The sequence below is a fragment of the Musa acuminata genome, chromosome BXJ3-11 (assembly GCF_036884655.1).
Source record: "Musa acuminata AAA Group cultivar baxijiao chromosome BXJ3-11, Cavendish_Baxijiao_AAA, whole genome shotgun sequence".
Classification (NCBI taxonomy): domain Eukaryota; kingdom Viridiplantae; phylum Streptophyta; class Magnoliopsida; order Zingiberales; family Musaceae; genus Musa; species Musa acuminata.
This window is the reverse complement of record NC_088359.1, coordinates 31,401,188-31,531,874: the sequence shown is the minus strand read 5'-3', so window position 1 is coordinate 31,531,874 and position 130,687 is coordinate 31,401,188. Positions and strand designations below refer to the sequence as shown.

General features: G+C 40.9%; 21 protein-coding genes, 1 long non-coding RNA gene and 1 pseudogene across 50 annotated transcripts; 9 read left to right on the top strand and 14 right to left on the bottom strand.

The window, feature by feature from the left end:
• Window positions 1-3,680: 3,680 nt before the first annotated feature.
• LOC135653080 (pathogenesis-related genes transcriptional activator PTI6-like) lies at window positions 3,681-4,859 on the top strand. The gene has a single exon (XM_065174552.1). It carries the CDS (start codon window positions 3,888-3,890, stop codon window positions 4,761-4,763), a length of 876 nt encoding a protein of 291 aa, XP_065030624.1. The 5' UTR covers window positions 3,681-3,887; the 3' UTR covers window positions 4,764-4,859.
• A 2,219-nt stretch (window positions 4,860-7,078) lies between these two features.
• On the bottom strand, window positions 7,079-8,970 carry LOC103972358 (uncharacterized). Its single transcript, XR_010502301.1, has 3 exons — window positions 8,803-8,970; window positions 8,190-8,282; window positions 7,079-7,254 (listed from the first exon to the last, which is right to left on the bottom strand). It is a non-coding gene; the product is annotated as an uncharacterized LOC103972358 (long non-coding RNA).
• An 832-nt stretch (window positions 8,971-9,802) lies between these two features.
• LOC135585249 (probable potassium transporter 9) lies at window positions 9,803-17,081 on the top strand. Of its 4 annotated transcripts, none has more exons than XM_065174546.1 (10): window positions 9,803-10,413; window positions 11,232-11,334; window positions 11,515-11,749; window positions 11,830-12,075; window positions 12,159-12,212; window positions 13,199-13,459; window positions 13,763-13,815; window positions 13,907-14,030; window positions 15,500-15,754; window positions 15,866-17,081. In XM_065174546.1, exons 2-10 carry the CDS (start codon window positions 11,296-11,298, stop codon window positions 16,906-16,908), a joined length of 2,310 nt encoding a protein of 769 aa, XP_065030618.1. In that variant the 5' UTR covers window positions 9,803-10,413; window positions 11,232-11,295; the 3' UTR covers window positions 16,909-17,081. The 4 variants fall into 4 exon arrangements, with proteins under 4 accessions (XP_065030618.1, XP_065030622.1, XP_065030619.1 ...); XM_065174550.1 differs by lacking the exon at window positions 9,803-10,413 and adding an exon at window positions 10,427-10,526; XM_065174547.1 differs by lacking the exon at window positions 9,803-10,413 and adding an exon at window positions 10,586-10,744.
• Window positions 17,082-17,190: 109 nt separating this feature from the next.
• LOC135653081 (protein LURP-one-related 15-like) lies at window positions 17,191-19,280 on the bottom strand. The gene is made up of 3 exons (XM_065174553.1): window positions 18,800-19,280; window positions 18,494-18,721; window positions 17,191-17,527 (listed from the first exon to the last, which is right to left on the bottom strand). Exons 1-3 carry the CDS (start codon window positions 19,040-19,042, stop codon window positions 17,309-17,311), a joined length of 690 nt encoding a protein of 229 aa, XP_065030625.1. The 5' UTR covers window positions 19,043-19,280; the 3' UTR covers window positions 17,191-17,308.
• A 150-nt stretch (window positions 19,281-19,430) lies between these two features.
• LOC135653079 (protein LURP-one-related 15-like) lies at window positions 19,431-21,017 on the bottom strand. Its single transcript, XM_065174551.1, has 3 exons — window positions 20,600-21,017; window positions 20,294-20,521; window positions 19,431-20,167 (listed from the first exon to the last, which is right to left on the bottom strand). Exons 1-3 carry the CDS (start codon window positions 20,909-20,911, stop codon window positions 19,763-19,765), a joined length of 945 nt encoding a protein of 314 aa, XP_065030623.1. The 5' UTR covers window positions 20,912-21,017; the 3' UTR covers window positions 19,431-19,762.
• A 3,964-nt stretch (window positions 21,018-24,981) lies between these two features.
• LOC135653077 (protein LURP-one-related 15-like) lies at window positions 24,982-26,214 on the bottom strand. The gene is made up of 3 exons (XM_065174544.1): window positions 25,938-26,214; window positions 25,632-25,859; window positions 24,982-25,503 (listed from the first exon to the last, which is right to left on the bottom strand). Exons 1-3 carry the CDS (start codon window positions 26,193-26,195, stop codon window positions 25,255-25,257), a joined length of 735 nt encoding a protein of 244 aa, XP_065030616.1. The 5' UTR covers window positions 26,196-26,214; the 3' UTR covers window positions 24,982-25,254.
• A 390-nt stretch (window positions 26,215-26,604) lies between these two features.
• LOC135653078 (protein transport protein Sec61 subunit beta-like) lies at window positions 26,605-29,193 on the bottom strand. The gene is made up of 2 exons (XM_065174545.1): window positions 29,072-29,193; window positions 26,605-26,989 (listed from the first exon to the last, which is right to left on the bottom strand). The coding sequence occupies exon 2, from the start codon at window positions 26,982-26,984 to the stop codon at window positions 26,736-26,738; it is 249 nt and encodes an 82-aa protein (XP_065030617.1). The 5' UTR covers window positions 26,985-26,989; window positions 29,072-29,193; the 3' UTR covers window positions 26,605-26,735.
• Window positions 29,194-30,766: 1,573 nt separating this feature from the next.
• Window positions 30,767-35,511, top strand: LOC135585243 (uncharacterized). 3 transcript variants are annotated; one of them, XM_065173897.1, is made up of 7 exons: window positions 30,767-30,938; window positions 32,016-32,152; window positions 33,083-33,143; window positions 33,278-33,440; window positions 33,845-33,933; window positions 34,544-34,687; window positions 35,149-35,511. In XM_065173897.1, the coding sequence occupies exons 1-6, from the start codon at window positions 30,887-30,889 to the stop codon at window positions 34,660-34,662; spliced, it is 621 nt and encodes a 206-aa protein (XP_065029969.1). In that variant the 5' UTR covers window positions 30,767-30,886; the 3' UTR covers window positions 34,663-34,687; window positions 35,149-35,511. The 3 variants fall into 3 exon arrangements, with proteins under 3 accessions (XP_065029969.1, XP_065029966.1, XP_065029967.1); XM_065173894.1 differs by having other exon boundaries at window positions 33,275-33,440; XM_065173895.1 differs by having other exon boundaries at window positions 33,275-33,440; window positions 34,544-34,697; window positions 35,149-35,391.
• A 2,669-nt stretch (window positions 35,512-38,180) lies between these two features.
• LOC135652211 (uncharacterized) lies at window positions 38,181-40,954 on the top strand. Its single transcript, XM_065173009.1, has 2 exons — window positions 38,181-38,493; window positions 39,056-40,954. Exon 2 carries the CDS (start codon window positions 39,073-39,075, stop codon window positions 40,702-40,704), a length of 1,632 nt encoding a protein of 543 aa, XP_065029081.1. The 5' UTR covers window positions 38,181-38,493; window positions 39,056-39,072; the 3' UTR covers window positions 40,705-40,954.
• A 1,777-nt stretch (window positions 40,955-42,731) lies between these two features.
• On the top strand, window positions 42,732-43,502 carry LOC103972661 (senescence associated gene 20-like; the record flags this gene model as incomplete). Its single annotated transcript, XM_018820439.2, has 1 exon — window positions 42,732-43,502. A coding segment is annotated over one exon (606 nt), but the record flags the coding sequence as incomplete, so codon positions are not given.
• Window positions 43,503-45,642: 2,140 nt separating this feature from the next.
• On the bottom strand, window positions 45,643-46,074 carry LOC135653027 (uncharacterized). Its single transcript, XM_065174436.1, has one exon. The coding sequence runs from the start codon at window positions 46,072-46,074 to the stop codon at window positions 45,643-45,645; it is 432 nt and encodes a 143-aa protein (XP_065030508.1).
• A 1,072-nt stretch (window positions 46,075-47,146) lies between these two features.
• LOC103972349 (dehydration-responsive element-binding protein 2A) lies at window positions 47,147-51,122 on the bottom strand. 3 transcript variants are annotated; one of them, XM_009386653.3, is made up of 3 exons: window positions 50,982-51,122; window positions 48,796-48,845; window positions 47,147-48,298 (listed from the first exon to the last, which is right to left on the bottom strand). In XM_009386653.3, exon 3 carries the CDS (start codon window positions 48,202-48,204, stop codon window positions 47,365-47,367), a length of 840 nt encoding a protein of 279 aa, XP_009384928.2. In that variant the 5' UTR covers window positions 48,205-48,298; window positions 48,796-48,845; window positions 50,982-51,122; the 3' UTR covers window positions 47,147-47,364. The 3 variants fall into 3 exon arrangements, with proteins under 3 accessions (XP_009384928.2, XP_009384929.2, XP_009384927.2); XM_009386654.3 differs by having other exon boundaries at window positions 48,796-48,848; window positions 50,982-51,078; XM_009386652.3 differs by lacking the exon at window positions 48,796-48,845 and having other exon boundaries at window positions 50,982-51,116.
• A 4,203-nt stretch (window positions 51,123-55,325) lies between these two features.
• LOC135652391 (small ribosomal subunit protein eS7-like) lies at window positions 55,326-58,401 on the bottom strand. Its single transcript, XM_065173270.1, has 6 exons — window positions 58,289-58,401; window positions 57,334-57,417; window positions 57,181-57,254; window positions 56,973-57,096; window positions 56,131-56,313; window positions 55,326-55,690 (listed from the first exon to the last, which is right to left on the bottom strand). Exons 2-6 carry the CDS (start codon window positions 57,406-57,408, stop codon window positions 55,568-55,570), a joined length of 579 nt encoding a protein of 192 aa, XP_065029342.1. The 5' UTR covers window positions 57,409-57,417; window positions 58,289-58,401; the 3' UTR covers window positions 55,326-55,567.
• A 579-nt stretch (window positions 58,402-58,980) lies between these two features.
• Window positions 58,981-74,864, bottom strand: LOC103972346 (6-phosphofructo-2-kinase/fructose-2,6-bisphosphatase). Of its 15 annotated transcripts, none has more exons than XM_065173843.1 (27): window positions 74,607-74,864; window positions 74,466-74,529; window positions 74,052-74,356; window positions 72,530-72,745; window positions 71,928-72,137; window positions 70,969-71,064; window positions 70,498-70,596; window positions 70,350-70,379; window positions 67,600-67,653; window positions 67,272-67,325; window positions 67,119-67,196; window positions 66,708-66,799; window positions 66,567-66,624; window positions 66,389-66,463; window positions 65,217-65,264; window positions 65,065-65,136; window positions 64,741-64,838; window positions 64,171-64,246; window positions 63,569-63,631; window positions 63,377-63,468; window positions 61,536-61,604; window positions 61,348-61,411; window positions 61,198-61,263; window positions 60,671-61,082; window positions 60,370-60,552; window positions 59,357-60,239; window positions 58,981-59,282 (listed from the first exon to the last, which is right to left on the bottom strand). In XM_065173843.1, the coding sequence occupies exons 1-24, from the start codon at window positions 74,766-74,768 to the stop codon at window positions 61,005-61,007; spliced, it is 2,319 nt and encodes a 772-aa protein (XP_065029915.1). In that variant the 5' UTR covers window positions 74,769-74,864; the 3' UTR covers window positions 58,981-59,282; window positions 59,357-60,239; window positions 60,370-60,552; window positions 60,671-61,004. The 15 variants fall into 15 exon arrangements, with proteins under 15 accessions (XP_065029915.1, XP_065029919.1, XP_065029918.1 ...); XM_065173847.1 differs by having other exon boundaries at window positions 60,370-60,496; XM_065173846.1 differs by having other exon boundaries at window positions 60,370-60,491.
• Window positions 74,865-80,085: 5,221 nt separating this feature from the next.
• Window positions 80,086-82,576, top strand: LOC103972345 (pyruvate decarboxylase 1-like). The gene is made up of 6 exons (XM_009386648.3): window positions 80,086-80,702; window positions 80,804-80,967; window positions 81,060-81,710; window positions 81,783-81,903; window positions 81,987-82,175; window positions 82,260-82,576. Exons 1-6 carry the CDS (start codon window positions 80,181-80,183, stop codon window positions 82,428-82,430), a joined length of 1,818 nt encoding a protein of 605 aa, XP_009384923.2. The 5' UTR covers window positions 80,086-80,180; the 3' UTR covers window positions 82,431-82,576.
• Window positions 82,577-83,878: 1,302 nt separating this feature from the next.
• LOC135653215 (AMP deaminase-like) lies at window positions 83,879-94,652 on the top strand. 3 transcript variants are annotated; one of them, XM_065174941.1, is made up of 20 exons: window positions 83,881-84,525; window positions 85,427-85,608; window positions 87,234-87,441; window positions 88,728-88,906; window positions 88,984-89,035; window positions 89,126-89,253; window positions 89,404-89,583; window positions 89,716-89,783; window positions 89,869-90,011; window positions 90,215-90,276; window positions 90,719-90,832; window positions 91,956-92,096; window positions 92,584-92,736; window positions 92,921-92,974; window positions 93,052-93,162; window positions 93,320-93,493; window positions 93,570-93,650; window positions 93,772-93,870; window positions 93,974-94,071; window positions 94,302-94,652. In XM_065174941.1, the coding sequence occupies exons 1-19, from the start codon at window positions 84,123-84,125 to the stop codon at window positions 94,040-94,042; spliced, it is 2,601 nt and encodes an 866-aa protein (XP_065031013.1). In that variant the 5' UTR covers window positions 83,881-84,122; the 3' UTR covers window positions 94,043-94,071; window positions 94,302-94,652. The 3 variants fall into 3 exon arrangements, 2 of the variants coding, with proteins under 2 accessions (XP_065031013.1, XP_065031014.1); XM_065174942.1 differs by having other exon boundaries at window positions 94,285-94,652; XR_010502365.1 differs by lacking the exons at window positions 93,772-93,870; window positions 93,974-94,071; window positions 94,302-94,652 and having other exon boundaries at window positions 83,879-84,525; window positions 93,403-93,493.
• Window positions 94,653-96,094: 1,442 nt separating this feature from the next.
• On the bottom strand, window positions 96,095-97,905 carry LOC103972342 (protein trichome birefringence-like 28). The gene is made up of 5 exons (XM_009386645.3): window positions 97,340-97,905; window positions 97,096-97,267; window positions 96,817-97,013; window positions 96,596-96,736; window positions 96,095-96,533 (listed from the first exon to the last, which is right to left on the bottom strand). The coding sequence occupies exons 1-5, from the start codon at window positions 97,903-97,905 to the stop codon at window positions 96,176-96,178; spliced, it is 1,434 nt and encodes a 477-aa protein (XP_009384920.2). The 3' UTR covers window positions 96,095-96,175.
• A 2,532-nt stretch (window positions 97,906-100,437) lies between these two features.
• Window positions 100,438-103,434, bottom strand: LOC103972341 (acetylornithine aminotransferase, mitochondrial). Its single transcript, XM_009386644.3, has 3 exons — window positions 102,610-103,434; window positions 101,640-102,074; window positions 100,438-101,164 (listed from the first exon to the last, which is right to left on the bottom strand). Exons 1-3 carry the CDS (start codon window positions 103,033-103,035, stop codon window positions 100,622-100,624), a joined length of 1,404 nt encoding a protein of 467 aa, XP_009384919.2. The 5' UTR covers window positions 103,036-103,434; the 3' UTR covers window positions 100,438-100,621.
• A 308-nt stretch (window positions 103,435-103,742) lies between these two features.
• Window positions 103,743-109,743, top strand: LOC135585225 (omega-3 fatty acid desaturase, chloroplastic-like). Of its 2 annotated transcripts, XR_010502397.1 has the most exons (9): window positions 103,743-104,491; window positions 104,600-104,689; window positions 104,787-104,853; window positions 104,946-105,038; window positions 105,127-105,312; window positions 105,396-105,476; window positions 105,862-105,999; window positions 106,100-106,543; window positions 106,885-109,743. XR_010502397.1 is itself a non-coding variant. In XM_065175251.1 (8 exons), exons 1-8 carry the CDS (start codon window positions 104,001-104,003, stop codon window positions 106,295-106,297), a joined length of 1,344 nt encoding a protein of 447 aa, XP_065031323.1. In that variant the 5' UTR covers window positions 103,743-104,000; the 3' UTR covers window positions 106,298-106,790. The 2 variants fall into 2 exon arrangements, 1 of the variants encoding a protein (XP_065031323.1); XM_065175251.1 differs by lacking the exon at window positions 106,885-109,743 and having other exon boundaries at window positions 106,100-106,790.
• LOC135653356 (zinc finger CCCH domain-containing protein 33-like) lies at window positions 107,393-109,479 on the bottom strand. The gene has a single exon (XM_065175250.1). The coding sequence runs from the start codon at window positions 109,477-109,479 to the stop codon at window positions 107,557-107,559; it is 1,923 nt and encodes a 640-aa protein (XP_065031322.1). The 3' UTR covers window positions 107,393-107,556.
• A 2,131-nt stretch (window positions 109,744-111,874) lies between the features above and the next one.
• Window positions 111,875-115,673, bottom strand: LOC135652158 (probable glutathione S-transferase DHAR1, cytosolic; annotated as a pseudogene).
• Window positions 115,674-115,786: 113 nt separating this feature from the next.
• On the bottom strand, window positions 115,787-125,833 carry LOC135652157 (phragmoplastin interacting protein 1-like). Of its 2 annotated transcripts, XR_010502078.1 has the most exons (5): window positions 125,264-125,833; window positions 124,980-125,142; window positions 116,849-116,895; window positions 116,056-116,769; window positions 115,787-115,961 (listed from the first exon to the last, which is right to left on the bottom strand). XR_010502078.1 is itself a non-coding variant. In XM_065172907.1 (4 exons), exons 1-4 carry the CDS (start codon window positions 125,728-125,730, stop codon window positions 116,280-116,282), a joined length of 1,167 nt encoding a protein of 388 aa, XP_065028979.1. In that variant the 5' UTR covers window positions 125,731-125,833; the 3' UTR covers window positions 115,973-116,279. The 2 variants fall into 2 exon arrangements, 1 of the variants encoding a protein (XP_065028979.1); XM_065172907.1 differs by lacking the exon at window positions 115,787-115,961 and having other exon boundaries at window positions 115,973-116,769.
• A 1,720-nt stretch (window positions 125,834-127,553) lies between these two features.
• On the top strand, window positions 127,554-129,236 carry LOC135585220 (transcription factor MYB59-like). 4 transcript variants are annotated; one of them, XM_065174272.1, is made up of 4 exons: window positions 127,727-127,992; window positions 128,169-128,373; window positions 128,514-128,643; window positions 128,707-129,236. In XM_065174272.1, the coding sequence occupies exons 1-4, from the start codon at window positions 127,927-127,929 to the stop codon at window positions 129,134-129,136; spliced, it is 831 nt and encodes a 276-aa protein (XP_065030344.1). In that variant the 5' UTR covers window positions 127,727-127,926; the 3' UTR covers window positions 129,137-129,236. The 4 variants fall into 4 exon arrangements, with proteins under 4 accessions (XP_065030343.1, XP_065030346.1, XP_065030345.1 ...); XM_065174271.1 differs by having other exon boundaries at window positions 127,554-127,992; window positions 128,514-129,236; XM_065174274.1 differs by having other exon boundaries at window positions 127,561-127,992; window positions 128,276-128,431; window positions 128,514-129,236.
• The last annotated feature ends 1,451 nt before the right edge of the window (window positions 129,237-130,687 follow it).

The following is a 130,687-nucleotide window of genomic DNA, read 5'->3' as shown; positions in this document are numbered from 1 at the left end:
CGGTGCACCTGCACATCATATAAAATATTTCTGAATGATATCTAAATTTACGCACCATATATTTAGATCTACAGTTATTTGATTTCAAATATTAGTATCAAAAAAATTATATAATAGTAGCATAATGATGATTTTTTTATAATTATAATTAGTATCAAAGCTATGCTTAAAATTAAATACTTTACATATATTTATTAGTACATTTCACTCAAAAAAGGTGTTATTCGACTTTCATTTATGATGCATGGAAGATTTGTCTATTTTTTTTATTTGTTTTTCTATCTAGTCTATCTTATCATCTACTTATGTATGATGTAAGGTTTCTCGAGTTTGATCAACAAATTACCATCGACAGCTTACTATCGATGATAGTATTATTGAGGGCAACGACCTCTAGTGGTCGCTAACCTAGTCGCAAGCAGCAACTGACATTAATAAGAGATTATAAATCTTCTCTCATTTTCTCTTAGTCATATAAACTGATTAATGAGAGAGTATATATCTATTCTCATCTCCCATTTGTTCATGATCTACCTCTCATAACGGTCCTATGAAGGATAAAAAGAAACGAGAAGGCTAGTCTACTTCTTCTTGTATATCTGCATCGCTATAGTCATTGGATTCGACAATAGTGCACTCTCATTAATCGGATAAAACCTTTTTGAATGACATCAAAAGGCACACATCATAAATTTAGATATATTATTATTTGATTTTTCATATAATAATAGAATAATGATGATTTTTATGCTTACAAACATATCATCCTAGCTTTCATAATATTAATACATTTTTCTGCAGTTTATAAGCTTGATTGGAGTTTGATCATTTGCCATTTAGAGTGCATCTACATAGATTTCATATAGTTAATGTGAAAAATAATATTTATTTTCCTAGTGGATTAGTCTTTGGGCCTAAAGTAATGTCGGGCATTAGTTGGATATCATGTCATGCTTTACCTACCCTAATAAATGATGTTTCATTTTACTGGGTAAAGATGTATAATAAATCATAATTATACATACATGGGAATATCCATCAACTTAAATTATGATAGTTAGAGAGTTGTAATAGTATTAGTATAAACAACTTTAAGCCGTTGCCTCAGGGCCGACGCGACTTGATTCGGGTCTGAATGATGGGGGATCTTCTTGGGACGACCCTTGAGACTGCAGGAGATTGACTGCGATGGTCCGATCGCGAAGGAGTCATCGTTTCCTCCAAGATGGGGCTCCTCGCTTGGGCGTTTAGTGGGAGACCTCCATCTTCGCACCTGCACACAGGTCGGGTCGGGAGAGCTCGGCTCGACCCCTCCGACGATCAAGTTAGTGAATAGTCACATGGGGTTTTCTATCTGTTGTCTCCCTGGCCTTTCCGTTTAGAACACGAGGGTATTTATATAGAAGCTTATTGTTTCCTGATGTGCCCGCTTGTAGGGAGTAGGATCGTACTCCTGGTAACGTCTGACAGCGGTGTTGACATAGCGTGAAGGATCGAGCCTAAGCAGGATGTTAATGTGCCTCGGCCGGCGTTCCGGTCCGTATTGACTAGGTGCTGCGAGACGTCATCTGGGACAACTGACGTCAACCCGAGTCTTATCGCTATTATTACCCTTATCAAATAGTAGGATGAATTGGAGGGAAAGAAGAATGACTCTCTTCGGTGTAACTTCAAATTGAACAGGTTGAAAATATATGTGAATATATATGTATATATATACTTTAATTTTATAATATCTGAATATATGAATATATATATGTATATGTATATATACAAACCAGTCAGATAAATAATTTTAATATCTCATATTTGTATTTATACAAGTATTTTAATTTATAATAAATTTTTTTATTCAACACGAAAGAATCTTACTATTTATTTATGGGAAGATAGATTTGGACTAATTCAACCACGTTTTTAAGATTGTAATATCTGTGTACTTATGTCAGACAAAAAAAAGTTTCAGATAAGGTATGACATTGATTCCAGATTGACTCTTTTATCTTACCCTGCCATGAAAAGGACAACCACAAGATCAAGCAAATGCTTTCCCCACTTAGATTCGCTTCTCAATTTGGCACACCCCTCCAATGAATCTGAACCAGCCGTGACCCCATTAAGACGATGCAGTGATCTCTCTCTCTCTCTCTCTGCGCTTTCTTCAACCTCTTGGTCATCTGCTTGATCTTTTAAAATTATTGTAACATCTTGATTAGTCCGACATCGAAAGTGGATAAGATTAAGATTAATCTATAAGAGTCTGATGAATATATTATTATCAATTTCAGTTGAAGTATTTTGGTCAGTAATTTAGATCAAATAAAGTTGATAGATCAATTAGCACATCAGACTCGGATCATGACAAAATATGCTATATGTTGATGATCATTTCTGCGGGCCAAACCCAATCACCAAAAGCCTTCAACATCAGCTTGATCTTCTAATGCGATCTCTGCGCCGACAACACTGATTTTTTTTTGACATCGATAGCAGTCTGCCTGCCATTACTGTATGACTACTGTACGTCTAATTTTTTCCGAATAAGATGACAGTATCTTTTAGATTTCTTCCTTTTTCTAGCAAAAACTACACATACCATGGATTTCTACGATTCAGCTTCATCAGATTAATGAGTCATTAGAACGAATATAGACACTATCAATCTTTTTATTAAGAAGAATTTTAACATATTTTTCTTTGTGAAAAATAGGAGCAAATTAATCATGAACGAGGCTTGTCACATCCGTCATGTATCACAAGAAGAGATAAATCTAGACATACAGTGGCCTACCACTGTCTTAATTAGTGGAAGGCTCATAATTAGTAGGCCGTCATTTTGATCACCCTTCATCAATCATGAATAACTTATTTGTACTTTCCATGCGAGAGAAACTTTGAAGAAAGAAATCTTTGTGCAGGTCACTTCCACCTCACACTGCTGACCTGAAAAGATTCCTTGGTTGTGGACTGACATCAATGTAAAATCTCTCAACCAGCAGACGAAGAATCCATCGGATGTTACTTCATCGATGCACAGGACAGGATACTTTTAATTAATTATACTTTATTTAAATAACATTTTTTAATGTTAGTAAGCTAACATGGCACCTTCTAGAATATTCTGATTTTATTTTTTAGATTAATTATAAAAAAAATATCCAAAGAAAGAAAAGAAAAAAATATATATCATATGATTGAATCCGCCAACTATTTAGCCTGGAACATCGTGAGTCATAGGTTGGCGAATCTGACATTATGACGCGCCGGATCTGCTAAAGCGTTCCTTCTCTGTCGGATCCGGAAAGTTGGAGGCAGTCGCGGAACTTTCCATTAGTTTTTTAAGGGTCATTTCCTGCTCTCTCGTGGCTTGTATCGCGACACAAAGCTGGTGCTGTGAACGTCACCTCACGTGCGCGGACAAATCCCAAGCCCTGCAGCCGATGCCTTTTCCGTCCGCTCTTCCATTCCTTTTCTTATATTTAGTATTTTATATGCTTGGTTGCCATTCGGGTGCACTTCGAGATTCGTGCTGCAGCGCGTAGTCATCGGTGGCGCAGTTTTGGCCATATGGAGACAGATTAGGGGTAGTTTGGGTATTTCATAATTATGAGCCCCTGGAGGGTTCGACCGTCGTTAAATGCCCCCCTCGTCTCCCGTTGCTTCGCTCGGGCTTCGCCTTCTCTCTCCTCCTTCCTTATCCTTGCTTGGTCTCCGGAATAAACCCTCGTTAAAACCCTGGCTCGATCTTTCCTCCCTTCTTTACGTAGAAGATTTTGTCGGTCTGTGATCCGGAAAGAGGATGAACTCGCTTCTGGTTACTTCGATCGGGAGTCGTTGAAGTGAGAGGGGGGGGGGGGGGGGGTCTCTTTTTGGCTTTGACGTGGTTGATGATACTGCGAGTTTGCCGCCGGCCGTCTGATCCGTGGCTTCGTGCTATGAATCCGACGGTCCTCGGCGCCGCGGTGAAGTTCTCCGAGAAAGTCACCACCACCAGAAAGACGGTACCGGCGGCGACGAGTGGTCGCCGGGAGAGGCTCGTGCTCATCCACTGCACCGACGCCGACGCTACTGATTCCTCTTCCAGCGATGACGAGGGGCCTTCCGGGACCGCATGTCGCCGCGTGAAGAGGCATGTCCTGAAGATCGGGATCGCGGCCGACCCCTGCCGCGCGCCGCTCAAACGGCGGCCGCCCACGAGGGCGGTGGACCCCAGCTGCCGGAAGCGGTTCCGAGGCGTACGGCAGAGGCCCTGGGGCAGGTGGGCGGCGGAGATCCGCGACCCGACGCGGCGGAAGCGGGTGTGGCTCGGTACCTTCAACACCGCGGAGGAGGCGGCCGCCGTGTACGACGACGCGGCCGTCAGGCTGAAGGGCGCCAAGGCCGTGACCAACTTCCCCGTCGTGAAGGACACGTCGGCTGGCGTCGACGGCAACGAATCCACCTCCTCCGCCAGGGACGACGCCTCGGACAACCCGTTCCCCTCCCCGACCTCCGTCCTCCGCAACGGCGCCGACCAGACGCCGTTCGACTTCCTCGGCTACGGCGACGTCGACGCCTTCGGGTTCAGCATCGACCCGCCGCAGTACACAGGCGAGTTCTACCTGCCGAGACGGCCGTGCGGCGAGGCGGCCGGGGACGAGTTCGCCGAGTTCGACGCGGACTTCTTCCTGTTCGAGGCTGCAGCTTCCAATGTCTTAAATGACAATACTACCCTTCAACAGGGGTCTTTTCCATTTCTTATCCAGTTAAAACCGGAGTATTAGTGTGTTATACCGAGCGAGTACCGTAAGCGGCGGAAATGTTACCATTGCACTGTATGTCTGTTGTGAAGAGATATTGTCGTTGAAAGTCGTACTGCACGATGATGATCTCAGTCGGTGACATATATTAATAATCTGTCGGGCGTGACTCTTGTGGTCCGGCAAGGGTTGCGGCAGACGTGGCGCCATCCCGTCCGTTGTTTTGCGGCGGCTGGCACGAGTGGGGCCCGGAGAAGCAAAACCCACCCGCCTAAAACGACGGGAATGGGCCCCCAGCGTGGATTGTTTTATCCTCCTCCTCTTCGGCTTCGTCAACGTGGTCAACGTGTGGTCGGGAGGGTTGTCGTTCCATGATCCTCGCGGAGCCGTCCGATCGTTAGACTGGTATGCGGAGCGCCATCTGTCAGCCACGTGGAAAGGTCCCTCCGCAATTGATCGCGTGCCTGGAATTTGCTTTGGTTGATCTCACGTCCCTGGAGAGCAAACCAGTGGAATCAAGCGTGTGATGTCAGACGTGACCGAAGCATTCTCCAACTAAAGGATAAAAAAAAAAGGACATTTTAAAAAATTCCTTCTTTATCCTTTGCAAAAAAAAAACATATATTTTGTATGATAAGAATAAATTTAAACCAAATATTGATTATATATTATTACTAAAAACGAAAGAAGTCAGGTGACATACCATTACTTCGGATTCAAGGGCTTTTCAACTATCAATGAGATGTTTCAGTGGCCAAAAAACAAAAAAAAAAATCCATCACCGTCACACTGTGGCCCGCACGCAGCAGCCGCCTCGCCATGTGGTCCGACCCACATTATCCTCTTCCTCCGTCAGCCCTTCGCCTGTGCACATAAAAAAGAGAGGAGGAAATGACACATGGTCGAAGCAGTCCGCCTGGCAAACACGTGCGAGCTGTTGCACAGAAGATCTCAGTGAACAGGACGAAGAGCCAACCCATTCACCTTGGCGGGGTGACAGAGACGGGGATGACCTTCTGATGCCGACGTCGATGAAGTAGAACGGCCTGGCTTGGACACCTCCACGGTAGTCTCTTTCTCGGGTGGGATGGCCTGAGAAGCCTCTTCACTGCCGCTAGCTGGTGGCCTAGCTTGGACCCCGGCACGGCGAAATTATTGCTGTGTTTTATTTCCTCGGCCTAGTAGGACTGATTTGACAAGCTAGTCCAGATTCAGTGTTCTTTCTTCACCTGCGTGGAGAACGGGTTAAGAGAGCAAGAGCCCATTGACGAGGAGTCAATCTCATGGAAAGAGTCGCTGTCAGTGTGGCTTACATCCTTACATTTGCTCCTTTTATTCTGTCTTACCACTTTCTCAATTTCATAAGCAGTAATCTTTGGTGCTGCAACAAGACAGAAGCGCATCATTCATCCACCGTTGTCCTACAAAACGAATACAGTGAGCACTTGGAATTTCTTGTGATAGTACTAGGCTTCTGAAGAAAAGGAGCGGACCTCACATACGTCGTTTTCTCCAGCAATTGGGCCGGAAATCGGTGAGTCCAACACCAGCATGGTCGTCCATCGCTCGTCAAAGTTGGAAATGCAACCGTGTCCAGAAACACTAGGCCGGATCTCCCGATGCATCAGTTTTTTTCCAAGTAATAGATTTGAACCACTTATGGTTCTCTATCTCATTGCCGCCGCTGCCAGGGCCACTGCGACTTCCAAGGCGCTTGTTTGCTTCTCTCTGCAGCAATTGAGACCAAGGAAAAATAATAGCCTAAGAACTTTCCACTTGAACGCAAGCATAACCATCATCAAAACTATGTAGAGATCCATTTTCTTCTAGTAGTTTCAAGACGCAAGCCCACATCTCCAGATTAAGCATCATAAAAGTTAATGTACGTGCTCCGTAGAAAGATTGTTTGCATATCAACCAAAACATTAAACATGCATAAAATGCTAATGCGATGAGCGGTGAGGAAAAACCAACCTTCCCTGTCAGCATCTCAAACAGAAGAATTCCAATACTCCACTAATCAGCAGCTTTATCATGGCCCTTTTCGGGGAACGATTTCAGGTGCCATATACCAGTGTTCCGCAGAGGGAGTTTGATCTAGTGTTTTCATCAAACTTCTTTGCCAGACCAAAGTCAGTTGGCATGGCCTAAAAAGAACATGACAAACTTGAGAAAGATGAAGATTGGAAGTTTGATCTAGTGAAACCCATTCTTGGGAAAATTGAGAAAGATGCAGATTGGAAGAAAAGCAGAACAAGAGAAAGAAGGTCTCACATGATCATCTGCATCCAGGAGAACATTCTCAGGCTAGAGGTCCCAGTGCATTATACCATCTGCATGAAGGTGGGCAACAACAGATGTTAATTCAGCTACATATATGCGAGCAAGATCCTCTCTGATAATGTCTAATTTCTACCAAGTCGCACTTCCAAGTATTGCTCACAAGCAATTACTTCAGAAAAGATTATCACTTGAACAAGCCATGATCCGAAAACACAGATGTCCACCTCTTTGTCTACACAGCAGGAAAAGATACATGATGAATTCAACAGGCCATGATAGCAAAACTATCATTTGGTAAGTTACAGCTTTGCTAGAAAGCATTTCTAATCTTTGGGTCTACGAGTGGCCAAATTTGAAGGGTCAAAATAACAGTGCTAGTTTACTTGTGCCAGATTGTATTGAATATGAAAAGTAAACTAATTTCTAATAAACACCAACTGTGATGCATAGCCTAGAAAAGAAACCAAATGCGCGCTCAAGATAAAGATCCTATTAAGGTAGATTATAGAGAAGAGTCAAATTTCAACAAAATTTCAACAAAATTTCCATCATTCGCATTATAGGCTATTTCGGATGTTTTTACAATCCTATATTGAGTTGTATTAATATTTATAAAACTGAAGGTGTCACATAGTTTAGTTGGTAAAGACATTAATAGTATATCGCAACGCCTTGAGCTTGAATCTTGCCTTCATCACTTATCCTTGCAGCAACAAAAAAAAAAAAAAAATCTATAAAACACAATGTGGATATAATTTGATTTAGAAAGTTTATCAAGCCAATTAGAATTGTAGTATGGAAGGTATAAAAGGTCGTTAAAATGAAATTTTATGAGATCATGATTCACTTCGAAAGGTGCTGTCCGACATAGTTTTATTTTGTAGGTCCTGAATGAAAACTGGAAGTGTTCTCTATTCTGTTGAAGGCAACGGAGCATCAATTCTAATTAAAAGAAATACTTGCAGAATTATCAGAAACAACCACAATGGCATGCATAGGAGGATAAGATCGAAAGAAGCCATAACTGAGATATCTTGATGAGAAGTCAAGGCAAAGTTGACACATTCTTTTTCAGGAACTTTTACGTTGGTAAACTCTATTGCTTAAATGCCCCTTCGTGCTGAGGATGAAAAAGAGGATAAAACCCAAGTTTATTACGTTACTGACCTGGTGGCTTGTCACAAGCGAAGGTCTCAATTGGTTCTATGCTGGCCACCAGAATCTCAATTGTGAGGCATCAGGAAAACTCCATCTTTAGAACTGCACCAAAAAATTAACTCGATCAGAGTACAAATAATTTCATTGAATGGTCATAGGTCAGGTAATGTGAAGAAAAAAAAGCTAGAACCCTAGAATTTGTCTTCGAGGATTAAATCGAGTTGTGGTAATTCGAGAAAAGGGCCAACCGTATGGTTGTCCTTCTTCCACCTACAACTCTTTCGAGCTATTTGGACCCCCAGTTTCACAAGCTAATCATACATTCCTCGGAAAAGGCAGACCCCAAGAACATACGGGATATACTTGAGAGATCCCCGACTAACCCACGCCTCCCCCACCTTCAACACAAAGATCCAAGTACATAATCACACAATCCCCTGTTTTCTTTCTCCAAAAACCGTTCCCAACCAAAGATCTAAGAACAGATCAAATCGCATAAAACTGTAACATCAGAGTACACATCAAATCCGCAACAGGCCCCAAAAGAAAAGAAAGAGACGAGGCTTTTCATCCAATCCTCAGCAGAACAGAAGATGAAAGCAAGCAAATCGGATCAGTTTACCAATCTGACAGGAATGCCAAGAAAAGGGACAAATCTCAAGCAATCTGACCGATCCGAAGCGCGTTTTGAGAGCGAAAGATCACGATCCGGAACCGAAATTGGTACCCTTAGCGCATCGAGAAGCAAGAAACATGCAGCGATTGGAGGAGGGGCGGGAAGAGGGAATTCTCAAACCTTGGCGATCAATTAGCGATCTACTACGGACTCCTTTGTTGCTCCCTCGGTAAAAAAGAGAATTGGGTATACATATACATATGTATATATACATTTCGTGCTTGGTATCGAAAAGAGTACTATCGATAGTTGATTGGCATGTACAACTGACTGATAAAGATGATTTTACGTTATTAATATACGATAAGGGATCATTTGATGAATCGATCGATAGTACTCGCAAGGAATCATCCGTTTTGAACCATGGGACGTCTTTTTCGAAGCTCGTAAACTCTAAAAAGGTAATATAAGATAAGAAAGATTCGACGAAGTTTGAATCCTAATTTTCATACTTGATCAATGTGAGACTAAATGATCTTATCAGCATAGGAATCAATTCCGATCGTAAAATAACAATTTCATATTAGGAGCACAACATAACACCAAAAAATCAAACCACAAATTATTTTTTTTATTGGGAATAAGATATTTCTTGTTCATGTATATAATGATACAAACATTAAATTTGGTCCAATTACAGACCGCTAAAAGATACGCATACGACAAGATTTGAGTTAATTAAAGCGTGATCCCAATCACCAGACATTTATTCCGACATTTCGGATTTTGCGGTGCCGACATAACGTAGCGATATATTAGAATACGAGCACACTTTTCCAACCCGCCGATTTTCTACCCACCAGACACCCGACCCGCATCGTGCACAAGGCAGCGACGACTTTTCCAATGATAAGAAGGGTATTTGGAGGGGTACGTGTAAATGAGTACCAACAATTGTCGTTAAACAATTGTTTCGTGCCGGCTTCTCCCCGGCCTGTTCGCAGATCTCACTCTCGGTAAACCGATCGGAGAAGCGGCAATAATGGCGAGGGAATGGATCGCTGAATCTCCTAAAGCATTGCTTGGATGATTGTCTTGAGCTGAAATCCTTGCAATGGGGTTTAGATTTCGCCGAGCTTTCTTCGTAAAGATGGGATTTTGGAAGGCGATTCGAGGGCCATGTGGGTGGGCGGCTATTTAATGGCTCCAGTTGGTGGCAGGTCTCGCATTAATTCGAGGAGATAGGAAGATATCGAAGGCGAGTAGAGGGGAATGAGGAAGGACCGCCGAGGCGTTTGATCGGGGACTTGTCAGTTGTTCCATTAAAGAGTAGTATAGTGCTAGAAGATGGTCAAGTCTCGATCTTTTAGGTTCTGCGTTGGTGTTGCTGTCGTGTGAGGGGAAGGAAGGCAGCGATAAGGACAAAGAAAGTAGCAACGGGCGAGAGGAGGAGAGGCGACGGCGAGGATTTGGAAGGTTAGGGTTTGGTCGGTCCTGGTGCGTTAGGCGCGAGTGGTAACGATCGCTGTCGGCTGTGTCGCGTCGCAATGCAGCAGCGGTGCTCGACCGGTCTGGCCCACCCCAGTGCTCTCCAATCCGCTCTTCTCCATCCACATGGTGTGTGTGCTTCCCTTCTCGGCGTTCTCGCTTTCATTGCTTCGTTCTTGAGTGAAAACTCGTCGTAAAAATCGCATTTTTATGATTCTTTGAACTACCTTTTCGAAGGGCCAGTGAGTTCGAATAATCTGATATCCATTGTGTTGAAATTGCTAAATAAGTGGATTTTATGACTAGCTTTTGGTTGAAAAAACATATTGAATTTAGATTTTTTCTGGTTGCAAAGTCTCACCACATTAATGCTATCAGTACCCTTTGTGGTTGGATATGACGAGTGTGCCTGTGAAGCTCATGTGGATTTGCTCCCCTAGCTTTCTTCCTCCAACTTCTGGTATTTTCATTGCCCCGCCATCTTTTTCCTTGCTTTTGACATTTTGGCTATCCTTTCTCCCTTCTTTTACCTTGAAATCCACTACCTATTTGATGCCAAGTCTGTGGAGCTGATAAAAATTTAGTTGGCCATGTGGGAGTAGCAACATTTGAACTTTGTGTGTTGGTAGATTATGCTGCACATGGCTTCCTTCATTTCTATCAATGTTAAACTTTCTTCTCCTTAGTTTCTGATCAGCATGAAATGATAAGGTAACCCACTTTTTATTGTTTTGTTTAACAATAGAGGAATTGTGTTGAAAGCCGATGTTCAAGGGACTATTCTGTGGGAGATTGATTGTGTTAGGGTTAAGTTTGGGATTGGGCAGAGCATTATGTGTGTGGGAGGTTATCTTTGCTTGCTGAGCTTTGAAATAAATTGTCTGAAATCTTCTTTTTGTGGTTTGCTTCTATTACAATTCTCGGAGATTTATGCTGTCATAATGCAGATCTTCCGGTGAAAGTAGCTCTGAGATAGCGATTGTACCTGAAGAATAAAGTTCCAGTTGAACAATGGATCCCGAGATTGGGAGCATCCCGATATTTCAGAAGGTCTAGCCTTTTGCTTTATTAGTCTCTGTTGTTACTTTCTTCTTGCAGATTTCTTGAGACAGTGATAGTGATTGCGACTTACAAGTGGATGTGACAAACTTTGGTGATGAAGACATTGGTGTTTTGCTCTTCTTCTTTGAAATTTAGATTATTTGCTGAAAGACTTTAGTTGATTTTCAGAAAGATTCTTGGAAGACCATGCTGTTTCTGGCATATCAGAGCTTGGGTGTGGTTTATGGAGACTTGAGTATATCTCCTCTATATGTCTTCAAGAGTACATTTGCGGAAGATATCACACATTCAGAAACAAATGAAGAGATCTTTGGTGCACTGTCATTTGTATTCTGGACTCTTACACTGGTTCCTCTCTTCAAATATGTCTTTATAGTTCTAAGGGCTGATGACAATGGCGAGGGTAAGTCTGTAGCCATTGAGATATCTTTTCTGCAGCAATGAGATTGACCTGTTTTCACTGTCTAATTGATTATTTTGCAGGAGGTACTTTCGCATTGTACTCTTTGATATGTCGACATGCAAACGTAAGCCTTCTGCCAAACAGACAGGTTGCAGATGAAGATCTCTCTACTTACAAATATGAGCACCCTCCGGAAACAACAAACAGGTCAAGGATCAAAATTTGGCTTGAGAAGCACAAGAGCCTGCATGTTGCTCTGTTGATTGTAGTTATGCTTGGTACCTGTATGGTAATTGGTGATGGAGTTCTCACTCCAGCCATATCAGGTACGTGCGATCATCATTTTGCTTTCCTATACTTTTGTAAAGATACCCTTATGATTTTACTAACCTTCTCCTTTTGTCTCCAGTTTTTTCTGCAGTTTCAGGGCTTGAGCTGTCCATGTCCAAGCATCACCATGAATGTAAAATTAGCTAATTCATGAATGCTTCTTTTTTTTTTTTTGATGCTTTTTTTTTATTTTGGGGGGGTGTGTAACAGGGACTGTTTCACTAACGTTACGATGAATGAGAAAGTTGCAAACTCCCTTGTTAATACTTTCACCTTTTTCATGGTGTGACACAGTATGTTGAAACAATCACTAGATTGTTATATGCAGGAAAATCCTTATTAGCTTGATAACTCCATATATCGTGTCATTTATCTAATGTTCCTTTTTGGTGTAGAGCTTCTGCTCAAATCTAAGCTGCATAAATCTTCACAAACTCAAGGATGTAATTATCCTTGTGTAAGAGCCATTTTCCTTCTTTCTGAGCCTTTTGTTCCTCTTAGTTCCTTTCTTCAGGGTTGCCTTATGGTGTCTATATTCTCCTTCATCCTTAATTCTGTTCAGGTTTTACATACGGAGTGTGGACCATGGCCATCTAACTGTAATTCTCTGATAACTACTGTTATTTGAATGCAACTTTCTGATATATTTGATCATTTGGTTGTAGCAAAATGCCAATTAAATCATCAATGACCTCATTATTTGAATATTATCTTTGCAAACCTACAACTTGTTCTAGTTATATTATTCTGCATGAAACAGCCAATAGAGCACAAACTAAAACAGCCACAACCTTGAATATAGTAAATATGTATACTTCTGTTTGAAGTAACTAACTTGATCTGAGAATGTTATTTTAAGATTGTTAGTCAATTAATGAATTATGCTTCTAAAATTGTCCTCTCGAGCAACATGAATGATGGCAGTGCTTAGCTGTAAACTTAATGTTGGTTGATATCTAAAGGAGTCCAAGGAAAGTTAGAACACAGACTGATAAGCCCATGAAATTGAATTGCGCTAAGATAAAATCATCTTGTAATTGTGTCTGATGCAAATTAGTTATGAGCAACCATATAAATCATAGACCAATATCTTGTCTGATGAAACATCCATGTATGCAGATGCGGTGGTACCAATAACATGCTTCATTTTAGTATGTTTGTTTGCACTTCAACACTATGGTACACATCGGGTTGGAATTCTGTTTGCACCAGTTGTTCTGACTTGGCTATTGTGCATCAGCGGCCTTGGCATATACAATATCATCCGCTGGAACCAACATGTCTATCAAGCACTTTCTCCATATTATATGTTTAAGTTCTTGAAAAAGACAAAAAAGGGTGGCTGGATGTCATTGGGTGGGATATTACTGTGCATAACAGGTAAATTCAAAATATTATCTTTTTCATTAATAATCTACTAGTAGCTGCTTTAGGACTTCTTTCTGGCATTATGAATATGTTAATCTCATGAATCCAAATTTAGTTATGCAAAAGAATAAATGTAAGTGTCCCACATCAACAATTACTCAAACCCTTGCATTTGTAGTTATGGAAAACCTATGAACTAGTGATTTCTTGTTATTTCCATTGAAGATTAAACCCCAATAACTTTACCAGTAGTTAAATTTTGAACACATCAAATTAAACAATTCCTGACTTACTTCAAAAGCACTACAATAACAGGATCAGAGGCAATGTTTGCAGACCTCGGTCACTTCTCGTACACTGCAATTCAGGTTCTTTTTTTTTTTTTTGGCAATTTATTAATTTATCTTCTTTGTCATCTATCAACTTGTAATTGATCTTATATTTCTATGCCTATCGTAGGTTGCTTTCACTTTCGTAGTTTATCCCTCGCTCATTTTGGCATACATGGGTCAAGCTGCTTACTTGTCGAAGCATCATAGAATCTATACCAGTTACCAGATTGGCTTTTATGCTTCGGTTCCAGGTATGTGCTCTTAATTCACAGTAATGCACTTATCACACATATAGCTTAACATAAATGACATGGAGCAACAATCTACTACAAAAGTAATATTTCCATTTTAAAATCATTAAATTATTTATAATATCAAGTACTCTAGTGTTCTCTATATGACAATATTTATCTAATAAGTCAGATTTAGGTAACTTCCTGCGGGTGCATGATTGCTAGTCCAGTTGGCTGTTTTCAAGAGGTCAAACAGATCTTTTCACTTCAGTATCTTTGAGAGAGGATGTACAGCATTATGAGTGTGATTGCTGGTGAACTAGCATGAAGTCACTGTTAGTTAAAGATCTAACCCCAGAGATAATTGGTTTAAACTATATGATGTCGAGAGAGGATTGAGTAAGTTTATCACGTGTCTGGTGCTGTACTTGGGTATCTAACAATCAATGATTATGACTAAAGAATTAGGTCTGACATGTAATGTATGAAAGGCTTTTTTATAATGAATTTAGATGTCAATGATAAAATAATTAAAAAGGAAATCAAAAATGGAAATCAGGGTGTAAAAGGATACTTGGCACTGACTAGCAATAAATGAGATTCTGAGAAAGTATTGTGTAAAGGATAGGAGTTCACAACTTCAAAATGACTTCAAAGATCTACTACTTTTTGAGGAATTAATGTAGCAAAATTATGTTTCTTGATTTGTATGACATGTCCAAGGATGAAGTATACTCATTAAGAATGTCTTAAAGAGAGAGGATGTGAACAAGTATCCAATCGATGGGCAAAGTAACATTTGTAGTCTACCTCAAGAAATATGCAACTGTATTAAAAGAATTTGAAAATTATGATAGTTGTTGAATGAAATTCATGTGTTTTCAGAAATTTTGAACTTACGTTGAGAAAGGCAGAAAGGCTGAATACTTAGGTCAATAGCTGAATCTGTCTTAGAAGAATGGATAATCCACTGTGCCTCTAGCAAATGATAGGACAATTTGAGTTTATTTGCATCATTAATCAAAAAATTGTCTCCAAATATAGTTAAATGATAGGATAACAGCTTAGAAATAAAAAACTATGCACATTAAGTAATAGAATTGATCCGATTTAAAGTTTACTGCCATTATATTAAAGTATTATTAGGAGAACAGATATGATACATTCAGAGTCAATCACTATATCTTAAATATAATCAAAATCATTGTTCTTTAGCGTTTTTGTTTTTACCATGCTACTCTCAGCCAGCATCTTAGAAAAGAATCTACGAGAGAGCTTGTGTAATGAATATAATTTAATTATTTTAGTATACATTTCAACTTGATGGTTTGACACCGACTTTCCTGGTCTTATAGTGAAAAACATGCTGCAAATTTGGCTTTATGTTTATCTGATTATGACTATGTTGCAAGTAAATGTGCATGACACTTCTAATCAATATGGAAAACCCAGAATTTTGCTTAGATATTTTAATATTGTTTCTATAGAATGCTTAAGATGGCCGGTACTTGGAATAGCGATACTAGCTTCAGTTGTCGGGAGCCAAGCAATTATCAGCGGAACATTTTCTATCATTAATCAGAGTCAATCACTCGGGTGTTTTCCAAGAGTCAAGGTAGTTCACACCTCCGAAAAAATTCATGGTCAAATCTATATACCAGAGGTCAATTGGATGCTGATGATCCTCTGTATCGCTGTTGCTGTTGGATTCAGAGACATAAAGCACATGGGAAATGCTTCTGGTATTTTTAATTATTTAGATATTACTTTGATGTCTGTTGCCATTTTCCACTTAGCACTCTTTTATCTTTTTCACTCCAGGGATTCCTTACGTTCCTGTTTGCACAATGCAGGACTAGCAGTAATCACTGTTATGCTGGTTACCACATGCCTCACTTCCCTAGTCATGATCCTTTGCTGGCACAAGTCTCCATTCTTGGCCCTTGTGTTTCTTCTCTTCTTCGGCTCCATCGAGGTCCTCTATTTTTCTGCCTCCCTGATCAAGTTCCTTGAGGGTGCCTGGCTCCCTATCCTGCTTGCACTCTTTCTCATGATTATCATGTTTGTCTGGCATTATGCCACAATCAAGAAATATGAGTTCGACCTACACAACAAGGTCTCCTTGGACTGGCTCCTTGCCCTTGGCGAGAAACTTGGTATCGTACGTGTTCCTGGCATTGCCCTTGTTTACACTGATCTCATCGCTGGCGTGCCTGCCAATTTCTCCCACTTTGTCACCAACCTCCCTGCATTCCATCGCATCCTGGTCTTTGTGTGTGTGAAATCTGTTCCTGTTCCGTTTGTGCCTCCTGCCGAAAGATATCTTGTGGGGCGTGTCGGACCGCCGAATCATCGTTCTTACAGGTGTATTGTCCGGTATGGGTACCGTGACGTCCAGGAGGACATTAATGCTTTTGAGTCTGAGCTCATTGCAAGTTTATCTGACTTCGTATGGCTCGAAGCATCACTCGGTGGACATCAGTCTAGTGAGTCAGTGGATGGTTATGAATATGGACTTACTGTTGCTGGGAGCAATTTGCTTACACGCCGCCACCTCGATTATAATACTGAGCTTCCTTCTGAGGAAAATGCAATAGAGCTGGCACCCGAGACTACAGTAAAGAAGGTCAGATTCTTCCTAGAGGAGAACAATAACTCAGCATTGTCGGAGGCCGTGAGGGAAGAGCTTGAGGATCTACTGGCCGCGCGCGAATTCGGGTGTACCTTTATACTGGGGCATTCTCATGTTCAAGCAAAGCCAGGATCATCGATCATGAAAAAGCTGGCGATCGACGTTGCTTACAACTTCTTGAGAAGGAATTGTCGGGGCCCTGACGTTGCCCTCCGTATGCCTCCTGCATCCCTTCTGGAGGTAGGGATGGTTTATGTCCTGTAATCTGGTTCTGTAAACTCAAGTAAGTAGGAATCATGTCATGCTTGTTTGCAAGAACCATGTCATGCAGCTGTAAGTCAAATTACTTGTGGCACTCAGCAGATAGTGTCAACGGTGCAAGTCTTATGTTGTAAGAAAATAATGTTTGATAGAGATCCTTGGACAACTTTTACTTAGCTCCTGCTTTACATAATAATGATTGGTAATGTCAACAGTGCATGTCAACCATGTCTGTTCTGACATGGCAAATTGTAGCCAATCCACAAGAACCCAAAAGGAGGAAGATGAAAAGAACTGCAACCCAAGTCTTTCATGAACATTCTTCAAGTCTTAACAGAGTACCAATCTATGGTTACAATTTGCAGGGGAAGTCACTCATTGTTATATTAGCAGGTTGGGAGAATTAGGATCCACCTAATGCAGCTGCGAGTCCTTGGAAGATTCCATCGGAGATTCCTCCTACGACTGCACCTGAGGCTTCAGAGTGTTCATTATGGAGCTGGAGTTCATGTTGAATTATGAGCAGGGCAACTATGAAGGAGTGATCAGTGTTTGGGCTGATGGCCACCCCAAAAGCATTCTTGGATACTGAGCTGTTCACAAACTTGTATTCTTTGCTCATCTGCATTGACATGTCACACAATTCTATCAACTTGCAATGGTTTCTGAGCCAAACCTACCTTAATTCCTCACATCAACAAAGTGGCCTTTCGGATCGATTAATATGAAACAAGGTTTCAGCATAAAAATGATTTTATATTGAACTAGACTACCTATCTTCCACAAGATATTTTGCATGTAATCCAATGTTGGAAGAAATGTAAGCTTTGATCTAAATCTAAAGGCAAGAAAATTATGTGATTAGATGAGATTTTGGCTTAAAAGTCTTATGGAATACATATGATATTTATAGAAAACATAAATATATTTTATTTTTACCTCTCTACAGATTTTTTTTTTTATAAAGTTGATCCTTAACAATTCAAAATAAGTTGTCGATCATGTCGATATAAAGATCATTATTATTCAAGATCTAGAAGTTATAAAGCCTGATAAATATTCTATGACAAAAAAAAGTTAGATATTTATGCAGTGTTGATCAGATTGATTTCATATTTAGGGAATGATCGAAGAAAGTTGACGATATTGATTCCAAACAAATCAAAGTTTTACGATTGACTAGAATAGATAAGAAAAGATACATGGAGGACATAGAAATCTAGTATAGAATACATGGTTAAGAATTTAGAGATTCTAAAAAACATTACACATAGCAACAACATATAAGATTGCATCAAGCTTCAAGGTTTTTCATAATTTTTTTTGCAAACTTTAATTTAGGAGAGTATGTTAAAATATTAAATCAAGCTTTGCGATTCGATAGGATCTTAGTTTAAAAGTCTTAATAGATACGATTTACTATCGAGTCAAAGTCTTGAGTTTATCTTTTTATAATCAGAGAATAATATTTTATTATAAATTTAAAAGAGATTATTATGTATGTATGTATGTATGTATGAGTTTTGAGACATATGTATGCTCATCATCTTCTCATAAAAGAATTCCGACAAAATTCGAGGCCTATAACCTGTGCGACCACCGTGGAAGAATCTCCCTTGTACACCGTGCATGATCTCTCGCCGTAGCTTCCCTTCATCTTGAAGTCACACACCTCCTCCTCCGTGTTGGCAGCTAAGAACACGTCCAACTCGGTCTTGAATTGGAGAGCAGAACTCCTCCTGACGCTAAACAGCAGGTCTTTAGGATCCGAGCTATCTCCCTTGAAGACCTGCCACCGGTCATGGACGCTACGCAGCTGCATGACAGAACAACCAGAGTCAAAGTCTTGGACTTTGCAGAAAGAAGGAAGCGAAGCAGAGATGAGGAGGTGGACCTTCTGCTGCATCGAAATCACAGGCTTGCCGGAGGCGTCGACGACCACCTGCCTGTTTCTGAGGCTCCACTTATGGGCTTCGACCTTGAAGACGACGTTGCCGTTGATGTCGGTCACCGCGAGGTGGTCACAGTTCAACCAGGCGGCGTCGATGAAGAACGTGAGGTCGATCGGGTACGACGCGCAGAACCGCGGGTCGACGATGGCGTCGGGCCGAGAAATCCGACTACTCGATTGCATCATCTTATCTCTCTCTCTCTCTCTCTCTCTCTGACAGCCGAATTGGAGGATAAAGATCAAGCGGAAGACTGGATCGAGTCAAGTATTTGTTTAAGATGACGCAATAGATGACATGAGCCACAAGCTCAAGTGAGGAGGCAAAAGAAAAGTAGCCCATCATCTCTCAAAGACCGCGTCAGAGAGTGCATCAGTGCAAGCAGACAAGCCTAATAAATCTGAGGTTCTTCTTCAGTGTTGACGATGTCAATTAGCTTTCGTTTTCTTTAGGGGGAAAGGTGGAATTAGTCCACTGAAAAAGCATGATCAGCTATAATATATAGTTGAGATTCCTAATCAAAAGAAACACATAAATCTCCTAATAACAAAAAGGATAAACTGAACACTGAAAATATCAGGAAACATGAATCTTCAATGCTTGAAAGAAGTGACAGTGAGCTCTTCAAACAAGCTTTATGTATGATCTCTAAACAGTGCATAGTGCTGAGAAGAGACCCAATATCCACCTCACTTTTACTTCCCTGATCTCTGAACAGGTTCAGCTGCGGCGCAATAAATATCAATTCTTACATATATAGCCAACCCACAATAACACAAAAGGAGGACCATAAGATTAAGTACTACAACCAAAGTCTTCCATGAACATCCAAATCTTCACCAAGTACCCGTATGTGGTTTCACGCTGCAGAGGAAGTCACTCGTTGTTATACTAGCAGGCATGGAGAATTAGGATCCACCTAGTAAAGCTGAGATTGCAGATATGATTACAGATGAGATTCCATCTGAGGTTTCGTCTGAGTTTTCATCTGAGATTGCATCTGAGGTTTCGTCTGAGTTTTCATCTGAGATTTCATCTGAGATTTCATTTGCGATTTGATTTGAGATTTCATTTGAGATTTCATCTGAGATTTCATTTGAAATTTCATCAGAGATTTCATTTGAGATTTCATCTGAGATTTCATTTGAGATTTCATCAGAGATTTCATCAGAGATTCCAGCGTCTTCTTTAAAGAACTCATGTCGAATTATGGTCAGAGCAGTAATGAAGGAGTAGTCGGTGTTTGGGTTGACGGCCACCTCGAAAGCATCCTTGGATACCAATCCATTCACCAGTATGTCTTCTTTGCTCATCTGCATCGCCATATCACACAATTCTAACGATGCAACTCCGCATAAAACTTGTAATCAATGTTTTTGATCTAAATCTAAAGCTGCTGAGATCTGTGCTGTACAGTTTATTCTGGAGAAGGTATGTACCTGCGCGATCACCATGGAAGAGTCGCCCTTGTACACAGTGAACGATCTCTTGCGGAAGCTTCCCTTGATCTTGAAGTCACACACCTCCTCCTTCGTGTTGGCAGCTAAGAACACGTCCAACTCGGTCTTGAATTGGAGAGCAGAACTCCTCTTGACGCTAAACAGTAGATGCTTAGGATCTGAGCTATTTCCCTTGAAGACTTGCCACCGGTCATGGATGCTTCTCAGCTGCATAAAAGAACGACCAGAGTCAACTTCTTGGACTTTGCAGAAAGAAGGAAGGGAAGCAGAGATGAGGAGGTGGACCTTCTGCTGCATCGAAATCACAGGCTTGCCGGAGGCGTCGACGACCACCTGCCTGTTTCTGAGGCTCCACTTATGGGCTTCGACCTTGAAGACGACGTTGCCGTTGATGTCGGTCACCGCGAGGTGGTCACAGTTCAACCAGGCGGCGTCGATGAAGAACGTGAGGCCGATCGGATCCGGAACGCAGAAGCATGGGCCGACGATGGCGCCGGACGGGGCAGCAAACTGAGAACTTGGTGAACTCATCTCTTTCTCTCTCTCTCTCTCTCTCGTTTCAGTGGTTGTGTTGTTGGCGTAGAAATGAATCGACATTGGAAGGCCAAATAAAACAACAAGGATTTAGACTTGAGTTTGATCATATGTGGTTGCAAGAAATGGAATTATCTTTCGGTGGGCGAGTGGATCCAAATCAGTGGCCAAACCGCGTTTCTCGTGCATTTACATTTGAATTGGAGGAGAATACTATCACTCGGATCATAAGGAAACATCCTTACCATAAAAAACAATCCATAGTTCCCCCTCGTCGCCCTCATCACAATTCAATGGCTTACTTCATTCACAATAATATTCAACATTCTGATGACAAGCACAAACAAATTCAACACTAACAGCAGGTAGGATTGAGTTCAAAATAACAAGTATGCTGCATGTAATGTCAATTATAGAACGAAAATGCTGCAGATTCTGATAATAAAATTGTCACATTGCCTACCAGTCTATGTTTTGCTCAAATCAAGAGTGCGTGCACCTTTAAGGAGATCAAAATAGAGCTCTTGTGACGAACAAAATAGAGTTTCCCGACGACAATGCAGAAGAGCAACAACAGCAATGAATCCGATGCTCATAAAGAGAAGAGTATTGGGAGAGACATCTTGGCCCCCGTAGCATCGTCGGTGTGGAACTGGAGCATCGTGCTGGCACCTCCCCCCTGCTGCACCACCACCGCCACCACCACCACCACCTGGCCTGATGTGGCCCTCCGTGTGCCTCCTGCATCCCTTCTCGAGGTCGGGATGGTTTATGTCCTGTGATCTGGTTCTGTAAACTCTTTTTTTTGGTAAGTTCTGGTTCTGTAAACTCTTAAGTACGTCATGCAGCTGTAAGGCAAATTGCTTGTTTGCAACAACCATGTCATGCAGCTGTATGGCAAATTGCTTGTGGCATTCAGCAGATATTGTCGTCAACGGTGCAAGTCTTATGTTGTAAGAAAATAATGTTTGATAGATCCGTGGACGACTTTTGCTTACCTCCTGCTTTACATAATAATGATTGGTAATGTCAACAGTGCATGTCAGAGAGTCATTGCTTAGCCTTTGATACTGCAGAGGGAGGATAAAAGAACTACAACCATGTCCGTTCTGACATCGCAATTTGTAGCCAATTCACAAGAACCCAAAAGGAGGAAGATGAAAAGAACTGCAACCCAAGTCATTCATGAACCTTCGAGATGACATCGCTTGCTGGTCTGATATTAGATGGTACCATCACTTGATAGAGCCTCGGAGATTGGGCTCTAGCAATACTATCACCTAATAGGACGATACCACCATATTAATTGTCGACAATATCATCAGGAGACTAAGCCTCAAGCGGTTTCACCGTCCACCCTCGACAGTGCTACCGCTTGGCATGGCTCTAGGTGGCTGAGTGATCCATCTATTAGGCCTAACTCAGTCCTAACTTAGGCCCAATTTGCACTTAATTGAGTTGATTCAATTCCAACCCAATTCCAACTTAAAACTATTTCGAACTAAATAATTATTATAAAGGATTAATCACATGTTGTCCGACATGTTATTGGTTTATTGGCGTTTCATTCAATCTTTTGGTGCATCGTTCTCTTTTGCGGCCTCTTGCCCAATCGGAATATTAACCTCCGCAAATCCGATCTCCTTGGTGCAATGTCCGCTCTTCTAGGCTCGATGCTCGAACTCATGACACGAAGCCTTCTGCCAACACATCGACTGATCCTCCGATTTCACGTCCAATCTTCTGACATATTTCACTCCGGCTCAACATTAATTTTTTCTGTTTTAATTGTCTCTTCATGATCCAAGCTAATCCTGTATTACTCAAAACACAGATTAAATCATAAACTTTATCAACTGGTTTTATTATCAAAATATGAGATTCGATAATTAGAGCCAGAGAATTACATCTTTGAGAGAAAAAATAAGTATATTAGAGATATAAATAGTTATATAGGGAAAATCATAGGAGAGAGAAGTAACCGAAAGTCTAAAGAGAGAGAAAACTCTAGAAAGAAACAAAAGAGAAATAAATTATTAGAAAGAGAAATCAGATCTTAAGATAATATTGTTAAAAATTAATCACAATATCCGAGAAGTATATCTGATAATCATAAAATAGGAGGAGATAATTAAAAAAGCAATCGATAAATTAGATTATAATAGGACAGAGACGATCAATAGAGAAGATCGAAGGTATGGATAATGACTTTTATATGTTATTTTGGATCTTGTTATTATTTTTTTGTATCAAAAAGTTTAAAAGAAATTTATCTTCGATTATTTAAAAAAAATATATTAAATTATATAAAATTTTTATTACTCTTTGTAATAATATGATAAATGATATAGAATTTGTGTTACTCTCCGAAGAATAATGGATGATAAAAGAGTACTAAAGTTGATCTCTCGTTTAATACTAGATGAAAATCTTATTTTATGAATCTATATAATTAAGACATAAGTCTCATTAATTTTAAAAGATATTTATAAAAGAGGTATATATCCTTCTGTATTATTTGAAGTAAAAAAAAAAATGCATGACATATAATTAGAAGAAAATGAAAATATCTTAATAGAAAAAATTAGTGAAGATACGTAATTTTCAATAATATTCTTACTAAGATACAAGACGTTAAGATTGTACAAAATACAATCTACCATATGCATAATATTAATTTTATTGGAGTAAATGATTATGTTGGATTAGATTATTTAATTTCCATCAAAAACATAAATATATTTTACCTCTCTATAGAAAAAAAAAATTAGAAAGTTGATTGTTAACCTGTCAAAATAAGTTGTTGATCAAAATAAGAAAATTTTATAAAATCTGAGAAATATTCTACGAGGAAAAAAGCCTGATATTTATGATTGATTTCATATTTAGGGATTGGTTCAAGAAAGCTAAGATTCCAAATAAATTAAAGTTTTACAATTTATTAGAACAGATAAGATAGAATAAATCGAGCACATCGAAAACTATTATGGAATACAAGGTTAAGAATTTAGATATTCTAAAAAACATTACGCATAGCAACAACATAAGATTGCATCAAGTTTCAAGGCTTTTCATAAATTTTTTTACAAACTTTAATCTAAGAGAATATATTCAAATATTAAATCAAGCTTTGCGATTAGATAGGATCTTAGTTTAAAAGTCTTAATCAAGATAGGAGTTACTATCGAGTCAAAGTATTGAATTTATCTTTTTATAATCAGAGAATAATATTTTATTGAATAATATATATATAAGTTCTGAGAATTTAGTTGTTGAAGTGTCTCTATTATCATCTTACGATTTCTTCCTTGATGTTGGCAGCTAAGAACACATCCAACACGGTCTTGACTTGGAGAGAATAACTCCTCTTGACGCTAAACAGCAGATATTTAGGATCAGAGCTATCTCCCTTGAAGACCTGCCACCGGTCATTGACGCTACGCAGCTGCATGACGGAACAGCCAAAGTTGGATGTGTGGCAGACGTGAGAAGGTGGACCTTCTCCCGCATCGAGATCACAGGCTTGCCGGAAGCGTCGACGACTACATGCCAGCTTCTGAGGCTCCGCTTACGGACTTCAACCTTGAAGACGACGTTGCCGTTGGTGTCGGTCACGGCGAGGCGGTCACAGTTCAACCAGGAGGCGTCGATGAAGAACGTGAGGTCGATCGGGTACGAAGCGCAGAACCGCGTGTCGACGATGGCGTCGGGCCGAGAAGTCCGACTACTCGATTGCATCATCTTATCTCTCTCTCTCTCTCTCTCTCTCTCTCTCTCTTACAGCTGAATTGGTGGATAAAGATCAAGTGGATCGTTTCAAGTATTTGTTTAAGGTATGACGCAAATAGATGACATGAGACACAAACTCAAGTGAGGAGGCAATAGAAAATTAGCCCGTCATCTCTCAAAGACCTCTTCAGAGAGTGGATCAGTGGAAGCAGACAAGCCTAATAAATCTGAGGCACAAAACAAAGAAAGGGGTTCTTCTTCAGTGTTGACGATGTCAATTAGCTTTCATTTTCTTTTGTCCACTGAAAAAGCATGATCAGCTATAATATTTAGTTGAGATTCCTAATCAAAAGATACACATAAATCTCCTAATAACAAAAAGGATAAACAGAACACCGAAAAGATCAGGAAACATGATTCTTCAATGCTTGAAAGAAGTGGCAGTGAGCTCTTCAAACAAGCTTTATGTATGATCTCTAAACAGGTTCAGCTGCGGTGCAAACTACTATAATCTTACATACATATATAGCCATCCCACGATCACACAAAAGGAGGAACATAAGATTAAGTACTACAACCCAAGTCTTCCATGAACATCCAAGTCTTCACCAAGCACCCATCTGTGGTTTCATGCTGCAGAGGAAGTCACTCGTTGTTATACTAGCAGGCATGGAGAATTAGGATCCACCTAATGCAGCTGAGATTGCAGACGAGATTGCAGATGAGATTCCATCTGAGATTTCGTCTGAGATTTCGTCTGAGATTTCATCTGAGATTTCATCAGAGATTTCAGTGTCTTCTTTAAAGAACTCATGTCGAATTATGGTCAGAGCAGTAACGAAGGAGTAGTCGGTGTTTGGGTTGACGGCCACGCCGAAAGCATCCTTGGATACCAATCCATTCACCAATTTGTATTCTTTGCTCATCTGCATCGCCACATCACACAATTCTAACAATGCAACTCCACATAAAACTTGCAATCAATGTTTTGATCTAAATCTAAAGCTGCTGAGATCTGTGTGCTGTACAGTTTGTTTTGGAGAAGGTTAAGTACCTGCGCGATCACCATGGAAGAGTCGCCCTTGTACACAGTACATGATCTCTTGCGGAAGCTTCCCTTGATCTTGAAGTCACACACCTCCTCCTTCGTGTTGGCAGCTAAGAACACGTCCAACTCGGTCTTGAATTGGAGAGCAGAACTCCTCTTGACGCTAAACAGCATATGCTTAGGATCTGAGCTATTTCCCTTGAAGACTTGCCACCGGTCATGGATGCTGCTCAGCTGCATGACAGAACGACCAGAGTCAACGTCTTGGACTTTGCAGAAAGAAGGATGCGAAGCAGAGATGAGGAGGTGTACCTTCTGCTGCATCGAAATCACAGGCTTGCCGGAGGCGTCGACGACCACCTGCCTGTTTCTGAGGCTCCACTTATGGGCTTCGACCTTGAAGACGACGTTGCCGTTGATGTCGGTCACCGTCAGGTGGTCACAGTTGGCGGCATCGATGAAGAACGTGAGGTCGATCGGATACGGAACGCAGAACCGTGGGTCGACGATGGCACCGGACGGCGCAGCAAACTGAGAACTTGAACTCATCTCTCTCTCTCTCACATTCATTTCAGTCGTTGCGTTGTTGGCGTATAAATGAAGTGACATTGGAAGGTCAACTAAAACAACTTGGATTTAGACTTGACTTTGATCATATGTTGGATATGATTGCAAGAAATGGAATTATCTTTCAGTGGGCGAGTGGATCCAAATCAGTGGCCAATCCGCGTTTCTTGTGCATTTACATTTGAATTGGAGGAGAAGACTATCACTCGAATCACACGGAAACATCATTACCATCATAACATTCGTAGTACCCCCTCGTCACCCTCATCACAATTCAATGGCTTACTTCATTCACAATGTTCAACATTCTGATGACAAGCACAAACAAATTCAACACTCACAGCAGGTTGGATTGACTTCAAAATAACAAGTATGCTGTATGTATGTCAATTATAGAACGAAAATGCTGCAGTTGGGGCAAACTCCAAGGATTCTGATAATAAAATTGTCACAATGCCTACCACCCAATACATCGTCTGTGTTTTGCTCAAATCAAGAGTGCACCTTTAGGGAGATCAAAAGTAAGGACGCAAACATGGAGCTCTAGTGACGAACAAAATAGAGTTTACCGACGACATGCAGAAGAGCAACAACAGCAATGAATCCAATGCTCATAAAGAGAACAGTATTGGGAGACATCTTGGCTCCCGTAGCATCGTCGGTGTAGAACTGGAGCATCGTGCTCGCACCTCCCCCTGCTGCACCAGCACCACCACCACCTGGCCTGCGTCTGCGCAAGCTGGCAGCTGCTGCTGCACTACCTCTTGGTGGTGCTCCGCCATTGGCAACCATCTCAACTGTCGCAAAAAAAATAATAAAAAGTAAAGCATACAAAACACAATCTTAAATATGGAGAAAGATCGTGTGTTCACGATGGAGCCAAAACAGCAGAAGAATGCAGTGAACATGTTTATGATGCAAAAGATGCATTCATTAGATTGGATTGCTAATGGCCAGAACCAATCATGTATTAGTTTTTTATTACAGCTAAAGAAACAAGAAAAAGAGAATTTCACACTAATAAATATCAACCCAAAGGAGGTTAGAGGTAACAAGTACATCTCCATAGTGCAAAATGAACAAAAATTCCACTGATACAAATATTGTTGGCATGATACACTATTTGCTCCTGTTGTAGCTAATCTTGCCTAGCCACTTGAGTATTAAAATAACCATCAAGGACTTGTGAATGAATAAAGGAAAAAGAAAATTTTGAAGGAACTTGAGGTCAATAACCATTCAACAATAATTTCCATCGCAACCAATGTGGTCGTAAAACAATCACCTGGGGCTTCGGCTAGATTTCGACTAGATTTCGGCTAGATTTCGGGCCAAAAACAAGCCTCTAGATGTCTAAACTATGCTCACATGGACCACTATTTGCTGAACCATTAATCTTAAATAACACCCATCATTACCATCATTACAAAATCTTTTGTTAGACGTGATCAACTTTGAAAGACTGATCATAAGATATTATCTTAAAATGAAAAAAAGAATGGCCAAAAAATAAAAGGGCTTCAGTCGTCTGTCATAGTGATTTAAATAAGAGCTACAACACTCGCTTAAGTGCTCGGGCAAGGCGAGGCCCGAGCATCTCGTGTGTGGACCATGCGGCGCGCTTCAATGAGGCATCGCCTGGGCGCTCGCTCGAACCTAGGCACTGGGCATTTTGAACGAGCACCCGGTTCAATTAAGCAAACCAAACCGGTTTAAGTTTAGTTTGGTTCGTAGTTTCTTACCTCAAAAGTCACGCTTCATGCCTGCACGACCCCGAGGAACCCTAGCTCTACTTCTGCCTCTGCCACCAACGCTTTCTATCGCTACCTCTGCCGTAGACTCAACGGATCAAGCACCTATTTTTTAATTATTTAAATAATTATTTTTAATTATAATATAATTATTTTTATTTAAATAATTATATTATATATTTTTAATATTTTAATATTTTAGAGTGCCTCCTTTTGCTCGGGCGAGCACCTAACGCCTCAAGCACTTTGGGACCCAGGCGCCTAGCACTTTTTAAATCACTGATCCATCAGAATTATTTTTAGTCTTTCTAATGTTATTCCCTGCTTGGCTAACAACTTTATTTTATTTAACATCAATGTATATGCATCGTGTTCATAAATTCTACGGATACATTTAACAATCTAATACATCTAACTGAAAGTAGTTCCTGTCATACTTAAAATACCTACAGATAGGATGCCTGTAAAGCATGCAGCTTCATCAGTAACCAATCGACCAAACAAATAGCTCAACAAAAAAAAAAAGGATTAATAAGTGCCACAGATATTGGAGACTGTTCATAATTCATTAACCAAATTGTTTGCTAAAGCCACCAAATCAAATATATGATTTCTCCTAGAATTTTCTCGCCACTCAGTAAACCACACAAATTTCTAACCAAACATATTAGTTCTCAAAATTGTCTTTTAGCAAATGGTGGTGAAGATCAAGCACTGAAAGAAAGCATCAAAAGGTTATTTAGGATCTCAATGTAATTCCAGAAATATTACTTAACCAGGGCAAACAGATCTACCCTCTGAGAGCATATTGTGATACTCCATAGATAAACTTGACAACCCAAAACAATAGTATATGTTCTCACGAAATTCACACATTTCTATCGAAGAAAAACAACGGATTAGTGAATTCCTACCATCACATCAACCCAAATATCAGAGATCTGATCAATCAATCCTTTAATTCAAGGATAAGAAATGATATAAGTGAATTAAGGAGACGTCGGAATTACCGATCCTAAAAATCCAGATTTCTAATGTAAAAAGCGTCCTCAGACCAAGGTGCCAAATTGATCGGGTGAAACAGAAAAGATCGAGACGGGATGCGTGTGGCTGCGATCAAAATCGTACCTTTGTGCAGCAGATGGTCGAAAAAACGCTAGGGTTTCCAACGAGGATACCGCCCAAGAGACGATCCCGATCCTTCGTGCGTATTTGACGTGCGGCATGTCTAATAGGGCTGTAAATGGGCCGGGCTAAAAAGTCCATGTAATGAAATTAGATTTATTTGGGGAAGAAAAATGAGATATATTTATTTTAATGATATATTATTTCGGATATTTGGTAAGAAAAGAAGATAAATATTATTTTCATAATATTTTTTGTTCGGACCAAGTCGGCACTAAGAGGGGGAGGGGGGGATGAATTAGTGTTTACGATAAAATCACGTCGGTTTGAAAATTTTCATTCGATGAAAATCGATCGAAAAGATACTTGAAAGCACGTTCGTAAGGTAGTGAAAGTAATAAGCAAGTAAATCAGTTTACAATATAAATAAAAAACATAAAAGAAATATAAATCATATTTATAGTGGCTCGTTCGTGACCTGCATCCACTCTCGATTCCTCTTCGCTCGAGGCCATCGGCTTCCACTACCGATCTTCTTTCAATAGACGAATATTAACTACCATTTTATACTCTTTCTCGTTTTCACAAATTCAAGAGATAACATTTACACTTTTCTCTTTTACACTTATACTTCACTTCTTTCTTTAGAAGAACTTCTAACTACTATGAAGATATGACTTTATACTAAGAGATTTACAATTTTTTCACAAGGATTTTTTTCCCCTTTTTTCAACTCAATTTCTTGCTTCTCTATGCAGAAATAACTAGGTTATTTATAGACCTCAAATAACTTTAAAATTGGAGCTAAAAAAGATATCATCTCGGGTTTCCCGGGTTCTGGTGGTACCACCGCTTGACACAATCTGGGAGATTGTGTTTAAGTAGTACCATCGCCTGACATAGTCTAGGAGATTGTGTCTCGAAGACTGAGCTTCTAACAGTGCCACCGCTTGGACCGATAGTGCCGTCGCTTGACCCAACTTTTGGGTCATTGAATGAACTTTTCTCTTAACCAAAAACAACCTCAACATAGGCCAAGTTGGCCTCTAATTGAGTTGACATAATTTCAACTCAATTACAACTCAAAACTATTTTGATTTAGATAATTATTACAAAGCATTAATCACATGTTGTCTAACATGTCATTGGTTCATTGGCGCTTCATCTAATTCTTCGTCGCATCATCCTCTTTTGTGGTCTTTTGCCCAATCAACATGTTGACCTTCACAACTCCGATCTTTTTTGGCACAATGTCCGCTCTTTTAAGCCCGATCCCTGAACTCATGATACGAAGTCATCTGCCGACACACCAACTGATCCTCCGGCTCGACATCCAATCTTCTGACATGTTCCACTTCACCTCAACATTGATTCTTCCTGCTTTAATTGTCTCTTCATGATCGAAACTAGTCCTGAATCATTCAAAACGTAGATTAGATCATAAACTCTATCAATTTATTTCATCATCAAAATTCGAGATTCAAAAGTTTTATCTCAAATAAATATCATAATAAATAAGGCAGGCATATAAATTGATAATAAAAATATTGATATTAAGGTTTGGGGGTAAAATCCCATAAAAAGTAAGGTTGGTGCATTAGAGATAAAAGGTATTAATATCGGATTCGGGTCGGATCAAGAATTCTACCCGTTTCAAAGCTTAGTTCATTTAGCCTACTCGATCCGGCCCACAAAAGCGGCCTCTCGACCAAATCGTCGGTTCGTTCCCCCTTGCGGAAGGAAAGGAATTGATGCGATTGGAGACGCGGCGAGACTCTCCGATCCGTCCGAAGACCCTTCGATTTCGATCGGTAGAGGATGAGCTCCCGGCCGCCAAATCTCACCTTTAAGCTCGTTCTCCTCGGGGACGGTAACTCCAATCCCCCTTCCTGTTTAATCTTTTTCTACCTCTTTTCTTTTTCGTCTGAATCTTGGTTGAATATGTTTGAGCGTTGAGTCGGCGTAGGGTTTCCTTGCGCCGTTCAGGTGGCTGCGGAATACTTGTTCGTTGGATTGGTTTCTGGGGTTTCAGTCTGGGATTGGATTTGATGTAGATGTGGTCCATCAAATTTGTGGGCCATTATTCCGTGAATTTTCCTGTATGAACTTGGCAACTAAGTTTTTGTAAAGGATCAATATTAGCTTCCTTGATGTCTTATGCACGAGTTCGACATAGTGAAGGTGCAGTCTGCAGCCAAATTGGGATCTTGGAGATTGGATTTCCCACCATTGATCTGACCATATCTATGTCATACTTGGTGTTGCAGGTTGTTATTAGGAAATATTCACATATGAGTGATATATGTATGTACTGAATTTTAAAAGATGGAAGGAAGCTTATGAGATTTCTGAGACAATGTTTATGTTTCATGCCCCTAGCATCATCAGTCATCGTGTACATGCATGCTATCAAGACAACTTATTAGTCTAAGCAAGGAGACCCAAATGTATGATCTCATGTTTGCATTTAGGTGGGTTCATGTCATGGTGTTTCGGAGGTGCAAAGTGCAGGTTTTGTTCAGGGTGGTTAGACTTCAAAGTTGTTTGCAATTGATTTGGAGTATTTTAGTCTTAAATAGGTCCATAAGGATGAATCTGATTGGACTAGACGTGACTGCAAACAGCTGCAGATATCCTGATAGTTTGTTTAGGAAGAAAAACAATATGCTCTCACAACCTTTAGATATAAAGATTCAAGAGGAAGGACGAAAAAAAGAGAGTAGTGAGTAGAAATCAAGACAAATATTCCAGCACTACTTATTGCTCTTACTAATATGAGGTCATAGTTAAATAAAGAAAGGAAGAACACCGCGGCACTAGTAATTGCTTTTGTTAGTAAGGGGTCAGCATACACATGCAGTTGGCCTACATGCTGTAGGGCAGTACATTTCTTTGAGAATTTAATCTTCTGTTTTATGAATCTCATAATGTACATTTTTTTTTACAGGTCGAGTTGGGAAAACCTCCCTTGTATTGAGATATGTAAATAATGTTTTCTCCGAGAAACAAGAAGCTACAGTGCAAGCTTTCTATCTAAAAAAACACCTTGTCATTGAAGGTGTGCCTGTTACCTTGTCTATATGGGTGCGTTTTCTTGTCTTTTTATTTTTAATTATTTGGTTTATGTAAAGCACTAGGCTAGTAGTGGACATATCTTTGGTCCTATGGCTCATCACTCACGCTTTCTGTGAAGTTCTACCACTAATTATTTTTTCAAACATGACCCTGGTTCTTGTCAATTAAATCTTTGTGAAAAAACTAGATAAAAAAATAAGGTGATTTTGACTTAGCCACCTGTTAGTTTGTATTTGGATGACTTCGCATATAACCTTCTTAAATAGCTTCATTGAAAATCTTAAGTTCAAATGCTGCTTTTTGAGATAAGGTGGAGCAGCCATAATTTTGATTATTACTTAGGAGAAGCTTTATGTTTAAGAATGAGGAACAATAGATTTGATCAACAACCAAAAAAGGAAAAGGTTTTCCTAAAGCAAGCAGAACATTTTTCTCAATAAATGTTCTTAGCTGCAAGCAGTGGGATTAGCATGCTGCAAAACTAATGCAAGAAAGGACTCTCTAGATGCAAATTCAATATTGTTTTTGTGAAAGGACATTGTTGCAATAAAAACAGTGTCAACTTCAGATAGTTTCAACATTGAATGTTCCTGTATCAGATATAATGTTTTTCTAAAGAAAATTTTGGGGTTCAGAACTTTTCTACTTCTGTAGTCTTGTTTTGTTATGCAAAGATCTTTTCTAGGTTTTATGAAACTACACTGTCTTCCCTATTTGGCATTTAGCATAAAGTATATAGCAAGAAGTTGCTCAAATTTTCCAGTGCACTTCTAGCCAAAAGATGCAGATCAGTATCGAATTATAAATTTAGGTGCCAGTCATGAATGGGCCTTGCAAGACACAACAGAGTCATATTCATATTAACAAGGAAAAAAGCACCCAATTTATGGGTTTTTTTTCTTGCAGTCAAAGCTTAGAATGATCATATTTATTATGCAGGATACAGCCGGACAGGAACGTTTCCATGCTTTGGGCCCCATCTATTATCGCGATGCTGATGGTATGTATCTTGCAAACTCTATCTTCAGCATCATTGATGAATTTACCTTAGAGAATTATGAACATTTTATTTTATTTTTTTGGTGATTGTGGATAATAAATACCTCACTAAATGTCTCTTGATAACTGCAGCAGCACTTTTAGTATATGACATCACAGACAATGATTCTTTTCTTCGAGTCCGAAAGTGGGTTAAGGAACTTCAGCAGATGGCATCAAAGGATATAGTCATGGCCATAGCAGCAAATAAAAGTGATTTAGTTAGATCAAAGAAGTATGATATACAAGAAGCTGAAAGGTTTGCTTCATTCAATCCTTTTCCTTAAATCTTGAAAATATAATCAGAGTTGCCAAGATAGCATACTGTTTGCAACTATACATGTTATGAACTCTTTGTAAGTTTTAATAGAGTTATGAATGGTATTTTTCAAAGTCTTGTTTTCACATTATAATTCATGACATGGTGAAAGAGTGATCTTGTTACAAGTTATTCCATCATGGTATGTTAATAAAGTCATAAATCATAACTTTTTTCCACCTCTGGATTCACATTGTGTTACTACTTTTATCTATAATTCGCAAGATCAATAGTGATTGGTTATGGATTATTCTGGGAAATTTCAGTTGCCATAGAAATGTTTTACTCTCTCCTTTTTTTGAACTCATAGCTTGTCAGTTTGATATATTATCTTTATAGTGCAGCTATGCAGCAACGATTGGATCAAAGATTTTTGTGACATCTGCCAAGTCTGGAACAGGAGTAGATGAAGTCTTTATTGATATCACAACACGTGAGTTACCCATTCACATAATTAAGAATTACTTCAGTGTTTTGTCTGGTATAGACAAATTTACTTTTTCGTTACTTGTGATGCATCATAACAATAGAAATTACCTATCATCTTACATGAGACAGGCACTCATCTCGTCCTCAAGTTCATTTTAGTATAATTCCAGATTACATTCTAGAAGTTTCAATATACTATAGACAATCTGCAATAGTGTATATTTGAAGAGACCAATCAACTTAAGACATTGAGGTTATAATTGAGATCAACGTTCAACTAAAAAGTTGCAGAAACATTCTTTCATGTGTAGCCCATCCAATGACAGAGGTCTTGTGTTCTGGAAAGTCCTTATTTATTGGGCTAGATTGTACTGTGTATTTTATGCAAAAGCGTGTCAATGTTCTGATAGGTTTCATGAAAATTGTGACAGTAACTTTAATTATTGTTTATCATTTAAATTTGGAAGTAGGCAGATGCTTTTCCAGTGATGCTAAATCTTAAGACTTTTTAACTTTTTAAAGCTACCATTCAGCCTTTGCATTTCTGTATACCTCTATCAGTATCATTTGTGATTGATAGTATTATAACGTGCTGTTATTTTGCTCAAATGAAGGATTATTGCAGAAGAAAAAGAATAGCACCAATGGCTTGCTGCCTGCTCCACCGAAAAGAGGGATTCTTGTTGTAGATGATGAACCTGAGAAAGAACCCCCACCAAAGTGTTGTTCATAGCATCAAGATTTAAATTTTTTATGAGGTAATTGCAGGTATCTCACTGGTCACAGTATGCAACTAATATGTTTGAATAAAGTGTTTAAAAAGACTTGCAGAAGCTTTACTAGAGGTGTGCTGTACTCCACTCCATCATGAGTTGATCAAACAGTAGGAAATCTAGGCCCATTTATGTCCCCAACAACCTGATTCCTTTTGCCTTCTTTATTTTTGATGTAGCATCTCTTGTTGTTTGTCTATTCTGTGCAAAATTGAATGTTCTACCTAATGCCAGCTCCAAGTTTTATGCTTCCATGGTGACTGTCAAACCATTTCTGTAAATTCAGGAACAAGAATAGCTCTTTCATTTAATTCTTGCTGAATATGACGGTGCATACGTGAATGCTGGATCCATTTGCTGTATGTCTAAAGGATCTCTAAGCTGTCAAAGATGCACAGTAGATTGTACACGAATGTGCGTCTCTTAATGCTTTTCTTCTGTTGCAGATAACAGATACGTTTTGTTGTATACAACCCACTGTGGCCGGCCCCACACCCTGTGGAGACCAGTGAAGGCATCACTTGAAGTTTATGTGAGTGCGTCGTGTTCACAGATTAAGATGTTTGGTAGAATCTTTGTTTTACCGAAAATTTGACTTGTGTACATATTCTTGCTTTGCGCTTGCACAAATAATGAGTAACTTATCGACCTATGAATTTGTTACTCATGATCTTGATATTTTGTGTCAACTGGATCCATAATGTTTTCATAGATCCTGTTGTGTTGTAAAATCACTGTGTTAATCAGAACAATGTTGGCATTCTAAGCCTGTTCTTTGCTTTATAACCAGTAGTGCATAGTCAGACTCCTTTTTTTTTTTTTCTATTCTTCTTGATGATGAAAAGTTTGACTTGATCATGATAAGAGTCTGCTTTCATGTTCATATTCTAGAAGAGTGGGTTAGATTCGAGTCTCCAATTCAAAAGTCAAGGTCAACCTCTCATTCCAGAGCAAGTATTCCTAACCTTAAAGAAAAGCTTGGCAAATCTTTTATATGTTAGGGTATGTAGCACTAGTTTGAGCATGGTAAGAAATGATATTGGACTCCACACCAGTCTTCTTTTTGTGTTGGTCATCCTATAATGATTCAAGACATGGTTTCATTATTGTATCCGATCAAAGAATTAAACCATGCTACCAAACAACAGTTGTTTCTATCATATCATACTGACTTGTGCAAAAGAGGGATGGAACTCCAAACCCTCCATCAGATGAAGAAAAAAGAGACCCACCTATCATTGACATTACTCTTGTAATTTAATGTTTAGATTTCCTTTACAAGGCGCAAGCCCATTGTCATAGCTACCTCATTAATTCGGCACACAAAGCAAACAAAAAAGTTGTGTCTTTTGACAAACACAGGTCTCCATGCCTATCCTCACATCCTCGCATAGAATTAATAATATATATAAGTAAATACACAATCTATTTCTTTTGCTTACATCCATCTTAATATTTTTATTATATATCAATAATAAAACATAAGAAAGAACTCGTAATCTAAACTCAAGACCGAAATTTCTTTCATATAAATATAGAGAAATCTTCCACACACACACACAAATCAGGACATGGATCCAACCTCCAACATCTCCTAAAAGATTTATAATCTCTGTTGACTTATTACAGATCCTCATTAATGGGCAAGAGATAGTTGGTTTTAGGCATGCTGATTGATGGATGGCAAAAACTATGTGGAATTGCTCCGCCACGAAGCCATCGAAGAAAAATCTTCGAGCTTGAAACCGATGGCATACGACCATTTCATCATTGTGACTTCGAGCACCGCTTCCATGGAATCTGCTCACGACGCTTCATTTCCTTGGGGAGGAGTCGTACGTCACATTGCAGCCGTCCAATAAATGCTAATACTTCCACACCCAGCTGACAAGCTAGCTAGGGAAAGCGTAGCCATGCACCACCACCAGCAGCAGCAGCAGGTCATTCGTCGCCCGTGACGAACCCTTCAAAGACGGCGGATGGTGTTCGTCTTCAGCGTAGAAAAAAGGAAACCAGTAGGCATTTCGACGAACACTTACGTTACCGATCGCGATGGCGCACAACAGTAATGAATTGTTACTGTCGAGGTAATTGCTGATCTCATAATGTAGGGAGTGAGCGGGAGCCACCTGTCCGAGCTCAGACAGCATTCATTTCGAGGTGCCCCCACACTCCCTGTTGCAGAGTGAATGAGCTCCCTGTGTCTCTTCGAACGATGAACTGTCACCACGCTAATCCACACGGGAGAGTATGGCATCCTGTCTTGATGGATGAATTCATTCGTATTGTGATGAATGAATATTGATACGGAGAATATTGAATGAATGAATGAAAATTCATAGGGTGATGTGGGTTGAAGAATCTACACGCCTTTCTTTCCCTATGATGAGTGTTAGAAAAACGATTTTTTCTCGCTTGCCAACTATGATTTCAGGAATGATCGCATGAGTTGGTCGTAGAAAACATTAATCCATGGTGGTGAAGCTCTTCTTCTTCTTTTCTGATTACTTAACTGTGGAAAGTATTAATCCTTCGTGGTGAATTTTTTTTTTTTCTCTTTTTTCGATCGTTTGGCGCAAGCGATCGTCATCTGCTTATCCCGCACAAACATCAGCCCTAACGAACAACGACCTAGTCCTTCGTTGATGACGCACCATAGTAAAGTGTATCAGCCAATCGTCAACATGAATGAGCCCCTAAAGGACATATAGATCCACCCTAATCGGCCATCAGCCTTCCCTCTATCAATCACTCATATATAAAAGCGAGCCCCAAAAACCTAAAATGAGGAGGAGAAGGAAGAAATTTCATTATTCCCACTCTAATACTAATTTTACCATTAAACGGGTCAAGTTGAGAACTCCCTCGATGTTGACTGCTTGTATAGGAATCCCGACGAAACCAAGATATATCTCGGCTCATCGAATCTCGAAGAAACCCAAACCATCTTAGTCCAATGTGGAATTCACCTCGAACAAACAAGTAACATCTTGAGATTGTAATAGTCAAACCTTCCTCTACTCCAATATCTCTGTTACTATCACGTAGACCTCCAACACAGGCTTACGCCTTTAGGATAGTATCGAGCTATGCACTAAATCTCCAATTGACAACATCAAGATAATAACAACTATACTATAATCATATTTGAATATTGGATTGCACAAACAAACTACAATACAAATTCGTAAGCTCGAAATGATCGCAGGATTTGGTCGTCGCATATTTTATAGCCTTATGCGTATCTCAAATCTCGATCAACTATGATGAAAATTATATATATATATATATATATATATATATTGAAATCAGGGAGATGTCAAAGCTGGCGGTCATGGTCTTCTTCGATCGCCTTTCGGCAATTTATTAGAGACGGCAGCTGCCCCGGCCGTGTTTGGCCCGTCACAGACTTCTTCTTCTAAAGACAACTCCATTGTTCTGTCAGTCTTTGTCTGACTTCTCTCGAGTCTCCCTTCTCGTTCCAGTAAAAGAGCACCACCTGCCATCCCCAGACCCATCAGCTTTGCTTTGACCATGCGAGGGAGGGATGACAGTGGCCGCTCCGCACTTTCCTTATATTATGGCGTCCACCGGAAAAGGAACGAAGAGTAAACACGGCAAGGTCTCTGCAACCAGAACGGCCATGGCGAAGCATGCGTCCCCCTCTCTGCCATCTTGTTCTTGAGACAAGGAAGGGATGATCGAAGAACAGAGCAGAGAGGAAAGTTAGGAAGAGAGGGAAAGCTGAAGTGCATACATCTCTCTTCTTCCTGTCCCAACAAAAGGATCAGGTACTGCTATTCTCCTCTTCCATGATTTGTTATTGCTTTTGGTAGGTATTTTCTTTGCATACATCATAGCATGGTGCGATTTAGGTTGTCTCCCTCCGGAGACCGCAGATCCATACGATACCACAATAATAAGAGTCCTTTTGTTTGTGCCGTGTGTGTTTGTGTGTGTGTGGGAAGGAAGAACGGTAACATAGAAAATAATTAGGACAAGTGCCATTTCCAGAGGAAATGGAGAGATCTTCTAATGCAAGAGAAGACATAGAGCGACATTTCCTGTTGTCGAACACAGCAAGACAAGCAAAAAGGAAAACAACTCCATGATAGAATGTTGGTATACAACATTGACTCGCAGTCCCTGAAACTACTTCTACCTTGTTTGGACCAGAATTTTCGTGGCTGGGGAAATAGTCAAAATCTATCTGAGCATGACAAAGTTGACTTTGATGTTGTTTCGGAAGAACAAAGTTGAGATTTTGTTTCTTTGTGCTGGAAATTATGGTTCTTTACGTTCGATTTCTACACGGTAGTCTTACGGATTTCTCTCTCCGTTGTGGAGCTGCAGAACGCAAGCAGAGGAAGATGGATTCCGCCGAGCGTGGCGAACACGAGAACGATATCCAAGTAGATCTCGATGCCGATTCAACCGGCACCAGAATGCGGCTCGTGGATTACATTCCCATCTACGTTCCCACGGTGGAACAGGGGCTGATGAATCAAAGCCACCGCCACAAGAGAAGATTTCTGGACTTCCTCAAAGCTCACCCATCGAAAGATTGGTTCCTCCGGTTCGGGTTCGTCGGAAGACTCTCACCCTTTTCCTTCTTGCGACGCAGTGGGAATCCATCCGATGGCCGCCGCCTGCGTCGTTTCCGTGTGCCGTTTGTGAGGAAGATCAACTGGGGAGCTCTGATCCGATACTTCAAGAACTGGATAAAGAAACCTGTGAACGTAGCTCTTCTTATCTGGTTGATCTTTGTGGCGGCAGGGCTTCTGATGCTGTTCCTCTTGATGACGGGAATCCTCAACGGAGCCATTCCCAGCAGCTCCAACAGAAAGAAATGGACGGAGATCGTCAACCAGATTCTCAACGCCCTCTTCACCATCATGTGCATATACCAACACCCCAAGCTGTTCCACCACCTGGTGCTTCTCCTCCGGTGGAAATCGGTCGACAGGGTGGAGCTCAGGACGGTGTACTGCAAGGACGGATCTCATCGAGTTCACGAGAGGGCTCACATAATGCTGGTTGTCTTCCTCCTCCACATCACTTGCTTCGCCCAGTACGTCCTCTGCGGCCTCTACTGGGGGTACACGAGGAACACGAGGCCGGACTGGGCCGAGAACCTCTGCATCGGCATCGGAATCGCAGCTCCGGTGATCGCCGGTGTTTACACGGTCTTCAGCCCGCTGGGAAGGAAGTACGAGGAGCCTCAATCCGTCCACGAATCTCGAAGCCAACGGGATCAGCCGGAGCTGAAGATATACAACAGGCGGGTGGTGGTCACCAGCCCCGAGTGGATCGGAGGGCTGTTCGACTGCTGGGACGACCCAACCGTGTGCTGCGCCTCCTTCTTCTGCACCTTCTGCGTGTTCGGGTGGAACATGGAGCGGCTTGGGTTCGGCAACATGTACGTCCATATCGCCACCTTCATACTGCTCGTCGTCGCCCCTTTGCTGGTCTTCAGCGTCTCCGCCCTCAACATCGACGACGACACCATAAGGTACATCGTGGGGATCTTCGGTATCGTGGTCTGTGTTTTCGGGTTGCTCTACGGCGGGTTTTGGAGGATTCAGATGAGGAAACGATTCAAGCTTCCCGCAAATCCTTTCTGCTGCGGGTACCCCTCGGTGACGGACTGCGTGCATTGGCTGCTCTGTTGGTCGTGTTCTTTGGCTCAGGAGGTGAGGACGGGGAACTTCTATGACGTCAAGGAAGACAGCCTCTGCCGGAAGGCGGCGGACGAGGAAGGCCGGCCGGTGCTGCTTCCTCTGCCACGGGAAGGAGGGTCGGGATTCATGGTCACATCCAGCGGCGGCGATGACTACCCTCGAAGGAGCTACTCCTGCCCACCCAAAGTCGACCCCACGAGTCTGCAAGCTTACGCTGATGCCACTTCGACATGGCCGTCGTTTACCAGATCCTCTACGTGCGGGAAGATCCATGCGATGAGACCACCTACTCCGGCGTTGATCCAACTGGACGAAGCTTAGACAGCTCACGCAAACAAGCATGCACGCTCGTTCAGCGCCGGCACACGCGTACAGGAGCAGATCCATCATCATGAACTGGGCATCTGCTCCCGGTGCAAGATTTAGGGCCTTCTTCTCCTCTGTTGGCATGTTTGAGTCCATCAGTCAGATGCAGAATTCTTTTTGTGATCCTACAAATTACAAAGCTTTCCCAAATCCTTCTGTAACATAATTTTGGTCTTACAAATAATAAAGAGCTTATAATTCTGTAGCTGTGATTTACTTGTGCAGCAATTAATGGAATTCAATGAAATCATGTGAATGACTCCCTTAAAACAAGACTGTCATTTGTGCTTATGAATTGACGACAAGGAAAAATTCCAATCAATTGGTTCTTCCACTTGCAGGGATCAAAATGTCAGATAGATAATAGTGGAGGAGCACGAGTGGCAGCAAATAGTCACTGTTCTTCTTCCACTAGCAAATGCAGCACACCTGTTGTCAATTCCATGCATCAAAGTGCAATTGCCCAAACTCTCTCACTGGTCTCTGCAAGAGGAGGATCCTTTGTACAAACCAAGATAGCTGCTGATGTCTCATTCCATGTACAAAACCTCTTTCCCTATTTTTATATGATCCATTATTACCAGATACGAAGATTTCGCTTGATCTTTCCTTGTTTATTCAACTGTCAACTCATGTTTCAGCAAAAGTCAAACTCTCCTTTTGGTTTTCTTTTTCCTTGCAAGATCAGATAAATTAATCACCAATAGAAAGGGGGGGGGGGTGATGAATGCCTGTCGCCATGGAGTTAACTGATTCAGGCACTATAGGAGAGAAAATGACAAGCATTGCAATGACAAGATGATCTTTGTGCAATGCTGCACTGAGTTCTCCTCGATTTAATAGACTAATCATTCCTCGCAGTCAGAACATATCGGAACTCCAAAGGCCAATAATGCCCATTCGTTCCTTCAAAACAAACGTATGCTCTAATCATATTCTGACTGTTTTAGTTTTTCGATGCTAGAAATCGTAATTTTTTTAATTAAAAATAATTTTAAAATATATATAAAAAATATATATATTTATTTCTAAAATTAATTTCGATTAATTGTTTGTGATTTCGATTATCCAAATATAGGAACCAAAATTGAATCGTCTGTGGCCCGTTTCGGTTCGATTCGGAACCATCGAACCCGATTCGATTTATCCAATTCTAATATAATTTATTAGTCAAATTATATATTAATTTTAGATTGATTTTTCATTTTACACGCACGAGGGATTTTAAATCGAGTAAAACTCCTTTTTTTTCTCGTAAAATATTATCTTTAAATTAATAATCAATTATTAGCTCTTATACGTCTAATAATTTAATGTGGGTGGCGGCAGCACTACACCGATTAAGAATTGAGTGCTTATGTGAAGAAGGTGGAAGGAAACTTCATTGCCACCCATCGATCGACGAGAGGGGACCGATGGCTTTACATGCACGCATTACTACTACGTGGTGTCATCCATATGAATAAGATCATAGGATTCATCTGATGTGCATGGATCCAAAGTGGGCATTTCACACCGAAAATAATGGAATGTAAATTTATGTATATATATATATATATATATAGGTTGATGATGTGGCACATCTCTATTGGTTGGGTCTACGATTTTGACTCGACGTGGCTGACCGATCTGGCGAGCACGCAACGTACGGAAGAATGAGATCCCAGTTTGGTGGAGCCCTGCGTACGTGGACGCACCTAATTTGACAGCCCGCTTGCTGAGCTAATGAACTCACCGAACGCCACCATACGAAGCGAGCGTCAAAGCGTCACACGTCACTTTTGCCTCCTACAGTAATTTACTATTTTGCCCCCCCCCCCCCCCCCCCCCACAGCACTAGCGATTTCGGTGCGCTCACGCACCGACCGACCGCCGACCAGGTTGCGCCGGGTACCGTATGCTTGGGGAACCCAGACGAGTAGCCGAGTGGAGCCCACCAGCTCCTCCCCCCCCCCCCCCCGCGCCCCCCTCGGCCTATATAAGCTGACCCCATTCGCCTCACTGCTTGCCATCCCAGACCGGAGCTTCCTGCTTCCTCGTTAACGGCGGCTGAGACCCACAGGCCACCACCGAAGCTGGCGAACGGCAGCCGAGTAGCGGAGAGCCCGGAAGGGACGGTGCGAGACTTGTATGAGGCCATCAACGGGCGGGACGTGGGGAGGTTGCACCAGCTGCTGGCGCCGGACCTGGAGTGGTGGTTTCATGGCCAGCCGGAGCACCAGCACCTGAAGCGCCTCCTCACCGGCGAGGCGGAGTATATCGCCTTCGAGTTCGAGCCGCAGGAGGTGGCGTCCTTCGGCTCCACCGTGGTGGCCGAGGGGTGCAGCCCCGGCGCGGTGTGGGTCCACGCCTGGACAGTCGACCCGGAGGGGGTGATCACCCAGGTGCGGGAGTACTTCAACACCTCCCTCACCGTCACCCGCCTCGGAGGCGACTCGGCCCTCTCCTCCCCCGCCTCCTCCTCCTCCTCCTCCTCCTCCTCCTCCTCCAAGGACTCTGCCGGGTCGACTCAATGCCTGCCCGTGTGGGAGAGCCGACTACACCAGCGAGCCCGGAAATCACTTCCTGGCCTCGTACTAGCAATATAATCTCATTGTCTTTGGATAAGGGTTAGGGTTTATGTTTGCAGCTCTGCTGGTGTTGGGTTTGGATGTGTGTGTGTGATCACAATAGTTCTTCTGTGTGTCTCTTTTTCTTTGTTTGATGTATCCTTTTTAATAGCTGAGTAAAACAATGCATGCTAGTTTTTAATATTCAGTTTTTTAAGCTAAACTTGAGTAAATCAAGAGAATATTCAGAGATTAATAATTAAAAATATATTAAAAATCGATATAAGATTTCATATGATTTGACGACTATTGTTTACGTCGAAAGAGAAAATCAAATTCCTCATAATAAGACATTCGAATCATCGACCTTCTCTTATAAACTCAAAATCATCTTCACTCAAGCAAAAGACCTTCTCTTATAAACTCAAAAGAATTTATACTTTTTCTCTCTATTTATTTAGAAATATTGTAAAAAAAAAACACGAAGCATTCCTCGTTTTTTACTCTCCTCTTTAATACGTTGAGATACATATGATATTTATAAAAGAATCAAACTCTATGATTCATTATTCTCTCGTGACATTAGTTTTTGAAATCCCAAAATATATGTCAATCCTATTAATTAATATATTTCCTAGCAATTGTGTTTTTCAAGTAAGACGATATCTTTAGTTAAATTTAAAATAAAAATATTTATCGAGAGGGAACTCCGAATTATTATATATAATAAACTCCATACTTTATTATCAGTCGAGAATTTCTGATGTTAAAGAAAGAAAGATAAAAAAGAAACATATGGATATTGGACTTGTATGTGGACAATATTGTCATCCCATCCACAAAAGCATATTTATATACGAAGCACATAATATCAATATATGTTGTGCGGATCATATTCTTTGATGATCAGAAGTCCCTTGTGATTTGGGGAAGGAGCGAATCAGTGGTGGATGCTACGAGCATGATATGTAAGGCGATTAATCCTTCGTCCATTTGAACCTATCGATCGCTTGACTCTCACATCACACACACCTCCATCCCTGATAAGAAGATGCTATCAGCTGCTGCAGATGACCGACGCGGATACGAACAATATGCATGTTGGTATTCCTCTCGAAGTGTGCTTCCACTCTCCCACTGGCACATATATGCGTTTCACATCCATGAAAGAATCAAGGAGCAAGCAAAGAGGAAGAAGATGCTGTAATCTTCATGATCAACTCTCAACGCGAGCTCCGAGAATATGTTCTTGATCTTGTCTTAGACATATCAATTCACTGCAGGCCAAAGAGCATCATGACAACCAAGTTGTTCCCGATGTCACTTGTTTAGGAATCACATATATGTCATATATAATAAGGCTGTGCCTGTCCGTGTATCCACATCACAAGGAAGTAGTACGTCTCTCTACCTACTGCTGTACCATTATGATCACAATCAAACAGCCACAATCACTCTCGTTACCTAAAAGCTTAGGTAATGTGGCAGTCATACCTAAGGGATGACGGAAAGGGCAAGAGGATAGCCTTATTTGTTTGCCCACCAGAAGGCACACTCGAACAAGACAACAGGATGCACCTGAAAACCCTACAACACCATTTGATGTGCAATTAGGTCTCTCTGATTTGTTTTGTCTGGAAACCGAAGAGCAACATATTCTCAAGAACATCACCTTGGCCATTAAAATATGCGTTTGAGAGAGAGAGAGAGAGAGAGAGAGAGAGAGAAGCAATCATTGAGAAATATTTTATCCTTAGTCTATAAATCTAGATTGCTTGTCTCCATAACTCTTAGTCGTCACTGTAATGAATAATGGATTCCGGGACCATATTCACCTATAAATATCATGTTACATTGATCCAAGAGTTATGGTCAAAATAGGTTCTATAAAAGAATGCACAGTATTAGCTGTAAACCTTTAACATACATGCAAACCACCTCTTGTCGATTGCTTGAGTCCTCTCTCTCTCTTCTATCTCTGGCACTAGGATCGAACTTTCCTTGATGATTCAGTTTGCTTTCACCATTTGGATGCTTACTTATTCCCACTACTTGAGCAATTATGGGATTTGTTTTCTGTTGGAAAAATAGTGGATATTAAGAAATCATTATAGAGTGACGAGAGAGCATAATAAAGGAGAAGATAGAACACGGTTTGCAATAGAGAAACAATGTGATGTGTAGTTTGCAATCTGAGAGACCAAAAAATGTGTTCATATGACAGGATAGAACACAGTTCCGATTCCTTGTTGAAGAACACGGTTCTGTACAACTTGGCATCGATGGTTGAAGCACCATCTCATACGTACGATTGCAGAAGGTACATTCCTCTTACATCTTCCCTTCACGAGTCTTCGCAGATGCTCTCGAGATGCGGTCGCCAGACTCCGACCCGGCCGTTTCTGCGGCGACGATGTACGGATCTCTTCTCCGAGAGGATCCCGGTCGGATAATTATCGTCGCTCTGTGACCTGGTCACGGGCGACGCGGTGTGCCGGCTCCTCTTCTTCTGCTCCGGCAACGTCGAGGCGGGCACGAGGAAGTAGAAGTGACCCCGCTTGAGCTCCGAGTCCGGCGACACGATCAGGATCTGACGCACGACGCTTTGGGAGCGCGGGTTGGTGAGGACGTGGTTGGGGTTCGCCGCCAGGACCTCCCTGGCGGAGACATGGCGGCTGTACTCCTCGACCTGGCCGTCGAGGTGGACGACGCGGACCACGTCGAGGGCACCGCACGGGAGGACGCAGGCCAAGCAACACCGGAGGCTGTTGCCCATCTCTCTCTCTCCCTCTCTCTCCTCCTCTTCCTTCGTTGGATGGCGGGACGACCATGGCTATTATAGGGAGTGGAACTGAGAAGGCAACTAACTAGATCGCGTTGGAAGTCACATCCTAAGCTTCGTTACGTGGGATTTCATGCACGCTATTGTAACGCGCATCAAAAGGTGAGCTGCTCATCTGACGACTAATTAAACATGGCAGCACTGTTTGACCTCAAAAAAATGAACAGTTGTCTATATTGGTGGTTCGTTGACCTTTTTTTTAGTTGACCATATCAGAAAATTTTTATGATTTCTGCAATCGGACAGACAAAGTCAGTATTAATTTGTCTGTAATTTCTCACGCAAACACAAAAGTAGAGTTGATTTGAAAGATATATGCCTTCTCTCGTCCAAGAATGGACAAAGTCAACGAGAGAGAGACAGAGACACAACACAAATCACTAATTTGAGGATCCGATGTTGTTACTGATTTACATGTTATCCATATGCCGAGTCTCGATTGATGGTAATTGTGTTTGATTAGGTAAAAGATTTTGACAGTTCATCGTAAGATTATAGATTTAAATTCTACTTATTTTTTTTGGAAAAAATAAATAAAAAAAACCTCTATTAAGATTAAAACGGAGCCATTAATCATAAGGGATTAGTGGTTTGAGAGGCTTCCACCTACTATAGACGTCCTTACTCATTTCTCTTTAAGATTGTGAAAGATCATCAATCGATCTGATCTCTTAATCTCACCCTATATCTCCATTTTCCAGCAACCAACACGGAATGAGAGAATTTTCTTTTTTATTTTCCTTTTTTTATATCCTTTAGGAAATTTTAATTGATTCAAATAACACGTATTAGTGCACAATATCATGGAAGCTATAGGCAATCTTGGATCAGAAGATTTTCGTGCATGATTGATTGATCGATCGATCACGTGGAATTTCTCTCTGGATTTATTTTTCTTGTTTTTTCTTTTTTGACTTTAAATGACTCTTCAACATTTTTTACAATTGAATTCCATGACACAAATCCAACCCCATCTCTCCTTATATGACTATACTTCATGATTACATGCGGTGAAGACGAGATATTCTTTATATTACAGCAATCTATTTATTGTACACTACAATGATAAGATATGTACACACACAACACAGAAACATACACACGAACAAGTAGGGGAAGGAAGAACGATGAAAGACTATATGACGACCCGTCTCTCACAAAATACTCAAAGAGAACGAGTCATTCTATCGAACAGAAGAAGAAGAAGAAGGAATCTTCTCATGATTACCATATGTTCGGGCTTGAAAGGAAGTCCCCATAAGAGACCCCAAACTCTGAAGTCTCTATGGCCTCCTCCGGGCCTTTGTCCCGGTCATCAACCCATGGCCATAGAAGACTGTCCTTACAGTCGAAAGGATTTTGCTCGGTGCGCCACAAAGACCCTAACGTTGTAGCATCTGGATTCTGGAAGCCTGACGACATGCCTGCCGGACTAAAGCATTGCCAGTTCGTATCTGCACAGATAGTACCAAACTGATCGTGGACATTGATTTCGGTATCATCACCCATCAACCTCAACATCTCCTCGACGGAGAATTCATCCTCGGGTGCATCTGTCTGATCTCCATACTGACAAACCCCCATGTTTGAAGCATCAGCTGTCGTTGAAGGCTCCTTGTCACATCCCGCCTCACCTTTTAGTTCCTCGTCGTCTAATTCGGCCTTGGGAAAATGAACTTTATCTTTCGGTTCGATGCTTGGAACTTTGATGTGACCCGTGCTGGAGATGGAGGCATCGATAGCATCAGAATGATGTGAAGTCGTAGTTGATTCACATGACTTGCTCATCACAGCTCCAGGTAGATTGACACGGGCCAAACTGCCATACATCGCTCTTGCTGCATCATCATAAGCAAGAGCAGCTTCGGTAGCAGTTGGGAAGGTTCCCAACCAAAGGCGGCCACCCCGGTTTGGTTCTCGGATCTCAGCGACCCACTTGCCCCAGGTGCGCTGTCTTACACCACGATATCTGCAACTAGGATTTTCTGGACCTCCTTTGCCTCTCATGCAACCTTTCTTTGAACCTCTTGCAGGTGGTTTCCGGATTGGCTTTTCACCATCCATGGAACAGTCAAGCTGGCGACCATGCTCTTTCCACCGAGCAATCGTCTCCGCCACAGTATGAGAGCCATTCCTCCCTCTGCGTACTCTCTTTTTCCTGAAAGAAGCAAAGAACAAACAAATTAGCGCTTGAACAGAACAGCAAGAAACTAAAAATAAACAATAAACAAAACCAGAAGGAAACTGATAACTAATGAAGATAAATATATCATCTTCATCATGAGAAAATCATTCGGTTGCAAATCAAAGCACCTGACCATTCTCCTACCAAGAATGTAAATAATTAAAGCAGGTGGGTTAGTGAGGAATTTTGATTCCCATGCCAAAACTCCAGAATTCGTGGAAAAATATGAAAGCACATTCAACAAGCAAAATATAACATCTGGCACAGGTGAATGGCCACATACAAACGGCTTGAAGTTTTGAATTTTAGAAGTGTCTTGGGAGTAATATGCATCCAAAATACAATAGTTTTTCCTGTTGTCTTATAACTTATGTCTGGATTAGGAGATGAAAACCAATGTGACTACTCATGTAATAGGATTTATAACGACTGCTTTGGAATTAAAGAAACAGGCATTTTCAATATCATACCTAGATACTCCACGGAATTAATGCAAGCAATCACCTGGCGCGCCCCAACTCTACTTCAGCAGAAAAGATCATAAGACAAGTGCAGAAAAATAAGTACAGAATGTGATTTGGCAAAAATAACCATAAAGAGCATAAATTAAGAGATTTTTTTCAACTACTTGAAAAGCATTCAATCAACTCACTGAAAACAACAAAACAAATTCCAAAAGCAAACAGAAAAATCTAGGACCATGACTTCAGCCATGAATTTCTTCAAGTCAGGAGAATGTGACCACCAAAAACAAAGCTCCTATAGTCTCGACATCATTATTTCACCCTGACAACAGTTTTTTACTAATTTTCCGATTCTCAAAAGAAAGGATGAATCAGTCAGAATCCAGATTTCCAATATATAAGATACAAAGCTCAGGTCCTACAATCTAGAGAACAAACATAGTGATTCAGTTCAAATCAGCTTAGATTAATGACCTCCAACTCACCCACTCGAAAGGTTCGAGCCAAAGTGAGCGACGATACCTCACAATGCCCATTTCTTTTAAGGATGAAGTTCAAAGAGATTCCAGCTAACTTAAACGAGAAAAATATTATACCAGTTTGTCCAGGAGAACTCTCTAAAATTCTAATTAGAAGGAAGTGAGAAATTTTCCCATGAAAATGGTACTCGTAGATCCTACAATTGGTCTACTCTCAAGATCAATGCCCTTCAACTTTAAGCTCAAGAAAAAATTTCTCATGATCGATTTTAAGACCATGTTGACCCTAGAAAATAACAAGCCAATATCATACTATTGGACAACAAAAGCCTCAATAGCTTATCCCAAGAAGCCTCAAGTGTAACATGTAATGCTTAAAAGTCCTCAACAACTACTAACTAGAAAACCCCTTTGGTAAAGCCAGGTCCAAGTTTTCCAAAGAAATTTTACCAAGGACGGTCATCTACTTGCTTCCCTCCAATCACCTTTGCGCGCAAGGATGAACCAAGGGAGGAAATCCAATGATTTTCAAAAAATTCACAAGAAACCATCAGCTACATATGACCAATTCAGGGCAGTTCCAAATTCCAAAAAACCATGGAATGCAACAATCAATTTGTGTTCCATTCAATCATGGCTTCAGTTCATCCCTGTAGCACAAAAAGTATTTACTTGGCATATCTTTCAACCTGTTCATAATCTCCCTTGGGGAAGCAAGACCGTATTTCCTAGACATAGTGAAATAAAGAGCCAATTGTAAGACATTTCTATTCCTCATATAAAACCTTAATAAAAATCACTCAATAGAAACAACCGAACATGTTCACCAGAACCTGTAGTGCCAATCTTTGGTTTTTGTATCATGAACTGAAACCAAAGCCAGAGTTCAAAACCAATTCTCCATTAGTAGCATGCTACCATTACCCCACAATGACCTCAAAACCCCTTATGCACTGCAACGTTCTGATCCGAAAGAATTCCAGATCAACCAAAGGCATTGGTTCCAAGCATAGACTTGCTGGAACCCAATACATACTAAGCCCATTTCCAACGGCTTAAACTTTTGATATTTCTTAAGTATCCAATCAATACTTTTATCAAGTTATCAGAGAAGGTTGTCAGTTCTTCAAACTATTTACGCATGCACATGGATTGACTCTCATGTGATAAGCCTCATCTAGTTTTGCACATGAAGAGGATGTTGGAACCTAATACATATTTCGCCCTTTCCGAACAGCTTCAAATTTTCGGATTTGTGATTACCCAATCAAAATCTTTATCAGCATTCGAGTTAAAAGAGCAATCAATTGTTACACTATCTAGAAAATGAGAAAGATCCAGTTTGTAACTACCTCACACGCCCCCTTAAATCCTCTCGGACGATTCTAACTCCTAGAGAAGCAAAGCCCTAATTTCTAGACCCAAACTGAATCCGAGAGCCAAAATCCAAAACCTCCGAAGCTTCACACGCGTCAATCACCCTACCCTAAAAAAAAAACAAATTTTCGCATTCGATTTCTTTATTGCCCCTACCGCAAGGAAAAGATGGCTAGATTTTTGCTCCAGGTAAAAAGAAAGATCACATCAAAACCACAAATCTGTTAAAAACTGAATTTTGAGATGAAGAATCGTCGAAATCGAGAGAAGAAATCGACGCTAACCAAGAAAAACCGAAACAGCAATCAACAATTGACGTAAGGATTCTCCCTTTACCTATCGGACTCCATCGTCATCTCCTCCTGCTGCTGCTTCTCGGATTACGGCTCGAATCCCTCAACCTTAGCGATCTCGAGTTGCTTCGTACTTCCCTCTTCTCGTTTCTTAGAATCGGAGGGAGAATTCGGATGAGACACCGAGATATTTGTAGGAAGGTCGGGAATCACGAGACGCGTCACGAGGTAAAACGTCGGATTCGAAACACGTGTTGGCGGAAGCTTCGGGAAAGGTCTGGTGCCTGCCGTCAACGGCACATCTGTTCGATGTAGCCGTACACGTAGACGGTCAATGAGAGTTATATCAGATTTGTGAGACGACAGCCGTGCGATCTCGGACAAACGGTCAGGATTGCTTGATGGGGGCATAGGAAAGACTACGTCGATGAACAATGGATAACGTTTTGGGACTCGAATTAGGAATTTTCGGGGACAACGCATGTCGATCCCAATTTGTTGGAATAAGAAATATTTCTGGGACTAGCAATGAAATTTTTGTTTTTATTGCTTTTGTTTGAGAAATTAATAATGAAGTTATTTGGGATATGATTTTTTTTTTCGCTTCCAAACAGAAAAAGATGCCTTCAATCACAAATTACGAAATATCACTTTTTTTTTCCAAGAAAAAGAAAGATATTCCTAGTGAGATAAAACATCTATTCAACCAATGAATTAATTTTTTTAGTTTAACCATTCATTTAAGGATAGAGATTTATAGAGAAGTATTACTTATATCATAATAATTTAAACAGTTCGATCCATAATCATATCAAAAATCATATGTTTCGATCGCTGATAATATTATTCGGAAATCTTTAATACATCACTGAGTTTTCATCGTTAACTTCATTGCCTCTTCGATTAAGCAATATAGGGGTATAACAATGAATGTTATATATTTTAAAAATTAATCGACCACCGCAAGTGTTAATCCAAGTCCTCTTATCGTTGACAAGTTTGATATAAAGTCCAAGAAAATACATTATCATGGCCTTTTTGGCATAGACAATGACTCCAAAAGTTCTATTGGCTTTCATTGCTTTACCTTATTTTGTTGGCAAATAAGACACGTTCGAACATATTCCTCTATATCAGTCCTATCTTTAGTTAAGACCCTCTCTATGAGAACTAATATTCGGTGAATATACATAAGTCTTGCCCAAAGAAAATTGTACACTTAAGAGTTTACATCTTAAATTATCCACTCAAGAAATACAAGCTCTATTTCCTTTTTTATACATGCTTGATCCAAAATTATCATGTCTTGCCTTCTTTAATCAGTTGCATCAGGGTTACTACTTGGAGATCGTCCATCCCTAATCTTTAAAAAAAATTAGAGTACAATTAACTTACGTGATTTCTGTCTTCCAATTGCACAACATTTACCAGCTCCACTTTCCTACTCAATGAATAGACCATGACATTTATTTTTTCGAGCTTATACTCCATTGTCATATCAAATTTAATCAAGAAGACATATTGTCATACTTGCTTTGGGGAGAGTTTCTTTTGAGTTTGTAAGTAACTCAATGAGATATTGTTTGTCTTTAGCATAAATTGTATTCCGAGGAGGTAGTGCCGTCATTCTCGTAGATAATGGACCACTACTGTCATCTCCTATTGTGCATTAGATATTGTCACTCAGTTTTGTTGAGCTTGTGTTTCTTATAAGCCACTGAGTGACTCTCCTACATAAGTACTTCTCTAATAATAAAGTTCAAAACATTTGTATAGACTTCGAAAGGCTTCCTATAGTCTGACAATTTGAGTATTGATTCTTCTAGCACATTTGTCCGACTATCACCAAGGATGCTCCTTTTTCAGCAACTCTACCAATGGAGCTGCGCGCTTTGAGTATCCATCTATAAAGTACTGATAATAATTGACGAAATCAAGGAACGATCTCAGCTTTGATACCTTCTTTGGTATTCGGCACTTGGCCACAATCTACACCTTCAAATTGTTTATCTAAATAGATCTTTATCAATTTGATGTTTTAAAAATAAAATCTTTGTCTAAGCAAAGTAGCACTTCTTCCTTTTCACGAACAAAATATTTTCTCTTAGAATCATGAAAATTATTCGAAGGTGTCTGACATACTCCTAAAAAATTTAGCTGTAGACAAGAATATTATCCAATAGATGATCATAAACTTATCCAAATACTATTTAAAGAATTGATTCATGAGAGTGTAAAAATATGATTGGAGTATTAGTTATACCAAAGGCATCACTAAGAACTCAAATGCTTCAAACCTGATCACACAAGTAGTCTTCGCTTCGTCGCCTTCAGTTATATGCATCTGTTAGTATCTCAACAAAAGGTCGAGTTTGGAGAAATACATAATCTTGCTCAATTGGTCGAGCAAGTCCTTGATGAGCGAGATTAGATACTTGTTCTTTATCATTACTTAGTAGTTCATCAAACTACTTCCTAAGCTTTGTCAACTCTAGAGGGGTCATTCAGTATTGAGGTCTCAAAAGGAGGCTTAGCTTCCAGCTCCAACTTGATGCAATTATCCACGCCTCTTCATGATAGTAGAGTTTTCAATAACTTAGGTGGCATAATGTTTGTAAATTCTTTCAAAACATCTACTACTATAATAAGTTTGTGAGTGGCCTCCACATCAAATGGCTCTAGCCTTACTACTACGATCATAAAAATTAATTTGCTATTTTGCATTCCCTTTTTTAATTATAAAGCTGATATTTATTGTGAATCGTTCGTTCCTCCTTAAGAAATTAAAACCACTTAGGTGTCGTCGCCTCCCATCCAACATAGGGAGTTTAGGAATAACATTGACATAAACTTCACCGCATGTATTAACTTCATTCTAAGAATTACTTGGAAGTCATCTAGTGGCACAACCATCATGTTTATTCTTCCGCTTTATGTCCCAATTTTGATAGAGACCCTCTTTGTCAGCTCAGAGATTTGCTTAGCTTCCAAGTTTACAATCTTCATCCAACTTGGGTTCTTCTCTAGGTTCAACCCAAGTAGTCTTGCTTCTTAGTCAGCAATAAAATTGTGAGTAATGTTTATGTCCATTATCACACAGGTTGTTCGACCATTTGGCTTGATATCCATGTACATCAACTCGTTGTTTCCTGCTTTCTGTTGCTTCTTTTCTATATTCTCTCCCATTTGACTTTGCAACACATTCAACAAACGCATTGCTCTTATTCGAGGTCCTTGCAACTCCTCATCATCGCTGTTGGATTTCAAACTACTTGAACTAAGGGTAACGACTTTACTCTTGTCCGATCTAGAGGGATAGAACGATGCTATTAACTTATTGAGTGTTTGCTTTTGTAAGTACTCCCTCAGTATATATGGTCATTTGTACAAGAAACATACTTAATACTTCGATATGGGTGATTTCTCGATTTCTTTTTTCCCCAGTTCTCCAATATTCATCGGGTTCTCTCGTGGGCAACATAATCTTGGACATGGGTTCTTGATGACTTCAACTTTCATATCTTCCATCAATCGATCTACTCGGATTCCACTTCTGTCTATTCGAGATTTCATCTTCTCTTTTCAGTTCTCTACCTCAAGAACTCACAAAAATCTTGTGAGGAATCAAAGTGGTGATTTGACTACCTCAGCAACTTGTCATTTGAGATGTCCATTAGTGGGAATCAAAGTGGTGATTTGACTTCCTCAGCAACTTGTCATTTGAGACCTGTACTTGACCACGGGAGAAGGGCAAGTTGGGAGCCTTTATGTTTCGACTTCTTCATCAGCTTGTTAGTGTTCATCAACTTCACGAGCTAACTCGGGAAACAAAATCGCCAGAACGCTCGAGAGTTGAGAGTTCCATTTCCTGCAAAGCTCAGAAGAATAGACATGGTCAAACGATACGAAGAACACTAATGAAATTTCTTTATTAATGCATGAATCCATGATTCGATGAAATGAGATCCAAAATTTGAATTACATTTTTCTCCACTCGAATCACAGAGTCAAAGTCACGATCATTTTTCGGTTGCTCTGTGGCAAAATAATAATACATGGACTTCACACAAACAAAGATACATAAGAAAGAAAGGGATAAATCTTACGAAATATCAAGGTTCATGGTACTGTACCTATCCGGGCTCGATACGATACGATACTAATATACCAGGTAATACATCAGGATGTACCGAACGATACACCCTACTGTATCAAATAATTTTATATTTTTTCATACTGTGTAGTGCTACAATATAATACTATAGCAAAGTATAATACTGTAACAATACCGGACGATCCACATATCGGTAACGTATCGGATCGATACATACCACCCGATACGGACGGTACACTTCGATATGACAAACCTTACAAAATACTACATATATATGGTAACACAATTTTAAATGCTTTGCCTCAGAATAAAACATCAAATTTCTGAATAGTTGCTTGCTGCGCCTATCGGTTCCCAGCTTAAATAAAATGGAATAAACTTGTGCGAAAAATGTCAAATTCCTAAACATCATGAGGTCCAAGCACCTTCCGATTGACAAAATAAATGGCACAATTAAAGGAACAAATTTGTCCTCTGATACGTAAATTTAGCAACACTCTAACATCATAAAAATTCTAGGCGGACTCGGTGACTGGGTACTCGAATACCACGTCCTTCCCACATAGCTTCCTGTAAACCCCTGTAAAGGTCTCCAGTTTATACTCCGTGTTGTTTCGCTCCTTTGGGTCCAGGAAAATCTGATAAATGAAAATTTATTTAACTTAGAGACAACATTTTCTTCAGTGGACTGTAAAACACAAAAATTAACAAAATAAATTGCAGTCTGTGATATGCCACTAAGAAAAGGCCAGGAAAGAAAAATGGATTAAATAAAACAACTTTAAACCTTCATTTAATGGAATGAACAGAAATGACATAAGCACTAAATGTAACACCACCATTATAAGACTTATTCTACAATAGTAATAAACCATTTCAGGTCAAAAGAAGATGCAGAAAAATGCCTTGACTGTCATTCTAATAAGTATTCAAAAGAAATAGACGATGGCAAAATAGACCATATCAACTGATGATTACAGCATAGAGATGCTCAACATCATCCAACAAATTCCGATAGGAGATATAGATGGCATCAAATCTGTTCAACCTACTATGGAATTAATCACAAGGGACACACCTTCATGAGCTTAGAGCCATCCAGACGATATCTTATGCGCTTTCCAACAATTTCAGCAGGATAAACCACATCTTCCAACGTGGCATCTTGAACAGCAGTGAGAGTGCGGCTGCGAGGGCGCACAACAGCAGAGCCCTTCTTTGGCGGCCTCAATATCCTTCGAGTGGCAATGAGAATCACATCCTACAAAATAAAGCAACACAATGAACTTTAGAAGGTACAAAGGTGTTTAATCGCACTGAAAAACCACAAAGGCGATCTTCAAAATTGACAAAGCATAATAGAACTTTTCGACATCATGTTCTAGGTTGCTAATGAGAAGATGCTGTGACACCACTGTGAATTAGACTCAAATACAAGATAATGTCAATAAAAAAATTTGTAATAACAGTCAATAAATCCAATAAGCTTTTACCTGCTGCGTTGATTGATGTGCATATTGGAAAAATGAGACATTTTAACATAAAGCATATTGGACCTAATAACCAGGTGAATATGCCAAGGAAAAAAAAAAAAAGAACATACAAGTGCACAAGACTCCCATCAATCAGTATATGCAGCCTTATCTATCTTAATATTCATGAATTGTAGCCATGGAATTTTGTCATGAGGTTTTGAACAACTCGACTATGTATTTTGAACACATATATTCCAATAGCACCCATGCAAAGGCATTATTCAGATCACCAGAAGTTCTTTAGAAGTTGTATTAATAAATAATCATATGTGGTTCATAAAAATGTTTCCTGCTACAAAAGATCACCTGGCACTCTCATTAATTCGACTTTGACCTAAAATCATTTAACCACAACAACATAAAGAAAGATCCAACCCTCGCTTACCTTCCCGCTAAACTTCTTCTCCAGTTCTCTAACTAGCCTCACATGAATCTTCCTGAAGGCTTTCTGAAGCCTATATGGTACATGGATAACAACAGCTTTCCGGTTGCCAGCTATATCAACTTGACTGCATCAGAATAACATGAAATGACGAAAAATAAGCAGCTTGAGGCTTGTCCACACAAGATATGAGGAAGGTTGATAAACTCACACTGCTGAGTTGATGTAAAGATCCTTCAAGTCACTCTTTAACTCTTGGTTTCCATTTTCCAAATCAAAGAATGCCTGCAACAACTAGAAACTATTCGCTAAAAATATTTAAATGGAACCATCAGGAACAAGAAAACCAAGATTAACAACTAGCCTGTGCAACAGTGTCCTCAAACTCAGTCGGCTCAGCACCCTTCTCCTTTTGAATCTTTTTCCTTGCAGTAAACATTTTGATAGCCTTCAAAAGGATACAGAAGGGATTCAAAATATAAAACAAAAAAAACAGTTTTTGTACTTTAAATAAATAGGTATAAGATGAGCTATGGTAAACATATGCGGACTCTACGTAAGCTTCTTCAGTTTTTTTGTTTCTCAGCCACTCGCATAGTGCGGGCTATATGACCATCTATCACAAATTTGTCTTACCTGATGCAAAAGATATCACTGCCGATCCATCAAAAATTGTTACCCATGAATGAAATAGGACTTATATATTTATAGCTAAAGACTCTCCTTCACATGTCAGCACGTAGAACCGCCCATGCTCAACAACGTGAAATATGATGCCACAGAACCTTCCTATACCATGTTTAATAGCTGTCAATCCATTTAAAAGTTTTAGCCCGTCGATGAGAGAGGATTTATACATTTACATTCTCGATACATGTTAATCGTAAATTTCTGAAAAGGTCGAATAACAAGTGGCAATCTTGCATCATAACAAATGAGACGCAGCAGACTTTAACCAGTGTGCAAAAATAATGTTCTAAGCTACTACAAACATAAAGATAACCAGTAAAGTACCAGATGACATAACATGATTAACTGTATAAGATATATGGTTCGATACAATACGAATCACATCTAATTGCTACGACATGGGATGAATAGATGCACGTCAATGAACTCAGAATCCAATTTATATTATGCTAAAGTCTTTGACAGAAAGTAATCGGCATATCAGAAGTTCAAAACAGCTAAACGACGCCGACTTCAAATCCCTCTTGATGCGCTCTAGTGTAAGAATCAGGACCGAATCGGTCATCAGATCAGTCTATGCTTTTGGATTGGAACCGCAGCCATGGATCGAGGGTGAAAACAGTCGGTACCTTGGCGCCCGCGGCGAGGTTGGAGAGAACGAGGACAAGACCGCTGCCGCCGCCTAGGGTTTAAAGGCCGAAACGCTCCTCGCCCGCTCGGCCTTTATGAGCAAGACGCGCCGCGGTTCGCTGCTTTCCATGATCGATGCAATCGGACCCGTCCAATGGAGGAGCAGATGTTAACCGTCGGATAAAGATCGGGCGGGCAGGGTGTCGATGGTCGGTCCGCTCACGAACTCGGATGGATGGCTGGGTCATAAAAAACGCGCCACAATTACCCGCCAAGATGACCCCGAGAGAAAAGCGGTGGGCCCCGGAGGCTAGATCAGCGGGTATGCGATTACGTAATCGTCTGTCCACAAAGCATCCCACTAATAGACATTATTTACAATAGTAGCAGTCGGTAGGTATGTATTTACGTTCATATACATAAAATAAATACTCGAATTATCGAGACATGGTAAAGAGTTCTTTCGTTTTTTGGGGTTTATCAAGTCTTGAGTATTTATTATGCAAATGAAGACACTGCAATTGGGTTTTCATGGTAAAGCATTGGGTTGCTATTATTGTCATGGTAGATTTCATTGTTTCTTGCCTTCCATCAAATTCCATCCACCTAAAGTCGCATAGACACCTTATCCATATGTCGTCGTCTTCATGTGTCATTGCGTAAACATCATAAATTATCTAATAACATGAGGTTCAATCTCCAGCACGCATAAGTACATTGATTAACTGGAATTAAAATGGCATTTACATGGAGCTTAGACATCATTTGCATGGCGCATAGGGATGGGTGACAAGCCACCAGCCTTGTAGCAACAAATTGTCAGCTGGATGGAATTGGAAGTAGACCTCTCAAGAGAAAAGTTGACCTGAGAGATGGAACATGTACGAGCAGAATGGAAACCACAATAACGTTGATCTCCTCTTTGTCTTTATCCCTAGTCTTCGATGATAGAGATGAGAAGCGAGGCCTCAGCCGCTGAAGGAGATTGCTCGTCTGGTTGTGCGAAAGACGTGCACGGATTAGTTAGCTCTTCGAACGAACATTAAGAAAGAGGTAAATGAAAGCACCTGGCATGGTAACAGGCAAGTAGGGGAAGAGATGGTTGATGAGCCCTCCACCTTCTTCTTCTTCTTCTTCTTTCTTGTGATTATCCTCGGTCCCCTCGACAGGGCCGCCCGGAACGGAGACGGTCAAGTTAGACACAAGACGACCGATGAACCCGACACCATCGTCAACCTCTTCGGCTCCCTTGAGGCTGGAGTCTACAGCATCTCGCTTCTTGGCCGCCATTATCTCTTCTGCTTCCTCATCGCTATCTACTGCAGGCCCTCCGTTGGGTGGGTCTTCTGGCTTCAGAATGGATGAAAGAGAGACGAAGCTCTCGCTCGCATCAACGCTATCCTCCATGGCTCTTATCCCCTCCCCGTTCTCTCGCTCGCTCTCCTGGATCAACTAAATAGTAGCGACATCGGGAGGGAAACCCCCGCAGGTTGTACACGTACTCCCACGCTTTTGTCTTTGGGCTCTCTGTCGTGCTTTGGAATGCGTAGCCTGGCCACCGACTCTTGGATGTCTATCTTCTCTGCACGTGTACGTAGGACGGTGGAATGCCTCGATGCCGACATGCATGCGGCAACGAGAGGTCGGTTTCATTCTCCTTCGAAACCAAGTGTTGGCTGTCACAACACTTGTTTGAACGAAGGTTTCCAGAAAAATTAAGCAGACCTCCGCTCTCCTGCACAATCTGTTTGAACCTGATCTGATCTGATCATCAGCATGGCTCACAGCTCGTCAGATGATGTACACTACCTGGCCATCCCAACCGACCATGTCATCAAAGGAGTTCCGCAAAGCATCTCTTGAAGCCCTCGCTTGCGGAGGCCACCGCCAAAGCGATCCTGAGCCATAGTCCGTCGTTGCCAGGTCGCGGCCACACACATGAAAGCATGCCTACACAACACCATGTAGTAGAAAATATATGCTGCGATCGTGAGGACTTGTAAAACACGTATCTTGTAGGCAGGAAAATGAGAGACCAAAACAAGAAGAAGAGATCCCATTGTAGGTGTCAAAAAGGTACCCGGACAGTCATGGTAATCTTCCACGCATATCAACAAAAAAGATAACTTCAGATCCTTTGGGAAGCTCATTTCTTCCATCAGTGGAACGAACGAAGTGTACTTGAACGTAGGAACCTGCATGCTATCCTTGAATTTATTCAACATCAAACACTTCAATTATGTAAGTTCAAGGAAATCTTAATCTGAGACAAAAAAAAATAGATATAATCGCTGTATATAATTTCTCCATACTCGGATAGTAACTGATCGATTATGCTTTTTACCATTATAAGTCTCATCTAAGAGGGGAAAAGGATTCACCTCTCCAGAAGACCTCTTCAGCAAATTCAGTGTTCTTCTAAGTCTGTTTGGTACTCCAAGAATGCTACCTGCTATAACTATGAAATACACAATGTCTCGTTGCTTGAAAAGCAAAGCACACAAAAGATGAAGAAATTAACTGTTTTTTTCTTCTTCTTTTTTTCATTCAGGTGGTAAATGTCACCAAGAAAGTGATTGGAGTTGCTTCCTTCCAAGCAGACAGCCAGTTTGTCGATCATAATTATATATTTATATATATGTTACAACAAAAATGCAAGATGGAAGAGCCAGCTACAAGCAATGTTAACTCATGTTTACACCTTATGGAAATGAATTAATCCATGAGTTTGTATCTTTTCTCTTGGACACCAGTAACCCCCATTTGTATCTCAATTATTGTGTGAAGTGGCACCTACATAGGTAAAAAAGAACCCTGTCTGAACTTATGTACCATGCAATAGCATACCCAGGGAAGTTTCATGTTTGCTGAAACATACACGCAAAGCCTCAATCAACTAATGACTTACCTCAATGTCCGGAATTTCTTTTAGTGGTCTGTCAGCAAAATATGCATACAATGCTCTCAACACGGCCTATAAGATATGGAGTAACTAAAAAATTAAGTACTTCACGCAAAACATCCATACAATAGACAATTAAGCATTCAAGCAAATTACCTGGTGAGAAATGACAACAACTGGTGCACGTTGTCGTTCGAGCTCAATAATTACAGGTTCCAGTCTGAAAATGATGTTCGTATTAACATCTTGAATGGAGAATCATGCAGGCATTTTCATATAAGATCCTCTGGTGAATAAATAAAAAAAAGTAAGTCAACAAATCAAATTGAATCACTAAAACAAACCTTTGAATGACATCCAAGTATGACTCCCCACGAGGGTATCGATATCTAAGCTTGTCCTTCTTACGAGATCTGAATTTTTGACATGTGAAGAAGTTACAAGAAGTTCTAACAAACGCCTAAAGGATCAAATGGTGATAACTGGGTATACTGGTATTCTTGAAAGTGAAAGGAAACCATCTGTGATGCTATTTATAGTATGTTTTATTAGTGTCTTTACGATAAAGAGGTAAAAAGTGACTGATAAGTTCAATTTCAGTTAAAAAATACACCATGAAAAATAAATTGGTTTCATTAAGTTGGATTGTACTATTCAGTCTAAAATAACGACTTTGTTCTGCAGCTCAATCTGCATTAAGATTGACCAATACATAAGGCTTTTGCCAATAAAGAATCTATGGATCGATGCGTACAATTTTATCCTGAAAAGTAGCAAGTTTGTTTCTATGATGGTAACGATGGTCACCTAGATCGCAAAAGTGCAACTTTATTATAATACCAACACTCGCCCTACAGCTCTTATATGCTTCAAGAGCATAAATTGGCCATATAAAGCAAGTTGATATGATGTGGAGCTATACCAGAACCTTGCTAGAGCCTGATTGCTACAAAGGGCTAAAATTGTGCTTTGTGGATTTAAATTTTTTCCCGGCCCAAACTCATAGCTGGCCTCAGTTCATGCCAATTAGACTTAAAATGCCAAAATATGGAATCAAGTGGATAAAGAGGTAGGACCATCACATTGATTCATGAGACATACAAAAGAAAGAACAAAACGGTGTGCCAATGATGTTACAACACAGCATAAAAACAGAACAAGAAAACATTGAAAAAATGATAGTTGTGGAGAAAACGATAATGATTGGTTATAAACGGTTCTGGGCTCAGAAAATGTTTTAGCTGCATGAGATTTTAAGAGAAGAATTGGAAAGATGTCTAATGTTTATGCCAAAGGCGAACTTCAAAGTTTCATACAAATTCAACTGTTGATAAAATAAGATAATTGGCAACTCAAATTCACCTCGCATAATGAAGAAAACAGGAAGATAGACAGTTTAAATATTTCACTATCTTGAATATGCAATGCTTTTGGACAACTTTAGAGACGGTGACAGCTTATGCACAATTAATAGCTGCTGTCTCAAAACTACCACTTTAACTGAAAAATCAAATAATACAAAAAAAAACATAAAATGGAACATACACTAGATATAAAATGTCTAAAGCATGAAATAGTCAAACATGATACTATACTACAGAAATACTCAAAACATGACAAGAAGCAATGTTGTGTACTTGGTTTTATAAAAGCTCTCCAGGAAAACAGCATCACTGTAGAGATAGTAAGAAATTTTCTTTGTTTTAGTGATTTAATTTGAGATCCCACCACCCTCCTTTTCCTCCTTTTCCTCTTCTCTTGCTTTCCCTTCAATAATGTATAATAATTCTATTATTACCATCCATCAACGTTTTGCATATCGTACCATACCGATCTACCGATCAGTTGTCGGTACAATACGTACCAAAACTATATCAAGTGTACCAAAACACAGTACACTAAGATGTACCGATGTACCACCCATACCGATCCTCTATCAGACTGGTACTACCGCCGATACCGAGTGGTACGGTACGATATTGCAAACCATGCCCTACACCTAAACAGTAGAAAGTCAAATCTCCTATCCATGTTGCTAAAGCAAACACAATTTTGTTTTACCTTTTCAAATAGATTTTAGGTACAATATAGGGCAAGAACTATGCAGATTTAAGTGATATAAACCATTACCAGAGGACTACTACTCTACATATGACTAACATAAGACGGCATTTTTTATACATACACATATTCGTCGGGCATGTTTTTCTTTATTTCTTCACAAGTCATTCCATCACAAACTCCAACATTTATCTCTTCAAGAGCGCGCCATTGTATCTACAAGCAATAACAATAACATTAAACTACCATCATATTAACTGATAAAAAGGAAACAGTGCATGTGACTTCAACTTAGAATCAAAATATCAGAATATACCTTTGGGAATCCAACAATTGGGCTTGCAGTTAGTATTGTTCTTTGTAGTGTGCTAGTCCATATCTAAGACATTTAAAGAATAAATAGAATTTATATGAAATACAGCCAACTTATTATGATATGAATAAGATAGAGTCACAAGCTAAGTGATTATTTATCTAACTATATGGTGTCAAATCTGTAATGACAAGTACGGCAGGCATGATAAAAAAATTTGAGACAATAAACAAAATATTAGACTTAGATTCTGAGACATTTCTCATTAACATCATAGGTGACATAATATAAGGGATCCTTGAAGATTCACAGAATGAAAGTACAAAGAATATCTGAAAAGCTCCCTGTACTTTCTTCTACACTTTCTTGTACTAACTATCCAAACAAAGAAAAAGGAGGGTGAAGAATGAAGGTACAAAAAAGATCCCTGTAAGTTCTTCACTTTCTCACTGCATAAAAAAGATGATGAATAATTCAACGAAATATTGAAGCTTGTTATAGATGTTATACATTGATATTGGCCAGGAAAAAGAAGCAATTTAGAAATTGAGCAGTACAAAAGGTTCAGTAAAGAAAGTGAACTAAAGCACAAATGTTATTCTTACAGAAGCTGTCCTCTCAGACTTCAGTCTCTTCTCAACAAAGTTTGCAAGTTTCTTTGCATAAAGTTCACCAGCTTCGCTGCTCAAAAAAGTTGAAACTAATGACACTCATAAGCCCTCTGTTTTCAAGTATAAATGCTAAAACAGGTTCACAAGAACTAATGAACACTAACTAGAATTTCCTCTTATGAAGATAGATACATGCACATAGCATGCTGAAACTTATCTTTGGGATATCAAATATAAACGGCATATAATTATCATAATAGCAGTAGAATGTTTCCATATGAATAGAAAAAAGAAAACAAAGACCAAACATATGGTTGAGTATTTCGTATTATGTACAAAAATCTTAGGTGTCCAGAGATGTATAAAATATTATTATTTTTCCTTCATGGTACATAATGAGATAACCTCAAAGTCCACTTTTCACCAAAAATGGGAGAGTTTTATTGAGACTAACACCACTGGAACTTCCAAGACATAGATGCTTTATGAAGTATGTTATTTTAAGATTAAAATTATAAAATCCAGCAATTTGGAGGATATTAAAAAGATTAAGACAGAGTTAACCTCAAAACTGCGTCACCTCCAATTCTTCCTCTGACATTATCTCGACTTTCACCATGCCGAGTAAGCAGAATAGGCCGGGGTGTGAGATGAGTATTCACCTGCATTGTAAGTCTGAATAGCATGACACATGACAAAAGATTTTATTAAAGAAAACTTGAGTATTTTTGGTTTCTTATGACTTTTAAACAAGCAATATTAGTAAATGGTTATGTTCAGTATATGAACAGTATACTGGTACAGGACAACCAATGCAAACATGAATATTGAATGTTACTTCCAACATTCGGGGTGGGTCATTCTCTTCTCCCTTTTCTGTTTACATACCTGAACTAATGATTTCAGTAGAAGATGTTTTGTATGTCGTGACAACCACATTTTACCTAAGCATGGATAATTCTATCAACAGGTTGATGCTGTTGGTACCATCAATTCTACGATTTAGAATGCATGTACAATTTCGATATTGACGTGCTTACCAAGAAGAAGACAATTCGGCCAGGAAGATAACCACTGATGTTGTTAACCTGAATAAAAGATTAAGTTTTAAAGCAATAAAGGTCATCAAAAAGTTTAAACAAAATAAAAGATAATAGCATTATATGCTGCAAAATAAATACTTTAGTCATGTAAAGTCAAAAGGCAGGTTCAGAATTTGCACCAAGTTAAGAAATAAGCAGAACAATATTAAACACTAATATGGATTTTACTAGTGAAATTACCAGTGAGGACTACAGCAATCAACTTATAGATACAATATGACAAGCAAAGTATATTTGATGGAGGTTATTAAATGCTAATCAAGTGAGTTAGTAAGACAGCTATAAGAGAGTTAAAACTTAAACGTACCTTGAGCTAATGCCAATGATCTACAATGGCTAAGGTTTCATCATTCAGATGTGTTAATGCAGTTGTCTTTGATGCAAGGTTCGCCGTACCGTACCGTACCGGCGTTTCGATCCGGGCTCGGTACCGGTACGGTACGGTATACCGCTCGGTACACCCAGGTGTACCGAGCACTGTAGCAGTGTTCTGCTACAGTGCTCGGTACGGGCGGTCCGCGTACCGCTAGCCTGTCGGACCGGTACATACCGCCCATACCAGACGGTACAGTCCGGTACGGCAAACCTTGCTTTGATGGAGGTTATTAAATGCTAATCAAGTGAGTTAGTAAGACAGCTATAAGAGAGTTAAAGTGCCTTGAGCTAATGCCAATGATCTACAATGGCTAAGGTTTCATCCTTCAGAGGTGTTAATGCAGTTGTCTTTGGACAGAGCACTATTGTTGCATTCTCATCAGAAGGTACTAACAATTAGAATACTTGAAAACCAAAATGCATTTGCATTTATAATGGATGGTGGAAAGTTTTGTGTTTTATGGTTCAACCAACAACACACTCGAGCAAAAAAATTACGTAAGGGTGACCATGCCAAGGCAGGTAGCAATAACACTGGCACCTTGCCACCAACATATTTGGTTGTTCTAAGCAGTGACAAGCACATGCCCCCAAGCCTATTAGTCACCAGTGTGATCTGATGCTGTGATAGAGCAATCCCTAAGCCCAAAAAGATGAAGCTCAGGTACAACAAAGATATGTATCCAAGCAAAACAAATTATAACTCAAATAAAAGAGTGAAGAATTAAACTCACTTGTATCTGGCCACCTTGTCCGCTGACCATGTCAATCATTTTGACATAAGAACCCTCCTCTACCGGCTCATATACCTACAGATGACTATATATCATTTATTTTAAATTTACTAAGCATCTGAAATTAAAAGATGCTACCTGATAAATGTGGCTAGAACAAAAGGTATGTGCTTGGAACCTTTTCATAATTAGCTAAGCGTTCTTTGAAGTCCCGCATTCCAGATTCAAAATCAAGTCTGCAGAATAATAACTAATGTACCACTCACCATGGCTAATTGACACATATATCAAAAACAAAATGTTGAATGCCGATACTCACTCTTCTGCATAATCAGGACTTTGTTGAATTTTCAGGCGGATATTTCTTTCTATTATGTGTTTGTCATTGCAAATTGTTTCCAGAAATATGATCTGCAATTAGGACAGGTTTGAGTAAATAAACAAAAATATCACGGCTGGATTCAACAAAATTTTAATAAAAAACAGACAAAAGAAACAGAAAATGTGGAGATAGTAGAAGGGAATATATATTCTCTTCACTTGGAAATCACATGTGATAGGTGAAATGAAAGGACCAAGAATCAATTAAATGGCAACCTAAGCCTTTATGCTATATGTTCTACCTGAATCAATTATGAATATGAGATACCTTGAAAATCAAGCAGAATATTAAAAGTCAACAAAGAAGAGGCAATAATGACAAGAAGAGTAGCAGACACTTGAAAGGTACCTTACATTTTCCTTCAGCCATTTTCATGAGCATATTCCTTCGGTTTCTGGTGCTATTTGTTGCATCAAAGATACCAACCTATAGTACAACCAGAAAGAGAAGAGCCAATTATCCCATTGAACCTTTTTTATCACAACAAAACTAGCACTATACCTGACCTCCTTCTTGCATCCAGGCTATCATATCATCCATAGCTAAAGCAGCCACCTAGAGATATTAAAAAAGTACAGGGCAAAGTAAGCCGTTAAGTTGAATGAAGTTTTTTGCTTTATTATTAAATTTTGAATCAAGTTAGTAGGAGAAACTCTTCTGCAGTTGTTGTAAAAATACTCATCCTTGCCTAATCAGAAGTGCAACTAAAAGCTATATATATAACAACGAGCATAAAGATTAACAATTGAAGAAGTTCAGTACTGTTGTAACTTGTAGTCAAAATAAAAGAAATAGCAGAGAAATAGCAGTTGTAATTGTGTGTTGCTACCTCATTGCGAGCCTCCAAACCTTCTGGATTGTCCCCACGAAAAAAATCAGCAGACTGCATAATGGCATGTTCTGACATAAATTATTATGGAAAGAAGAATGGACAATTTGTTATTAATAGTTAACTGTAAAAAGATTATAACATGAGAAACAGATGAAGAAATAAACGAATTTAAATTTGAATAAAATCATAGTTAAGGATAAGTTGCACATGGAAAAAAAACCGACAGTGGTTAGTAAGTTTCTTAAAAACATAGGATAGCACACACACACACATATATATAAACATATATGTATATGTATACATACATATATACATAAAAGAATATATATATATATATATATACATACATACATATGTACATATACATACATACATATACATATATTTACATACATATATATACATACATATATATGCATACATATATATACATAAATAAATAAATAAAGATATATATATATATATATATAATAGTTGCACAAGGAAAAAATACCTACAATGAAATTAGTATTTATGTTCTTTGTAAATGAAATTACTTTAAGTGATGACAGTTTAAATAAAACTAATTTCTAACTTTAATTATAGTGGTAAATCTAAGAAACAATATGTTTACTAAGATCGAATATATATGTAAATTTAATAATAAAAAATAATATAGTTAAGTTGGGTGGACAAAAAGTTCCAAACAAGTAAAGTCTTCAAGTAATTCAGATTAATTATTGGACAAGATGAAGCGATCAATGACGAAATTATTCATACTTCATAGATCAAAAATTTAGATCAATTATTTAACAAGATGAAGCAATTTATATATTATTCATACTTCATTGATTGACGATATTATTCATACTTCAGGGATTAAAATTGGATGGTTAAAGTGAAAAGGTGCATCGGAAATTTTGTGTGATTAACAGCATTAACAGCTACTCTTTATGTTAAAAAGAGTTTTTTAATAAAATAATTATTAGGCAGTGATGCTTTATGGAATTTATGAATCCAAGTGTTGGATGATTAAGATGCAACATGTACAACAATATTATGTTGCTAAAATAAGAATGCTAAGATGGATATATAATTTTTTTATGAAAATTAAAATTTATTTTCATCCAAAAAAAATAAACATAGCATGGGCATGTTTTAAAGAGATCTATGGACACTTTAGTAAGATGATATGATTAACATTAGTATGAGGAGAGATAGAAGAAAGGCTAAGGAGACTTTCCTAGAAAATATAAATAAAAATAAAATGCTCCTGATTTAATTAAGGATATGAATTTATACAAAACTTGATGAAAAAAAATTCATGTGGGACATTGCGGTTTGTTGTTGTATACTTGTATTTAAAAAGGAAAGTCAAAGTAAATGTTTATTTTTTTGTGAAAACACATGAATGTTAATTGTAAGAGATATAATTGCTATTATAGAAGTTATATGGTTTAAAAATAAAACATCTTGGTTTCCTAAGGGCTCTTTTCCAAATATAAATGACTGAGAGTGTGGGTTGTGTAGTTTACATGAGTACTTGCCACATCAATGGTCTTTTGAGCGCATCAAGTTCTAGATTGTAATTCATTTATGTTAGCTCTGCAGCTGCCTTGCCCATCCACATCCCAAGAATGTTGTTGGCATATACTTCTTTGTTCCCATCTAAAATCCATCCCTTGAACAGCATTCCCTCTAATGCCACCTGATAGGGCATATTTTGGCCCCAGATGAATCACCAGCGACGTCACACCCCATCAGCCACAAACTCGACGCCATATGCCATCAGAACCCCGAGGTGCACGCCACGTCGGGTTCCGTACCGATACACTGTATGACATGACCACCCCGAGAGCTCGGGGCGGTGCTGTCTGATGCCGCTCAGGCACCCTCAAAGACGCCAACTCGTCAGAGAAGTCGTCCCGCCCCCACGAAAGTCAGCGGCCACGCCGAACCGAGGCGCGACCAATCCTCGCACGCTGGTATAAAAACCCATGTCCGACGCCCGGCCTAGGGGACACAAAAAAAAACAGGAAAAATAGAATACTCGACTGACTTGCTCGTCGGAGGGGCCAAAGTCGGGAAACACCCGACGAATACTATTTTTGCAGGGAGGCGATCACCCCCGAGCGGCGAACGTCTCCACCCGGGAATCGCCATCCGGTGCGCAAAGCAGAGCAATCTGTCGGCCCGGATCCCGACCAACGCCAACTAGCACCCCTTCCCGAGGGTGCGGCCACGTCGCGAAGAAAAGCTGCCTACCACCCCGGGGACGGAAGGACGCGACCCACCACAAACAACACTCTAGTCGGCAGACCATAGAGCGCTGACCCGCATCCACTCACCTGAGCTCGACCGACCCCGCCGGTCCGACTCACGCCCGAGATGCTCAAGAGGCGCAGCCACCTCATCATCCCATTCACTCCACCAGAAGTCCCCGACATCGACCCGCAGACCTAACCGTGCTGACTCATCAGCCACGGTACTATTGTTCACTAACACCACCAATCCCCTATGCTGCAGGCCTGCACATTTCTCTTAATGCTGCCAATCCGATATGTTGCAGGCCTGCAGAACTATTCTTTCCTCCTGATGAATGGCCACGACCTCTTATTTGACTAGATTCAAGTGATACAATTTTTTATTCTTTTCACATATATTAATAGATTCACTGCTAGTTAATTTATGAAATCAGATTTAACATAAAAGAATGCTTTGGTAAACAGTTAACATAAAAGAAAAGCACAACACATCTTTTATCATACCTGGTTTGTTCCAAGCTTAAGGCGGCGATACTGTCGACCAAGTTGCAAGTCAAACAAAAGCAGTTAGTAGTATAAACTGGATCAATCAAGATAAAGAATTGGCTCTGTAACATAGGCACTAGGCAGAATGTAGAAGCTCAGTCTTCACCTTGCCAACATTGAAATGTTTGGTCTCATGACCTAACCAACGCAGATATCTAGTAAGCTTGGCTGCTGTGAAGGTCTTTCCCCGGGCTGGCAAACCAACCTATAACATCACAATATAACAAATAGAACAAAGCATTGGCAAAAACCTGTTAAAGACTACATGTTACACAAAAATCGAGAGTGAAAGCTGAGAGGTATGCTGAAGATGGCCATAAGATACAGGATAGAGTTTTTAACTAAAGTAGACTATCAGATTTATGTCACCGAATGGCCTAATGGATAGTTCAAATAAATGTCGACGAGGATGGGATAGCTTGAGGTTTATACATATCTGCTACATGTATTTGTCATATTCAATATCTCTATTCTTTTAATTTGTATAATTGGAGCAGACATGAAATAACATAATATATGGCATAATGGCAGTAAATACTTCCAGTTAAAAGAAAAGTTTAATTTTATATGTTGTTACCAACACAATGGCCAACCTACTATCCTCCTTTGGTCCAAGCATCTGATCAGCTACAGCTGCGGCTGCAACTGCTCCAGCTGCTGCTGGCATGGCCTTCTACCAATTAGTAAAATAGAAAATATAAGAAACATTAGACATACAGTTACATGAGCAGCAAATTCTCCGAGCCAGAGAAAAGCAAAATTTGATGAATATACTCTCTAGAAATTTGTCTAATGGCATAGTTAAATAAGTTCATGAGAAACGTCCAATATGAGGTGTTCTGACACTTTAAATAAATGCATCGTAATAAAAGAACTTTCGAAGTGAATCATTAGCACAGGCAGTATAATGCCAGTTCAAGGTTCAGCTTGTCCAGACAATGTGCTTGGGCACCCTCTTTCAGCCAAGACAGATTAGCATAATAAAAGAACTTCCAAATTGAATTGTAAGCACAAGCAGTATAATGCCAGTTCAAGGTTCAACTTGCCCAGACGATGTGCTTGGGCAACCTTTTTTCATACAGATTAGCATCACTAAAACTTTCATCTTGTTGTTTGTGTTTGTTGAGAGTGTAACAAGCTCTTACTGCAAGATAGTGTGCTTGTGGACTTAACATGCCTATCAGACCATGTAAACAGCTTAAACAGATAGTGTAACAAGTTGTTACCCACCCTGAAGAAAATAAGAGGAATCAGTTATGACAAACAGTAGAATTATTGGGGATACATAAATGACATGCATATCCTAGAGTAGTTGTTTACAGACTCAGATGAACAACTGAACTAAAATACACACATGGTCAAGTAATGGTACAAAATGACAGGTATGACAACCATGCAGGAGTGGTGTCCTGCAGGCTGAGATGAACATACAGACTACAAGAGACTCATGGATCGACTAACAGTAAAAAATTGATAGGTATAACAAAAGAACCATGCAGAAAGCTGATGTCGATTTTTCTGCAAACATGAACAAACCTTTGTCTCAGAGCCCAACTTGGGATCAAATGTGACTGCACCTGCACTAGCTGATTTAACAAGTCTAGGAGAGCCCACACCCCTATCAACTAAGAGTCCTTTTTGGCCATCTTCCTTTAGCAATGGTGAAAACGTGCCAACCGACTTCGATTCAACCATACCAGGAGCTGGAAGAAGTTTGGGAGGATCCAAGACCATAGAATCCATATCCTTAGCAAAAAAATAAACAAAAAAGGATAGTTATTTCTAAGCTTCCTAATTAAACTACTAGCAATAACATTAGAATACATCTGGACAGCAAGCATATTATCAAGCAAAACACCTACATACAGAGTATACTGACTGCTTGAAAATGAGAAAAAAATTGATATGAGAAAAACAAAATTTTGAGCAATACCATCAATAAGCCAAAAAGTAGATAAGGGTAACTGAACAGTACATCGGATGAAACATTGAACAACTCTCTTGCATTTGACTTCTTACGAGAAGGTCAGTAAAAGAAATGACGTGCAACTATATATGCAGGCCATAAAATATTATTTGTAGGTCTCTGACTCATGGAAAACCTGAAAACTAGGAGAAGAGTTGCAACTTGCAAGTACCTTCTGGCTGTTGGAATGGTCAAGTGAAAAAACACCAGCTTTACTCGAGTCATATGAACTTCCACTTGAGGCATCATTCTTGGAGGAAATTCCAGTATTAACCAAGGATCTTGGTGTCTCTGTCAAATTAGCTGCATAAACTACACCAACGCTGGAAGATGGTGCTGGAACAACATAGTGTTCTAAATCAAGCTCCAAAGTGGATGCTGGCCCATTCTGGTGGAAAAGATGGATAAATATGAAAATTATAGCAATGAAGAACAAGTCATCAATTAGCATATAGCAGAAACTAGACAAGGATGAGAATGACAGGATCAAACTCTACCTTGGCTACGACAGACCTGGTAAGAAATGCAGTATCTACCAAGAGATTACTAGAATCACTTATGAACAGAAACAACAGAAAGTCTTGCAACATCTAGATATTCACTCAGCAATACTTTCTCTCCATCTAAAAGTTTCACATTACATAATCAAGATTTAAAAAAATCATCATCATTGAAGCTTTTTCCAGTCATGTTGTTCCCTTGCATAGCAAGATCACAACTCAACATTACGGTTGCGCATTTTTAGATACCATATGAGTGATTTGTCCATCTTTAAAAGTTCTTAAAAGTCCACCTTCTACAACTGCATGCCCCTCGAAAAATTAATGCATACTCCATATTGACTATTATTCTCCTAGGGTATCCCAAATCTACCTTTCCATCTCCTTGTTGCCTGATGAACAAACTTGCATATGAATCTGAACCAGATTTTCGGGTCTCTATCGATGCAACACTACTGTCAACTTGACATTAAAAATTCCAAAAATCTAAAGATGTCATCACAATACACATCAGAATAAAACAAAGTTCACCATTATTATTTTTTTATCATAAGCCTTACATAATTACTGATGATGTGAATCCATCAAATAAAACAAAGGTTTCATCGAGTTGGTGTTTCTGCTATATGCTAATTGATAGTAACACATCATAATGGAACAAAGTCTTTCTAGAATGCTAATTAAAATGTTTGTCTAGTAACATATGAGTTCAAAAATTACCACATCCCGGTCAGGGTTAATAACTGACAGATCACTTGGGAATTTCCACAATAGCCCTTACACATAATTGTCATGTACAATATGCACCAATCATTAAAGTATAACCATTTTGCCTAAGAACTATAATTTTTTCCATTTTATCTTTGTATCATGCTAATCTAAAAGTCATAAATAGAACCCAAAAACCCAAAGAAATTCTGGCAAATGACCCAAATAGTTGGGAATGATTCTTGTCCTTGGATCTTAGCATACTGGTGATGACATTAGATATAGCATTTCCATTTGTTTCTGATATTCTAGTCTTTCTTTTTTTTTCTTTTTTTTTTCAAGAAAACCATGTTCATGGTCACGTTGACTAGATTTTCTTAGAGTCATCCAGGATGAAATTTATGGTAAAATAGAAAGATCATTTTTATTATGCTAAATTGCCTTCTTAAAAGGCATCAAACTGGAGCTTGTAAGTTCCGGGAGTACCTCCGAACCCATATTATCGGGTGCAACATTGATACTGACATCTGGAATCCCTCGTACCCTCGACGGCTCAAGATTCTCCTGATATGCCCTCCAACTAGCTGCAAGATCGAACGGGGACACTATGTCCACCTTAATGAACAACTTGTACTCAAGAACCTCCTCATATCCGCCCACCTTGAACAGCGCCGACCTGGCATCCTCCTCTTGCAGCATCCCTCCAGTGAGCAACCGGCTCGGCCCCTCCTCCACCACGCATGGCACGTTGCTGTACTTCGGCTTCAGCAAGAACTTGAAGTCCAGCGTCTCTAAAGAAGAAGAGGAACAAGAACAAGGCCGAGCAACCAAAACAGAACAATGAAAACGCAATATAACGGAGGCAATCGGATCCAAGAACCGGAGTGGGCTCGTCCATACCGTGATTGGGGGGCACGACGAAGCTGAGCTCCCACGTCGACGCCGACTCCCGGGCCATCGAGAGCTAAGGAATCATCGAACATCAAGAAGCGTCAGATAGAGAGAGATAGGAAAGAGGCGAGGGAGGGTAGTTGATCTTACGGCCTTAGCGGAGTCCCAAGAACCGGTGATGGGGGCGGAGCCGTAGACGTGGGGGATGAGATCGCCTCTGATGTTGAAGTTCTCCATCTTAAGGGAGACGTAGAGCTGGCCGTCGCGGCCGCCATGGGAGCTGTCGGAGTTCTTGGAGGCGCTTGTCCCCATCGGAGGAACGCCTTGGTCAGGAGATGGAGTTGAGTGGACGCGATTAGGATATGGGAGTTGAAGAGTCGGTGTGACGGAGGTACGGCAGCGAGTGAGGTTGAAGAAACGCGATGTAACCGGCGAGCGGGGAAACGGAGAAGTGAGACGGCGTTTCCACCTCGGATTGAATTGGGCCCACCGACGAGCGAGTGAGCGTGAGAGAGGGGGAGAGAAAACGGGGGACGTGGATGGGATCATGTTTGCTGAAGGAAAGAGAAGAGCAGATCTGGTCATCCAATCTAATGGACGGTGCAGATGATAGATGATGTGATGGATGGACGGCTTCGATCGGTGATGTAGATCACTCCTTAATATTGTGGTTGGTATTAAATACACTAAATAGTACATGATAATTGTTATTTCTACTTCAACATCTTTCCTGTATTTGAAGATTTATTTAGTCGATAAAAATCTTGATTGGTCTATAATAAAATATTAGAAAATTACTATTTAAAATTATGAAAAAAGTCTATCATATTAATATTTTCATATTATTAATAATTAAAAATGGCTCTGACTCTGTTTAGCCCGAGACCACATTATTTTAGAAAGACATGAAAAATCTCATTTGATTCCAAATCATCGTACACATGAACAGTCATAATTTAACTTATTAATAAGTTTTTGAATGTAAAATATTGATATCATATTCAACCTATTAAAGACTTTAATATATGTCATTTGATAAAATATTACATCTAAAATAATTGGTCTCATAATAATATATTACATCTAAATGTTCGAGATAAATTTCTTTATGAAATAAAAATAAAAAAACAAGAAGATAAGATTTTCTTAACTTTGCACGACTTAACGAAGAAATCTCTCTCAACTAATCGATTTGATAAAAGAAATCTTTCCCTCTACCTAATACAAATATAATCTCATTTATCACCTCTTAATTTGTATGAGAGTGTCTCTAGTCGTGAATAAGATTTACTTCCAGTGACAACAATTACTAACAGGTAGCCTTCTCCTCTGCACGGTCAGCAGACCCACACCGACAATGGAACATACTCTCTTGCGACTCCACACCGACATTGGAATATACTCTCTTACGACTCATTTGCACTGACTCTACCCCTCAATTGTGCTTTTCTTCTCTGTCTTCTCCTTTCATTCCGGGGAACTCTAACAAGCTTTCTGTCTCCTCTACTGCAAAACCTTTCATTTGATCATTCCTTGGGAACTAGTATATCATCTTATTTATCTGTGTCCTCTCAAGCCAAAGCGTATCGAGGATTTGCTCCACCGAGCCATCTCGGATATCGAAAACTCTTAATCCCCTTGCTACTCATCACTGTCATCGCTACTAAGCATAGCATGGAACAGTAGTGATTCTCATCGAGGACCTCACCCCATCGAGGACCTCATCTCGGATACCGAGAGCTCTCTGCTAGCAAAGCCTATATGTAATTCCTCATCGGCGGAGCTGCAATAGTTCCGGTGTCGATGTCATCCCTCATCCTCTATCTAACAAAAACTATTTTTTTATTATTCACTTCTAACTTTGATAACAAGTAGCATCATAACTAATTATAATGCTTGTCTTAGTAATAAAAGTCATCGACTACTTTTTAGAACATATTCTATATCCTACTCTAAACTATTTGAAATTATTTATATAAATGTTTGGGGCCTTGCTCCAACCACTTTTTTTGATAATTTATATTTTATGTAATTTTTATATATTATTTTACTAAGTACATACGGTGAAGTTTCCATGGTTTTTACTCACTTTATAAAATTTGTCAAGAACTTCTTTCGGTCTATAATGAGTGAATATCGAACTCTAACATCTTGAATCTTAGTTTGTAGTATACAACACATCAAATCACCCTCCTTGGCCATGTCAAATAAATATAGCTGAAATTGGTTACGCCCTTCTACATCAAGCCTCAATGCCACCAACCTGCAGCCTTTCAAACTACAGTCTACCTCATTAATCATATGCTTACTTCAGTCCTCTAATATCAATCACTATTTAAAAATTATTTCATAAACTTTCAAACCTTCAAAAACTCAAAATACATAGTTGTCTCTGTTATCCATGGCTATGCCCCTATGCCTCACATAAGATAACACCAAGATCTAAACCTTGTATCTTCATATGATATTCTCTTAAATATAATGCTTTCCGATGCTACGATCCTCAAACTCAAAAAGTCTTTATATCACGCCATATCACTTTTGTAAAGTCTACTTTTCCCTTCCAAAACCAAGGGTCTCCAGTCATGCGAGTCACTCTAACAAACATACATCACTATAGTATACCTCAAACAACGTCAAACAAGCCTCTCAACACACCGTCCAATCCTTCCCATCATGATACACATTTATTGTTCCTCAAGTTCAGCAACTCTTCACTCCCTCCACTTACTTTTTCATAAGTTAATCCTATTGATGAAGCACTACCCTTAGAAACATAACCACCGTTGTTGCCTTCTCTTGGACCTAATGATACTGAAGTACCTTAGTGTGACAAGATATGTATCAGTGACTCTCCACGAATACTTATACCTACCGCACAACCTAACAATCCCATTGCACATGACATCCCATGACAATATGCTCCAAAAGTTGTGTTTTCAAACCACGTCAAGTTCTTGACCTTCATGTCATCACAAACTCTCCACCTGAGCCCATTAAACTCACCATCATTACTCAAGCTCAAAAATCTCCACACTAGGATAAAGCCATGTGTTAAAAATACCCTTGTACCATTTCATCACATACAAAATATCATTGGGTATAAATGAGTCTTTCGAATTAAACGGAATCTAAATGAATCCGTTGTTAGATATAAAGCACGTCTAATAGCCAAAGAGTTTCATCAATGACCTGGTGTTGACTTCACAAAGACATTCAATCATATTGTTAAACCAACAACAATCCGACTTATCCTAACTTTAGCCATCTCAAAATGTTGGCACTTATAATAACTGAATGTTATCAATGCTGTCTTATATAAGACTCTAATTGAATATATATTTATATAGCAACCTTCCATATTCATCAATCCTAAATATCCAGGGCACAATATATTTTGTAAACTTCAAAAAGCTATTTATAGACTTCGTTAAGCTCCAAGAGCATGGTACACCGAACTTGGCTCATTTTTAACATCAACTAGCTTTATTAACTCTAAGTCTGATACTTTATTATTTTTACGATAGTAAAATAGAGGTACAATATATCTACTAGTGTATGTGGATGATATTATCGTCATAAGCAATAATTCTATGGAGATCAAGGGATTTCTCATGCAATTGGCAAATCAATTCTCCATCAAAATCAAAGATCTAAGAATCCTGATAACTACTTTCTAAGAATAGAAGCAATATACACAACTTCAAGACTCTTTCTCTCTAAAACAAATTACATTCAAGATTTATCATTAAAGACGAACATGTAATACGCCAAAGAGGTTGCCACTCCACTCTTTGCTATTGAATCACTTAAGTTATATGATAGCAGCCCTACTACATATTCTATATAATACCGACAAGTACTTAATTTTTTACAGTACTTATCTCTCATATGTCCCGACATCTCATTTGTAATCATTAAATTATCTCAATTCATGTATCGATCATCCACTATGCATTGGTCTGTAATAAAACGAGTTCTGTGATATCTCAAAGGGGTCCTCAATCATAAACTTTTTCTCCGTAAACACTCATCACTTCATCTCCATGCTTTTGTCGATATTGATTGGGCAAAGAACATTGATGATAGAATATCTACATTGGGGTATAGTCTTCCTTGGTTCAAATCCAATCAATTGGAGTTCAAAGAAGCAAACAACAATCGTAATATCCATAACTAAAATTAAATATTGAGTCATCGCCACCACTACTGCATACCTCAATTGGGCCACGAATCTACTAAAGGAACTCGATATCAACTCCATCCTAACTCCTATAATATATCATGATAATATGGAAGCCACTTATTTATGCACCAATTCAGTATTTCACTTATGTATGAAACACGTTACCATCGATTTTTACTTCGTCCGATATTAAATTGTCAGACATCAACTACGTATTTCTCATATACATACGACTGATTAACTAGTAGACTCTCTCACAAAACCTATCGTCCGAAAGATATTTTCTTTATATTGGTCCAACATCGATGTAATTAACAGGAGTTCAGTCTTACAGAGTCATGATAGAAGATAAATTTTTCATAATCTTTCATAACTATTTGAGGTAAGTTTTGAAGATATCTTTATCAATTAATCGATATTGATAGAAGAAATCTTTCCGTTGAATTCATGTTAATGCAACTCCATTAATATCTTTTATCACCTCTCAAACTATTAGGAACAATAAATCTCCATGTTTTTTGATCAGACAACCTCAGCACGCTCAATTAGGGTGAACTCTATCGCTTGTATTCATCTCATAGCGTGGAAAAGGAGAGACGAGGGGCGCACGCTGGAACCAAAACCTGCGTTCGCGGCCACCGATTTGGGGGCGTTGGATTGCGAGCCGGCAGCGGCCGCACTCGTCCTTCGTTCCGTCTTCCCTCTACCCACGGGCGACCGAGTGCGCTCGTCAGAGTTGGCCGCGTCGGAGGTGGGTTGGGCTCAAACCGGGGCGGCGCCCGACCCCGCTGTCCGCCACGTGCCGCGTCTTCCACCGACGTACGCAGTTGCCACCGCCTGCCAACTACACAACACAAACTACCGCCTTCACTATATTAATAACAACGTTCCAAAATCAAATTCCTTTATTATTATTATTATTATTAATTTAATAAAAAATCATAAATCCAAATATAACTCAAATGTTTACTTTCGTCTTTAAAAAATAATAATTTGGCCCATAATAATAAGTATAATGGCATCATACTTACGTCATCACTCGATATTTGACTGTTGACTGTTGACCGACTTCAACGTGTCGCTCATCTACCAAGAGCAGTAAAAGATTCCTGAATCTGCCCGTCCAGTCTTCTGTAACACGACGCCCTCAAACGTAAGGTTGCTGCGTTTCCCATGCAGTCAACCTGACACAGTGCCAAGGACCATCGAGACCCCGACAGAAGAAAACCATGGTTTTCTCCGTTTCAAAGGGCTACGTGGTTTTCCTCTCCGACCATGGGTACATCTCCGCCGTCTTCTTGTCGATCGCTGTTGATCCTAAGCAGCCTGTGACCTCCATGCTTCTCCCGCCGAAACCGCTCTCTGGTTTTGCCCACCAAAATGAACCCACACGAAATGAAAAGCCACCTACTTCCCTCGTATAAGAGCTCGTCGTCGGTCTCTTGAGACGAACACACGTCAAAGAAAAAGGATTGTTCTTTAAGAGAGAGAAAATAGCTTGTTTTAGCCACACACAGTCGGTCTCGCGCTCAGTGGCGATGGACACTAGGATTGGGTCGGTGGACGCGGCGGTGGAGACCATGGCGAACGGTAGCGTGGGCAGCCCGCCGACGGCGCACTGCCACTCCATCGCCCCCGCGGCGCAGGCTGAGGCGGCGGAAGCGACCCTGGGCCGCCACCTGGCCCGGCGCCTCGTCCAGGTTGGCGTCCACGACGTGTTCGCCGTCCCGGGGGACTTCAACCTCACCCTCCTCGACCACCTCATCGCCGAACCCGGACTCCGCCTCGTCGGCTGCTGCAACGAGCTCAACGCCGGGTACGCAGCCGACGGTTATGCCCGAGCCCGCGGCGTCGGCGCCTGCGCCGTTACCTTCACCGTCGGTGGCCTCAGCGTGCTCAACGCCATCGCCGGCTCCTACAGCGAGAACCTCCCTGTCATCTGCATCGTCGGCGGGCCCAACTCCAACGACTACGGCACCAACCGTGTCCTCCACCACACCATCGGCCTTCCGGACTTCTCGCAGGAGCTCCGCTGCTTCCAAACCATCACTTGCTATCAGGTAATCATAAATAAAAAGCCGATTCTGTTCGGATCTTTTTCTTGTATTGAGCGTGCAGTTCGAATCTTGTGACGTCTCCGATGCGTTTGGACTGCGCACAGGCAGTGGTGAACCACCTCGACGACGCTCACGAACTCATCGACACCGCCATCTCCACCGCGCTAAAGGAGAGCAAGCCCGTTTACATCAGTATCAGCTGCAATCTCTCCGCCATCGCTCACCCCACCTTCAGCCTCGAGCCCGTCCCCTTCTTCCTCTCCCCCAGGTAGACTTCCTCGTCGCAGCTTTCGCCTCCCTCGTGTTCGATAAGAATCCACAGGTCGGTTGATTTTTGGATCCTCTTCTTCGAACTGTCAGATTGAGCAACCAGATGGGGTTGGAGGCCGCCGTCGAGGCGACGGTGGAGTTCCTGAACAAGGCGGTGAAGCCGGTGCTGGTGGGAGGGCCCAAGATCCGGGTGGCCAAGGCCGGGAAGGCCTTCGTGGAGCTCGCGGACGCCTGCGGCTACCCCATCGCGGTGATGCCCTCTGCCAAGGGGCTTGTCCCAGAGCACCACCCCCGGTTCATCGGCACCTACTGGGGCGCCGTGAGCACGTCCTTCTGCGCCGAGATCGTCGAGTCCGCCGACGCCTACGTCTTCGTGGGCCCCATCTTCAACGACTACAGCTCCGTCGGCTACTCCCTGCTCCTCAAGAAGGAGAAAGCCATCATCGTCCAGCCGGAGCGCGTCGTGGTGGCCAACGGGCCGGCCTTCGGCTGCATCCTCATGAAGGACTTCCTCCAAGCGCTCGCCAAGCGGCTCAAGAAGAACACCACCGCATACGAGAACTACCACCGGATCTTCGTGCCCGACGGTCAGCCGCTGGAGTGCAAGCCAAAAGAGCCGCTGAGGGTGAACGTGCTCTTCAAGCACATCCAGCAGATGCTGTCCGGCAACACCGCCGTCATCGCCGAGACTGGCGACTCGTGGTTCAACTGCCAGAAACTGAAGTTGCCGGAAGGCTGCGGGTAGGCGCTTTCGATCCCCTGACAGATGAATCCCTTCCTGGGGGAAGAACTAACTCGGCTTTTGCTCCTCAGGTACGAGTTCCAGATGCAGTACGGATCCATCGGTTGGTCTGTGGGGGCGACGCTGGGGTACGCGCAGGCTGTGAAGAACAGGAAGCGTGTGATCGCCTGTATCGGTGATGGAAGCTTTCAGGTGCCGCTTCTGATCCTAATGCCCTCGTATGGCGAGTACTGAATCAGCGGATTCTGATCCGCTAACCTCTGCGTGGACTGCAGGTGACAGCGCAGGACGTGTCGACGATGCTGCGGTGCGAGCAGAACAGCATCATCTTCCTCATCAACAACGGCGGGTACACCATCGAGGTGGAGATCCACGACGGACCTTACAATGTCATCAAGAACTGGAACTACGCCGGCCTGGTGGACGCCATCCACAACGGCGAGGGCAAGTGCTGGACGACGAGGGTGAGCACAGCACTCGGTACTCGGACGGCAGAGCGTTCGCCGTATCTCCAAACGTATTCATCGATCTGAACTGCGTGTGTGCAGGTCCGGTACGAGGAGGAGCTCAAGGAAGCGATCGCGACGGCGGCGGGGGCCAAGCAGGACTGCCTGTGCTTCATAGAGGTGATCGTGCACAAGGATGATACCAGCAAAGAGCTGCTGGAGTGGGGCTCCAGGGTTTGTTCTGCCAACAGCAGGGCACCAAATCCCCAGTAGCAGTGATCGATCCCAGTGTCATCTTCTTCTTTATCTTGATCTGTAATCTGTCATCTTCTCACGTTCTTGGTGTATTTGTCACGATGCATGTCATGAGACTACTTTTAATCTTCTAATACAATAATAATCATCTGTTTCTACATAAATACACTTGATCCAAAACATTCTCTCGAATATAACATTATATTCTTTCAAAGATGAGGAAGCTAAGATCGAGAATCCGAATCTCAAGAAAGGGAACAGCCTAGTAGATTGCCAAGTTCTCAACAGGGGACCTTTTCTTCTTGGAGCTTATTCTGGAATTGATGGCCAAAAGGACATCTTTGATGGACTTGCTGGTAAAGAAGGGGCAAACCATAGCATATTAATCAGTCTAGCTATATCCAAAATAATATTTTAGGTACATAGTCATTTAGAGTATGGCATACTCATGGCATCTTTACTGCCGCTTTTGCGTGCATAGGATTCCGACCGAATCCAACCAAGCAACACTGCCATCGAACATTCGCGGTGTTGGCAAATGCCTAGGGGATCGCTTCGATCGACATATGAGCATTGGATTCCACCTCCGATCCACTAGCCACAGCGTTGGATTGATCTCAGATTAACCTCAAAATGTCTGGAAGCAAACAGGAATTATTCCACATGATTTCGAATGAGAATTCACAAAAAAAATCCACTAGCCAAAGAGTTACAGTGTTTTCTATTATACTGAAAAAAAAAACATAATTTAGTAAAAAAATTAAGATTAAAAATCGATTTATAAGCATGAGTAGATGACTGATTGTTTTTTAGAGTATTTTGAAAAGATAAATGAAATAGTGAAAGTGTTAGAAAAATACTATAAAGAGTCATTTAGAGCTTTTTTTAGTATTAATAATACTCTTATTATTCATAATCTATTTTTAAAATTTAATAAAATAATATTTTATTATTTATAACCTTTATAATTTTGATCTTATCCTTTTTTTTTTTTCCTTCCACACATTCCACACCCTATTGACGCTCCCCGATGCACATTGTAATCGATCGTCGCTCCTAACTTATATCTTAATCGCTCCTCATAATTCATAATCATCATCCCTTAGTTTGCATTTACGCCTTACTTTACTTACACTATCTTTAATAAGAAGAAAAAAAAAAAGAATAAGGAGGGAAAAGAAGAATAAAATATATTTATGAAAAAAATAATTTTAAAATATTAAAATTTATAAAAATAAAATATTATAATAAGTAAATATAAGATTATCTATAGTAACCTCTAAGAGGAGTGTTTTTTTTGGGAAAATCCATCTATTTTATTTTAAATATGTATTATATATATATATATATTAATTTTACTAGTATATTATATTTTTTAACATCACAAGAAGAAGAATATTTTTATTATTTTATTTTTAATTTTAATTGTTTTAAATCCGATTCGAGAATCGCGGAGGTGCGGTGCCGACGCCATCGGCATCTTATTCGTTTTCTGGCCCTTCCACGTCTTGTACCACCGGAATGTGCGCCTCCCTTGTCTCCCCTGCTTTCTCGGGCGTCTATAAATACATCTGCCCTTCGCTACCTTTTCTCCTCTTCTAAACACCAAACCCCTCACTCGGTTGCCTCTCGCTCTCTCCTCGCTCCTCTGGTTTTAGGGTTTTGGTGAGCCGAAACGAGCCTTGGAAGGCGAGATTCCAAGGAAATTACATGGACGCCTACGCCCTCCATCTCGCCGTGGCGGCGCTCGTAGGCGCATCCTTCGTCGCCGTCTCTGCCTACTACGTGCACCGCAAAACCCTCGGCCAGCTCCTCGAGTTCGCCCGCGCCGTCGAGAAGGAACGCGGCCGTGATCGCCGTGGCGATGACGATGATGAGCCCAAGCGGGGCCTGCTGAGGCGGGGCCGGTACGGGTACCGGCGAAGTGGGTCCGGGTCTGACCGACGCGGCTGGGGGTCGGCGTCGCTGCCGGACGTGATGGCGGCGACGGCGCTGGACGGGGAGGAGGTGGAGGAGGAGGAGGAGGAAGAAGAAGAGGCAGCGGCAGCGGAGTTAGACTCACGGGGCTTTCCGATTCCTGTGGGGCTGCCTCGCCTGCAAACCGTCCCGGAAGGTACTTATGGATCACTGTTCTCCGTTTTCTCTCCGGAGTGAGGGGATATCATCTTTCACGCTTAGAAAAACTGTTGTTTTATGTACGCGATGAATCATCTGAGGCTTACTGTGTCAAACTCATTGGCTAGAACGATGTTAATTAGACTTGTGATTAATAGTACGTGCTTTTGTAACGATACAGTAAGTAATTTGGTGACTCTGGTGATGTAGCTAATCAAGAAGTTTAAATTTGTCAAGGAAATTGCAAACATGCAATCCATAAGACATAAATATCAGCTGTTTATTTGGGTTCTCTTTTCTTTCTTTCCGTTATGTGTTTGCGGAATAAATGAGTATCCATTATTCGACCTGAAGTTTCTGCCTATATAATATCTCAACACTCTAGTGTTGCTACTGTTATTGGCCACAATTTGTGGCCATCCCTTTGGAATGGAGAACGCCTCTCTAACTCTTGCATCCATATCTCCTTGGGCATTTTCTGTTCTTGTTTTTTGATCCTTAAGTAGGACTTTGAGCCCACCATAGGCTGGTGTAGCATACCCAATTAAAATTTTTGGCTTTAATGGTATATGATTACTAAGTTGGGTTTTGTTGTGCCTGGATGCATATGGCCAAAAGTACAAACACGTAGAATCAAGTAGGGCAATTAACTCCTCAAAGCCATCAATCCTGATCTTTTGATGTTCCTTTTCTTTTTGTTTTATTGATTTATTCAAATCTCTTCTTATTATTTGGCCTCTGTTTTCTTGTTTGATTTGTATCAGGACTTCCATCCATTTAAATATGTTAGCAATTTGTTATTTTGGTTTTTTTCTGGGGGAGAAATTTTTGCATGAGATTACCTATGTGACCGTTTTCTGTTGTATGGGTTTAATGGCAAACCATTTGTGATGCATCAGGTAATGTGCAGTCTCTTCATGGAATCTCAAATAAAAGAGGTGGACATGGCATCAGGTCGACTTCTAAATCACCTGTTGCTAGTGCTAGTGCCTTCGAGAGCCAAGAGGGATCAGAGGAAGAAGACAATCTGCCAAATGATAGTAAACTTGACAATGCCTACTTGCATGCAAATGGAATTATAGTGAGTTCATTCATGTATTCATTGTTGTAATGATTATGTCTTTTAGTAGTTATTTTTTATTGTAGTCATGTTTCTTTTAGTTTGCTTTTACATTTCCAATAAATGTTGATATTACACAACATGATTCCGTACTCAAATATAAAAAGGATTTTTGACAAAAACACTCACTCGGAGTGAATTGTTGTCTGGTACTTTTCACAAAGAACACACTGTTTATAAATCTAAGAGACTTATCTGATTAAGATGGTCAAGCTATGTGCCTATCATGTAGCATCTGGGGACTGGAAAAGCACATGCAACCTGCCTATTCCTTTCACGTGTCTGAGCATGCATCAAGGTTTACACATGAGCGCATACATGGGTATATTGCCAAGTACATTGTCATCATGTTGCTAGAACAAGTAATCAGGGGGTCCATGTTTTATAACTAAGGTTAAAAAACTACAGAATTTCTGTGTTTCTGCCTTCTCATTGTGATTTTTGACATGATTTCCTAGAGACTTTCATTTGAGACTTGTATTTTAGACTTGGTGGAAGCTACAAATATTACTTCAGAGGTTTTATAATACAGTTTTAAGGCCAACTAACATGTACAAAAGCAGTGTGGCTGAGATGATGATATGAGGTGGATGTAAATACTATGTAATGCTTGAAAAGATAGAATAAGAAATGTTTCTATTTACGGACAATTAGGTAAAGTCTTGATAGAATATAAAATGAGGGGAATCAATCCATTTCAAATATTATGGACATGTTCAAAGTAAGACAGCTGATATCATGATTAAACAAGGTAAGTTAAGACCATTGGTATGAGGAGAGGTAGCCAGTGATAAGAAACTTTAGTATAAATAATAAAAAAAGATATGAACGTTGTTGATTTTGGGGATATTTCTTTACTTAAGACACAGTGGCGCGAAAAGATTCATGTAGTCTGACCACAAATAGCCATGACATCATTATGCAAAAGATCCATATATTGTTGTTGCAGTAAGAATTTTGTCTGTTTGCATCACTATATATTGCAGGCTTTTCTTAAGTTTACCCCTTGTTTTCTTGGTTCCAGATGACTGGTTTTCTGGTGTCTGTTCCCTAGGACTACTTTTCATGCTTACTTCATGACCTATCTTTCTCGGTTTTACTTCTTTGGTGCATTTTACGGTTTATATTTTTTTCAAATATATGGATTTTTCTGATCCTTGTTCCTTAAGTCCTGTTAGACCTTGTGTTAAATTAACTTTTTTTGTTCTTATCATATGGGTCTTAACTTGCTACAAAGTTAGCATTTCAATGGCACTTTACTAGTGCTGTCACAATTTTGTGACTTCTGATTCATGCTTTCCCTTAATGTGGTTGTGATCTTACAATCTTCACACACACACACATACACACACACACACACACACACACACACACATATATATATATATATATATATATATATATATATATATATATATATATATAGTGTTTTTCAGTATATTTCTTGATTTTTTTAAGTCAACACTTGTTTTTTTCTTGTCCAAATTCTGTGATATCCTATTTATAACTCTTACAATACGTTTTCAGTTTCTTTTTGCTGTAATGCTGGGTGATCTCTGATTGTATTTTTAATGTGTTGTGAAAAGGGGGAAGAAGGTAAGAGCTTATACCAAGCTTTGCCTGATCATATTGCTGTGAATGGGGATCCAAAGTCCTTAACTGCATCGAGCATGATTCGATCTCATAGTGTATCTGGTGATCTACATGGTGTACCACCTGACCCAGTGGCAGCCGATATTCTTAGAAAAGAGCCTGAACAAGAAACCTTTGTCAGACTCAAAATTACCCCGACTGGTATGGCCTCCTTTCCCTCAGACTTCATATATTTCATATACTTTTGTTGTTTTTGTTCTAGCCTGTTTAAGTCTGCCATTCTACAAACAAGCAGAGGTAAGTTGATGGAACTAACTACTTTCTTCATTTCATATCTCGAGAAGCACTTTTCCAAAATCGTTTGTCATTGTTGATAGGGGTTCTTTCTGATATCTAGATAGATATTGTTGATAGGATCTTGAGCAATGTGACATACTGGTGATGGCCTTGGCCTTGGAAACCCAATAAAAAGGTGTCAAGTATATATTTACTATTTAGTGCATCAGTCTAGCTGTTATTCTATTAGAAACAATGAATAGTTGTTAAGACTCCAAAATACTCGATATAACTAGAGATACTTTGATGATCCCCAATAATTGGAAAATTATGACTTCTATTTGTTGTAGTCTAAATGTTCCTTTGTACCTTGATTTTTCCCTTATCTAATAATAGATGTATTATGCTACACTGGCTTTCCCAGGGAAGCCTTGTTCACTGTTGTTTTTTGTTAGATTTGCTCAGCGACAGACTGAAAGATGAAGAAAGAAATGAACCCTCCTTTTCCAATGTAGCGGGTAGATAATTTAGTGTCCCATTGGATGATAGCTCACAACGTGAACATGAAAAGGAACACTGTTCTGCGTAAGCATCGAGGACTATTTAAATATAAGCAAAAATTTGAAAGTAACTTATTAGGCAAGTTATGCTTCATTGGTCAAAATGCACTGAAGATAATAGCATATCATAGAAGTATGTCCAAACAATGTGGATGTTGAGATGTATGTAGGTGGTAGCATAGAAGGCAATGAGGAATATCCACAATGAAGACCAATTAAAGAGGGAAATTTCTATCCTGTAAAATATCTTTGATAATCTAATGATCAATCAAACATATATGCAGACATATTTATTTGTTCATGCAATGTGAATATTGTTTAGGTAGTATCCTCTCAAATTGCATAGATGATGCAAAATCGAAAACAGAAGTTCTATCCTTGAACACAATCGTCAACATCAAAGATGCTATTAAATTGTTGGATTTTTTTCTTAAGTCCTACTAATATATGGTCATCTATTTGGTTGTGGAGGTTGACAAATATTTGTTATAGAAGCCGCTGTCATTAAGATAATTGTCTCATGATGAAACTTCGATTTTTTTTTTTTGTTCATACATGAGTAGGTGTGGACACAACTTGTTTTGTTACTCTTCCCTGTTATGTATGGTATCTAGCCTAATCTATTTTCCATTTTGTGATCTTTTAACATAGAGACACCATCTGCTGATGAAGCTGAGGTCTACAAAATTCTCCAGAACTGTCTTGTGCTGCGAGAAACTTATGTCTTTAGAGAGGAACGTGCTCCTTGGGAGAAAGAAGTCATAACCGACCCTAGTACACCAAAGGCAAATCCTAATCCGTTCTTCTATATGCCTGAGCAGAAAACCAATGTAAGCCTTTTTCCATGTGTAGTCTTTAAACTTTATTTTCTAAAATCTTAAGCAATTCTCTTTGTTGTGTGTGTCAGCATGTATTTTGTATGGTAGATGGGGTTGTTCATGTTTACGCTTGTAAAGATTGTAAGAATTCTGACTAAAGCTTAACTTTGTAACATTTGTTGCCTATCCATGTTATTATTTTGAGTCAGAATATTCTATTTTTTGCCTCAGCAAAGGAAAGACTTTTTCCTGTGGCTGATGCTACAACATTTTTTACGGACTTGCATCATATTCTCCGAGTAATTGCAGCTGGAAATATCAGAACATTATGCCATCACCGTCTGGTTCTTCTTGAGCAGGTACACTGATGTTTTTCCTTGTTGTACATTATTTTGAGAAGGTACCTGTTCGATTGTACAATCCAATTTTCTTCATAAAGACCTGATGGCTGGATATTGGTTATACTTGTTTTATTTTTTTGATATATTAAATGCAATATCTCTTTGCAGAAATTTAATCTTCATTTGATGCTCAATGCGGATAGAGAATTTCTTGCACAGAAAAGTGCACCACATCGTGATTTTTACAATGTCAGGAAAGTTGACACCCATGTTCATCACTCAGCATGCATGAACCAGAAGCATCTATTGAGATTTATAAAGTCAAAGTTGAGGAAAGAACCTGATGAGGTTTGTAGGTTAACTTCTTGCTGTCTTCTTATGCTGTTCTTTCTGGAAAAAAAGGACCTGTTGTGAATAGTTGGAAACTTAGACTGCCTTATTGTTAAATTGAATTTGATTTCTCAGTCGGGTTTGTTCTAGGTTGTGATTTTTAGAGATGGAACGTATATGACACTAAAGGAGGTTTTTGAGAGTTTGGACTTGACTGGGTACTATGTCTACTACCAGTTTCAATTTTCAAGCCTTTTCTTGTTATACAATTAACAAGAACATGTTTTTTGTCTTGTGAGACAGGTATGATCTTAATGTCGATCTCTTAGATGTCCATGCAGACAAGAGCACATTTCATCGTTTTGACAAGTTTAACCTTAAATACAATCCTTGTGGCCAAAGTAGGCTAAGGGAGATTTTTCTTAAGCAGGATAATCTCATACAAGGTATTCATTGTTGTTGGCCACAATTTATTTTAGTGCAATTCTAGCCTAGCTAAGTTTGATTTAAGATCTCAATTACTTTATTTATATTTGATATATTGGTTGAGTCATGTTTGATGCTTACATGATTTCAGTAAAGTAGATCCCTAATACTTGATGCAGACTTTATATTGTAACTTACACACTTTATATTGTCCTTATACTAGGGCGTTTCCTGGCTGAGCTGACAAAACAAGTTTTTTGTGACCTTGCTGCTAGTAAATACCAGGTGGTTTGCTATAACAGATCTTGAACTCTGATTCATTATTATATGACAATTTTTTTGTTAACCAGGAATAGTATTTGCATCCCTAATCTCTTGCATACATGAACTAGTTTTACTTGCATACATGAACTAGTGATACATGCATCCCTAATTTCTTGCATACATGAACTAGTGATACATGCATGACTGCATCCTTGTTCATACATGTTCTTCTGGATAGTTTCCTGTGTTATGCTGCTTCATATCTTTTTTAAAATCCGAATGAATGTAAAAAAATTTTGTTACACTATTTCGTTAGAAAAACACATAGAGAGAGCTATGAGACTCCTTTCACTGCATTGTTGGGTGAGGAAGCTACTTTAAGTACTTTGCAACATAATATATCAGTTTCGTTTGATGCATGATCTTTTTTACCCTTAGATCTATCCTCATCATGTTCTTTCAGATGGCTGAATATAGGTTATCAATATATGGAAGGAAACAAAGCGAGTGGGACCAACTTGCTAGTTGGATTGTGAATAATGAATTGTACAGTGAAAATGTTGTTTGGTTAATTCAGGTAGTTGCTACCACCTCTCTCTACTAGTATTTTTCTTTGTACAATTTTGTATTGAACTATGTATTAAGGTGTTACTAGAACAAGACGGAAGTCAAGTTATTCAACTTAATTTTATGTCTTTTGCAACCTTGGTTGTGATCAGCATTGTGTTTCCCCTTTTTCTAGGTGCTAATGATGTTGCCTTACATATCCGAGAAGAATGTGCAGTTTCAAATTTCATCCATGCCTTAAATATTATCTTGGTTAGACACTGGCTGACCAGTTGTCCAATCTTTAATGAGTAATTGTTAGGTGGTTCTTCTGTTTGTTATCTAGAAGAAAAATAGGAGTAACAAGAAAAAAAAGGAAACTCGACATTAAGAAGGCTGGGTCTGAAAGCAAATAGTTATTGTGAAAATTGAAAGGGCATTATTACTCATTTATTACTTATATTGCCTTGTTTCAAAAGAACCAATCTTTCAAGTTACCCACATTACCATGTTCTTTTTGTTTTCTTTGAATCTGACTCTAGAGCTCTAGCCACATGCAATGTGCATAGAGAAGCTTTATAGTTGCAATGTTTTCTAAACTCAGTTCATGACTCGAGCTATAATCATATAAGACAAATTCTCCCAAGCAACTCTTCAATACACTAGGACATGCATGGTATGAGAGATTGACTTGGACTAACATATTAGTTTTTTAAGAAAGTGGAGGTTGAAAGTTTGGATTTGACTTGATTTGTGCCATTCACCTTGAAACATATTCATGACTTTAATTTTTATAAGCTTGTATAATATCTGCCTAATGATGCTGGGATGGATGGTTTAGTTTATTAGTTATCAGGCATGAATCACAAGGTTTAGCATCTTGGTCTGCATTGATATATTCAAATTTTTTTAAAGTTGCTATATTGCTGATAGCTTGCTTTATACAAGTTAATAATTCCAAGATGATGCACAGAGATCTAAAAATCATTTATGCAGTGTGCTAATCAAGTTTTTGACATCTTAAGTGGCCTATGTTTTAATATAATTTGGGTGATATATTATTTACAACTATATGGTTAACCTTCATCTTTACTTGATTCCGTTCATAATTTTTAAATTATTAAGAAGTACGATCAACTGTTTATCCTTTGCAGATTCCACGGCTATACAATGTATACAAGGAAATGGGTATAGTTACATCATTTCAAAACCTTCTTGACAATATTTTTCTTCCCCTTTTTGAGGTTACAGTTGACCCAGATTCACACCCTCAGTTACATGTTTTCTTAAAACAGGTACTTGTTTGTTTTATCGCTTTTCGCTCTTGACATGTTAACTTTTTGTTTGATGTAGCTTTGTTTGTTACGTTTGGCATTGTCCTTGTGGTATGGTGGGTGGTGCATTACTGTAGTTAGTAAGATTTTACATGAGCATTCCCTTTTATGTTACCCTTGATCGATAACCTACGATATTGACAGTCCCATAAACTTGATCAGAAATATATTATCTCAGAACAAAACTTCTGCTTAGCTTCAAATTAAGATTATTTTTTTGGGGCAAGGCATTTTTTGTTGCCATTGTCCAATGGTTGTGGCATGAGTATGACATTTAATATGCCTCGTGAATTGATTCATTTTCCCTCATATTCTAGTTCAGGGTCAGACTAGTCTGGCTTTCTGAAATTATTTTTCTTCTTTGTCCTTTATATTTAGGGTTTCAATATAATAATTATTTCCTGGACCTCCAGGAAATCATGATTATTTGCTGCTATCTGTTTATCAGGTTGTGGGGTTGGATTTGGTGGATGATGAAAGCAAACCTGAAAGACGTCCAACAAAGCATATGCCGACACCAACTCAATGGACGAATGTCTTTAACCCTGCATTCTCGTATTATGCATATTATTGTTATGCTAACCTGTACACACTGAACAAGGTTCTTGTTATATTTCCATTCTCCTCTCTTAGAAAAAATGGTTATTTTGCGTAACTAGAAGAAATTGGATGACATTTTATTATTTATAGTTCCATATAGATAATATACCCATGTATCCTCGCATTCGAAACTTGCATCTTGTTCCCAATTTGATTTTTTTTTCCCTTGCCATTTACGCTTTCAGCTTCGTGAGTCAAAAGGCATGACAACCATCAAATTCCGTCCTCATTCTGGAGAGGTATATGTTATTGTGGACAAGTTAATTTATCACTTTTACATAAAAAGCATGTAACCACTGATGTTGGTGATCTGCAGGCTGGTGACATTGACCACCTTGCTGCAACTTTTCTGTGTGCTCATAATATTGCTCATGGGATCAATCTAAGAAAGTCCCCAGTCCTTCAGTACTTGTATTATCTTGCTCAGGTAATCGAGGCTAATTAGATTTAGTCGAGGTTTTCCATGTTTTTCTTCTCAGACTTGCTGTTGGGATTTGTACTGCAGAGGAGAAAGTTTGCTATACTATGTTCTAGTATTTGTCTGCATGTACCAAACTAATATTGAGCTAAACTTTTGCTATCAGATTGGTTTGGCAATGTCTCCTCTAAGCAACAACTCTTTGTTTCTTGATTATCATCGAAATCCTTTGCCAATGTTCTTCCACAGAGGTCTAAATGTTTCTCTTTCAACGGATGACCCTCTACAAATCCACCTTACAAAAGAACCCTTGGTGGAGGAGTACAGTATTGCAGCTTCGGTAATCTATTCATTCTGCCTCACTCCATTTGAAATATTCCAGATGCTTTCCTGATATGTTGCTTATTCTTTTACAGGTGTGGAAGCTAAGCTCATGTGACTTGTGTGAAATTGCCAGAAATTCTGTTTACCAGTCTGGTTTTTCCCATGCTCTCAAGGTAGGAATATGTTTCAACACATCAACTGAGGCTTGCAATGTGAATATGAAAGGGAGTGCCAGTTACTACCATGTTGGATGTTTCAGTTGATATTATTAATGTGTTGATTTGTTTTTTGTAGTCGCATTGGATTGGGAAGAATTACTATAGGAGAGGTCCTGATGGGAATGATATCCATAAGACAAATGTGCCTCATATCCGACTTGAATTTCGTGACATGGTAGTAACTCCACCCTGATTCTTAATTATGTTGTTTACCTATCCATTTATCCATCCAAATATATCATCCTGCTGTATTTGTTCGATAAACACCATACCTGCAGATATGGAGGGAAGAGATGCGGCAAGTTTATTTAGGGAAGGCTGTTTTACCAAAAGAAGTGGAGAAGTAAGCTCAGCTTGATTATAGCCAACATAGAGGGTGAGTTAAGTGCTTAATCAATACTTGTTCTTATATATTTCTGTTGAACATGGTACTTCAAAATAAATTATATTACATAGATTACCTTACTTCAGTTGTATTGGATGGTATTTTTAACTATAATGTTTTCCATCAGTTGATCAAAATTTCTATTCTGGAGTGATCTGCCATCTGGACTCGGTGTTCTTCTATGTTCTAAATTTCAAATTGAAGAACTTTGCTTGGTGCAGGAATTATCTAGAGATCTTGAACATGAGCGGAGTATCGATTATCCGAAAATTGGAGATAGGAGGAACACTCTTGGCTGATGCATTATCCAAATTGCGACGGAAGAGACAATGTCATTGGTCTAAGTCGTGGCACAGATTTTGACTTGATATACCAAACATACCACAAGTCAACCAAACTGCACATTGTATGGCTGGGTATGGAAGAGATATTGTTTCTGTGGGATTCTAGCCAAGCTCTTCCTAGGCAGCTCCTTTGTATTGGCTCAGATCTCATCGGAGCTGGCTCTGTTACACTTGAATAAATATTTTTTATTTCAAAATATAATGATGTGGCAATTAATTTGTGTTTTATTCCTCTGCTTTTGCTTAGAGGGTGAGTTTTTGTGTCATAGTGAGATTATTCTTTTGTGATGTAAGTGATTAGGATTCGAGTTGTGAAAATAACCATAACTTTGGGGGTAAGGTTCTTTGATCCCATGTCAATGGGTACCCAGACACCTCTACCCCCTGCTCTGGCTTCTCACTCGTCAGCTGTCTCAAATACACAAAGCCTTTCTGAGATGTTCTGATTGTTTTCTACGCGACAAAGTTTTCTGTCAGCTTCATAAAGTTTAAAAAGCCTGCAGAAATCGGCACAAAGGCAGTATTCTGCAGGATCATTATGTATCTGAAGAGCCTTTTATTGTGATGTGTTGGTTGATGATATATTCAGGTTTCATTTTCTTCAAGGCATATTCCAATTTTGGGCACTCATATACAGCAAAAGAACAAACTTGATATGATGTCTATTCTTGGTGGGTGAAGGCCATTTTTTTAAGTTCTTGTTGATGACATTGTCAAGGCTCATCTACTGTTCAAAGCTTTCAAAGTTTGAGGTGTGCTACTAGAAATCTTCAGACACTTGTAAAAATGTCAATTGCAGGTCTGAGAAGTAATTCTACATGCAGATGCTATTGTAGGGTTCTCATATGTACAGTTGGAAATGGCTTTTACAAATTGTCTGAGATTGTATCATGCAAGTTAAATGGTTTATTTCCACTGAAGCATGTTTTATTTAATGTTCGATTGCAGGAATCTGACTATGACTTGGTTAAAATTTTGGAACTCAAGAAATGCAACATTTTTCATGAGAACCAGACCAAAAGCTTCCTGGTGAAGTCTGGATATTGTGTGGATTTGCCTCATTTGCTGCAGAAAGATCATAAGGTTGTCTAGATCTATGAACAAGGTCGGGTTCATCAGACATGGTACATCTTTAACCTATTCATTGATCATTTTAATTTCATATTCCGTGCACAATTATATGGTATTTCTTTCATGTGCTACAGATTCCACACACAGGTCTGCCTGATTTGCTTCAGAGACAAGCGGAGGCATCCTTTGACTTGTGGTAATTATCTTCTCTGCCAGTAATGTTTTTTGTTCACGAATCAGTGCTTATCATGAATGAGTAAGCTATCGGATGGGTGTCTCAAAGTTGCAGGCAATTGGAATGTTCATGAAGTCACTGGCCGTCCACTCCGCAAGCCATCAAGTGAGTTGCTAGTCTTTTCTTGGTCTTTGTCTATACTCAAAACAGTGTTAAGACGCACAGCAAAACACCAAAAGTGTTTCTCCCAACCCAGCAAAATAATATGCAGCTGCGTGTCGTAGCACCATCACCTGCCTTCAATAATGGCTAGCAGACAAAGCCAGTATCTTATTGTATTCAACGTCGATCGGCAAAGACCTTCCCCTGTTCTAGTCCTGCTTCGATGAACCATCAGCTCTTCTTGATATCTAAGTTCATCCAATTTCCAAAGATCTTTTTCATTTATTTTAATTGAATATTTATGTGTAATGATGTAATAATGATTATTACAAGTTTTGCGTGTTTAGGTGCGCCATGGCCGTGAAGCGATGCGGGCGAACAGGAACTCGTTCCAGGTGTCCGGAAGGCCGGGGAGACACCAGTGGATGCAGTCGGCGTAGGTGGCGGGGTCGGCCTGCTGCTCCGCCGTCAGCAGCTTCCCCTGCCGGAGCGTGTGCACCGCCGTGTGCGCGTCCTTCCGGAGCTCCGACATCGCCGTGATCCTGACGAACGACACCGGCAGCCGCATCGACCGGACCACGCTCTCCTCCTCCGCGAACAACCGCCAGTCCGTGCCGATCGCCAGCCGCCGCGACGTGTTCGTCACCGGCATCGTCTCCATCGCGCACTTGACCCCGTCCGGGTTGCCCCAGTCCTGACTCCTGTCGCCATCACCCGAGTGATTGGAGAGAGAACCCGAGACGAGGTAGAGCTGCGGACCTACCTCATGTGATTGGGGGACGCGCTCATGAAGAACACCATCGTCTTCTCGGGATCCACGTTCCTGCGCACCCACTTCGCCCACGTCTTCAGCACTCTCCTGTAGGCTACAGGCCGATCGACCTTGCTGTACTCCGTTCCTCGCCTGTCGCCACAGAATAAGAAGCTGCTCATCGGTGGACCAGCCATTAAGCTCAAGGTTATGTCGGGTGGAGAGCTGCTCACAGGACTCTCATCTCGGGCGTGTTCATCCACCAGATGTAGGTGTTAAAGATCAAGTAATCCACTCCCTTCCAGTGCTTGCCGTGCTTGGCGATCGAGTTGGTGATGACGCGGTTCCTGATGCTGTGGACCTTGGGGTCGTCGGAGTTGGATTCCACCAGGAACGGCGCCCAGTAGAACTCCACTGTGGCATCGTACTCCTGTGACGGTGCAACAGCATCAAGGACTTGCTCCAGTTGCAATCAGAGATTCACAGGAGTTCTGGCTGCAGATTTGTGCTACCTCAGCTCGGAAGACGTTGAGGGAGGCGTTCGTGGTGAGAGTCTTCTTGCCCCATGGGATGGCAGATTGGACCAGGCAAACCATCGACTCCCACTGGTTCCTGTTGAGCGAGTCCCCCACGAACATGAGGCGCTTCCCTCTGAGCCTCTCCAGCATCACCTTCGCATCAAATCTGTACAGGCAACCAAATAATTCATGCCGTCTCCTGGATTCAAGCGATCGGGCATCGTGGATTCATTTATACCTCGGCAAGTTGCAGTCGCGGGGCTGCCACCGCCACTTCTGGTAGCGGCCGTCGCGGCGGCCGTTCCTCATGCACGTCACCTGCTCCGTCAGGTACGCGCACTCGTGTTCTTTGTATATGGGATACGAGACGTCGTCGTAGACCCACCGGCCGTCGAAGAGGTTGCAGCTCTCCGGCACGTCGAGGACTGCGCGCTGCGGCTTCGCCTGCTCCGGCTCCTGCACCGGATTCCTGACGGACGGCGCCTGCACGGCTTGCGGCCGCTCTTTGGCAGCTGAGTCACTCGTCGTCCTATCCGACACGGTTTGCTCTTCTTCTGCACCATCCATGCGACTTAGTTGAACCACATGGAGCCTTTGCCGGGCTAATCTTTGAGACTTGGCCGTAGCACTGCCGAGGGAGTACTCGGCCATCGACTTAACGTGTTCGTTGTACTTGAGCATGACGAAAAGCAAGACCGAGAAGAGGAAGACGAAGACGAAGACGGGGTTCCTGCCGCTCCTCCGGCCTCCGTACGGCAGCGAGCGCTTCATCGTGAGGAGGCTTCCGTGAGAGGGCGATCGCATCTCACGTGGGAGCTTATCGTGCTGCAGAGGAAGGAGGAAGAGGCGTGAATCGGTGGGAGAAGAAAGGAGAGAGCCGCATGAATTCAAGATTGCACATGCAATAACTTGTTCTGTTTGTTCGGAGTAATTATTCTCTCCCAACGCCAAATGTGGTAAAAGTTCAACAAGTAGATTTAGCTGACATATCGCACGGCCTAATCAAATGAGTCAAATAATTTTGGGAAGCGTGTCAACCGAGACAAATTGGATGATGCAGATGGGAGGAAGAAGAGTCAAACGCCTAACGAGTAGGTTTCCAACAAAGAGGGGACCGATCAAAAGGAGGTTGTCCTTGTGGAGGTATAATTACGTATTACCTAATTGGGTAATGTAGCTAGACCTCTTGGGTAATATAATTAGATCTATTAAGTATTTCGATTTTTAAATTTTTTAAAAAATTATATTATAATTTTTATAGTTATAAAAGTAAAATATTTAATTTTATTATCCTAATATCATCGATTTTATCGATGGAATATATCGTATGCATAAGAAATAATATAAAAATAATAAAAAAAGATAATTTTTATATCCCAGTTATGTTTTTAGCGGTGACAGATGACATCACTGTTGGGGGTCATCGATGGCTATTGTAGATTAGGAGAAAAAGCGATGACGATAAGTGAGACAAAGAGAGAGAAGGAAGATAACAACGTAGAAGCCAACGCTCTGCATTTGCGTTAGTGACACTCAGCAATTGCGTTGACATCGAGCAGATATAAAATGGCGAAAGGGCCGATCGACAATTATGTCGATGCGACACAGATGTAAAGCGGTGAAAGGATCACTCGACATCTGCATCGACGCTAATATAGATGCAAATGCAAAGCAGCACCGCTTTTGCATCTTCGTCGATGCTGAAAACGATGTGGGGAAGAGCGGCACCGCTTTGCATTTACGACATCGACACAAATGCAGAATGATGAAAGGGCCACTCGATAACTACATCGGTGCTGACGTAGGTGCAAAGTGACGAAAGGATTGCTTAGCATCTGCATCGACGCTGATGCATCTACGTTGCGCGCATCGACAACGATGCAACAAAGGACAACACCGCTATACATTTATGTTGTTCTCTTTTTCCTCTTCCTTCTTCCTCTCTTTCATCATTGCCCTCCCTCCTCATTCTTCTCCTTCCCTAGCAAGAAGCCACAAAAGTCTTTAGCGTTTTCATCGACTATTGCGTCGTTCTCATCGGTCGCAACCATAATAACCACCCATGACCCTCAATAGTATCGTCATCCGCCATCACCAAAAACGTAATTGAGATGTTAAAATTATCTTTTTGCCCATCATTTTTATGTTAAAAAATAATGTTAGGATAAATAAAGTTAAATATTTTATAACTATAGGGATCTCAATATAAATTTGTTAAATATAAAGATCAAGATAATATGTAATTAGTCTTTCTGATGAATGCAGCCAAAGTTTGGTGTTTACCATCACTGGGATGTAAACCCTATGTGGCTGCAGCTGTTGGTATCAAATGGAGATGGCCAAATTTGACACTGCAAAGTAGGTGGAGTCGATGGTCCTTTTCCACTCTAATAAACTCCGTGCAGCAATATTCATGGAATACTTTTGTCGACATCCTTCCTTTTTTTTACTTAGTACATTAATACACAATAATATTGTTTATTTTAATTTTTTCTGATTTGGATGATCAAGATTTAAGTTACAAAAATAATCTTTTATTTACTGGTATCGTCAAAACTCTATATTTTTTTTTCTTAAAAAATAAATAAACCAATCATTGTTTGTTTTTGCTCATCAGAGCACAAAATAAACTATACTGCTTTATGATCCTTAAAATTTGAAAGCAAACCTAAAATATATCTCACACAGTTCAAAAGTTGCCAATGAGGTTTTTTGTCCTTTATGAATCTTCTGTATAACTCTCTTCACTGTACTCATAGATCCTTATGCATTGATGAATGCACAGTTCAAGTTTGAATTATGATCCTGAGATGTTGGACTTCATCATTGTCTACGGAAGATAACATGTCATCTATCTCAGCTGGGTCTACATATTGTTAATATATCTTGATTAAATTTAGAACAACATTACAATAATGCATTTAATTTAATTATTTACAAATTAGTATTCCTCATTAAAAACTGTATATACAATTTAAGAAATCCAAAGTATTAGTTGGCATGGCCTCTGATGGTCAGTCACTATGAGTTGGCATGCAGCAAAGTTAGGAACAATCCATCACTATGTTCAACTTCCTACTTCATCAAAGTCTGATAAGTTTGGACTGTTGCATCAATTGGAGCATATCTATCCCTTTTCTGTTGCATTTATGTCCCTTCATTATTCCAATAATTACAATCTGTAACTATTGCTTCTTGTTTGAAGTCCAATCTTTTTCTTATGCATACCTAACTCCACCATAGATCAGATATGCCAAGTTGCCAACTGTACCCAGTCCCAACTGAGAAGCATCTAATTTTACCATGCATCCAACAAGATGGAAAGACAGCACTGTGTATACATATTTGGCCTATGAATGTAAGCAGTCTGTAATATTTTGAAGGACATAATATGGTTGTTTCATACTATGCTAAGAGACACAAGATTGATAAGGACATTTAGAATCTTATAACCAAGATTTAAAATGGTTCGACACCATCAACAGTACATACAAAATGCATATTTTACAACCTGAAGCCGCTATTTGTTAGAAGTATTACCGTCGAGAGAAGGCAAGCATGCACTTAGAACTTCGGCAGCTTGTTCCAGCTCCTCCTTGGATACAACCAATGGAGGCACCAGCCTGACTACATTCCCTTTTCCAGCCGTCAGCACCAAAAGGCCAGCGTCTCTGCAAGCATCAACAAGAGGAGAAGCTTGGACGTCCAGCTCGATTCCCACGATAAGCCCAAAACCACGTATTTCTTTCACATGTGGGCTCGCTTCCAGTTTCTTTAGTAGTAGTTCCTTCAAATAGAGTCCTTTCCTAGTTACACTGGCCAAGAAACTGGGCTCCTGGATTTTATTCAGAACTGCAAGGGCAGCATGACAAACAAGTGGTCCACCAGCAAAAGTGCTCCCATGATCTCCAGAGCTTATGGCAGCAGCAACCCTTTCGGTGGTCAGGACGACACCGATTGGTAGACCACCAGCAAGGGGTTTGGCAAGGGTCATCATATCAGGCATCACACCAAAAGCCTCATGGGCCCATAGATGACCTGTTCGGCCCAATCCACATTGCACCTACAAAAACGAATGTAACCAGAACACGATAAGAAGCTTGATTCCCAACAGTGTATATAAGCATATAAAGGAATATGAACAGGATTGAAAAGAAAAAGTAGGAGAAGCAAATGTGGCATCCTTAGCATTTGACGATAATACATGCATACTCTGTTGATCTCATGGCGAAATAAGGAAATAGATTCCAACTAAGTTACAATTCTATCAGCAACTATTTTAATACATGGAACTATGACACCCAAATGGATGCTTGTGCCTGACTGAATTAGAACATTTAAGAGCAAATCATCCTTTGCAATATTGACATGGGCTACAAACTCTTAAAAAGGAGACATGGATGAACATACCAGCGACACATTCAAATTGCCAGTATGTAAAATAAATAATGTCCCAAAGAGCTACTGCATGCAACCAATAAGAGTTTCAAAAAGAAAAGATCTAATTGTTTGTGTGAACAAAGATTGTGGCCGCCTACCTCATCAAATACCAAGAGAGCACCAGCCTCATCACAGGCTGTGCGTAGAGCCTGTAGAAAGTCCTTCGTGGCACTATAAATTCCACCTTCACCCTGAATGGGTTCAACAAAAACTGCGGCTATTTTGCCAGGTTGTATCACTTTCGTGGCTTCTTCACTATTTCCATATTCTATGAATGTGACCCCAGGCATGACAGGTTCAAAGGGTAACCTGTACTGTTCTTTACTTGTTAGGGCAAGAGCACCCATTGTCCTTCCATGGAAGCTATTAGTGAAAGCAATAAACTCTGTAGCAGGAAGTTTCTTATCAGGGTGTGAAAATCTTTGAAATTTCCTTGCAAATTTTATGGCTGCTTCATTTGCTTCTGTTCCAGAGTTTGTAAAGAAAACACGGTCCGCAAAAGAACTCTCCACGAGGCGCTTTCCAAGAGTCACCTGCAATATATTCACTTTAACAATACAAGAACAAATAACTATGAAATTTGGACAAAGTAAATTTTTACACTTAAGTTACACAATAAAAAATAGGCTAAGTATAAGGGTAAGGAAAAATAGTTAGTTATTCGGCAACAAGAACATAGAGATAGATTCATGTTAAGAACACAAAAAAACACCAACAATACTAAAGTTTTGTTTCCAAGAAGATGACCATGGAAGTAAACAAGAGAGATTTCTTCTAAGCACTTAAGTATTATTAATCTAAGAGACAAAAGTAAGGAAACAAACAAATCAGTAATTAATTAGTCAATTAGCATCTAATACAAAATCCCAAAGTACTATCAGCAATCTGCATGGATTTGAAAGAGCCCAATGCACCTAATAATCAATTAGCCAAAAGAATATGGTACATAATAGCCAACAAGAGAAGCTCAAACAACTCCCACCATATGATACCGGCGAGCTGCAATCCATTGTAGTCTCTTGAGAATCTCATCAAAACAAAATCACAGCCCAGCTATTCTGACCATACCTGAGGAATTGAGTAGTAGACATTGCTGACATGAGTAAGAGTGTTGGCCTGCTCGACCACCGCATTCAGCCAATCCTGATCACCATGCCCAAGAGAGTTCACCGCAATCCCGGCCGTCATGTCCAGATACTCCTTCCCATCCACATCGTAGAGCTTGCATCCCCTGCCACTCTTGATCACCACCGGAGCTCGGGCATACGTTCCCACAAACACATTCCTTTCCATCTCCATCACTTCTTTGCTCTCCCTCGATGCCGGTTCCAGAGAAGCCTCCACCTTCTGCTGTGCGTCCGACACCAGGCATGAGGATACCTTTGGAGATTTAACTCGACATGCGAATCTGTAACCTCTGTCCAGCTCAAAGACTCGAGGGAGATTTCTTGCAGGAAAAACGAGAGACAAGTGCGTTGCTTGTAGAGAATTCATCGCCCTTTCCCAGAAAAAATCTCTCCTTTAATCTCTTACACTCCTAACTATATTAGACAAAATCTTGGGTGAAAAAAGCTTTCTTTCCCTAAACCTATATAAATCTCTAGAAAATCGGCTTCTTTTCCAAAGAACTATAGAATCAAAGAAGGTTTCTTTGGCGAATGGATCGATTGAGAAATGTGTCTGGACAATCGTATCCCAGAACTATTGCAATCGAAGAAAGAGTCAGGAAAATGTGCCACACTCAAATTCCAACAACGAGCAACCTCAAAGCTCGAGAGGGGAGAGCAAGAGGAGCATCCGAATCTAGGGTTTGGCCGGCATTACTTCGGGACCTGGGAGATTAGGGTTTCGAGAGGAATTGGTGGGTCAGGGTTAGGGTGTGGGGGGATTTGACCGATTGGACAATATACGTTATATACAAATTGGAAGTAATAGTCTTTGACAGATTATGTTATGGTGTGTTCCACCACGTGTAAGGTACCCATTGGCAGATTACAGTTAAAGCGTCCTCGCCCCACTGTTTTGGATCAATCGTGCGTGGAATTGGATCCGAAGCCTGCCGTGGGAGATCAACGTACCAGATGGATCCACGTCGATGACGCAGGTAAGGCACGTGGGAGGGACGGTGTTCCGCAAGTGCCGGATCCCGTCCAAGGTTCAAACACCGTTCGCGGTCTCTCCCTTATATATATATATGTACGCTCTTCGCCGCTTGTTCTCTGTATCTGACGCCTCTCCCTGACCCCGTAGCTCCCACTCTAATCTTCCCTTTTTGGATTTGTGGGGCGATCTTTGATCTGTTCTCTCTTCTCTGTAATTGATTCCTTCAATCTCAAATCCACCTCTACTAACCATTGCTGCGACGGAACCACAACTGGAAGAAGAGGCGAGGGAGGAGGAAACGATCAGCTATTGCGGGAGAAGGGGACGGTTAACAGCGGAAAGGAGCCATTTTTGCAATGGCGAGTTGGGTTCTTTTCCAGGGCTGTGGCGTCAGGCTTCTCCCCGCCGCCTTGCCTCGCCCCAGATCCGGCATCCCGCCTGCCGCTAGCCTTAAGCCTCTGCGGAGGACCCGTCTTCCCTCTTCCACCTCTTGTCTCTGTTGCTCTGTCGGTCTCGCCGGCCGCAGGGACTGGGCGCTCAGGGTGAGCGCGCCGTTGCAGGTGGCGCCCTTGGAGGAGGGTTCCGCGATGGGGAGTGGCGTGAAGGAGGAAGCGTTCGACCCAGGAACGCCACCGCCGTTCGGGTTGGCGGAGATCCGAGAGGCCATACCCAGGCATTGCTGGGTCAAGGACCCGTGGCGATCGATGAGCTACGTGGTGCGCGACGTGGTGGTCGTCTTTGGTCTCGCGGTGGCGGCAGCATATCTCAATAACTGGATAATGTGGCCGCTCTATTGGATAGCTCAGGGGACCATGTTCTGGGCCCTCTTCGTTCTCGGGCATGATTGGTATGGAATAAATACCAAACTCCAGATTCAACCATTACTCGTTTACCCTCTGTAAATTTCGAGTTCTTTAGCTTGTTGGGTTGCTAACGAAGCTTCGATCCTTTGTAGTGGCCATGGGAGCTTTTCGAACGACCGAAAGCTTAACAGCGTGGTTGGGCATTTACTCCATTCCTCCATTCTCGTGCCATACCATGGATGGTAGGTTCCTATCCTCCAATCTAAGCTTTCTGAACCTGGATGGGTCAAACATTGTATATGCTGGTGTCTAACACGAACAATGCGTTGAGCCTTGCAGGAGAATTAGCCACAGGACGCATCACCAGAACCATGGGCATGTCGAAAACGATGAGTCATGGCATCCGGTTGGTAGCTCACTCCTTGTTCTAGAGATTGCTTGTTGTTTTCCCTTGAAGGATTCGGATGATGGGCTTTCTTTATCGTGGTCCCATTGCAGTTGTCTGAGAAGTTATATAGGAGTTTGAATGCTGTAACTCGAAAGCTTCGCTTCACATTGCCATTCCCTATGTTTGCTTACCCCTTCTACCTGGTGAGCGGCCACGCAGACTCTTGTAGTGTGGCCTACTGAGTATCTTGGACCTAAATTGACTTCAATCTTAATCTATAACTCTTGACAGTGGAGAAGGAGTCCAGGGAAATCTGGCTCACATTTTCATCCTAGCAGTGATTTATTTGTCCCTAATGAGAAGAAGGATGTGATTACATCAACGGTCTGCTGCGCAACGATGGTGGTGATACTTGCAGGGTTAACCTATTTGATGGGTCCTATTCAGATGCTTAAGCTTTATGGGATTCCATATTGGGTAGGTTTTTCTTGTACGTTTACATATATATCTGGAAGTTAAGTTTTTTGGATGATTTGAATGGTACCGATGCTGAATTGCAGATTTTCGTCATGTGGCTGGATCTGGTGACATACTTGCATCATCATGGACATGAGGAGAAACTTCCTTGGTTCCGTGGAAAGGTATGAAGTTGTTGTTGTACTCGGGAAAATTGCATGCATCACTTTTGGCTAGAACAAGTTTGTAGTCTCCAAGATATCAGAACTTTAATTTCGCTAATGAAATTGCTTTGTGATGCATTTCTGTGTGCTAGAACTAGAAGCCTAGAACAAGTTTCCTATTTTTCTCTTTAATCATGTCAAACTTAAACTTTTATTGTTATACATAAAGAATTTACTTTTCAGCAGAGCTATGCCGCTGAAGAAGATCCATATCGCCGATCATTCATTCGATATAAAGCACTCTCTTTTACTCAAAGCTAGATAGATAATGGAGACGGAATCTTGGTTGTTCTTGATCAAGAATGATGTGTATAATATGCTAATCATTTTTAATTATATGTTCTAGGAATGGAGTTATCTTCGAGGAGGATTGACAACACTAGATCGAGATTATGGATGGCTTAACAATATCCACCATGATATTGGGACTCATGTGATACATCACCTCTTCCCGCAGATACCACATTACCATTTAGTGGAGGCGGTCGGTGCTATTTAATTTTCTCCTTAGTTTTGCTCGCATAGACATTTACATGGACTTATCCGACAGGACTTGCTTATAAATCTTTGCTCTTTTGCATCAGACTGAGGCGGCAAAACCAATTCTCGGAAAATACTACAGGGAACCAGTAAAATCTGGACCTTTGCCATTTCACCTATTTGGAGTCCTAATGAGAAGCTTGGGATGTGATCATTTTGTTAGTGACATTGGAGACGTCGTCTACTATCAGACTGATCCTCGATTGAATGGTGCTTCAGAAGCAAAGTGGCACAGACACTGATGTCGTCCCAATGAAATCCATCAGACTGCTAATACCATAATACATGGTCGATGAAACCTGCACATTCAGCAAAGCTGGATTTTTGCTCATGGATTCCTCTCGAGACGCATATTTTCTCTCCTCGGGCGAAAGGAAGAGAGGTCTCTGCCAGTTAATCATGCGATCCCACATAACTAAGCATGCATTCATATCAGTTCATATTGCGACAAAGATGTCATCAGCACAGCTAACATTTAATTTTTATAGGTAAAAATGCAGTTTTCTTTGCTTCTAAGAGTTATGGTGATTTTTATTTTCTAGGTTCATTATGACAGTAATGGGAAACTGCAGAATCTCTAGAGCATTTGTCTGTTGATTAACATGCTTTTGAAATCTTGCATCACAATGCATCATAATGTAACATTTCCAGTGAGGATGATGGCTGACATATGGTAGAAGAAACATCACCTTCACCAACTTTTTGATGTGATACAAATCCTTTCTTTTATGTGCTTCATGTGGCCCATCTTTTTTTCTCTTGATTAAAAGGATATGGTCCAATATTGTTGAACATAAATGCAACAAGATCTTTATGCTGTGATCCACAGACCAGGAAATGGAGTGTGATGGGTTCTATCACCTCAAATTGCCTTGAATGGAGAATGGTGTACGTTCGAGGGGCTAAAAGGTCTGCACACTGGAATTTGTTCTGCAGCATCAACCCCAGCAAGAGAAAGGAAGAATAAAGTGGTATTCTGCTATCTCTCTCTCTCTAATATCACCTCTGCCTTTTTTTTGTTTCGGTGTCTCTATCGACCTTTACCAACGAAAGTTTGTGGACATGCACGCAAGGTGTTTGAATAAATGCCCATACCAACAATAATAGAGCATCTAGTGTTGGGTGGTGCCCACTGAGAAGGCCATTGAGAACAGTGACAAAAGATGTTGAGCTAGCAAAGCACCATACAGCGCAAATCTACTCGGCCAGCACTGAAGTATGTTTCTCCATAGAACAAATCTAGCCAACCATATATGTCGTGCAGCAGCTTTACACGATGACATATGTGGACTACACTTCCAGTTCATAAAACCTTAGATTACGAGTGAGCAAAGGAGTCAAAGAGAATGCTTCTTCTTGTTCATATACAAAACATGTTGCGTCTATAAATCCATCTGCTTGATGAATGAAAGAACTTGCACTCTTATTGTGCATACTACTGCTATATTTAATGGATTCCAAAGAATGTAAAGAAGCAAAGAACCAAAAGAAATGGCATCTTCTACGCCAGTATCTTCTCCTCCGCCCATGGAGAGAACATGTCCGCGTTCTGATGCTCGGCCGCGCCAAGCCCATCCTTCACCAGAGACCGCACCCAGGACACATCCGGCTCGTTCGGCCCCGAAGCTACTACCCCTCCAAAGGTGGCATGGTTGCTACGGAGGGCGAAGGATGCGGATTTCCTCAGCTTGTTCAGCTCCTCTCCCTGAATGCCCCATTCCAATTTGCCGTCTGGTGAGCTCCAGTCGGACAGCAGCGATGGCGTAGCGGCCACGGCAGCGGCGGTTGTCATGGCCGAGAGCATGGATTGGCGGCCTGCGGTCGCCCCACGATCGCAGAAGCTTTGACTGCGCATAGCGAACGCGGAAGCCCTGGAATTCATGATGGCCTTCGCCATCGAATGGTCGAGCCCGAACGAGGATGTCGAGCTCACAGGAGGGGAGGAACACTGGTTGCCTCCGTATCCAGACAGCAATTGAGGCTGGTGCATCTGGATTCCAGAGGGGGATTGGAACTGAGCTCCCCCCGTCTTCCTCATAGAGAGCCCCTGCAACTGGGTCAGCAGTGATGGATCCACAGACCCCAACAAGTCAGTGTATTCTGGAGCTCGAGCGGCCGCCGCGGCGGCAACTAAGGTGTTTGCTCCCCGGTTGGCCCGCGGCGAGGCTGTTCTTGTGATTCCATCCACAAGTTTCTGCTGATAGCCTTCCAGTCCGAGCAGCTCGAGGTCGAAATCCAACTCTCTGGCATTCAGTGACGCCTTGAGTCTGCTGCTCGGCAGCTGCAAGGCCGGAGGTGTCATCAAGCCGCCCGCTTGATTCATCCACGCCGCTGCAGCCCCTAAACCCGACGAAGCCGTAGGGGACATCGGCGAGCCTGGCTGCTGCATCAGCGTCAAGGCCATCGCCATGTCCAAAGAGGAAAGAGCCGGAGACGACGATCTTGGAGAGGACAACAACGTTCCCGCAACTGATGCCGCAGAGGGGTTCACCGTCCGCAGCTCCTCCGGCTTGTGGGCAAAGAAGCAGACCCGGCGGTTGCAGCATGTCTCATCCTTGCAGAGCCGAGTCCGGTACTGCGCCGGGTGGAGCCAACTCTCGAACACGCCATGGGCGTATTCGCAGGCGTCGCCATTCCGGCAAGAACCTTTCCGGAACTCGAGGCACGGCACGCAGCTGTAGGAGAACTTCCTTGGGTCTCGGCGCCGGGCGTTCTCGCCGGGGTGGACGAAGGGGCACTCCGTCCAGTCATGGGAGTAGGCGCGAGAGCACGGCTTGATCTTGAAGGTATACATGCGGAACTCGTCGGTGCCGTAGATCCCGGTGTTGATGTCCGGAAGCGTCGAATCCGGTGGATATTCCTTCTTCTCCCCTTGTTTCGGTTGCTCTTCTTTGCCCGGTGACGAAAGCCCGGGGAAAGGAGGAGCTTTCAGGATCACTCCGAGGGATTTGGCGACGGTGCTCAATGATTGCCGCGCGACGACGTCCCCGGGGCGGTTGCCACTCGCGTCGAGGGCGTCAACGACGTCCGCATCGGCACCGATCAAGAGCTTCACGGCCTCAAGAGAGGCGGGGGAGCCACCAGCGGCGGCACAATGGAGCGCGGTGACGCCATCGGAGGCGGCGCGGCGGGCGGCCTCGGCGGGCCGGGCGGAGAGGAGGTAGCCCATCACGCCGGTGCTTCCGTAGAGCGCCGCGATCATAAGCGGCGTGCGTTGCTGGTAGCCCATGCCCCGGCTAGGGGATCGGCCGTACCAGTGGGCGGCAACATCGAACGGGTGGCCCTCGTCCTCCACCGCCCGCTTGAAGGCGGCGAGGTCGTCGGAGGCGGCGATCTCGAGGAGCAACGCCGCCGTCTCTGACGAGGGCTGCTTCGCCTCTCCGCTGGCCGAAGGCGGGGAGAGCTTCCGGTGGCCGCTACACATGCCCTCTTTTCTACCTACACGAAAACAAGGGAACGCCATCAGAAACCAAAAAAAGAGAGGACCAGAAGCCAAATGAACGAAAGCAGAGCAGCGAAGGAATGCGTACGGGAGGCGGAGAGATGTTTAGCAGAGAGGAATGAACGGACAAAAGGAAGGGAAAGTCCGGTGTACGCAAGGAAGTCTTTGGTCTTTCGGACCTTTTGTAGACGGGAGTCGTACTGCGTAAATTACACAAAGAAGCATAAGCTTAACCAAAATTTCACATCTACCCCTTCGGAAGCCCAAAATCCATCATTATATAAATGTCTGAGGACGTTTATGAAATCCGAATCGAATGCGATTCTTACAACAAAGTCCTTTCGAGGGACCTACATGTGATATATGATTTGTTTAGGGTATACTGGGAATACTAACTAAGTCGCGGTAATCCCCAAGGGAAGGGAAGAGAGAGGGGGAAGAGGAGAGACACGTCTTCCGGTCAAAGAGGCGATCACCGGGAAGGAGGTCGCCTTCTTCCCAACCGAAACGAGATGAGGTCTTGGTTTGGCGGCCGTGTCCAAACGGAGAGCTAACGGCGTCTTCTAACGTCGTTTGCAGACGTGGAAGTTGGGTACTGGATCTCCAACTGGGACCCAGCGTTTCGAGCAGTTGGTGTCGTCGTCGAGGAAGGCGAGGGGAAGTAGTGGGTGAGGAGCGTGCGGGGCCCTTGCTGACGCAACAAACGCGAATTGTGTGATGACACGCGTCTCTCGACCCCTTCCGCGTGGGTTCGTGTTTTAGCTTTCCGAAAGCGGGCGAGCGTTTCACTTTTGTGCCGCCTGTGGAGGGATCGATTACCCCAAGGACTACCTGACCATTTATCGGAGGATAGATCTGGGCCATGTGGGTCCCATCTTCCGAGTAAGGTTTACGCGATCGGGCGCCATCAACAATGGCGTGGCCGCGTCGAACATCGAATCCCGAGCAACAGAGACAAATTCCACGGTCTGCTCATCCTACATTTGCCCCCCGCTTGAGCTAATCGTGATCCAATGGCACACCATCGTGGGGAAGACAGTTGAGCGTAGCAGATCAATGAACCTTTACGTGGTCTTCGGTCAGACCTCTCAAATCTAACACAATTCAAGGCCGAGAGGACAACATAGTCATATCACACCCAACGATTAGATTCCAACAAAGAATTGAATGGTTGACTTTATTCAATCGTACACATGCATACACACATTCATGTATTTGTTTCGAATCAGTAGGTGATATGGAGCTAAAAAGCGACGGATTATAATATGTCAAATTGCTTCGGTCAGTATTATGCTATATAAAGGATATAAATTATATACTAGAGTGTTCGGCAAGCTAATCGGATGACGCTGTTTTTTTTGTCCATGCTATATAAAGGATATAAATTATACACTTGCGTGTTCGGTAAGCTAATCGGGATATGATGCTGTTTTTTTTTTTTTTTTTATGGTGGACATACATTATGATAGACTTGAAATAGATGATATTCGATCATCAACTTCTTTGGCGAACTAATTATATATTATCCCTTATAATTATATCTCCTCAATATTTTAATCGCTAGACATAACAAATTTATATTAAAATCTCTATAATAATGAAAATAAAATATATAACTTCATTTATTATCAATTTTATCAATGAAAACATGAAAACGATGATCAAAACGATAATTTTAATACCTCGGCTATGATTTTGATAGTGACAAATGATGACACCGCTGAGAGCCACATGTGATTATTATGGATGAGAAGAGAGAACGATGATGAAATGTAAGACAAAGGGAGAGGAGGAAGAGGACGATGAAGATGCTGACGCTCTGCATCTGCATCGATGTCGCTAGGTAACCGCTAGGTAACTGCATCAATGTCAACACAAATGTAAAGCAACAAATGGACCACTCAAAATTTGTATCGATGCTAATGCATATGCATAGCGATACCATTTTGCATCTACGTCAATGCTAACAATGTTATAGGGAAGAGCGACATCACTCGACATCTGCATCGGTACCAATACAAATGTAAAACGATACTGCTCTGTATCTGAGCGACGTCGACACAAATGCAAAGCAATGTCACTCTGCATCACCATTGGTACCGTTATCGAACGACACCAACACAAATGTAAAACATAGACATATACGTTATCGTCTTCCTCCTCTCCCTCTATCTCACCTCTCACCATCGCTCTCTCTCATCCAATAATAATGACCCATATGACCCCTAAAGACACTACCATCTACCATCATAAAAACATTAACTAAAATATTAAAATTATCTTTTTATCTATTATTTTTATACTTCTATCGATAAAACTAAGAATAAATAAAGTTAAAAGTTTTACTTTTATAACTATTATGATTCCACCTTAAATTTTTGAGGTCTAGATACCAAAATGCTAAAAAGGTTTGCCTATAAGAGATAATCTGTAGCCATCCGCTTGCCTTCCCCTCAAATCCCACCATCCAATTTATTAAAGCCTCATCCATCTCCGTTGTCCAAATCCAATAAAGGGAAGGGTTATGAATGCTATCATACATACCTCAATCGCAGCAGATGGCCTTATCATTGTGCTAATATAACATGCGTTTTCCCAAGAGTTAATAGCAGCAGTTGAAAGGACGTTAAGCGCATTACAGATTCGACACACTAATTAAAGCAATTCAACCATATTCCTGCTAAAAACTACACAGATCAAGCATTAACTTTTGGTGCCCATCCAGCAATCACGTACTCATCCTTTGCAGGCTTCGTCTTCACAAACGACTCCCGGTTGAAGAGCAGCTGCAGAGATGTCATTACCACAATCAATGGATAAGACGAGCTTCTGATGTCTCATCAACAGTGTTAACAAGATAAATAAGTTCCATCTTATTGTCCAGAGATCAAACAGCAGTTGTAGGTGATTATAACCCCTTAAAGGAGCCCGTCCTAATCATGTTATCGTTCACCTAAGCTTTCTTGCTTTGCAACCAACCTAATGTATCATCAATTTTCCATGTCAGTGGATCACATGAAGGCTGAGTGATCTGAGCGATGAACCATGAATCTTTTTTGTCATCCAGCAATCAGAAATGACCAAAAGAAAAATGTGTCTCAGCATGATTTGTACAGAGTTGGCACTACCATGTTCTGATATGTACTGGATAGATGAATGGTACTATGATATTTTCTATTCCAAGTTGTGGTGAGTAATGCTTCCGCTGATAGGGATAAACAAAATAGAGTTTCATGTGCATTTAAATAAAACAAAACAACTGGGCTGGTCATGGATTTGAAATTCAAATACCATGACAATGTTAGCAAGGCCTAAATTTCAAACACAAAATGCTCTACAGAATTCTAAATAACTTGCAAGCACGTGGTTAAATAATCAAGTTACGCTGCTGCAATCTTCAGAAATGAAACTATAAGGTTCCCGTACATCTGCGACCAACTTGACATAATTATTGTACATAGCATGCTGATCTCCGTGAATACTAATTTATTATAGACGATACTTCAGAAAACTATTTTCCAATCAAGGAGGTGAGAAAACCAAAGCAACTAATCCACTGGTAGACTCCAAAGCAACAAACACAAAGGCCTTGCAGTTCCGTGTAAATCCTTTGAAATGTTGATCTCACAAAAATTGCTAGACTACTCTAGAACACTAATATGCTGGCTTAGTCACACTGGAAATTCAATCTATAAAGATGCTGAATAAGAGAGACACAAAGGTTAAGATTCTATAATCCAGTGTAGAAGATAGAATAGCTTAAAATGGGATGTAAATTGACAGATTAAATGAAAAATATCGGAGAAGTGAACCACACAAGATGAATCCTAACCTGAAATGGTTACCTTCTGCTTTAGCACAACAGTATATGCAGAAAATATCATATTTGAAACTGCAAAAGGAACACCTTAAATGTACCTTAATGTAAGCATGAACTTAGGTAAGATTCTCTGGAACCTTCCATCCTTTGAAATGATCAAGCACAATTTTGAGATGGAACAACTTAGGTGCCAAGCTCAAGTCCACAGCAGATTTGTTCTCGCCATTGACATATGGGCCCTGCCAACAAAAGATATTAACCATGATTTGAAGAATTAGAGAACAATATAATTGAATGAGTTTTAAATGTGGAAATACATCTCCCAGGAAGAACCAACTTCAATTCAACAAACTGGATTGAAAATTTTCATTGTACATGCACGTAGATATGTAGAAACCTAGAAAACATTGAGGCTTCATTACACTCACATGCTGTTTCAGATGCTCATCCAATCCATGTAGCTCATCAACCAGAGCCTGTTCCAACCCATCATTGGCATCCTTGCTTTTCAAGAACTTTATGAAAGAAGAAAATATTTTTGATCCCATGAATGAAATTTGTAAACAAAAATTAACCAGCATTGATACTAAAAGAACCTACATTATGAAACAACTAGCGAGACAAAATCACAAATCTGTTGTCGCACACACCATAATAAAAGGTGTTTCAAACCACTAGCATAATTTTGTACATGAAAACAACAGAATGAAATTAATACAAACACATCGTAAAAAGGCTTATCGGTTTGAGGGGACTCATCTTTCAAATGAAAGAAATGAAAATACTTTCTAGTAAGTTCCCATCAAATTTATTTTTGTTGAACTCAGCGGTGTAGTATCCATATAAACCAATTATCCAACTACTCCTTCCATTGTCATCTGACTAGGGTTCCCTACAAAGTTGTATGGCAGGCAGTTGCAAATGAAGAATTCTGTGCTTGTCTTCCAGACTAAAATTTGCCCCTTTTCTCTCTTCCTTTTATTACTCTTTGTCCATTCTATGGTCTCTATAAATCCTTCGCTAAAACGTCAAAAGTGCTTCCAATCCAAATCAGCTAAAATCTGCATAGAACCGAACAAACCGACCAGTAGATTTGAAACAAGGCCCATTCATTTGTATTTTAATAGTACTTGGTACTGTTTTGTCATCCGACAGCACTTCCCACAAATCGTATCCTAAAGGATATCAATGACAATATAGTGAAGATGCTACAACTATTGTTTGTTCTGCAAATTAAGTAGCAAGGTGTCAAAAGCAGGCAGAGTCCCCTTCCTTATGGCAGGAGGTTTCCAACAAAAGCAATGGAAAACCTAGGGTTTTGAATCAAAAACCATCGGAAGGCCCTCAAAGCACAAATGTGCCTTTCCACATCCATTTCCTGAAGGACCTATTACATCTTCAGTATAAGATGACAAATAAAAAATGCAGCTTCAGGCTTACACTGATGAGTACCCCTGCGGAGCGACAAGCGATGGGTTCGGAAATTTCTCCTCCAAAATTTGGGTGATCACATCCGATTCGGGAGCCCATTTACCATCGTCCAGCTTATACACTGGGACCTTTCCCTCGGGGCTGATTGCCAAGAACCTAAGACAAGATCAAGGATAAGCAACCCCATTTACTTCAAGAACACAAGTTAGAGACCCAACTTTCAGGCAGAAGACCAAATAATTCACCAATCCGGCTTGTTGCTGACGTCGATCAGCTTCGTATCGTAGGGAATCTTCTTCTCCTCCAGCGTCAGAAGAACTCTCTGACTAAAGGGACCTTTTTGACACATCAAATGCAACCCAACAAGAGATCAATGACGAGATATGGAGGTCGAAAGCGCATCAAGAGAGGGATTGAGAAAGAGAGGAGGAGGGTTTACAGTCGCCGAGGGCGTCGGGAGCGCCGACGGCAGCCTTGACGCAGACCTCGGCGGCGACGGCGGCCATTGCCAGCAAGGACGGATCGATGCGAAGGCAGAAAGCCTTGGCGCAGGACGGCGTAGTGGGCAAGGGATGAAGCGAGAGAGGGGAGAGCGGAGAGAGATAGCAACGACGAGCGTCTGCAAGCTAATAAAGAGTTCGGATGTGGTGTTCCTGCGGATCTCATTGGCCAAGTGAAATCGGCGGACGTGGTTCGCGTTGATGGGCGCTTTGCAGTACGTGATGCTCAACAGATATTTCACCTAACCGCCATGTATTGGACTCTGAGCTACCCGTCTTGTAATCAGAACTATCGTGGTCCCACGAATGGATTTGTGTGGGTCCCATAGATTTCCTCCACTAATAAAGAAGGTAGGGAACGATGGTATATCGTGTATGTACACGAATGCATTACTTGATGATTAATGAGAGTAGCATATGAATGATCCAAATATTTGAATGGATATAGGGACAAATATGTTATTTCCACAGTGAAAATGAAAGGAAAACCTCTAAAATTTTTGTTACCAATCATCAGACATCTATCTTGCAAAACAAGTAAAAGGAGAGAAGGGAAAACAATATGGAAAACATTTGCAAAGGTAATAAACATTTGCGAAGGTAATTTATCTCACCAACTCTGCTAGGATGGTCAGCTGGATACACTTATCCAAAAAGTCAACTCACCTAGATTGGCATGTTCCTCTTCCTCGATTCCAGTCTCCGAGGAGACACTGTTAAAGAGTTGTGTTTGCAATCAAGTAATCTAAATAGATCATTTCAGTTGCAAGTAGTAAACGTACAGTGGACAGCTTTGACAAGTTGAACCTTTTTGTACTGAACATTTTTTGGTAGCTCTTCTGCTATGGCTGGAAGCAAGTTAGCTGAATGTGAAACTATAGCAATGAGCTTCTGGTGCTGACAACATTCTGGTAAACACATCCTACAGGAATATTTACCTCAAATCAGAAAACCTCTGCAGAGCAATTCAGTGCACAAGTCCAAACTAGCATTCACAAAAATGGTGATTAATGGATCTACTTATCCATCACTTATTCCTCAACGCCTGCAGATGCACTTTTCTTTGGGCAAGAAGAAGACAGATGGCCAGGAACACCACATACATAGCATGTTCGTCGTTTCTTTTTTGTACTTCCAGCAGTCTTGCTATCCTTATCTTTCTTGAGGATAGGCTTTGAGCTTGACTTTGATTCAACTTCCTTCTTTGGAACTGCACATCTGATTCTAACAGGCCTCTCACAGACAACCTTCTGATCAAGCTTTAATGCGACAGTCAAGGAGGCATTATCAGCAAAGTCAACATGTGCATAGCCTTTAAAATCGCCTGTGGCCTTATCTGTACCAAATCGGATGGATGTGACTTTGCAATCAGAGAAGAGCTTTCTCAAGTCATCTTCTGTTATATCCCATGCAAGGTTCCCTATGTAAATTCTATTATAGCCTTCAACAATTTCGGGAGCAAACTCTGATTTATGAAAACGATTGGACTTGTAAGGTTGTATCTTTAAATAAAATCCACCCCTGAATTTTATTGAAAGCATAGTTAGAAATTGCAAGAGAGAGAGAACAGAACAATGATGACTGCAGGAAAAGTTCTTACATATCAGCACCATCAAGAGCTAGAGCCCTTTTTGCGGCAGCTTCGGTCTGAAAAGGAGCAGCAGTTACCAATGAGAATCTTTTGTCAGTGAATGAGCATGTTAACATGTGTACATCTCACAAATGTATCAGTGCAGACGTGGATTTTATATCAACCACAATTTAACTCAAATGGCTACCATGCAAACAATAGGCGGAACAATGCATCCAAGTCAGTATAACATTGAGGCTAACCCAAAAAGAACACTAGATGAATCCTTGGAGGCATTCCATCAGTAAGATTCATATAGGCAATGAAAGCATAAATCTGACAAAGCAAGAAGTAACCTTGTCACACCAGCAAGCTTTGTACAACTATTGAACAAAAAAGAAACATCGCCCAAATAGAACTTTTAGTTTTTGCATATACATATCTGAAAACTTTTGATTGATGCACATGCCTCCAAATAGTCACAAAATCTGCATGTATGCCCTCTACATGTTTATACAAATTTCAAATACCAGTAAAAAGTTCAGCTTTTACGCAAAATCTAAAACACTTGTAAAGCATCCCACTGACCATACATTCTCCCAGTGAAATACTATCAGACAATTTTCACCTTGCCATTAATTTGACTTCTAAAGATTCTAATTGAGGCAATTCAAAGTAATAAAAAAAACTAAGTAGAAACAGGGCCCCGAGTTGTCATGGACTTAGCTAGAATTGCCTAAGTCGCGATGCACCCTTGCGGTAAAGTCACGAACTTAGCTGAAGTTGCCTAAGCCGTGAAGCACCTTTGAGCCAACACCTCGGACTTAGCTGGGATTGCCTAAGTCACGAGGCTCCCTTGCGACATATGCGTCCGCAAAGGTTCAGTCTAGTTGCAACCTCGTACAGGTCCCGAAGAACCTGTAAAACAAAAGGTTAATTAGATTGAAAACGAGCGACGGACAAGTCCCGACATCTCATAAAGAGGGAAGCTTTACAAGCAATTCAGCAAGCACCTTGAGTGCAAGAGAGAAAAGAGATGAAGGAGAAAACAAGAACTCTAGAAGGTAGAACGAACAGTTACAAGTCCACAAACAACTGCTCACCCGGTGCCGGGCACGAAGGCAAGTTCCCGTCAAGTTAACGTGCGAACTTGTGAAGATTTTTCAACACCCGACAATATACCGAAGCCCCATCCAGCCCTGTGCCACCCGGAGGGTTCCAGGGTGTTGAGATGGCTGATGTTTTGGGCGTTGCAATGGGCTACATTCTGCAGCCCGTGACACGTGAAAACAGAGCCATTTTGGGGCTTTTTGGCCCGACGCGATGAGCAGTCGCACTATAATGTTGCAACCTATTCGAACATGTATTTTTACAAGAAAATACACACAAAACCAAGACAAAACAGGCTGTCATGTCTCTATATAAGCATGCAAAAGCGACAAACGGTTCGTTGAACGAAGTTGTTGCGAATGCGCGACGACCGTTCGTGACATTCTCCCCCACTTAAGCTGTCGACGCCCTCGTCGACGCTTGTGGGTAGTTGTTGATGATTGCTTCTTCATGTCGTAGGGTGTCTTCGGGCTCCCAACTGGCTTCAGTTCGAGGAAGCTTTCGCCACTTCACCAAGTACTCGGTCTGCTCAGCTCCATTAGGTAGCTTTATCTTGCGATCCGTGAGAATTGTTTTAACTCGCTTCTCGTATGAGGCTCTACTGGGGGGTAGCCGAGTTGGAATACTTCGGGAAGCATCTTGCGAATCTGAGTGGTAGGCTTTTAAGTTGCTGGCGTGAAAAACATTGTGAATTTTGAGCCACGCCGGCAGCTACAACCTATATGAAACATTGCCCACCCTACTGATAATTAGGAAGGGCCCTTCATACTTGCGCACCAATCCTTTGTGTACTTTGTTCCTAAAGAATTGGAGTGATGCTGGTTGGAGTTTCACCAACACCAAATCACCAACTTTGAACTCCTACGGTCACCTTCCCAAGTCGGCCTACTTCTTCATCTTTTTGGCAGTCTTTTCCAAGAAAGCCTGCGCAATATCTGCATTTCGATGTCATTCTTTTGCAAAGTGATATGCTGACGAACTACTCCCAATATACCCGATAACCAAGGTGTGAGGAGTCGACGGTAATTGTCCTGTAATGATCTCGAATGAGCTCTTGTTGGACGCAAAGCTCCGCTGCAAGTTATAGGAGAATTGAGCAATGTCCGACAGCTTCACCCATTCTCGTTGGTTGGCACTTACGTAGGGCCGAAGGTAGTGCTCAAGGAGCGAATTTATCCTTTCAGTTTGGTCATCCGTTTGAGGGTGGAGGCTTGTGGAGAAATATACCTTAGACCCCAACAATTTAAATAGCTCAGTCCAGAATCAGGAATTGAGCAATCTCGATCACTGATGATATTGTGCGGGACTCCCCAATACTTCATCACATTCTTTATCATCAACTTAGCCACCTCCTCTACTGAACAGTGTAGGGTTGCAGCAATGAAAGTTGCATACTGTGAAAATTGATAGACCACCACAAGTATTGATCTGAGTCCCACTACTGTCGACAAGCTTGATATGAAGTCCAAGGAAATGCTCTCTCACAACCTTTCTGGTATGGGCAACTGCCCCAAAAGTCCTAACGGCTTCCGCTGCTCCACCTTGTCTTGTTGGCAAGTGAGACACGTTCGAACATATTCCTCTACATCAGTCCCTATCTTCAGCAAGTAGAAGGCCCTCTCCACGAGAGCCAAGGTTCTGTGAATACCTGGATGTCCAACCCAAAGGGAATCATGACACTCTCTTAAGAGTTCACGCCTCAAATTGTCCACTCGAGGAATATAAACCCTATTCCCTTTTGTGTAAATAAATCCCTCCTGGACCTAAAATCGTCGTGTCTTGCCTTCTTTAATGAGTTGCATCAGGGTTACTACTTGGGGATCACCGTACAATCCATACCTGATCCTGGAAAGGAAGTTGGAGTGCAACTGACTTGCTTGGCCTCTGCCCTCCAACTGTATGGCATTCATTTGCTCCACTTTTTGGCTCAATGCATCGGTCACGACATTTGCTTTTCCGAGCTTGTACTCCATTGTCATATTAAACTCAGCCAGGAAGTCCTGCCATCATGTTTGCTTTGGGGAGAGTTTCTTTTGAGTTTAGAAATAGCTCAAAGCGATGTTGTCTTTCCTCAGCACAAATCGTGATCCAAGAATGTAGTACCGCCAAACTCGCAAACAGTGGACCACCGATGTCATCTCCTTCTCGTGCACCGAATACCGCTGTTCGATCTCATTGAGCTTGCGGCTCTCGTAGGCCATCAGATAACCCTCCTGCATGAGTACTCCCCCAATAACGAAGTCTGAAGCATCTGTATGGACTCCCCGTAGTCCGACAATTTGAGCATCGGTTCTTCCAACACAGTAGCTTTTAGATCTTGGAATGCCGCTTCACGTTTGTCAGACCATCTCCAAGGCTGCTCCTTCAGCAACTCCATTAGTGGAGTTGCGCGCTTCGAATACCCTGCTATTAAGCACCGATGGTAGTTGACAAAACCAAGGAAGGATCTTAGCTCTGACACCTTCTTTAGAGTTTGTCATTCCGCAACAGCTTGCACCTTTGATTTATCCATACGATTCGATGCCCTAAGAATAAGATCTCAATTTGAGCAAAGTAGCACTTCTCCCTTTTCACAAACAAAGTATTCTCCCTAAGAACCTTAAAGATTGTCCGAAAGTGCTCGACATGCTCCTCGAGCGTTTAACTATAGACGACGATATCGTCCAAGTAGACAACCACAAACTTAACCAAATACTCTTTGAATAGCTGGTTCATAAGACTGCAGAACGTGGCCGGAGCGTTGGTTAAGTCGAAAGGCATCACCAAGAACTTAAATGCTGCGTACTTGGTCATGCAGGTACTCTTCGCTTCGTCGCCTTCAACAATGCGCACCTGCCAGAACCCCAACCGAAGGTTGAGTTTGGAGAAATACTTTGCTTTGCCCAATTAGTCGAACAAGTTCGCAATGAGCGGGATGGGATACTTATTCTTCACCGTCACTTTGTTGAGGGCTCGATAATCGACGCATAGTCGAAGGCTCCCATCTTGTTTCTTTTGGAAGAAAACTAGAGCTCCGAAAGGTGCTTTGGAACTCCGGATGAGACCACCGCTTAGTAGTTCACCTAACTACTTTCTGAGCTCTGCCAACTCTAGAGGGGGCATGCGGTATGGTGGTCTCACTGGAGGCTTCACTCTTGGCTCCAGCTCGATATGATAATCAACGCTTCTGCGTGGCGGCAGAGTCTTCGGTAACTCGAGTGGCATAACGTCTATGAACTCCTTCAGAACGTTAGCCACCACAACAGGTTCATGAATAGCCTCCTCGTCGAGTGGCTCTAGCTTCATAGCAGTCACGAATGTTAATTCGCCTTTTTATACCCCATTCTTCAGTTATAATGCTGATATCTGTTGGGATTTCCTGGTTCCTCTCCAAGGGAACCACACAAGGGTCGTCACCTCCCATCATACATAGGGAGTTTAGGAACGGATTGGCACCAACTTCGCCGCGTGCATGAACTCCATTCCAAGAATCACTTGGAAGTCGTCCAATGGCACTGCCATCATGTTGGTGCTCCCGCTCCATGTTCTGATCTTAATGGGAACTCCCTTTACCAACCCGGAGATTTGCTTGGCCTCCGAGTTCACCACCTTCATTCGACTTGGGTTCTTATCCAAGATCAGCCCAAGTCGCTTTGCTTCTCGGTCGGCAATAAAGTTGTGGGTAACACCCGTGTCCACCATCGCACGAGTCGTTTGGCCATTGAGCTTAATGTCTACGTACATCAGCTCGCTGCTTCCTGCTTTTTGTGGCCTTGTCTTCATGTTCTCCCCCACTTGACCCCGCATAGCGTTCAACAAACGCATTACTCCCATCCGGGGTCCTTGCGACTCCTCATCGTCGCTGTTGGATTTTGAACTACTCGAACTAAGAGCGACAATCTTACCCTTGTCCAATTTTGGAGGATGGATAAAAGTTGTTAAGGCATTAAGTGCTTGTTTCTGTGTGCACTCTCTCACCATGTGCGACCCTTCGCACAAGAAGCATCCACCAGGTTTTGGGGCCTTGCCTTTTGAGCTTAGCCCTTTATGAGAACTCTTCTTCCTTTATTCGCCCCCGGGCTCCTTCCCTCGAGAATATTTTGGGAGGTAATTTCCTGAAGATTGTTTCCTTTTTCCCGGGCCCTCAAAGGTAACAAAGTCGGTGAGCCTTTCTACAACAGCAATTGCCTCGATCACATCGGTGACATTCCTTTAATGCAGTTCTTGTTGAGCCCAAGGCTTCAAACCATCAATGAAGCTGAACAACTTATCCTTCTCGGACATATCCTGTATGTCCAACATTAGTGCAGAAAATTGCTTCACGTAATCTCGAATAAAAGTACTTTGGCAGAGTTGTCTTAGTTTCCTCCTTACGACGAACTCTGTGTTCTCAGGTAGAAACTAAGTTCTCAACTCCCGCTTTAAGTCCTCCCATATGTTCATCCGACACTGACCTTGTTGGATCTCCTCCCAACGGGTTCGCCATCAAAGTTTTGCATCCTCATTCAAATACATGGTAGCTATCAAAACTTTGGTTTCTTCAGAATTAGGTCTTGTAGCTTGAAAGTATTTTTCCATGTCGAACAGGAAATTCTCAAGCTCTTTAGCATCTCTGGCACCTCCATAATAATGCGACTCGGGTGCCCTTAAGTTTTGTGACAATTCAAAGCGGGTGTTGCTCCCTCCCGCATTTAGTGCCCTTGTGAGTGCTTTCACTCTAGAAGTGAGTCTTTAGTATTGTCCATCAGTCGATCAACTAGGGCCTCAACCTTAATGATTCGGGATTCAGCTTCTTCTTGTGAGCTCTTTACCCCAAGAAGCCTTCGTTGGCCTTGGTAGAGTTCCTCCAAGCTCGCTTCAAGAACATCCAAGCGGGTTTCCGCCGCTGTGAGTCTCTCCTTATGGCTCTTCTTCCCGGTTGGCGCTCCAGATTGCGCCTCCTCCGCTTGCGGAGAATAGCCAATTTCTCGCTCATCATGTTCGTTGTCACGATCCTCCAAAGCGACTCCAATGACATGAGATCGAGTTTGCACTTACAAACAACCTGCGACTGCTTGGGGTAAAGGTCCGGCTTGCCCCGCCTTTTGCTCGATTCGCCACGATGCTTGGCCATGACGAGATTACGAAGTTGCTTTGCTGCTCGCTCGAATTGCTTGCTTGCTCGCTCCGATACCACAATGTCACGAACTTAGCTGGAATTACCTAAGTCGTGAGGCACCTTTGCGGTAAAGTCACGAACTTAGCTGAAGTTTCCTAAGTCGCGAAACACCCTTGCGCCAACACCTCGGACTTAGTTGGGATTGCCTAAGTCATGAGGTGCCCTTGAGACATATACGTCTACAAAGGCTCAGCCTAGTTGCAACCTCGTACAGGTCCCGAATGACCTGTAAAACAGAAAGTTAATTAGATTGAAAACGAGAGACGGACAAGTCCCGACGTCTCGCGAAGAGGGAAGCTTTACAAGCAATTCAGCAAACACCTTGAGTGCAAGAGAGAAAAGAGAGGAAGGAGAAAACAAGGACCTTAGAAGGTAGAACGAACAGTTGTAAGTACACAAACAACTACTCAATGGGTGTCGGGCGCGAAAGCAAGCTTCCCATCAAGTTAACGTGCGAACTTATGAAGATTTTTCAACGCCCGACAATATATCGAAGCCCTATGCAGCCCTGTGCCACCTGGGGGGTTCCAGGGTGCTGAGATGGCTGATGTTTTGGGCACTGCAACAGGCTGCAAAAAGCAGCCCGTGACACGCGAAAATGGAGTCATTTTGGGGCTTTTTGGCCCGGCGCGGTGAGCGGTCGCACTGTAACGCTGCAACCTATTCAAACATGTATTTTTACAAGTAAAAACACACAAAACCAAGGCAAAACAGGCTGCCATGTCTCTGTAAAAGTATGCAAAAGCGACGAACGATTCGTAGAACGAAGTTGTTGCGAGTGCGCGAAGATCGTTCGTGACAGAGTGGTTAAAATGATAATGGTAGCTTTAAAAAGATATACATGCTAAAGGCAAACTTTCCCTGGTATGTATGGCTTGAAAGATGTAAACAATGAAACACAACTAAAGATTACTTATTTACAAAAGCAATGGAATACTCAGCAGATTCCACGTTTTTTTTTTTCTCGTCCAACCTTGCTACAGTGATCTATGTGCAAGTTTCTGTTGACAATGTCACTTCTATGGGCATGATTTACCATGAAAACATTCCAATGGGCACATAACTTCTATGTACTTATTTTCCATGGCAAGGACAAAAAGAGGATCCAATAATCATCAAATACTCCAAAAGTAGAGGAGCTAGCATCTTGACAATATTCATTCGATGCATCTTTCTCATGCTAACATATGTTGGATAACAAAATATATAATTCAGCATGGTTGTCTAACAATTGAAGTCAACTTAAAGATGCAAGAAAGTTTTGCAAAGTTATAACCGAAGTACAAACACATCTGCTATCACTTTTGTACACCTGAAACTATTGAATAACGACCTGCATGATAGAAGACACAATGATATTTTCCATAAACCACCATATTATAAAGAACACACAACACAAATATAAGACACAAAGTCCAATAGTGCAACAAAATGCAGCCCGATACAAATTGCAGAACCAATACAAAAAGTCCGATGTAATTCAGCTTAGTTGTCTTAGCAGTTCAAATCAGATTGTAGAAGCAAGAACGTTTTGTTAAGTTATAAAACCAGTGCAGAGAATGCATTTACTAGCAATCATTGGACACCTAAAACTATTGAACAATGACCTACATATTTTTTCCACAAATATGACAAACATAGTCCAATATGTGCAACACAAAGAAGCCCGATACAAAGTGCAGAACCAGTACAAGTTGACCATGCATCTCATGGCTAACAAGAATCATCGTTCTGTTACATATCAGATAAATTGGCAGAAATCAGGATACAAATTTAATATCAATTCAGGAGAAAAGGCACATATATCAGAAACTAGTTGACTTAGACCATGCAAACTGAAATAAATCGACTTAGAACAAATATATCCAGTCATTTTAGCAAATCCAATATTGAAAAGTTAGGGTTTAAGCCGACCTTGAAAGTGAGGATGGCGATGCCCCTGAACTTTCCGCTCTCAGGAAATGTCATGCAGTCCATCTCGGTCACAGTACCACAACCCTCAAAGAAGCTCCTGATATCATCCTCAGACGAGTAATAGGGTATGCCACCAACATAAACCTTCTTCGCATTATGTCCACTGCTTAATAGACAACCAAACTTAGTAGGAGCACCGAATCGAACAGCTTTAGGGCTATCACATCAAGAACAAATCTTTTCAAAGCAAAGATCGGATTTAGAATGAGGGTGTTCGATCGCACCTCTGCTCGAGGTTGCTCGCCTCCGCTGTCCCTTTCTCGCCGCAGTCCACATCTGCGGTCTCACGTTCCTCCCCGTGGCCTTTGTTATGCTCCTGGTCCTTCTTCCGCCTCTCCTTCTTCCTTTCCTTTCTCTTCTTTCTTGCGCTCCCCTCTTGGCCGTTCTCTACGGACTCCTCCGCGACACCACCGCCACCCCCATCTCTTTTCCTTTTCCTGCTCTTCTGCTGCTCATTCGAATCACCGGGTGGAGGGCCCGCATCGTTGTTTTCGTCGCCCTCCTCGGCTCTATGGGAGGGCTTCTTCCGCCGCTTGGGTCGCTTCTTGGACTTGGAGCTTAAGACACTCTTAATGGTCTGCAACTCCTGGCTGACGTCCTCGCTCGGGGCGGTGCTCTGTGTGGCGCTCGACTGGGACTCCGCGAGGAGGTCTCTCAGCTTCTGCTTGAGCTTCTTGTTCGAGAGGACCATCGGAGGAGAATAGCCACACGAGCGAGAGGGAAGGCGAAGGCGAAACAGATTGGGCGGCGGCGGCGCGGCAAACCACAGAAGCTTTGCTCGGTAAAGAAGGAATGGCCGAATAGGGCCGGAAAAAGAAGCCGAACCGTAACGAATGGGCTTTTATGGGTAGTTTGAGCCCGGCCCAAATTGATGGATTCATTTCTCCACATTGTGTTATTATTCTATAAACATTCACATTAATGAGGATCAAATTTTAATGAACAGTGTATGTTTCTTTTTTGGGCGATTTTCCTGAAAAATCTCTCTGACGAATTACTCTCATTTTTTATTTTTCTCGAATAATATCTTATTTCAAATAATACGATAATATCTTTCATGATGGAGTAGTCTAAGTGGATGATGGAGTAGTCTTAGTGAATGGATCGATCTGTATAATTATATAGTCCAATCGATATGGTCTACACAATAGTTTGATTATTCAAGCGAGAATCGAAAATCGATCCATTACATTGTTTTGACTATAATAATAAAAATATTATAAAACACTATAAATTATCTAAATAAACTCCTAACAAACAATCAAATTAACTATAAGTCTAAGAATTTGATGTCATAATAATTTATAAGCAATGTATAATATATATATATATATATATATATATATATATATATATATATATATATCTCGCTTATAGTACTTTTTAATAGCTTTTTTAACAAAAAATTTTTAATACTATTGAAGAACAATATAAGTCTAATCAAAATGCGTTACGATTTTGATATATATGATTACAAAATCATCTAAATGAGAATCACAAATTAGCATTATTTTACTCATCATAACAAGAATACCTATACTTAAAAATATTTTAAATCACCCTCAATCTATGGTATACACTTGGATTAGTGCACTTTATGGATCGATCCATACAATATATCCGAAATGGATGGAAATAGTATCATCGAAAACGATAATAGGTATTTTTAGTATTATTTAAAATAGTAGATAATTTGAAAATAAAAATAAAAACATGAAGCACCTTTGAGAAAAAAAAAGGACTTTTCTAAGAAATTTATATCTGTTTTTATTATTAAAATTTGATATGTTGATTTCTTATTATTTTGCCTTGTGTCACTTAATCATTGATTAGATGAATGGACCAATTGGATATAGTCCAACCAATGCAACTGGTTGGATCATATATTTAATTAAAATATATAAATTAATATTATATATATAATTAAAAAAGTAAATACTTTAATTATATAAAAATGAGATAAAAAAAATAAAATATATATTATAAATATAAATATTTATCTACATGAGTCTAATCCAAAATAACAGTGTATAAGAAAGAAACAAACAGATGATTCTGGGAATGGAGAGATGGCCTTCAAGAATCACAACAGTCCAGTCTCCTCCTTCCGTTCGTCCGGCCGTCCTTCCTCTTCGACATTGCAGCAGCGGATTCGATGCCTTTTCCGGGTTCCTAAAGGCACGGCCACCACCGAAGAGACAAAGGCGGGGAGGTCGGTCCGGTCAGGTGCTTCTGCGGTGCTCCTCCAAACGGTGCCTTCCAACACACGCCCCGACAATCTATTTGCTCTCTCAGAAACCGATTAACCCGTCGGAATATTTATCTGCAGCAACTCAGACGGCTCTTCCTTTTCCCTAAAGCCACACCACAACGTTTATGTGATTTCCCGTACAATAATCAACGTGGGATGCCGATACGTCCCATCTCAGTCGCGTTAAGCACGCATTTCATGGACTGGATCGGCATTTCTGAACGTGGAATCGAGGTCTGACTTCTAGATGATGAGCGTACCATGTCTCCGGACGCAGACAAGGAAGTCCGACATCTAATTGGAATGGTGACTTCCACGTCATGCCGCCTCATCTTTTGGATCTTTGGAGGCTCGAGTGTTCCATTGCTTTGGCGTTCACAGAATATACTACGGTTTAGGTAGCGTGTCAACCTCGCTGTCATGGCACTCTCCAGTTCTATCGTTTCCTTCGAGTCGGTGCACGCACTAAAACTCCGGGATGTTGACACGATTCAGTACGGTCGTTTGACGCGATCGGCGGCCTCCGATCTTATTTAGGGATGTTGATGTCTGCAGAGAGCTCAACAAGATGAACGCAGTGCAACCATCGTACCCGGCGAGCTCGAGCTTACAGCTGCTGGCTGCCAATGGAAGTTGATGTACGTAGCAAGTCCCTCGAGTGGAGCTCCGAAGATTGACGCGGACAGTGGAGCTAAAGAACAGGTACGGCATCGATTATGATAGGGCGAAACCAACTTCTTCTGAGTCGAGAAATGGCTATATTAGTCAGCACTCGGCACTGCAACATGAGGATGGTGCTGGGTGATTGGCCTCTAGTTTGTGGCTTCCACGATCCACAAATATATTAGCAAGCTAAAGGCGCCTCCAAAATCATGCAGTGGATTAGCATCCACTATCCACTAGAGGTTAACGAGCTGCCGCCATGGAATCAGACGAGTGCAGGAATCAGCCATGACATCACCTCCGTCTATATATGTGAAAGCAGGGGAAGACGACGGGAGAAGAAGGGCGAGGTTAGCTATGGCGCCCAAGGCGGAGGAGATACGGAAGGGGCCGTGGACGGAGCAGGAGGACTCGCTACTGGTACGCTATGTGCGCTTGTTCGGTGAGCGTCGGTGGGATTGCTTGGCCAAGGTGTCAGGTTTGAGCTGTGGCGGGGGACCTGTGTGATGCTTGGGAGTTCCGTGCTTAACCCTGCATGCATGCATGGCTTCGTGTTGTAGGTCTTAACAGGACAGGGAAGAGCTGCAGGTTGCGTTGGGTCAACTACCTTCACCCCGACCTCATACACGGCCGCATGACCCCCGAGGAAGAACACCTCGTGCTCGACCTCCACGCCAAGTGGGGCAACAGGTTTGGCCTCCAACCCTACTCTTCCTCCTCCAACTATATGAACACACAGTGTACGATCCGCAGGTGGTCTCGGATTGCCCGGTGCCTTCCGGGACGCACCGACAACGAGATCAAGAACTACTGGAGGACGCATATGAGGAGGAAGGCGCAAGAGCGGAAGACGAGCGCGTCCCCGTCGTCGTCGTCGTCCTCCTCCTCCTCCTCCTCCTCCTCCTCCTCCTCGTCGTGTTCACCAGCAGCAGCGGCACAAGGTGTGGTGCAGAGTGAAGGGGTGAAGGTATACAGCATGGACGAGATATGGGATGAGATCGCTGCCGCGGACTCGGTCAGTGGGTTGACCGCCGAAGAAAGCGGTTTGGCATGTCCTCCATTGCCCTGTCCAATGTGGGAGGACTGCTCTGAGTCACTGTGGAAGGTAGATGATGAGTACAAGATGGCCACAGTACTACCTGTGGATGATCTCATGATCTCCGACTTCCACTACAGTGACTAGTTAATGAGAAGGAGTGGCTTTAGTTAATCCTTTCTCTTCTACTCTCCATTGCTGAGATGGTTTGTAACACAATCTAGCTTTATTAATAATAATGTCTCTTGATAAAGATCAAGCATGTGGAATGGAATGGAATACTTATCCATAAATCCTCTAAAATGAATATGGTAGTTCAGAAACATTATGTTATAGCCTAATATGATACAAAGTTATATATATATATATATATATATATATATATATATATATATATATATATATATATATATATATATATATATATATATATATATATATATATATATATATATATATATATATATATATATATATATATATATATATATATATATATATATGGATGATTAGAAAAAGAAGCATGTCAACTATCTCTGTAAATGTTAGTAATATTCATTAATATTTGTGAGTTTGAATCACTGATAAATACTTACTAATTATATATATAATAAACTTGTTTAAATTTTTTTGCTTTTAATATAAAACTAAATCACCATGCAATATGATTAAGCTTTCGTTCGAAAGACAAAACCCAACAATAAATGAGGTCAAAAGAAACTTTGTGTCGAAATATCATATAATAGGCTCGAAAGAAGACTGTATTACCGAGAGAATAATAAAAAAATTAATAATATAAATATAAATATAGATAATTAATTGACATAACATTATGTGTCCATATCTAGAGAAGAAATTAAAATCTTTCACGATCGAGAATAATAAGATGTAAGGAACAAAATGGTCTCTTGAATTAGCAAGTCTAAAACTTGTTGCATATCGAAGAACTTTTTATTTTTTTTGTGTATCAAAACTTTGATATCGATAGAGTTTCTTTTCATGATCGATATACTTATTTTTTGAATCTAAAAATACTAAAGCTAAATCGATATTTACGCGAATGATTTGAAATTCTTTAGATAAACGAAAATGATAAAATTGCTCCTTTACCACCTTAGATATCAATATTCAATTCTTAGATATAAAGTTGTAGACATTAATCATCCCCAAACCCTCTATTAATCCTAACCTTAGCAAGGCTATTAGCCAATGCTTGGGCTAAATCTGGTCTGTAGTAGTGTGTTTGGCACTCCTTTGTTGGCAGCACAAAACCATGGCTGTAACTGATGCATCCATGCATGCACTTTCATTTAGTCCCCACTTATACTACTCGGAGAAGAGACGGACGGTGAGAGGATACAGAGTGAGACTCGAGAAGGACTTCCACGAACTGCTCTCTGACGAAGGAACAGGATCGAGGGGGAAGAACTAGGGGGAAGAACATGGTTGCAGAAAAGAAAAGACAAGTTGGGGAATAGGAGACACTGGTTCTGATCAGCCACCAAGAACAAACAGTGATAAGGAAATGCACCACACCCGAAAGCTTTCAGGCCTTGTAATTCTAGTGGCTGTCGAACTGCTGCTGTGTTTTCTTAGCATTATCTTCTGACTAGTTTAGAGCTAGTGCTTCATCACCGGACAAGACGGAGGTCGCAATTCTATTTCTGTTGATGCATAGTAACCCAAACAGTGATCGAA

Bases quoted from the DNA above. Each gene is read 5' to 3' on its own strand.
- LOC135585220 (XM_065174271.1), top strand. From the start codon at position 127,927: ATGTACGTAGCAAGTCCCTCGAGTGGAGCTCCGAAGATTGACGCGGAC. The intron at 127,993-128,168 runs GTACGGCATCGA...AAAATCATGCAG, and splicing joins ACAGTGGAGCTAAAGAACAG to TGGATTAGCATCCACTATCC. The intron at 128,374-128,513 runs GTACGCTATGTG...TTCGTGTTGTAG, and splicing joins AGCAGGAGGACTCGCTACTG to GTCTTAACAGGACAGGGAAG.
- LOC103972349 (XM_009386652.3), bottom strand. From the start codon at position 51,001: ATGACGATGGAGTCCGATAG. The intron at 48,299-50,981 runs GTAAAGGGAGAA...TGCTTCTTTCAG, and splicing joins ATGACGATGGAGTCCGATAG to GAAAAAGAGAGTACGCAGAG.
- LOC135653078 (XM_065174545.1), bottom strand. From the start codon at position 26,984: ATGGTTGCCAATGGCGGAGCACCACCAAGAGGTAGTGCAGCAGCAGCT.
- LOC135652157 (XM_065172907.1), bottom strand. From the start codon at position 125,730: ATGGTCCTCTCGAACAAGAAGCTCAAGCAGAAGCTGAGAGACCTCCTC. The intron at 116,896-124,979 runs GTCGGCTTAAAC...GCTCCTTTTCAG, and splicing joins TCGCCATCCTCACTTTCAAG to ACCGAAGCTGCCGCAAAAAG. The intron at 116,770-116,848 runs GTAAGAACTTTT...AATAAAATTCAG, and splicing joins GCTCTTGATGGTGCTGATAT to GGGTGGATTTTATTTAAAGA.
- LOC135653356 (XM_065175250.1), bottom strand. From the start codon at position 109,479: ATGTGTAGCGGCCACCGGAAGCTCTCCCCGCCTTCGGCCAGCGGAGAG.
- LOC135653081 (XM_065174553.1), bottom strand. From the start codon at position 19,042: ATGATGCAATCGAGTAGTCGGATTTCTCGGCCCGACGCCATCGTCGAC. The intron at 18,722-18,799 runs GTCCACCTCCTC...TCTGTCATGCAG, and splicing joins TGATTTCGATGCAGCAGAAG to CTGCGTAGCGTCCATGACCG. The intron at 17,528-18,493 runs GTTATAGGCCTC...ATGTCAATGCAG, and splicing joins CTTCCACGGTGGTCGCACAG to ATGAGCAAAGAATACAAGTT.
- LOC135653080 (XM_065174552.1), top strand. From the start codon at position 3,888: ATGATACTGCGAGTTTGCCGCCGGCCGTCTGATCCGTGGCTTCGTGCT.
- LOC103972345 (XM_009386648.3), top strand. From the start codon at position 80,181: ATGGACACTAGGATTGGGTCGGTGGACGCGGCGGTGGAGACCATGGCG. The intron at 80,968-81,059 runs GTAGACTTCCTC...TCGAACTGTCAG, and splicing joins CCCTTCTTCCTCTCCCCCAG to ATTGAGCAACCAGATGGGGT. The intron at 81,711-81,782 runs GTAGGCGCTTTC...TTTGCTCCTCAG, and splicing joins AAGTTGCCGGAAGGCTGCGG to GTACGAGTTCCAGATGCAGT.
- LOC135653077 (XM_065174544.1), bottom strand. From the start codon at position 26,195: ATGAATGTGAGAGAGAGAGAGATGAGTTCAAGTTCTCAGTTTGCTGCG. The intron at 25,860-25,937 runs GTACACCTCCTC...TCTGTCATGCAG, and splicing joins TGATTTCGATGCAGCAGAAG to CTGAGCAGCATCCATGACCG. The intron at 25,504-25,631 runs GTACTTAACCTT...GTGGCGATGCAG, and splicing joins CTTCCATGGTGATCGCGCAG to ATGAGCAAAGAATACAAATT.
- LOC103972342 (XM_009386645.3), bottom strand. From the start codon at position 97,905: ATGCGATCGCCCTCTCACGGAAGCCTCCTCACGATGAAGCGCTCGCTG. The intron at 97,014-97,095 runs GTAGCACAAATC...GCACCGTCACAG, and splicing joins TCAACGTCTTCCGAGCTGAG to GAGTACGATGCCACAGTGGA. The intron at 96,737-96,816 runs GTGAGCAGCTCT...CTGTGGCGACAG, and splicing joins ACGCCCGAGATGAGAGTCCT to GCGAGGAACGGAGTACAGCA.
- LOC135652391 (XM_065173270.1), bottom strand. From the start codon at position 57,408: ATGTTTACTGCAAGGAAAAAGATTCAAAAGGAGAAGGGTGCTGAGCCG. The intron at 57,255-57,333 runs GCTAGTTGTTAA...TAGTTGTTGCAG, and splicing joins TTGAGGACACTGTTGCACAG to GCATTCTTTGATTTGGAAAA. The intron at 55,691-56,130 runs GTGTGTCCCTTG...TTCATTTATCAG, and splicing joins ATGGCTCTAAGCTCATGAAG to ATTTTCCTGGACCCAAAGGA.
- LOC135585243 (XM_065173894.1), top strand. From the start codon at position 30,887: ATGAGCTCCCGGCCGCCAAATCTCACCTTTAAGCTCGTTCTCCTCGGG. The intron at 32,153-33,082 runs GTGCGTTTTCTT...TTTATTATGCAG, and splicing joins CTGTTACCTTGTCTATATGG to GATACAGCCGGACAGGAACG. The intron at 33,144-33,274 runs GTATGTATCTTG...TGATAACTGCAG, and splicing joins CTATTATCGCGATGCTGATG to CAGCACTTTTAGTATATGAC.
- LOC103972346 (XM_065173845.1), bottom strand. From the start codon at position 74,768: ATGGGGACAAGCGCCTCCAAGAACTCCGACAGCTCCCATGGCGGCCGC. The intron at 74,357-74,465 runs GTATGGACGAGC...CTTCTTCTTTAG, and splicing joins CGTCGTGCCCCCCAATCACG to AGACGCTGGACTTCAAGTTC. The intron at 61,264-61,347 runs GTAATTTGCTTG...CATATCTTATAG, and splicing joins TTGTTGTCATTTCTCACCAG to GCCGTGTTGAGAGCATTGTA.
- LOC135585249 (XM_065174546.1), top strand. From the start codon at position 11,296: ATGGATCCCGAGATTGGGAGCATCCCGATATTTCAGAAG. The intron at 13,460-13,762 runs GTAAATTCAAAA...CTACAATAACAG, and splicing joins GATATTACTGTGCATAACAG to GATCAGAGGCAATGTTTGCA. The intron at 15,755-15,865 runs GTATTTTTAATT...TGCACAATGCAG, and splicing joins GCACATGGGAAATGCTTCTG to GACTAGCAGTAATCACTGTT.
- LOC135653215 (XM_065174941.1), top strand. From the start codon at position 84,123: ATGGACGCCTACGCCCTCCATCTCGCCGTGGCGGCGCTCGTAGGCGCA. The intron at 87,442-88,727 runs GTATGGCCTCCT...CTTTTAACATAG, and splicing joins ACTCAAAATTACCCCGACTG to AGACACCATCTGCTGATGAA. The intron at 90,012-90,214 runs GTATTCATTGTT...TCCTTATACTAG, and splicing joins GCAGGATAATCTCATACAAG to GGCGTTTCCTGGCTGAGCTG.
- LOC135585225 (XM_065175251.1), top strand. From the start codon at position 104,001: ATGGCGAGTTGGGTTCTTTTCCAGGGCTGTGGCGTCAGGCTTCTCCCC. The intron at 105,039-105,126 runs GTGAGCGGCCAC...AACTCTTGACAG, and splicing joins TTGCTTACCCCTTCTACCTG to TGGAGAAGGAGTCCAGGGAA. The intron at 105,313-105,395 runs GTAGGTTTTTCT...GCTGAATTGCAG, and splicing joins TTTATGGGATTCCATATTGG to ATTTTCGTCATGTGGCTGGA.
- LOC135652211 (XM_065173009.1), top strand. From the start codon at position 39,073: ATGGATTCCGCCGAGCGTGGCGAACACGAGAACGATATCCAAGTAGAT.
- LOC135653079 (XM_065174551.1), bottom strand. From the start codon at position 20,911: ATGTCGATTCATTTCTACGCCAACAACACAACCACTGAAACGAGAGAG. The intron at 20,522-20,599 runs GTCCACCTCCTC...TCTTTTATGCAG, and splicing joins TGATTTCGATGCAGCAGAAG to CTGAGAAGCATCCATGACCG. The intron at 20,168-20,293 runs GTACATACCTTC...ATGGCGATGCAG, and splicing joins CTTCCATGGTGATCGCGCAG to ATGAGCAAAGAAGACATACT.
- LOC103972341 (XM_009386644.3), bottom strand. From the start codon at position 103,035: ATGAATTCTCTACAAGCAACGCACTTGTCTCTCGTTTTTCCTGCAAGA. The intron at 102,075-102,609 runs GTATGGTCAGAA...AATATATTGCAG, and splicing joins TCTACTACTCAATTCCTCAG to GTGACTCTTGGAAAGCGCCT. The intron at 101,165-101,639 runs GTAGGCGGCCAC...TCGTTTTTGTAG, and splicing joins CTCTCTTGGTATTTGATGAG to GTGCAATGTGGATTGGGCCG.
- LOC135653027 (XM_065174436.1), bottom strand. From the start codon at position 46,074: ATGGGCAACAGCCTCCGGTGTTGCTTGGCCTGCGTCCTCCCGTGCGGT.